The following is a 121,896-nucleotide window of genomic DNA, read 5'->3' as shown; positions in this document are numbered from 1 at the left end:
AATACTCCAATACTACCAGTGCGGAAATCCGATGGAACTTATCGATTGGTGCAGGATTTGAGAACATTAAATCGAATACTACAGATCAGGCACCCAGTGGTGCCAAACCCCTATATCTTATTAAGTAAGGTCCCTCATGACCACAAATGGTTTAGTGTGATAAATTGAAAGGATGCCTTTTGGGCTTGTCCCTTGGCAGACGAAAGGAGGAATTTGTTTGCCTTTGAGTGGCAAGACCCTAAGACAGGACGAAAACAGCAATACCGGTGTACTGTGCTTCCCCATGGGGTTTATGGAATCCCCGAATTTATTTGAACAGATGTTAGAACAAATATTGGAGAAATTTAGCAGCCCCAAGGGGACTACCCTGTTGCAGTACGTAGACGACCTCTTAGTAACAGGAAAGAGAAGAGAAAGAGTAGTAGAAGCCACTAACAAATTATTGAATTTCCTGGGTCAGCAGGGACTGCGAGTATCTAAAAACAAACTACAATATGTGGAGCAAGAAGTGAAATACTTGGGACATTTAGTTAGTGAGGGAAAGCGAAAGATAAGCCCGGATAGAGGGAATAGTGGGAATAGTGGGAATGCTGCTGCCCAGCACTGAACGGGAGTTTCGCAAATCTTTGGGTCAAACGGGTTATTGCAGATTGTGGATAGATTCCTATGCACAGAAGACTAAGAAATTATATCTCAAACTATTAGATGTGGAATCAAAATGTCTAAGTTGGGATGATGAGGAAAAAGAACTAGTTGAGAAACTCAAAAGAGATCTGATCCATGCCCCCGTGTCAGCCTTACCTTCTGTAGATAAACCTTTCCACCTCTTGGCTGCCGAGGATAAGGGAGCGGCTTTGGGAGTATTAACCCAGAGGTGGGGGAAGGAATTAGTACATGAAGAATTGATTAAACGGGTCTTAGAATCCCTCTTACTCCCCCGAGAAATAGCAGTAGTGCATATAAATGGTCATCAGAAAGGAAATGAATCAGACGTTAGGGGAAATACATTAGCCGATGAAGTGGCTAGGGAAGCCGCCCTGAACCCACAATAAGTGGTGATTCATTCCCTATAACCTACTGTCCCAGGTCCTCGGGAAGCCTCTTTTATTTTCTGAAAGCGAAGAAAATGAATTGAGAGATTTCGGGGCTGTAAAAAACAGCAGACGGGCATTGGAGGTTACCTGATGGAAGGGAAATGTTAAACAAAATGATGATGCGAGAGATTATGGCTGTCCTACACCAAGGCAGCCATTGGGGAGTACAAGCAATGTGTGATTTACTTCTTAGGGAATATGGATGTGAAGGGATATATACAATTGCTAAACAAATATGTGAGGGATGTCTCATATTCAAAAACGTAAATAAGAAAGTCTTGAGAAAACAGACCCTGGGAGGAAGAGACCCAGGATTGCGACATTTCCAGAGTGTACAAGTAGATTATACTGAACTCCCCAGGGTAGGCAGACTAAACTATATGTTGGTCATAGTAGATCATCTATCTGGTTGGGTTGAGGCATACCCCCTAGCTACCGCCACGGCGAGTGGAGTGTCTAAAACAATATTGGAGCACATAATTCCCCGATATGGGCTCGTGAACCATATTTATTCCGATCAAGGAACTCACTTTTCCTCTAAAGTGTTACAGGGGGTAACGAAAGGGTTGGGAATTTCCTGGGAGTTCCATACTCCATGGCACCCGCCATCATCGGGAAGGTTTGAGAGAATGAACCAAACACTCAAATGACAGCTCTCTAAATTGATAATAGAAACCAGACTCCCTTGGACCAAATGTTTACCTGTAGCTCTCTTGCGAGTACGAACAACCCCAAGGAAAGATTTGGGACTATCCCCCTATGAAATCTTATTTGGATTACCTTACTTGGGAACGAATGGAGAATTGCCAATTCCCGAAACTAAATATTTGTTTTTGAAGAAGTACATACTGGGCTTGTCATCCTCTCTGTCTTTCCTCAGGAAACAGGGTGTATTGGCACAGACTCCACCCCTTTAATTCATCGTTCATTCCATCCGACCGGGCGATTGGATCTTAGTAAAATCATGGACAGAGACTAAATTGCAGCCGGACTGGGAAGGGCCGTACCAGGCTCTTTTGACTATCGAAACGGCAATAAGGACGGCGGAGAAAGGCTGGACTCATTACACGCTGATCATTGGGCCAGTGGACCCTTCCGTGGAAGAAGAAGTCTGTTCAGCCGAATCAATGCAAGATCCGCTGAAACTCAAACTAAAGAGACTTTGAGTAACAAATTATACAGTGGCGACGCGAGCACGGGATTATTTCTGTAAGATTGTTTATTAAGTCTTTTTGTGCTTCAGCATGATGTATATAATACTGGGAATGCTTAGAGTTATGATGCTAGCCCTCTTAGTATTGGGATTTCATCAAATATCATTTTCATATGTATTATTAACGGTTCCTGAATCCGGTAATCACAAGTAATAGACGCTGATGTATGCAGCTTAATAAATTGTGGGAATGTAGATAATCAGAGACAGTACTGCAGCTATGAGATACGTTTTAATTCCTATGGGGATGGCCTTGGGGATGGTACTTCGTATAATGGTCTCGTCACAGTACACCGGACCCCCTTCCAACCAGCTCGCGATTGTCCCGATAAAAAGTGTAACCCAATATACCCAACAATAAGGAAAACCACATGGCATGAAATAATCCTGGGGGGGGGGGGATCTATGAGATACAATGAAATGAAATATTTGGGATAGAAATGAAAGCAAATGGGAAGGATTTCTTGGGCTATTGTTTTCGAATTAGCATAGGACGGGGAAAACGGGTAGAACTACTGGGTAATAAGATACAATCTTTCACCCCTCCCACTGATCCGAAACTAGTAAAATTTATAGAGGTAAAGGACTTGAAACAGACCATTTAAATAGCAACTGGGTACGAGGATGCAAATGCCTGGGTTGAATGGGTAAAGTATACTGTAAAAAGTCTGAACAAAAGCAATTGCTTTCCATGTGTCTCCGGTCGGCCAGTGGCCCAGGTGGTTCCCTTTCCGCTCAGGTGGAAGCGAGACAGGAAGGGCATGAAATGTATGATAGCCCTGTATCAGGATGAGACTGCATGGAATGATAGGAATTGTACATCCCTATCTCTGATGTTCCCTCCCTTGGAGAAGAACGATGCAAAAGCTCCACCCCCTGTTTTCCGCTGCAGTTGGAAATCACACATCGTGTGTGCGTAGACGAGGTACAAGTCGGTCGAAAGATTTGGGGGAGCTGAAACGATGTACAGAGATTAAGCATGTTACCGAAACGGAGAAGGGAGGGAACTACTCAGCACTGAAGGTTCGCCGAGCAGATCTGTGGTGGTACTGTGGAGGCAAAATATTGAGACACAGGCTACCTCCAAATTGGAGAGGGATATGTGCAAATGTACAATTGGCAATTCCATTTACCCTGGCATTTGAGAAGGAAAAGATAGTAGTGAAAAAGGAAGGGGTAAGAGATTACTGTTAGACCCTTCTTTCGATGATAGGATTTATCTCGATTCTGTAGGAGTCCCTAGGGGAGTACCGGATGAATTCAAGGCTCGTAACCAGATTGCAGTAGGCTTTGAGTCAGCTCTCGTTTGGTGGGTAACAATTAATAAAAATGTAGATTGGATAAATTACATTTTCTATAATCAACAGCGATTTATAAATTATACAAGAGATGCGGTTAAAGGAATATCAGACCAGCTTGATGCGACAAGTAGGATGGCATGGGAAAACAGAATAGCCCTTGATATGATTTTGGCAGAAAAAGGGTGTGTGTGTGTGATGTTAGGAGGAAGTTGTTGTACCTTTATTCCTAATAACACTGCACCTGATGGTTCAATTACTCGGGCCTTAAGGGGATTGACTACCTTAGCAGAGGAACTGGCTGAGAATTCAGGACTGGACACATCTCTCACAGGATGGCTTGAATCGTGGTTTGGAAAATGAAAGGGGTTGGTGGTTTCTATCCTTACTTCCCTGATAATAGTAGTTGGGGTATTAGTGTCTATTGCCTGTTGTATCATACCCTGTATACGAGGGCTCACCCAAGACTGATTGAAACAGCCTTGATGAAACAGGTGCCCCTAAAAGAAAAATGCAGAAGATAACAAATGGTAATTAAAGAAAAGGGGGAAATTGTGAGATATAGGTAAATTAATGTTACTTCTGCAATTCTGCAATTCCATTTCACAAAGTAAAATAAACTCACACCAGTGTGGAATTGTTTTAGCCACGAGCTGAGTCAACAAGAATGGAAACGATGTGGAGGAAATATATAATTGTTTTTGTATTAGCTAAAATTGTATGTCAGAATGAAATGTGACTGCAAAACAATGGTAGACATTACAGGCAAGTAGATAAGATGTTGTGAGGGGATGAATTTAAGCTAGATACACCTGTACAAACAGTAGGTATAAACATCTGTTTCCCACTTTTACAGAGACAGAGGAACAAACCCCAATTAAAAGGGTCATAGGGATCAGAACGGCCTTGGGAAAGGCACAGATGAAGGGGGTAGATAATGATGAAGAAAGAATATGCCGAACAATGACCTACAGCAGGATGAGGTCAAACAGCCTTGTGAGGCCAGGAATAAGCATTTTGTCACAGACAAGGTCAGATAAGGCAAGAGATAAACAGGGGTAAACGGGGCCGGTCTTCGGGAAGTGGATGATGTAAGCAGGGGAGGAGCAATGTAAAACAAAAGACATCAAAACTAAAAAATATTATGTATGAATTGAATTTGGTGTGTGTATGTCCGCTGCCTTATAGACACTGGACATCACACCCACTTGCATGTGTAACATAAATGACACTAATGATTCAGATCTTGTCTCGGACTGAAGTTATTGAAGTGAGTGGGCTTTGTTTCTCACAGTTCCAACTCCAAATCATCTGTATCAATTGTAAATAATTGCAGTCCCAACACTGATCCCTGAGGCACACTACTTGTCAATGATTGCCAGCCAGAACAATACTTATTTATCCCCACACTTTGCTTCCTATTCGTCAACCAATCTTCTACCCCTTACGCCATGCACCCTTATATTATGCAATAGCCTCTTGTACAGCACCTTGTTGATGGTCATTTGGAAATCCAGCTACACCACATCCACTGTTTCCCCGTTGTCCACCTTGCTTGAAATGTCTTCATAGAATTCTACAAGTTTGGTCAAGCATGACCTGCCCTTCATGAACCCATGCTGTGTCTGTACAATGGGACAATTTCCATCGAGATTCCCTGTTATTTCTTCCTTGATAATAGACCCAAACATCTTTCCCACTACAGAGAATAAACTAACTGGTCTATAATTCCCCACGTTTTGTCCACCTCCTTTTAAAAACAGTGGCATCACTTTTGCTGTTTTCCAATCTGCTGGGACTGCCACAGAGTCCAATGAATTTTGGAAATTTACTGCCAGTGCATTTGCTATTTTTCCTGGCATCGTTTTTAGTACCCTGGGATGCATTCCATCAAGGTCAGGAGCATTTTCTATTATTAGCTCAATTACCTCCAAACAGTCTAAAACTAGCTGTTGCCTCTTCCGGGGTTACGTTAGAGCCCGGGTGTCCTTGGAGAAGGAGCACGCGGTGTCCAGCAACACCCTGGGGTTGTTCAGGGAGAGGTGGGCGCCGCAGGGAGTGAAGTGTATCATTTCCCTGTCCAACTCTATTTTGATTTAGTCCATACCTTCCCCTTCACTGTTTTGATCACACAGCATTGCCCTTTGATGTGAAGGGCAGTGCTTGTCACTGGCCACTCGGGTGTTTTCCTATTTTCCTTTTGGTGGAAATTGAATAAAGATTCGTGCACTTTGTGTCTTTCACTGTGTCTCACACCTGCACACACACGCCATGGGTGCTGGGGAAAAAATAAGCACTACCGCAGTTAGGCGGTAGTGCGGGGGTATAAAAAAGCAGGAATTACTCTCCCCTTCACTGTTTTAATAAAAACAAAGAAAAACAAATAAATAAAACTAGCTGTTCTGTAATAATGATAGTTTCCAAATCCTCACCTACCTTTGTCTCTTTGCTAGTTACTGGAAAGATATCAGTATCCTCCATTATGATGTCACATATCTAAATGCTTCTTCTCATTTTCTCTGTCTTTATAGTCTGTGCTAGTTTACTTTTCTCATGTTCTATATTATTTTTCATTATAGCTCTTTTACGGCTTTCGGTTGACCTTTAATGTTTTCCCAGTTCTCGTTTTATGCTGTTTTTGGCCACATTGTACGCTTTCTCTTTCAATTTGATTTTCCCGAACAGCAACCCAATTCTCCAACCATTTCACACACTCTTTCTTCTTGCGACGGCCCTCTCGAGCTGCTGCCCTGTTTTTCATGAGGCGGATTTCACATTTATGAGTGGTTTCTTCAGCATTCTGGGGCTGGCTTTGCAGGACTGGTGAAGATGCCAAAACATTCCCTGACCAGCAGTGGAATTAGGAGTTGTACGGATCTGATAGGTTTGGACATCTCCAGCAGCACCTTGTACAAGCACTTGGCTGCCCGGCACAAAGATTTGCTGTCCATCAGGGCTCTGTGCATACTGTATAATGGCTGCTCCAACCTTGGCTGTAGCTGCATTGGTCATTGTTCGTGTCTGGAGTCCTTACACTCCATCTGTACCATTGTTGGCCAGCTGAATTGCTCCCCCCTGTATAATAGCAATGTATTGTCCGCTGCGAGTCTGATAGATGGGTGCCTGCATCGTCATTGTAGTTATGGTTGAGACAGACTCTTCTTCTGATTTCTCCTCATCGATTTCTTGGCACACCAGGGGATCAGAAGAAAGTTCATTCAGGATTTTCCTGTCAAAGGCTGTCTCGATAGAATTTCTCTATGTTTCTGAAAGTCAGTCATGCTAAGCAGATTCCTGGGAGTGCTCATTTTCAAGTATAATAGAAATCTGAACAGTCTGAACTTGAGGGGACTCTATGACTGAGGACTGAGGTGCTTGGATTACTCCTTGGAATTGAACAGTCTGCCCATTCGGCAATTGCACTGACGTTACTGCTTGACTTGTTGTTGATTAGATCTCAGGCATGGTTACCTGCATGGTCACATTATATATTAATGATGTTGGTGAAGGGACTGGGGGCATTCTAGCGAAGTTTGCTGATGATACGATGTTAGGTGGACAGGCAGGTAGAACTGAGGAAGTTGGGAGGCTGCAGAAGGATCTAGACAGTATGGGAGAGTGGTCCAGGAAATGGCTGATGGAATTCAATGTGAGCAAACTCGAGGTCTTGCACTTTGGATAAAAGAATACAAACACAGACTACTTTCTAAACGGTGAGAAAATTCATAAAGCCAAAGTACAAAGGGATCTGGGAGTGCAAGTCGAGGATTCTCTAAAGGTCAACATGCAGGTTGAGTCCGTGATTAAGAAAGTGAATGCGATGTTGTCACTTATCTCAAGAGGTTTGGAATATAAAAGCAGCGATGTGCTACTGAGACTTTAAAAAGCCCCATTTGGATTACTGTGTCCAGTTTTGGTCCCTACACCTCAGGAAGGACATATTGGCACTGGAGCGTGTCCAGCAGAGATTCACACGGATGATCCCTGGAATGGTAGGTCTCACATATGAGGAATGGCTGAGGATCCTGGGATTGTATTCATTGGAGTTTAGAAGATTAAGGGGAGATCTAATAGAAACTTACAAGATAATACATGGCTTGGAAAGGATGGACGCTAGGAAATTGTTTCTGTTAGGCGAGGAGACTAGGACCAGTAGGCACAGCCTTGCAATTAGAGGGGATCAATTCAGAACAGAAATGTCGAAACATTTCTTCAGCCAGAGAGTGGTGGGCCTGTGGAATTCATTGCCACGGAGTGCAGTGGAGGCTGGGATGCTGAATGTATTCAAGGTAGAGCTTGATAAATGTTTGATGTCACAAGGTATTAAGGGCTATGGGGAGAATGCGGGTAAGTGAAGTTGAAATGTCCATCAGCCATGATTAAATGGTGGAGTGGACGCGATTGGACGAATGGCCTTACTTCCACTCCTATGTCTTATGGACTTATGGTCTAATTTGATCACTTTCCTCAGATACCCATTGCCGAGTATGCCTTTTCATATAGTCCTTCCTTTTCATCGATTCGTCAAATCTGCTCATCAACTTCCCACCATAAAATTTTTGTTTGCAGTCGACTTTATCCAGATTCTCTCTCATTCTATTGTCGTTCCCAGTGTTCAAGCACAGGACCCAGTTATTAGATTTTATCTTCACACTCTCCATATGTATTCTAATTCAAACATACGGTGATCACTTCTTCCCAGGGGATCCCTATCTCTGAAGTCATTAATTATTCCTGCCTCATTGCACAGGGCTAGATCTTGGATAGCTTGCTCCCTTGTCATTTCCATTCCATACTGTTCAAGAAAACTATATGGATACACTTAATGAACTCCTCAAGGCTACATTGACTGAGCTGGTTCGACGAATCTACATGTCGATTAAAATCACCCACGATAATAGCTGTACCATTTTTACAGGCATTAGTTATTTATTTGTTTATTGCCCATGCCAATGTGATGTAATTATTTGGTGGCCTATACACTACGCCTAACAGTGACTTTCTTGTTAGAATTTTGACTGCATCATTCCTGTTTCTCCTAATGTATGGCAATAACAACAACTACTTGCATTGTATGGAACTTTTACAATGGCAAATCTCCTCAGGTGCTTCATGGATGATCAAAACGTTGATTAAAGAGAACGATTTTTAAATACATCTTAAAAAGGAGGATAGAGAAGGTTAGGGAAGCTATTCCACAGACTTCTGCCCTTGACAGCTCCAACTGTGGAGTGATGCAGATGGGGTGGGTTGGAAAGGGAACGTGCAACGGGGAAATGGAAGAGCGCAAGCAGTGCATAAAGTCTTAAGGACAGAGGAGGTTCCAAACTCAGTCTGTCTATCATAGAGAGTACGGCTGCCTCATGGACTTTGAAGCACTGCAACAGGTCCATGCACGTCATGACTATAGTGCTAAAAGAGATTTCTGCTGTCTTAAACAGAGTGACAGATCTTGGACTGTGGGCTTATGAAACGCCACTGATCTCTACCAAACATGTACGAGGTAGAGTCAGGGCAATAATAAGATGCTGCAACAGGAGGAGAACAGGTAACTCCGTACAAAACCCGACTCCTTCTCTTCTATTTTCCCCTCCAAAACTGAGGGAGGTCCAGAAAGGCACCTTTATATCCCACCACAACACTTTGCCCCACAATCGTGGTATATGTCTGTGCAGAAGGAAGAGTGGAACAGACTGTATTGGGACCCTGAAACACTTGGTAAAGACTAAAATCATCTGGGTATTGAGAGCCCCACCAAATTGTATGCGTTTTCTATTGTTTTTACTCGGTTCCTGACTTCCTTTGTTTTCCCTCATGAACCTGTTCAAAGTTGTTTTTACACACACCTGCACCATCTGTGAATTGAACGCTACCCTCTCGGTCCAAGATTCGGGATATTTTCAAAGCAACACAATGCATGGACTCCAACTTCCCTTGTCCCTTAATGTTTCTGTTGCTGAGCGCCTCAATCAACACTGCAACTGGGAGGAAGGGGCGGAACTGGAGGACAGAGCAGCTTCCGGTCCTCCAACCAGAGTGAGTGAGGAGCGAGGCGAATGCATTCTTGAGAGTGAACGCTTCAGGATTTATCAGAAAGCAAACTGTTTTGCAGGAATGATCATAAGACCATAAGACATAGGAGTGGAAGTAAGGCCATTCGGCCCATCGTGTCCACTCCGCCATTCGATCATGGCTGCTGGGCACTTCAACTCCACTTAAACGCATTCTCCCCATAGCCCTTAATTCCCCGAGACAACAAGAATCTATCAATCTCTGTTTTTTTTTGTTTTTTTTGTCATTTATTACAATTAACATAAATTAAGAACATTTATCAAGGGGATTGGAACTATAACACAAACCTTTGAAATTGATTATTTCAAACTAAATTAATTCTACATTGTATTTAATACAGAAGAAAAAAACACAATTGTTTGAAAAGTACATTAAATATACTTTCAATAGCAAATAAATGACATTACTTGAAAAATATTTGTTTATTGTACAGTAATAAAAAATAAATTTACTGAACTTTATTTTAACTTACAATCCCAAAATCTTCCAAATGTTTCCTTCAGCAATAAACAAAAGGTAGAAAATCTTTAACATTAACGGTCTGTTATGTAAAATCCATGTAAAGTCCATCTAAAGTTGTCAATCCTGAGCCTTAAATTACCGGTTTACGTGTGTATTTCTGGATCCAGTTGAATTTAAATTTGTGTTGGTGGCTGCACGCTCTCGTTCTTTTGAAATTTTCATTTCAATTTTGGCTTGAATTTTCTCCCAATTAACTTCTACCCCTTCTGCATACTGTAAAAATCTCTTGCTGGTTTCTTCTTTTTGGAAATCCTTCAAAAAATTCTTCCTGTAAGCTAGGACAGTATCAACGTGGGTCTTATATTTTACACTACATTGTGGAGCATTCTCACTACATAGTGGAGCATTAAACCCCTCTTATAAAACAATGTGAGGTTTTAAAGAAATAGTTAAGATGTAACTGTGACAACATAGTTAAGATGTAACAACTCGAGTAACAAACCTATTTTCAAACTCCCAGAACGGTTGGTAATTTACATACCTGGCCGGTATGGTTAAGTTGGACCAAAAAATCTATTTGTATATGAATCAGCTCAATGACTGTAACTCGATAGAGCAATTATTAATGTATAATATTTCTCCCGTGATTATGTGCAGGTATGAATATTCTCTATAAACTCACTGATAACCTCCGACGCACGCGCAGTGTCACATTAACCAGGACACGGTGAGACATGGAGCAGCTTTCTCCGGGTGCGGCGATGATCAGCTTCAGAGAGCGGCATGTGGGAGACTCACTGGGAGAAAGGAGCGGAGAGAATTCACAAAACGCGGACATAGGTGAAAAAACCCGAAAAATACCCTCCAGGCCGGGATAAGGAGATGGTGGTCTCTGTCGGAAAAGCAGCCCAGGGTCACGGCCGCCATTTGTTTGAGGGAAGAGGGAGGAAGGGCCTCAGAGCCGCCATCTTGAGAAGGTCAATGTGCAGGAGGGCGGGGTTATCGTGGTCGAGGACAATCGGAGGAAAGACCAACCTTAGATTACTTCACGAAAGACATGAATGCATCCGGTGGATTTTTCTTAACATCAGCAATTGCTTAATACTCACAGTTTTTTAATTACGTCTTTTTTGAAGCATTTAATTCACATTCAATCATTTGCATTGGTGGGATTTGAACCTGTGTCCAGAAAACAGTTGCTAAGTTTCTGGATAAATTGTCTAACAATAATACCACTAGGCCATCACTTCGCCTGCTCACACGTTGTGCATTCGAGTGCAACATGAATCAAAATCTTTTCTTCATTCACAATTGTTTGATCTTGCACTCTGGTGATATCCTTTAGTATCCCTCCATGTGGTATCCCTCACTGTGTGGTCTAAGTGTTGCCTCTGACAGTGTCCCTCGGTCTTGCAGCTACTCCAGATCCTGAGCCAACAGAATTCTCCACTCCAGAGAGACGATGGAGACTGGGATGTTCCAGATTTCTTTGCGACTCTGTACCATTTGACATGTGTAGCCCTCACTGCAACAGTCTAATTTCCTATTCTGTCTATCTCTCTGTCTCCTGTAGGTAATCAGGAAGGTCCTAACCTAATAGACTTCCCAGCTGCTGGGTGTCTCATTCATCACCTCATTCAAGATGGTTTGTCAGCCAGAGAGACAAAATGCAGGGAGATCAGAAGCCTTCAATATATCCTGCAGTGAGGTAAGTTCACTCACAGTGCACAGAGCAGAGAGCAATGAGAGGGCTCCAAACATCAGCTAACAGGACAAGACATCGCTATAGTGCTGGAGGGGGAGCTCAGTTCAGACACACTCCAGGTTCAGTCACTGCCTTTACGGTATGTTTGTTTTACTAAGACAACATCGGGAGTGTCACAGTTATCAATCAAAGCCTGTGTTGTCTTAGTGAGCATCAGTACAACAGAGGGGAAAACAGGCCTTCCACGAGAGGATGGGAATGCCATCTGGGAATGTTCTGTTCTGTGTTCCCTCTCCCACACTGTATCTATGGCTTGTCTTGTGGATCAGTGTCTTCAATCATTCTAACGTTAAAAACAGTTCCTATCTCTGTACTTTCCTCCCCTCTCACCAATCACTTCACATGTTTGAAACCTGCTCCAGTCCAGACTCCCATCCATATCTCTCTAACTTACTTCAGTCTCAACAACATGCCTTGTCACGATAGTCCACTCCCCCAATATCCCAAGACTTAGGGTCTGTTTCTGTGCTGCATGACTCTCTGGCCGAAGTCATCAATGCTGACCAGGTTTCCTGTACTGAATGAGTTGCATTTCCCTGCCTTTGGCTCATGGTCCTTCAAACCTTCTCCTCTCCATGTTCCTGCACAAATGTCTTTTCCATGTTGTAACTGTTCTTGTTAATCTCATGTGCCCCTGGCAGTCCTTTCCGTATATGAACCGTCCTCTGTGGAAAATGATACCCCTCAGATCTGTCTTTAGGTCTTTGCTCTCGGTCACTCCTGAGGCCTTACCCATCCTGCTGTGGGACGCAACCTCTCCCCAGTACAGACTGCCCTTAGGCCTTAACCATTCTGCAGTGGGACACAATCCCTCACTGTTACAAATGGCCCTCGGGCCTTACCCATCCTGCTCTGGGACACATCCCCTCCCCGGTACAGACTCCCCTCGGGCCTGATCCATCCTGCTGTGGTACACATCCCCTCCCCAGTACAGGCTCCCCTCGGGCCTTACCCATCCTGCTGTGTATTTGAGTGAGGGCAGCGCCTGAGTAAAAACGAACCGTGAAGACTACAGCTAAGATAAGACAGTTTGTTTTCAAATTACTTAGCTGTAGCGGGCAGCGGTGATTTTTTTATTCCTCTCTCTCTTCACAGAAAGAGCGGGAGCAGCAGGGGAAGTGACGTCTACCAGAAGGGCAGCCTGGAAGGACAGCAGTGAGTATATAAATCAGGAAGGCGGGTAAACCTGTAGTATCTCCCACCTACCCTCCTCCTCTAAGTTCCTTAACTGCACTGGTTTTTTTGTAAGGTAAGGATTTTCTATTTCTTTACCAGTGACTGGTTAAAAATTTACTTTGTGAGTGTGTGTGTATAGATATATATATAGGGAAAGACTATAGCAGAGAGGTAGCAGAAAGAATTCTAACTCAAACTTGTAGAAAGTAACTAAGTAATTAATTAACTAAGCAGAGATGGCTGGGCAGGTGATGTGCTGTCGTTGTATGATGTGGGAGCTGGCTGATCACATTGTGAATGGCAGTGACCACATCTGCAGCAAGTGTTGGTTGCTGGAAGAACTCCAGATCAGAGTTGATGATCTGGAAATAGAGCTTCAAACACTGTGGCACATCCAGGAGGGGGAGAGTTACCTGGACTCTTTGTTTCAGGAGGCAGTCACACCTGGGAGATTAAGTAATTCACATTCAGCTAGTGATAAGGCTCATCAGAGTGTGACTGTAAGTGAGGCAGGTAGGGGGAAGCTCAGTTCAGGAGTGGAGGAGCCTCAGCCCTTAACCTTGTCAAACAGGTACGAGATTCTTGCTCACTGTGTGGATGAGGAAAAGGGCACTGGACAGGATGAGCCAACTGACCAAGGGCACCATGGTGCAGAAGGCCATTCAAGAGGGGGGAGTTAATAGACAAGTAGTGGTTATATGGGATTCTATAATTAGGGGGACAGATAGTATCCTTTGCAAGCCGGATCGGGAGTCTCGCATGGTGTGTTGCCTGCCTGGTGCCAGGTTACGGGACATCTCCGACCGGCTTGAAAGGATATTGGAGGGGAAGGGAGAGGATCCAATTGTTGTGGTCCACGTTGGTACTAACAACATAGGCAAGACTAGGGTGGAGGACCTGTTTGGGATTACGAAGCACTAGGCAGGAAATTGAATGACAGGTCCTCAAGGGTCATAATCTCTGGATTACTGCCCGAGCCACTTGCCAATTGACATAGGGACAAGAAAAATAGGCAAGTAAACACGTGGCTAAGGGATTGGTGTGGGAAAGAGGTATTCCACTTCATGGTGCATTGGCATCAGTTTTGGAACATGGGGGAAGTGTACCATTGCCTCCACCTGAACATGGGGGAACTGTCTCCACCTGAACCGATCAAGTACCAATGTTCTAGCGAAGAGGATAAATAGGGTGGTCACTAGGACTTTAAACTTCTGAGTTGGGGGGAAGGGAAAGTGAAAGCAACAGGGAGTATGGAATTAAATGGAAAGATAAAAAGCAGAATACCATGTGTCCAGGCGGATTTAAAATTGAGGCAGACTGGGAATGCAGAAAAAAGCAAGGATAACTTAGGACATCATATGACTTCCAATATCTCTAATGAGAAGAAAGTTAGCATTAAGCCACTTTACCTGAATGCTCGTAGCATTCATAACAAAGCAGATGAACTAATGGCACAAGTCATAGCGAATGATTATGATGTGGTAGTCATCAGAGAGACTTGGTTACGGGGGTGGGGTGGTGGGGGTCAGGACTGGCAGTTAAACCTCCAAGGATTTTCAACTTATCGAAAAGACAGGGAGGTCGGCAGAGGGGGGTGGGGTTGCCTTGTTAGGAACAAAATTAAATCTATGGCACTGAATGACATAGCGTCAGATGATGTGGAGTCTGTGTGGGTGGAATTAATGAACCACAAAGCCAAAAAAATCATAATTGGAGTTGTGTACAGACCACCTCACAGTGGTCAGGACCAGGGACGCAACATCTACCGGGAAATAGAGAAGGCATGTCAGAAAGGCAAGGTCACAGTGATCATGGGAGACTTCAATATGCAGGTGGACTGGGTAAATAATGTTGCCAGTGGATCCAAAGAAAGGGAATTCATGGAATGCTTACAGGATGGCTTTTTGGAACAGCTTATCATGGAGCCCACAAGGGAGGAGGCTATTCTGGACCTAGTGCTTTGCAATGAACCAGATTTTATAAAAGATCTTAAAGTAAGGGAACCCTTAGGAAGCAGCGGTCATAATATGGTAGAGTTCAGTCTGGAGTTTGAAAGAGAGAAGGCAAAATCGGATGTAATGGTGTTACAGTTAAATAAAGGTAATTATGAAGGCATGAGAGAAGAACTGACAAAAATAGACTGGAAGCAGAGGCTAGCGGGGAAGACAGTAGAATAAAAATGGCAGGAGTTTGTGGGTATAATTGAGGACACTTTAGAGGTTCATTCCCAAGAAAAGAAAGATTATCTGGGGAGGGATTAGACAGCCATGGCTGACAAAGGAAGTCAGGAAATTTATTAAAGAAAAAGAGAGATCCTATAAAGTGGCCAAGAGCAGTGGGAAATCAGAAGATTGGGAAGGCTACAAAAACAAACAGAGGATACCAAAGGGAGTAATAAGAAAGGAGAGGATCAAATATGAAGGTAGGCTAGCCAGTAATATTAGAAATGATATTAAAGTTTCTTTCAATATATAAGAAACAAATGACAGGCAAAAGTAGATATTGGGCCACTTCAAACTGATGTTGGAAGGCTCGTGATGAGAGATAAGGAAATAGCAGGAGAAATTAATAAGTACTTTGCGTCAGTTTTCACAGTGGATGACATGAGCAATTCCCAAATTTAAAGGGAGTCAGGGGGCTGAGTTGAGTATGGTTGCCATTACAAAAGGGATAGTGCGAGAAAAGCTAAAAAGTCCTAAAATTGATAAATCTCCTGGCCCCGATGGGATACATTATGGAGTTCTGAGAGAGGTGGCTGAGGAAATAGCGGAGGCATTGGTTGAGATCTTTCAAGAGTCAATGGAGTTCGGGAAAGTCCCAGATGATTGGAGGATTGCTGTTGTAACCCCATTGTTCAAGAAAGCATCAAGACAAAAGATGGAAAATTATAGGCCAATTAGCCTAACCTCGGTTGTTGGTAAAATTCTAGAATCCATCATTAAGGATGAGGTTTCTAAATTCTTCGAGCAGAGTCCGATTAGAACAATTCAACATGGATGTAGTAAGGGGAGGTCATGCCTAACAAACCTGTTGGTATTGTTTGAAGAGGTGATAAGTAGGTTAGACCGGGGAAACCCAGTAGATGGGGTCTATCTAGACTTCCAAAAGGCCTTTGATAAGGTGCCACACGGGAGGCTGCTGAGCAAGGTGATGGCCAATGATGTTCGAGGTGAGCTCCTGGGATGGATTGAGAATTGGCTGTCTGACAGAAGACAGAGAGTTGGGATAACAGGTTCTTTTTCGGAATGGCAGCCGGTGACGAGCGGTGTCCTGCAGGGTTCAGTGTTGGGGCCACAGCTGTTCGCATTTATATATTAATGATCTGGATGAAGGGACCGGGGACATTCTAGCGAAGTTTGCAGATGATACAAAATTAGGTGGACAGGCAGGTAGTACTGAGGAAGTGGGGATGCTGCAGAAGGATCTAGACAGTTTGGGAGAGTGGCCAGGATATGGCTGATGGAATTCAACGTGAACAAATGCGAGGTCTTGCACTTTGGCAAAAAGAATAAAAGCACAGACTACTTTCTAAACGGTGAGAAAATTCGTAAAGCTAAAGTCTAAAGGGATCTGGGAGTGTTGGTCGAGGATTCTCTAAAGGTCAACATGCAGGTTGCGTCCATGATTAAGCAAGCAAATGCAATGATGGCAATTATCTCAAGGGGGTTGGAATATAAAAGCACCGTTGTGCTACTGAGACTTTATAAAGCTCTGGTTAGGCCCTATTTGGAGTACTGTGTCCAGTTTTGGTCCCCACACCTCAGGAAGGACATACTGGCACTGGAACGTGTCCAGCGGAGATTCACACGGATGATCCCTGGAATGGTAGGTCTAACATATGCGGAACGTCTGAGGATCCTGGGATTGTATTCACTGGAGTTTAGAAGATTAAGGGGAGACATAATAGAGATGTACAAGATAATACATGGCTTGGAAAGGGTGGATGCTAGGAAATTGTTTCCGTTAGGTGAGGAGACTAGGACCTATGGACACAGCCTTAGAATTAGAGTGGTAAACTCAGAGACATTTCTTCAGCCAGAGAGTGGTGGGCCTGTGGAATTCATTGCCGCAGAGTGCAGTAGAGGCCGGGACGCTAAATGTCTTCAAGGCAGAGATTGATAGATTCTTGTCTCGAGGAATTCAGGGCTAAGGGAGAATGCAGGTAAGTGGAGTTGAAATGCTCATCAGCCATGATTGAATTGTGGAGTGGACTCGCTGGGCCGAATGGCCTTATTTCCACTCCTATGTCTTATGGTCTTATGGTCTTATAGCTGCTGGAGCACTTGCACAGTAGGTCTGACAGATGGAGAGTGTTGCAGCTGCTGAAGCAGTGGCAGAGATGGGCTGCCAGATTTTGACTGATATAGCTGCTGGAGCAGTTAAGCAGTAGGCCTGACGGATGGGGAATGATGCGGACGGTTGAGTGTCAATAGAGTAGGCATGAGAGATGGGGAGTCATATAACTGATCTAGCAGGTATAGAAAATGCCAGACATATGGCGAGTGATATCACTGCTGGAGGAGAAACAGAGATCCCCTGATTGACAAAGAGATATTGCAGCTGGAGCAGTCGTAGAGTCGGCCTGAGAGATGGGGAGTAATAAAGCTGCAGGAGCAGTTACAGAGGAGGCCTGACAGATGGTGAGTGATAAAGCTGCTGCAGCAGTAAAAGAGCAGGCCTGACAAATGGAGAGTGTTACCGCTGCTAGAGCAGTCACAGTAGTCCTGAGAGATGGGGAGTGATATGGCTGCTGGAGCAGTTGCAGAGTATGTCTGATAGATGGGGAGTGATACAGCTGCTGGAATAGTTAGAGTAGGCTGGACATTTGGGGAGTGATTTAGCTGCTGATGCACTTGCAGACAGCGGGTTTTGAGAAGATTTGTAGCGCAGGTGGAGGTTTGGATGTAGATTTGCTCGTTGAGCTGTAAGGTTAATTTCCAGACGTTTCGTTACCCTACTAGGTAACATCTTCAGTGGACCTCACGCAAAGCAATGCTGAACATTCTTGCTATTTATATGTTTGTGTTTCTTTAGGTTGGTGATGTCATTTCCGGTGGGGATGTTATTTCCTGTGGTGAAGTCACGTCCTGTTCCTTTTCTCAGGGTGTGGTAGAGGGGGTATAACTTGATGTGTTAATTGATAGAGTTCTGGTTGGAATGCCACTCTTTTAGGAATTGTCGTGCGTGTCTTTGTTTGTTTGTCTTAGGATGGATGTATTGTACCAGTCGAAGTAGTGTTCTTCTTCTTCCGTGTGTGAGGATAGTAGTGAGAGAGGGTCATGTATTTTTGTGGATAATTAGTGTTCATGTATCCTGGTGGCTAGTTTTCTGCCTGTTTGTCCAATGTCGTGTTTGTTACAGTTCTTGCACGGTATTTTGTTCATTTTGCTCATTTTCCGCATAGGGTCTTTCAAGTTCATTAGCTGCTATTTTGTGTATTCGTGGGTTTGTGGTCTACCATGATGTCCAGGGGGCAGAGTAGTCTGGCATTCATTTATGAGATATCTTTGATGTCGGGGAGAGTGGCTCGAGTTTCTCGATGTGATTTGTCTGCTTGTTTGGATTTGTTGCTGAGCAATCGGGAGACTGTGTCCATTGGGTACACATTCATTTTGAATCCACGGTATAGGTGATTTTCCTCTGCTCTGCATAGTTCCTCTGCATTGCAGTGTATGTTGGCTCGTTGCAATAATTTTCTGATGCAGCTTCGTTTGTGGGTGTTGGCATGATAGGCCTGACAGATGGGGAGTGATCTAGCAGCGGAAGTATTTACAGAGTAGGCCTGATAGGGTGTGATACAGCCGCTGAAGCAGTTACAGAGGAGGTCTGAGTGATGGGGAGTGACCTAGCTTCTGGAGCAGTTGCAGAGTAGGCCTGCCAGATAGGGAGCGATATCGCTGCAGGACCAGTTACAGAGTCAGCCTGACAGATGAGTGCATAGGTGCGAGACCAGTTACACAAAACGTCCGACAGATGGGGAGATGCATAGCTACTGGATCAAGTGCATTGTAGGCCTTGCAGATGGGGAGTGAGATCGCTGCTGGACCGGTTACAGAGTAGCCCTGATTGATGGAGAGCGATATCGCTGCAAGGGTATTTACATACTATGCCAAAGAGAAGGGGAGTGATATTACTGCTGGAGAAGTTACAGTGTAGTCCTTATACAGGAGGAGTGAAATATCCGGTAGAGCAGTCACAGAGTAGGCACCACAGATAGGGAGTCATATACCTGCTGGAGCGGTTCCACAGTAGGCCTCACAGATGGGAATTGATATTAATGCTGGAGCAGTTACAGAGGAGGCCAGACAAATGGAGAGAGATGCATGTACTGGTGCAGCTACAGTGGAGGCCTTACTGATGTGGAGTGATCTAGCTGGTGGAACAGTTACACAGTAGGCCTTACAGATGAGGACTGATATTGCTGCTGGTGCAGTTGCAGAATAGTCCTGATAGATGGGGAGCGATATAGCTGCTGGAGCAGGTACAGGGTCGGCCTGACAGATTGGGAGTGATGTCGCTTTAGGAGCAGTTATGGAGTTGACGTCACATATGGGGTGTGATACAGCTGATTGAACAGTTGAAGAGTAGGGCTGATAGATTGGGCGTGATATCGCTGCTGGAGCAGTTAGAAAGTAGGCCTGAGGGAGGAGGAGTGATACTGCTGCTGGAACAATTACAGAGTAGGCCTGACATTTGTGGAGTGATATTTGCTGGTGCATTTACAGAGTAGGCCTGCCAGATGGGGAGTGATATCGCTGCCAGAGCAGTTAGTGTAAGCTTGACAGATGGGGAGTGAGATAGGTGCGAGAGCAGTTACACAAAAAGTCTGACAGATGGGGAGATACATAGCTGCTGGAGCAATTACATAGTAGGCCTGACAGATGGGGAGTGAGATCACTGTCGGGGCATTTACATACGATGCCGAAGAGACGAGGGTGATATTACTGCTGGAGCAGTTACAGTGTAGGCCATACAAAGGAGTGAAATATCTCCTTTCACAGAAGAGTCAGAGTGGGCACCACATATGGGGAGCTTCAAAATGTGTGAACGCATTTTTACGTTCTGATCTCCAGCACCTGCAGTCCTCACTTGCTCCTACCACAGATGGGGAGCCATATACCTGCTGGAGCGGTTCCAAAGTAGGCCTGACAGATATGAATTGCTATAGCTGCTGGAGCAGTTACAGACGAGGCCAGACAAATGGGGAGTGATGCATGTGCTGGAACAGTTACAGTGTAGGTCTGACTGATGTGGAGTGATCGAGCTGGTGGAACAGTTACACAGTAGGTCTTACAGATGAGGACTGATTTTGCTGCTAGTACAGTTGCAGAGTTGGCCTGATAGATGGGGAGTGATATAGCTGCTGGAGCAGATACAGGGTCGGCCTGACAGATTGGGAGTGATGTCGCTGCCGGAGCAGTTATGGAGTTGATGTCACATATGGGGTGTGACACAGCTGCTTGAACAGTTGAAGAGTAGGCCTGATAGACTGGGAGTGATGTCGCTGCTGGAGCAGTTAGAAAGTAGGCCTGAGGGAGGAGGAGTGATACTGCTGCTGGAACATTTGCAGAGTAGGCCTGACATTTGTGGAGTGATATATTTTCTGGTGCATTTACAGAGTAGGCCTAACAGATAGGGAGTGATTAGCATTCTGACGCAGTTACACGGTAAGCCTGACAGATGGGGAGTGATATATTTGGTAGTGTATTTGTAGAGTAGGCCGAACAGATGGGGAGGGAGTAACTTGATGGAGCAGTTACAGAGTAAGATTACAGATGGGGAGTAACCTCGCTGTTGTAGCATTTGAATAGTGGCCTGACAGACTGGGATTGATCGAGCTGCTGGAGCAGTTAGTGAGTAGGCATGACAAATGTGGAGTGATAGAGATGCTGCAGCAATTACCGAGTAGGTCTGACAGATGGGGCGTGATATAGCTGCTGGAAGAATTACAGAGTAGGCCTGCTGGATGAGGAGAAATAAAGCTGCTGGACCAGTTGCTCATTCAGCCTGACAGAGATGGAGTAATATCGCTGCTGGAGCAGCTACAGAACAGGCCTGATAGATGGGCTGTGATGTAGTTGCTGGAGCAGTTATAGTGTAGTTGAGGGGTGCATAGGTTAAGTTACTCTATTTTGCATTAGGATTAAGTCTTGGCACAACATCGTGGGCCTATGGACCTGTTCTGTGAGGTACATTTCTATGTTCTATGCAGGATTTAGAAATGGGGAATAATATATCTCTTGTCGCAGTTACAGAGTTGGCCCGACAAATGGGAAGTGATGTAGCTGCTAGAGCAGTTACAAAGAAGGCCAAACAGATGGAGAGTGTTATCGCTGCTGGAGCAATTACAGAGAAAGCCTGACAGATGGGGAGTGATACAGCTGCTGAAGCAGTTATGGAGTATGACTGACAGATTGGGAATGTTGTCACTGCTGGAGCAATTACAGCGTAGACCATACAGATGGGCTAGGTTTTGCTGCTGGAACAGTTACACAGGAGTTCGGACAGACGGGGAGTGTTACAGCTGCTGTAACAGTTAGAGTTGGCCTGCTGGATGTGGGGTGACATAGCTGCTTGAGAAATTAGAGAGTAGACATGACAAATGGGGGTAATATATCTGCTATAGCAATTACAGAACAGTCCTGACAGATGGGGCATGGTCTTGCTGCTGGTTCAGTTGCAGAGGAGGCCGGACAGATGGAGTTGCATAGCTGGTGGCACGGTCACAGAGCAGGCCTGCTGAATGTGGAGAAATAAGGCTGCTGTACAAGTTTCTGTTTCGGCCTGACAGAAGGGGTGTGTTGTAGAAGCTGGAGCAGTTCCAGTGTAGGATTAAGAGATGGGGAGTGATTATCTACTGAATCAGTTGCAGACTCGGCCTGACAGATGGGGGGGATAGACATGTTGGAACAGTTAGATAGCAGGTCTGAGAGATGGGGAGAGGGTTTTTTTCTGGAACAGTTTCAGATTAGGCCTGACAGATGGGGAGTGATACTCATGCAGGAACAGTTAGATAATAGGCCTGACTGATGGGAAGTGATATAGCTGCAGGAGCATTTGAACAGTATGTCTATCCACCGGGGAGTATACAGCTGCTGGAGCAGTTACAATGTAGGCCACAGAGATGGGGAGTGATATAGCTGCCAGAGCAGTTACAGAGTAGACGTGACCGATGTGGAATGATAGCGCTGGTGGAGCAGTTATATAGTAGGCCTGAAAGATGGACAGAAATACAGCTGCTGGAGCAGTCACAGAGTTGGCCTGTTGGATGGGGAGTGATGTAGCTTCAAGAACAGTTGCGGAGAAGGCCTGATAGATGGGGAGTAACAGTGCTGTTGGAGCAGATACAGATTAGGCCTGACAAATGGGGAGTGACAAACCCGCTGGACGAGTTAGAGTAGGCGTGACATTTGCAGAGTGATAAACCCGCTGGTGGTATTTCAGAGGAGGCCGGTCATTTGGGGAGTGATATAGCTGCTGGAGCAGTTACGGAGTAGTACTGACAGACGGGGAATGAGAAAGGTGATGGGACAATTACAGAGACGGTGTGCTAGGTTGGGAGTGATATAGTCAATCGGAGAAAGTGAGGACTGCAGATGCTGGAGAACAGAGCTGAAAAACGTGTTGCTGGAAAAGCACAGCAGGTCAGGCAGTATCCAAGGAGCAGGAGAATTGATGTTTCGGGCATAAGCCCTTCTTCAGGAATGAGGAAGGTGTGCCAAGCAGGCTAAGAAAAAAACGTAGGGAGGAGGCACTTGGTGGAGTGGCTTTGGGAATAAGATAGGTGGAAGGACGTTAAGGTGAGGGTGATTGGTCAGACAGTCGGTGAGGCGGACAGGTCGGGAAGTAGGTTTCAGGTCAAGAAGGCGGTGCTGAGACAGAGAGTTGGGACTGAGAAGGTGGGGGGGAGGGGAAATGAGGAAGCTGGAGAAATCTGAGTTCATCCCTTGTGGTTGGAGGGTGACCGACTCAACACGGACGTATACTATAAACCAACCGACTCCCACAGCTACCTAGATTACACCTCCTCCCACCCTGCCCCCGGCAAAAACGCGATCCCATATTCCCAATTCCTTTGCCTCCACCGAATCTGCTCCCAGGAGGACCAATTCCATTACCGAACAACCCAGATGGACTCCTCCAAAGACCGCAATTTCCCTTCAGACGTGGTTGACGATGCTCTCCACCGCATCTCCCCCACTTCCCGGTCCTCTGCCCTTGAACACCGCTCCTCCAATCGCCACCAGGACAGAACCCCACTGGTCCTCACCTACCACCCCACCAACCTCCAGATACCATCCTTCGTCATTTCCGCCACCTCCAAACAGTCCCACCACCAAGGATATGTTTCCCTCCCCTCCCCATCAGCGTTCTGGAAAGACCACTCCCTCCGCGACTCCCTTGTCAGGTCCACACCGCCCACCAACCCAACCTCCACTCCCGGCATCTTCCCCTGCAACTACAAGGAATGCAAAATTTGCGCCCACACCTCCCCCCTCACTTCCCTCGAAGGCCCCAAGAGATCCTTCCATATCCGTCACAAATTCACGTGAACCTCCACACACATCATTTACTGCATGCACTGCACCCGATGTGGCTTCCTCTACATTGGGGAGACATGCTGACTACTTGTGGAACATTTCAGATAATGCCTCTGAGACACCTGCACCAACCAACCCAACCGCCCCATGGCTGATCACTTTAACTCCCCCTCCCACTCCGCCAAGGGCATGCAAGTCCTTGGCCTCCTCCATTGCCAGACCATGGCAACACGACGCCTGGAGGATGAGCGCCTCATCATTCGCCTATGAACCTTCCAACCACAAGGGATGAATAAGATTTCTCCAGCTTCCTCATTTGATCTGCCCCACCTTATCTCAGTCCCAACCCTCGGACTCAGCACCGCCTTCTTGACCTGCAATTTTCTTCCCGACCTCTCCGCCCTCACCCCCTCTCTAGCCTATCTCCATCAGCTTAACTTCCTTCCACCTATCGCTTTCCAAACGCCCCTCCCCCAAGTCCATACTCCTTACCTTTTATCTTAGCCTGCTTGGCACACCTTCCTCATTCCTGAAGAAGGGTTTATCCCCGAAACGTTGATTTTCCTGCTCCTTGGATGCTACCTGAATTGGTACGCTTTTCCAGCAACACATTTTTCAGCTGGGAGTGATATAGTGGTTAGACCAGTTAATGATTCGGCCTGACAGATGGAGAGTGTTACACATGCTGGAGTAGTTAGAGTTGGCCTGTAGATGGGGAGTGATGTCGCTCCTGGAACAGTTACAGAGTAGCTCTGACAGATGGGGAGTGACAGAGATGCTCGAGTCATTAGAGTTTGGGAGGAATTTAGCTGCTGGAGCAATTACAAAGTAGGCCGGAGGATGGGGAGAATAATCGATGCTGGAACAGTTCCAGAGTCGGCCTGACAGATGAGGAGTGATATGCAGCTGGAGAATTTAAAGAATAGGTCTGACAGATGTCGAGTGACATAGCTGCTGGAGCAGTTACAGAGTAGGCCAGACAGATGGGGAGTGATGTCGCTGCTGGAGCAGTTACAGAGCCAGCCTGACAGATGTGTTGTGATATTGCTCATAGAGCAGTTGCAAGTAGGCCTGACATATGGAGAGTTGTATCGCTGCTGGATTAGTTTCATAGTAAGCCTGACATATGGGAAGTTAAACAACTGATGGAGCAGTTACAGAGTAGGCCTGACAAGTGGTGAGTGATATTGCTGCTGGAGCAGATACAGAGTAGGCCAGACAGATCGGGAGTGATGGAGCTCTGGAACAGTTTCAGAGGCGGCCTGACTGACAGGGAACAGCATCGTTGATGGAACAGTTACTGAGTCGGTCTGCTAGATTGGGAGTGATATAGCGGCTGGATAGTTACTGATTCGGCCTGACCGATGAGGAGTGTTACACATGCTGGAGCAGTTCCAGAGTATGCGTGGCAGATGGAGAGTGATGCAGCTCCTGGAGCAGTTAGAAAGTAGGCCAGACAGATGGGGTGTGACATAGCTATTGCAACAGTTACAGAGTAGACCTGCTAGAAGGGGAGTGATTATAGCTGCCGGAGCAGGTACAGATTCGGGCTGACAGATGGGGAGTAAAACAGATGCTGTAGCAGTTAAAGAGTAGACCTGAGAGATGGGGAGTGATAAAGCTGCTGGAGCAAAAACAGAGTAGGCCTGACAAAAGAGGAGCGTTGCAGCTGCTGGAGCAGATAGGGAGGGTAGCAGGGGCTGAAGGAGATACGGAGACAGGGAGTGTACACAGATAGGGAGGGTTGAAATGACTGAAGGAGCTATGGAGACAGGAAGTGTTACACAGGTAGGGACGCCAGTAGAGACTGAAGGAGATACGAAGAGAAGGAGTGTAACACCGATAGGGAAGGTCGATACTGAAGGAAATACCGAAATAGGGAGTGTGACACACATAGGGAGGATAGCAGGGAATGAAGGAGATACAGAGACAGGGAGAGTGAAACAGAAAGTGAGGGCAGGAGGAACTGAAGGAGATACGGAGATAGTGAATCTTACTCAGAAAGGGAGGCTATAACAGACTGAAGGAGATACTGAGACAGGGAGTGTTACACAGAAAATGAGGGTAGTAGGGAGAGAGGGAGATAGGGAGACAAAAAGGTTTACACAGATAGGGGGTAGCAGGGATTGAAGGAGATACGGAGACAGGGAGTGTTACCCAGATAGGGAGGGTAGGAGAGACTGAAGGAGATTCGGGACAGGGAGTGTTACACAGATAGTGAGGGTATTGACGACTGGAGGAGATATTCAGACAGAAAGATTTACACAGATAGGGAGGGTAGTAGGGGACTGAAGGAGATACCGAGACAGTGAGTGTTTCACAGATAGGGAGGCTGTTAGGAACTGAAAGAGATACGGAGACAGGCAGGGTAACATAGATTGGGAAGGTCGGGACTGAAGGAAATACAGAGACAGGACGTTTTACACAGATAGGGAGGTTAGTAGGGACTGGTGGAGATACCGAGACAGAGTGTTGCACAGATAAGGAGCGTAGTACGGCCTGAAGGAGGTAGAGAGACGGAGTGTTACACAGGTAGTGAGAGTAGTAGTGACTGAAGAAGGTACTGAGACAGGAAGTGTTACATTGTAACATAGAAACAAGGGCAGGGGTAAGCCATTCAGCCCTACCAGCTTGCCCCACGATTCAATATGATCACCGCTGACCATCTAACTCGGTGCCCTGTTCCTGTTTTCACCCCCATACAAATACTGTCAAAACTGGGGAAGATAATCCAACCCTCCCTCACTAGGTTGAGTGGAGGTGATTACATTGTTCGGGAGGTTGGATTGATTGGGGGAGTCCCGTGGATTCTGATCGAGATTAATGACCTGGGGAAGATCATTCAGTCTGGAGAAGATGATGCAAATAGACAGATTTGGATTTTGAAATAAATGACTTATTCGGGTGGTACAGATATACTTGGGTTGGAGAAGGTTACTGAGAGGGAAAATTATAGGATGTGCTGTTGGTTATCGAAATAAAATCGTCTTTGTTTCTGGAGGAGGTAATATACAAACGTTTCTAATGAGTCTTTAGGTTTTCAGAGACAGGGAGGGGAGTAGAAAGAGGAAGGGTTTACTGAGGGATGGACTGGGTTGTAGAGATAGAAAGAAGTTCATTGTAATCGTGAGGGTTGTCGAGAGAAAATGATGCAATGAGAGTGTATTAGGGACAGAATGGTATACAGGGATAAGGAGGAGCTGGAAGAGGTTACTGCGATAGTGAGGTTTGTGGTGATGATTGTCGCGATTAGATGAAGGTTGTAATACAGAGGGATGTAGACTATGAATGGTTCTTCAGACTGAAGGATATTTCAGAAAGTGACAGATGTAGGGACTGGGGTTGGATACAGCAATAAAGAGCACCTTTTAAATACTTGGATGGTTTTAGTGGCTTCAGGAGGTTACAAACTTAGTAAGGCTAGTAGTGATGCGAGTAGGTAGAGTTAAAGATCATTGTGGTGATTGGAGAAGGTCACAGCGAAAGACGAGATTGCAGAGACTGGAAGCGGTTGCAGGCATGGGGAGGGTTAAAGTGGCTTCTAAGCGCTGTACACTGGAAGGCCTGTAAGGATTGGAGCAGATTACAAAGGCAGGAATGGCTAATAGTGACTGCAGGAGTTCATCCAGATCGAGACGTCTGTAGGAATATTAGATGGTTACAAAATGGTCTGGCGCTATAAGACGTAAGGCAGGAGTGTTTTGGGTCAGGAGAAGGTTCCAGTAATATCATGTGCGATAGGGGTGGAGGAAGGTACGCAGATAAGGAGTTTGGTTAAGGCTGGAAGATGTAACATAAACAGGGTGGACTCTCAGTACTGTGCAAGATGGCAGAAATGAGCATCATGACATTGACTGAAGGTGGAGATGGCAGAGATTGGCCATGTCATCCACATTGGAGCAATATACAGAGGTTGGGACTGTAGTCAGAATTGGACTAGGTTTCAAATATATAGGGGGATTGTAGGCATTGGAGGAGTTTACAGAGATAGGAACTGTTCTCAGAGTTCGAAGAATTCAAGGCACTGGCGCAGATGAGCACAGGCCTGGACTGATAACTGACACTCCCTTTGATGTTTCATGCTGGCTCAGTTCAGCAGAGTTGAAAATAATCCTCCCACAAGAGGGTGGGGATTGAGCCCGTGAACCTCATACTCTATGTTTCCCCTTCAGCACTGTTTCTGTGTCATGTCTTATGGGCCGATATTTCAAGCCTCTTAAGTGCGATCTATTCTGTTCACTCTGTTCTGCGAGAGAACTGGCCACAACCCCTTGACTTATACAGGTAACTTCGAAAAACATAAATGCTTTGGCCTAAAGACTCATCTGTTTATGTACAAGCAAAATGGCCTTTCATCTCTGTCCCATACTCAGCCATCTTGGATCCCGGCCTGTTCATGAACCCTCTGGAAAAGAAAACAAGGACACGGTATCCTTGAGAAAAGGAACAGCTTTTAGGTAAAAAGGACGATCTTTGTGACAACATGGATAATTTGGAGAGGGTGCACAGAAGGTTCACTAGGATATTGTCTGGTATGTACGGGGTGCTAGCTACGAGGATTATTTTCATTGTAAAGAAGGCAATTGAGGGGGACCTGATTGAGGTCCACAAAATCATGAGAGCTGGAGACAGGGTAGAAGACTCAATTACTCGTGGTCATGATTTCAAAGTGAGAGAAGAAATGTTTCATGGATTTATACTTTGGAAGTTCATCACATAGAGGGTGGTGGATGCCTGTCTCGCATTGCCAGAGGAGGAGGGGGGTGGAATGGGAACGATAGTGTTGTTTAAGATGAATGCAGACAGATACGTGAATGGACAGGGAGCAGAGGGGTACAGATACTTAGAAAATAGGCGTCCGGTTTAGAGGAATTAAGGGGCCTGTTCCTGTGCTGGAATATTCTTTTGTTCTCACCAGCCTCTGTGTGAAAAGATTGCGCCTCAGGTCCATTTAATATCTTTGCCCTCTCACCCTGAACCTATGCCCTCTAGTTCTGGACTCACCCAAACCCAAGGGAAAGACGTTGTCTGTTCATCCTATCCATGCCTATGATGAAATGATAAACCTCTATTAGGTCACCCTCAGACTTCGACGCTCCAGGGGACACACCACCAGCCTATTCAACCTCTCTCTAAACCTCAAATCCTCCAAATCTGGCAACATCTTTATTCATCTTTTCTGAACCTTATCAAGTTTCACAACATCCTTCCGAAAGAAAGGAGATCAGAATTTCATATTCCAAAGTGGCCTAGCCAATGTCCTGTACAGCTACAACATGACCTCCCAACTCTTATACTCAAAAGATGTAGGTTTACTTGATGAGCTGAGAGGTTTGTTTTCAGACGTTTCGTCGTCATACTAGGTAACATCAATGAGACTCCAGTCTCACTGGTTTTATTGATCTGCTTTCATTTTCTGTGTTTAGGTTTGCTTGGGTTGATGACGTTATTCCCCATGGAGAGTCATTTCCTGTTTTTTTTCTGAGGGTGGTAATTGGGGTTCAAGTCAATGTGTGTGTTGATAGAGTTTCGGTTGGAATACCATGCTTCTCGGAATTATCGTGCGCGTCTCTATTTGGATAGTCCTTGCATGGATGTGTTCTCCCGGTTATAATGGTGTACTTCTTCATCCGTAGTGAGGACACTCATGAGATTGGGTCACGCATGTCTGTGGTTAGTTGATGTTTGTCAAATGTAGTGAGTTTTTTACGGTTCTTGCAAGCTATTTAGGTTCTGCAGGTTATTTAAATATGGAGGGTGTGGAATGGAACATTTTACCAGAGATAGGAACAGCAGCTTTGGTTGAGACTGTTTTACAGATAAGGAAACATTGTACAAACTGGGGGAGGTTCCTGCAGAAGGGAGGGTTTTGGGAGAAGGGTGATGTTTACACAGATAGGGGTATAAGAGCTGGAGAAGGTTATGGAGATGGGGAGATGGATGGAGAGACTGGAGGATATTACATTTACTGTGTTAGTGATAGCAACAGGAGGATGTAACTTTGATAGTGAGCTTTGTAAGAACTGGATCAAGAGAGTTTCAGCCATATGATTGGGTTCGACAGTGCTGCAGGGACCTTAGAGGATTCTGCAGGGTCTTCACAGACTGATAGTGCTTTACAGACTGGAAGAGGTCATGTCGAAAGGGAGGGTTGTAGGTGCTGCCGAAGCTACTCGAGTGTTCAGGGGATGCAGTAGTTTACTGACAGCAGGAGGTTTCTCGACAGGAGTAGATTACAGACAGTGATGATGGTTTGGCTTGAGAAAATTAAAGGTAATTGAGAGTTTTCGCGTCTGGAAGAGATTACGTTGATACGGCCAATTGAAGACATGAAGTAATTTTTCATGGAAAGGATAACACACATTGTGAGGGATGTGGGCATTGAGAATGAAAATGCAGACATCGAGGGCGGTATTGATAAATTGAACTTCAGTGATAGGGATTGCAGTAGGGTTTAATGAGATAGGGAAAGTTGTATTTCCTGGGGAAGTTTACAATGATACAGATATTGTTATGGAGAGTGTAATGGAAGATAAAAGAGTTAAGACGTTTTAGTGACGGTATGAATTCACGGAGATAGGGAGGGGGCCAGGTTACAGACATAGGCAGGGTTCGAGCAGCTTCAGAACACTACCTAATTAGCACATCTTTGGATTGTGGGTGAAAGCAGTAGCACCCAAAGGAAACCCACGCAGCTTCTATTAAACTCCACACTAACACCTGCCTGAGACTGGAATCGAAATGAGTCCCTGGTGCTGTGAAGCAGCAGTGCTAGCCACTGAACCACAGTGCCACGTCCAAGAGATAAGGATAATGCAAAACTGAAGCGTCCAAATTTGTAGAAGTCCACTCACCATTAGATTATCATTACCACTGGATATTATCACTATTGTTAAACAGGATCTGACTAGCACAAACTGGGAGACACTGCTTGCACCTGAGTCTTTATTCAGAAAGTGGGATTATTTTAAAGTGATGCAGTGAGAATTCAGGGCCAGCATGTTCCCATAGGAGTGAAAGGCAAATGCAACACTTCCAGCGAATTTTGAGCAAGCCATTCTATGTGTTTGACAAAACAAATGCAGTGCAATAAAACAGGCGAAACGCAGAGAGGGCAATGAGATTGTGAAACATGAGGGGAAAACAATGGTCAGGATATATATATATATGGAAAATAACATTCAAGCAAAGCCATGATGTATTTTGTCACTACAGTTAGAGTAAGAGGAATCCCAGCAAAACAGTGGGGCTTGTTAGAAACCAAAGGGACAATCTGTGCATGGAGCCAGGAGAAAAAGGTGAGGCCTTGAATGAAGACTTCCCATCTATATTCACACACGAAAGACATTGTCGCCGGGGACTTCAGTTGTGATGGTGAGGTTCGAGAACATGTTAAGATCTATAAGGAGGAGGTATTAAATGCATTCACAGGCATAAAGGTGGCGAACTCCCTAGCGCCCAATGAAATGCCTCCCAGGCTGCTATGAGTGGTAAGGCAGGAGATTGCTGGAGATATACTTAATGCTTTCCTGTACACAGGTAAAGTGCCATATTACTGGAGGTTGCAAATGTGGTTCATTCGTTCAAGAATGGCAGCAGGGATAGGCCAAGTAATTACAGAGCAGATAATCTGATATTAGCGGGAGGAAAATTGTTTGAAATAATTCTGATAAAAGGGATAAATCAACATTTTGGAAAGGCAAAAATCAATTAACTATAGTCAGCACAGATTTGAAAGTACTGATGAGGTCAGTGCAGATGACATGGTTTACATGGAGTTTATAAACGCCTTTGATAAGATCCCACATGGAAGGCTGTTCCAAAAGGGATGAGCCAATGGGATTCATGTCCAGTTGGCAAGTTAGATCCACAATTGTTGAAGGGTTGTTTTTGTGATTGGAAGCCTTCCAACATTTGGTCTACCGAAGGGATCTGTGCAGAGGCTTATAGAAATACATTTAACAAACATCTGGATCGGTATATAAATAGGAAGTGTTGAGAAGAATATTGACAAAGTTCTAGCAAATGAGCCTACAAACATCATGCAAGAGTTGAACCAAAGGATCTATTTCCATGCTGTGCATATCTATTATTCTATATCTTAAAAGCACCCCGCTATAGAAGAGGAGGTGTTGGATGTCTTAAACCACAAAGTTCGATAAATCCCCAGTACCTAATCAAATGTATTTCAGGGCATAGCGGGAAGCTACGGAAGAGACTTTGGGGCCCCTATCAGAGATATTTGTACAACAGAGAGCCATGTGAGATGGAAGACTGGAGGATGGCATCGTGGGCAGTGAAGGAGGTTTTTGAAGATTACAATGGAATCTCGATATGGCTGAATGGCTGAAAAACCGGACTTGGAATTCAATCTGAATAAATGCGACGAAATGCGTTTGGGTCAGCAAAGAAGGAAGGGCGTATACTTTAAATGGTAGGACCTTCTACGGTGCTGTAGAACAGAGAGACCTCTGGGTTCAGGTACATTAATCTTTGAGGTTTGCAACGTGGAGAGACAAAATGGTTTGAAATGCGTGTGTCACACTTGCTTTCATTGCTCAGTCCTTTGGATATAGGAGTTGGAAGTCACGCTGAGATAATACAGGCCATTGGTGGAGGTTCTTTTGCAATACAGCATCCAGTTCTGGTCGCCCAGTTATAGGAAGAATATTATTAAGCTGGGTAGGTTTCAGATGAGATTTACCAGGATATTGCTAGATATGGAAGGTTTCAGTTCTGAAGAAATGCGGGATTTGTTGTAAATTTTCATTGAAAGCTGAATGCTGAGAGGTGACCTGATAGAAGTAAATAAAATGCTGAGGGTATAGATAGAGTTAATGTTCGTTATCATTTCCTGTGGACATGGCAGTTTCAAGACTAGGGGCTACATTTTTAAGTTGAGAGGACAGACATTGGTGGTGGGGTCCGTTTGGACCATCTCTGACAACTCTCTCCCCTTCCTGGTTCACCTGGACCATCTATGACACCTCTCTCTCCCTCCACTTCATGGACCTCTCCATCTTCAATAAAGAACGACCGACTTGACACTGACATTTTTTACACCCACTGATTCCCACAGCTACCTGGATTTCAACTCTGCCCACCCTACCGCCTGCAAAAATCCCATCACATATTCTCATTTCCTCCGCCTTTTCCGTATTTGCGCCCAGGAAGACCAGTTCCACCACAGAACACATCATGGTCTCATTCCTTAGAGACCACCATTTCCCTTCTCACGAGGTTAAAGTTGCCCTCCAACGCATCTCATGTATATTCCGCATCTCCACCCTCCAATCCCACACCTCCAACCGGAACAAGGACAGAACCCCCCGGTGCTTACCTTCCACCCTCCCAAACTTTGCATATATCACATCATATGACAACATTTCCTCCGAATCTATTTCCGCTTTCCTCAAAGAACGTTCCCTCCGTGACTACAAGGGAGTTGCAGTGAGAATGGTCTCTGCAGAATGCAGCTATGGCTGAGAAAGGAAATATATCGCTGGTGGTGGGGTCTGGCAGCAGTTAATGCGCTGTATCTGGAGGTGGAAGGTGAGGCCTGTGGCAAAATTCCTATTGTGGTTGAAGTGGTGGGGTAAAGGCGGCCGTGTGGGAATTGGGGGATATGCGTTGGAGGACATTGTTGATCACCTTAGTGGAAAATTGCGATCCTTGAAATCGGAAAACTTTCTGAGATGTTCTGAAGGGGAATTGTTCCTCCTCGGTGAAAATATGGCAGAATCGGAGGGATTATGTGTACAGGATAACGTCCTTACCGGAGTATACTCGATTGTGGATCAGGAGAGCAAAAAAATAAGACATGCAATGCCTCGAGCAAATGGTTGAAACAGAAACCAAAGAGATGATACAAATACATCGCAGATAAAAGAATAACCAGGTGTTGAATAGGACCCCTTAAAGATTAACAAGGCCATCTATGGAACCACAGAAGGTGGTAGAGATATTATGCGAGTATTTCACACATCATTTTTATTACTGGAGAGTGACATGGAAGCTGAAGAGTTTGGAGAACAAAATAGTGATAACTAGATAAATGTTCATGTTGCAGAGGAGTTAGTACTGGTTGTCATAAATTGCAGCAAAGTGGATAAATCAATGGGACCTAATCAGGTGTAACTCAGAATTGTGTGGAAATCTAGTGAGGTGATGGTTGGGGCCCTCAATGAGATATTTATATCATCGATAGTCACAGGTGAAGTCCTGGAAGACGGGTGCAATGATTTTTTTAAAAGGTGGTTAGGAAAGGCTTTGGAACAATGGAACTGTGAGGTTGAAGCCAGCGGCAGGCAAGTTGTTGGAAGGGACTCGGAGGAACAGGATTAACATGTGATTGCAAAGGCACGAAATGATTAGGGATAGTCAACATGGCTTTGTGCATGAGAGATTGTCTCACTAACTTGGTTGTGTCTTTTGAAGAAATTACCAAGAAGATTGAAGGCAGACTGGGGACGTTGTCAATATGTACTTCGGAAAGATATTCACCGAGGTTCCACAAAGTAGACTGGTTAGCAAGGTTAGATAACATGCAATACATTGAGAACTAACCATTCGGAAAGAAAATTGGATTGAATGTAGGAGACTGAGAGTGGTGATGGAGGGTTGCTTTATGGACTGGAGACTGTGAACAGCAGTGTGCTGCAGGGACCGATGCTAGGTCTCTTTACATAAATAACTTGAATGCGAATAGGCTGAGAGGAGATGAGTCATGACTCTAGAAGTAAATTTAGCAATAAAGAGGCGATAATGAGCGTGCAGAGAGAGATTATAGAGAGATTATAAAGTGTGAATTACCAAGGCTGAAGCCAGTGCTATGTGACAAAATATGTGGGTGATGGGGGGATGGGTGAAGCAGATGCAAAATGGAAAACAGTGGAGAAGGGTAGAAAAGGGGGAAGAGGAGAGGAAAAGGTGATGAGAGATGGGGAGCGAGGGAAAGAAAGACAATCAAGAAATAAGAGGGATAGAACAGTGAAAAACATTTCATAGGCAAATAAAATAAATGAAATAAAATTACGGAGCAAAATGAAAGCAGATGGGTCGAGATAGGATAATCATCTGATGGCAGATGGGTTTTGGATGTGAATATGAGGTATGGTCAGTAGGTTTACAAAATAGACCGAAATTGTAGGTGTAGTGGAATGTCGCAGGTAGGCAGGGCAGTGATGGCAGCGTTTGGTACACGTTCTGTTATTGGTCAATGCATTGAATTCAGTCGTTGTGACGTCATATTACGGCTCTCTCGGACATTGATTAAAGCTCATCTGGAATTTTGTTTTCAGTTTCAAACTCCCTGTTCGAGCAATAATGTTGTGAAACTTGAAAGGGGTAAAAAAATATATTCAAGGAATTTCGCTACAGTTGGACGGTTTGACTTATTGGGAAAGCCTGAATAGTCTTGCTGTATTTTCGCTGGAGATTTAGAGCCTGAGAGGTGACCTTATTAAAGTTTTTAATCATGAGGGGCATAGATCAGGTGAATAGTCTGTGTCTTTTCCCCATGTTAGTAGGTCCAAACTAGAGGGCACATGCTTAAGGCGAGAGGGAAAAGATAAAAATGGATCTAAGGGATAACATTTTCACGTCGAGTGCGGTGCGTGCTTGGAATGAACTGCCTGAGAAAGGGTGGAGGCTAGTACAATTGTAACATTTAAAAGCATCTGATTGTGTACATGAAGAGAAACATTTAGAGGGACATGAGCCAGCCCCTGGTAAATGGGGCACCACTAGTTTAGGATTTCTAGTTGGCATGCACGAGTTGGACTGTAGGGTCTGTTTCATTGTTGTATATCTCTATGACATTAATAAATTATAATTAAAATAGGTTTCTCTTTTTTGGATAAGTAGTATAACTTTAGATAATTCTCCTTGGAGTGGGAAGATTAAGCAATGATTTTGACAAGGAACACCTTTTTTTTCAGAGAGATTTGATTGAAAGAGAGGCAGAGACATATTATTAATGTTGTCACAATTTTCAGTAACTACTGTCAGGTAATTGGCAAATAATGCAGGGTGAAAATGTGAATATTATTTTACTCAGTAAGTTCTGAGCATCTGGAACAGTCTGAATGGCAGCTGGACACAGATTCAGCAGTTATTCTCAAACAGATTTAGAATTTTACTGTTTAGAACATGTAGAGAGCTGTGGACAAATACGAGGGGGCTTGGGATAGAATGGCAGCATCTCCAGAGGGACAGCCGCAATTGGTTCAATAGCCCCCAGCCGCTGTGCTCTGTGATGATGCTCCATTCACTGTGATTGGGTATATGAGTAGGAAAGGTTTAGAGGGTTATGGGCGAACAGCTGGCAAATGGGGCTCCATTGATTTAATATCCCCAGTTGGCAGGGGCGTTTTGGACATCTGTTTCTGTGCTGTACATCTCTATTATACGAATAAATTAAAATATGAATCTCTTTTATTGAGAGTTACAGAAGATGAGATAATTTCCTTAGAGCTGAAACGTTTAAGCAGTGATTTTAACTAGGGGCAGAGTTGTTTCCAGGCTATTAAATTTACAACGTCAGAGAGAGAAATCATAACGTTGTCACAATTTTTAGTAAGTATTAAACTTGGCAAATCATGCAAGGTTGAAAGGTGAAGATTATTTTACTCAGTAAAGTCTGAGCATCGGGAACAGTTCTGCATGCAGATTCAGCAGTCATTCGCAAACAGATTTGGAATGTAATTTTTGAAGGATAGAGTTGGACAGCTGTGAACAAATGGAAGTGGAGTTGGGACAGATTTGCAGCATCTCCAGAGGGAGAGAGCACAGCCCCAATGGGCTGAATACCCGCCAGCCCTGTCATCTGTGATACTGCCCCATTCATGGTGAATGATGAAGCACATCTCAGGGCAGAGAGAGGGAGGATCCTACCACTCACCTCACAATGGGGCCCGCTGATTGATGGCAGCGCCAGACCAATAGGAGGTGAGTTGGTGTGGATAACACGTGACCATGAGCTGTGCAGACACAATGTCACTGTGAGGGAAACTCAGTGAATGTGAAGGGAGTGGGAGAGACAGCAGACACTGTATAGAAATGGCATTAGTGTTAACTGGGAGGGTTTATAAACACATGGTGCAGAAACTCCAGGTAAATTAGAACTAAATGAACTGTGGATGCTGTAAATCAGAAACAACAATCAGAAGATGCTGGAAAAGGTCAGCAGGTCTGGCAGCATCTGTGAAGAGAAATCAGAGTTAACGTTTCGGATCCAGTCAAACTTCCTCAGAACTGATGGTATGAAAATATCGGTTTCTATGCAGAAGGTATATTATACACAGCGAGAAGAACATTTGGATCAAGGAGTCGATAAAGGTCTGGCTGGGAGGGTGAATAGATCTTAATGGAGACTGTTCGTGGCTAACCATAGGTATTGTGTAATGGCGAGTTATGTAATGACAAGACCTGGTGTGTGAGTTAGGGGGATAGGACATGAGGGAGTTCAGGCCAGATAACTAGTGAACTCAGTGTTAAGTCCGGAGTGCTGCAGCATTCCCAAGCTCAAAACGAAGTGTTCTTCCAGCTTATGCTGATCTCCGCTGGAAGACTGCAGTACGCCTGAGTCAGATGTTAGCGAAAGAACAGGGTAGAGTGTTAAAGTGGAAGCAACTCGAAGCTCGGGGTTACTTGCAGACAGAGTACAGATCATCTGACGTAATTTCTGTCAACTCCAAGATGCCGCCATCAAATATTCCGCTCCCATCCCTTGTCCACCTTTTGCAGGGACAGTTCCCTCTTGGATACCCTGGTCCACTCCTCATTCACTCCAAACAGGACCCAGCGCCAATCCAGCACATTCCTCTATAACCGCCCAAGGTATTACACGTGCCTTTCTTCTTCTTCAGTATCCAAGAGCCACAACACACCTTATAGTTGTCTGTCTTTTTAACATACCACTCTGTTCCCTGGCAAACACCTCTGTTTCAGACTTGCTGCAGCATTCCAGTGAAGCTCAGCACAAGCTGGCAACGCCGAACCTAATATTCTGCTTGGGGACTGTGCAGCCTTACAGACTCAATATCATGTTGAATAATATTAGGCCTTTCTCCTCGCCCCTTACCCAACACACCAGGTCTTGATATCACATAGTCTGCCTTTGTACACTACATATTGAATATTTGCAGGGCCTAAAACCTTTACACCATTTGTCCGTTTGATATTAGATGGATATGCTTGATGTGTTTTAGCTACACCTAGGTTACAGGAATGGCTAATGTAGAAAAAAAAATCATGCATCAAAAAACATGATTCCTTGAACTGTCCCGGTAAATCAAATTAAACTCCATTTGCCTTTCTTCAGCCCCTTCTCCCAATTGATCAAGATGCCTTTCCAAACATAGATAATCTTTTTTACGATCCACTTTGACATTTTTTATGTCACGCAAACGAACCATACTTTGTGTATTCTTATTCCCAAATCATCTGTATACATGGCAAATAAAAATGGACACGGCACCGATTACAGTGGAACACTGCTGGTCACAGATGTCCAGTCTGAAAAGTAACACTCCACTATTGCTCCGTCTCCTGCTTTTCAGATAATTTTCTATCCAGTTGGCAAGCTGTCCCTGAATCCCATGTGATCGAACTTTACAAATTCGTTTCTCATGCAGAACCTTTTCAAAGGCTTGACGAAAGTCAAAATAAACAATGTCTCATGCTCTGCCGTCATTGAATATTCTTGGTGACTAACTTAAAAAACTCAATCAAGTTTGTGAGACACCCTTTTACATAACCATACTGAATATCCCTAATCATTCCTTAGCTCTCCAAAAATATGCATATCCTAATCTTCAGAATCACCTCCAACAGGCTCAGAGGTCTACAGTTCCCAGGTTTCTCCTTATATCCTTTTTTTTTAACAAAGGTGCAACATTAGCCACTCTCCAGTCATCAGGCAGCTCACCCGTTGTTGTCAGTTGTACAGATATTTCTCTATGTTGCCCCCAATTTCCTCCCACCCAAACTGTTCCCGTATTATCACTTCAGTTCCTTTCCCGATCTTATGTGCCAAGAAAGTGTCAGGTGTTGCTCATTTTCTGACAGAAATATTGCATATTGATAAAGAATATTGTCTTTAACTCATTTCACAAACTCTGAACCAATGTTTGAAAAAAATGATTCACCCACTATTACAACATTATTCTGACTTTATATCAGAGATCTCTCTGTCTATCTGTTCCTTGAGTTCTCCCTAAATATTGCAGCGTCTATAGTGCCATTCAACTAAGGTGATTTTTTTTATTACTTTGAAAACACAATTTCTTTTGAAAAAAAGCTCTGATCCACAATTTAAAAATAGATCTTTTTTGTTTATTCGCTCCGAGAAGGTAGGTATTTTCCCAGAAGGCAGTTGAGTCAGCCACATTGCTGTGGGTCTGGAGTCATATGTTGGCTAGACCAGGTGAGGTTGATAGTTTTCTTCCTTAAAGGACATTAGTGGACCAAACGTTTATTTCTTCTAACAATCGACAATCGTTTCATGGTCATCATTATACTTTTCATTCTAGATTTTATTGAATTCAGATGACACCATTAGCCATGTTGGGATTCTAACCCTAAACCTCGGAACATTACACGTACTACTCGTCAGTCAAGAATACCATTCGGCCATTGCCTCCCTTTTTACTAAGGTTCAAACCAAAAAGGTCTGTCATTCTGCATGTACAATTTGAGATTACGCACTGAAAGGTCCATGTAGCGGCCTCTCTGAAAGGTCATCTCACAGAAGTCTGTATGGGGGGAGAAAATATTTCACTTTTTTGGATTTTTATTTTATATTTTTGAGATAAAAGAAACAAAAAATGAATCGAAATAAAAATCTTATCACAGACATGTAATCCCTGAAACTGGAGGAGGGGGGTGATTACAGAGATAGGGAGGGATGTGAGACTGGACGGGCATTACAGAGATAGGGAGGGCTATGAGGCGAGAGGGGTATCATTGTCCAAACATCACCCGTGTACATGGACTGCAGCATTTCAGGAAGGCAGTTTCCACCACCTTTCTCCAAGTCAAATAAAATGGCCAATAAATACTGGTCTGTGCAGCAAAGGCAACCCTCAGCGAATAAAACGACAGCAGTGAACTCTCTCAGCTGACTGGCTATGAAGTTAGAAACCTCTCTGGAAATGGAGCTGGGAGAAAAGAGACACAAAGTGACGTTTCACAACTGCTCTCAGAAAGACCTCCATCTCAGAACTACTTCCAGCCGGGGATCATCTCAGTGGGTATCAATCTCTAAAAAGCTTATTCTGTTTTAGTTTGATCCGTCTACAGTAGTGAGTAAAGTGATGGTTTCTTTTTAATATGTCTTACGGCTTCTTGATTGCATTTTTAAAATTTAAAACATAGGCATTAAGTTAGTCTCGGACAGTATTTTGTAGATCAGTAAGATTATGTCTTTTTCTGGATTTGTAGATTGTTAACACGGAGAGATGGCCTGTTTCGAGTGACATGCTGCTCCTGTCGGATGTGTGAGATTAAGGAAAGTTTCAATGATCCTGATGATTATATCTGAAGGAGGTGTGATTGCAAGTCGTATCATATTTCATGGATTGGTTGAGGAGGGATTAAATGATTTGGAGACGCCGATGTTAGACTGGGGTAGATAGAGTTAAAAATCAGACAACACCAGGATATAGTTCAACAGATTTATTTGGAAGCACGAGCTTTCATTGCGCTGTTCCTTCATCAGATGATTGTGGAGTGATTGCAAGCAGTTAGGAATTGACCAGAGCCGGGGGTGTCATAGGTGCCAGTCTCAGGATGGTAGGATACTACAGATACGGTCAGGTAGATGGGTTACCTCCACGAAATGTACAAGGGCTAGGCAGGTAATGCAGGAGTCTCCTGTGCCTGTCCCCACCTCAAAAAAGTATTCTGGCTTGCAAATGTAGTGGTTAATAGACTTTAAGGAAATGTAGCACTAGCAGCCAAGTTACTGGGGCTGAAACTGGCTCTACTCTAATGTGAGGTATATCAGGTTCCAGATAATCAATTGTGATTGGGGACTCTCTAACAAGGGACACAGACTGCCGTTTCTGAAGCTGACAGTGAGACATCAGAATGTGGTGGTGCCTGCCTCATGTCAGGATCAAGGATGCCTCAGTTTGGGAGCAAAATATATTCAAAGCGGAGAATCATCAGTGGGAGGTCAATGACAGAGGAAGGGGGTCCTGATGAGAGAATACAGGAAATCATGTAGGAGGTTAAAAAAGAACAGGTTCTCAAGGATAGTAATATCTAGATTACTCCCGGTGCAACACGCTAGTGAGAGTAGGAACAGCAGGATGGAGGAGATGAATGTGTGGCGAAGGAGCTGTTGCAGGGGAGAAGGAATGACATAGTTGGATCATGGGAATTTCTTCTGGGATATATCTGACCTACATAGCAAGGGCAGATTGCACCTGCATTGGAAGGGGAATAAAATCCAGGCAGGGAGATTTGCTAGTTCTGCTCAGGAGGCATTACACCAGTGATGGAGTAGGGGTAAACCCAAAGAGACAGAGCGAAATGACTTACATGTGAGGCTGGTACTGTTCAGAGGCCATACAAGGAAGAGCAAGCCACAGAATGAGGTGCGACTGACCAGTTACACTGCTTTTATTTCAGTGCAAGAGTCTTGACCAGTCAGGCAGATGAGCGCAGGTTATGGTTTTGAACATAGCACTTGGATATTATCGCAACTACAAAGGCATGACTCGGGGGTGGATAGGACTAGCAGCTCAATGTTCCAAGACATAAATGTTATAGCAAGGATAGAAAGGGAGGACAGAGCAGGGGGAGTGGCGTTTTTGCTTAGGGATAACATTACGGCTGGAATTTGGGAGGACATTCCTGGGAGCCCATCCGGGGACGTTATCTGATTGGAACGGAGAAATAAAAAAAGTGACGATCTCCTTATTAGGATTGTTCGATCGCGACCAACCCCCATCCCACACACCCCCAACTCCCAACCCCCCCCAAACAGTCGGGGTATTGACAAACAAATTTACCGGAAGATCTCAGTTATCTGAAAGAATAATGTGGTTGTAATGAAAGGAGTTTTCACTTTCCAAACTAAGCCTCGGAATCCTGTTAAGGACTTGGAAAGTACGGTGTTCGTTCAGTGGATACGAGAAAATTTTTGGTTCATATTGTAGGAAGGAACAAAACTTAACCTTGTTTTTTTCATTTATTCACAGGATGAGGACGTCACTGGCTGGGTCAGCATTTATTTTCCATCCCTAATTATCCAGAAGGCAGTTAAGAGAATACCACGTTGCTATAGGTCAGGAGTCACATGTAAGCCAGATCAGATAAGGTTGGTAGATTCCTTCCTTGAGCGACATTAGAGAATGACTTATATCCGTGACTTGGATGTGAATATATGTGGTATGATCAGTCGGTTACAGATTATATCAAACTTGGAGGTGTAGTGGACTGTGATGAAAGTTAGTTCAGATACAACAGGATATTGATCAGATGGGCCAATGGACTGTGAAATGGAAGACGGAGCTCAATTTAGATAAATTTAAGCTGTTGCATTTTGGAAAGGCAAACCAGGGTTGGATTTATGCAATCAATGGTAAGATCCTGGCGAGTTCTGCTGAACAAAAAGACCATGGAGTGCAGGTTCATTTTTTCTTGAAAGTAGAGTTGCAGTTAGGCAGGGGATTCAAGGCAGCATTTGGTACCCTTATGTGTATTGGTCAATACATTGAATACAGAAGTCGTGACGTCATATTGTGGCTGAAAAGAACATTGATTAAGCCACTTCTGGAATTCTATGTTAAGTTCGAATTTCCCAGTTCTCGGAAGGATGGTGTGAAATGTGAAAGGGATCAGACAAGACATTGCCAGGGTTGAAGGATTTGTGCGACACGGAAAGGCTGAATAACCTGGGTCTATTTTCTCTGGAGAGTCAAAGACTGAAAGGTGACCTAATGGAGACTTATAAATTCATGAGGGGCATGGATAAGGTGAACAGCCGGGGTGTTTTATCCCCAGGGTGGGGGGGGGGTCCAAACAAGAGCAAAAGAGTTAAAGTTGAGAGGGCAAAGCTTTAAAAGAGATTTAAGGGGCATCGCTTTCAAGCTGAGTGTGGTCTATGTATAGAGTGAGCTACCAGATCAAGTAGTGGAGGCTGATACAATTACAACATTTAAAAGGCATCCGATTCGGTTTATGAATACGAAGGGGTTCGAGGGATATGGACCAATAGCTGGCAAATGGTACTCCATTTGCTTAGGATTTCTAGTTGGCTTGGACGAATTGTGCTGTACTTCTGTATGACACGAATAAATTAAAATAATCTGTATTCCTCTTTAATGAAGAGCCAGCAGAAGCACAGATAATTGTCCTTAGAGCTGAGAAGGTTAAGCCGTGATTTCGACCAGGTGCAGATTTGTTTCCAGGATATTTAATTTGCAGACAGAGAGGAATTGTTAACACTGACACAATTTTTAGAAATTACTTTCAGATAATTGACAAATAATGCAGGGTTAAAATGTGAAGATTATTTTACTCAGTAAGTTCTGAGCATCTGGAACAGTCTGAATAGCAGCTGGAGACAGATTCAGCAGTTATTCTCAAACAGATTTGGAATTCTCATTTTTAAGGAACGATTTGGAGGGCTATGGCAAATGGCAGGGGAATTGCGAGAGATTTTCAGCAACTCCAGACGGAGAGAAAACAGCCCCAATGAGTTGTATAGCCCCCAACCCCTGTGCTCTGTCCTACTGCCCCATTTCAACAATGAAGCTCATTGCAGGGCAGAGAGAAGGACGATCCCACCACTCACCTCACAATGGTGCCTGGCTGATTGACAGCAGCTCACCAACTAAGAGAAGGAGAGTTGGTGTGGCCCTGCAGTCAATGAGAGTGAACAGCATGAGACGTGACCATGATCTGACCAGGCGCAGAGTCACTGAGGGGGCACTCAGTGAGTGTGAAGGGAGTGGGAGAGACTGCAGAGACAGTGACGGACACTGCTACGCATGATTTACAAACTCCCAGTAAATTAAAACAAAAAGAACTGTGAATGCTGTAATCAGAAACAACAACCAGGAGGTTCTGGAAAAGGTCAGCAGTTCTAGCAACATATGTGAAGAGAAATCAAAGATAAAGTTTCAGATCTCAGTGATCCTGAGCTGATGTTACCAAAAAATAAATATTGGTTTATATGCAGAGGGTGGGGTGGGGGCGGATAGAAGGAATAAAGGATAGGTGGGGATAGAACGATTAGAATGGTTGTGTAAAGGAATGGATAATGATGTGGCGGGGAGGGTGAATATCTGTTAATGGCGATTGTTAGTGGCTAACCATAGGTAGTGTATAATGGCAGGCTGCGATATGAAGGTGTGGTGTGTGGGTAGTGGTCTAGGACAAGGGGTTGTTAACCTACTGTTCGCCACTAACTGTCTCCATTGTAAACTATTCCCCACCTACATCACTCCAAGATTGGAGCTGCTGAGGACACAATCTTCTGGGATATCCTCCCTAACCGATCTGACCTCCTTTAAGATGAATTTTAAATCGTTCCCTTTAATCAACATTTCCCTCATTCATGAAGCACTTGAGGAGATTCGTCAATGTCGAAAGCTCCATACAATGCAAGTAGTTGTTGTTATTTTCTGACAATGGGAGAAACAGGAATGAACCTTCTCTCTTCTACCTGATGAACAGGAGTAAAGCAGAAGCGCTGTGCATGCAACAGCCAACAATGGACCACGTGTGATTGATGTCAGCGCGGGACCAATAAGAGGACAGGGGGCTGGATTAGAGCGCCAAACAATCGGAGTGAATGAGGGACGGGGCTATACTTGACCACATGATCAGCCTCGGGAGCAGCACAGTATTGTTGTGAACAAGGCGTTGGGAATGTGAATGTGCATAACACGCAAAAGGCAAGAACTGAACAGCAGGAAGAGGGAGGGAAATTGTGTTGTTATGTGCTCAGAAGTTTTACAACAACTTAGAGCACATTGGAAAACACAAATTTGAAAATCCAAGGCCTGTGTTTGCCTCAGATGGCAATAGGCCCGAGTGAGCGCCGGAATCTTTATTGGAGGGTAGTGATCCCCGGCTGTCAAGTTTGTGAGGGGCAAGCTGCAGCAGGACGGATGCGCAGCCTTCCCTGACAGGGAGTGATAGTGCAGGATTTACACAGAGTCAGGATGTTTTCAAACTCCAAGAGCGTGATGCTGGAAAGCACAGCAGGTCAGGCAGCTGCCGATCGGTGGGAAGGAAAATGGACTGGAAAGACATGTCAAGAGGGCGATGCCAAGTTGGAAATTTGTGTAAGATGAAGTGGAGCGAGGGGAAATGTGGAAACTGCGCAAATCCACATTGATGCCATGTCATTGGAGGGTACCAAGGGTGGAAGATGAGGCATTCTTCCTCCAGGCATCATATGCTTTGGATTTGGCTGTGGAGGAGGCCCAGGAGCTAAATGTCCTTGGTGATGAGCGAGGGGATATTAGAGTCTTCGGACGCAACGTGTTGGCTTGATTAGTGCTTTACTGTTACTTTCACAGAACTTTTATAAATGAGTCTTCCACTGCTGCTCAGCCTCTGAGCATTTGCTGCTATCTTAATGGATTACAGTTTCAACAATATCTGTAATGATCAATAATTCGTTTTTTCCAAAAAAGAGGATTTTCTTTCCATTTCTGACTGTCAAATTCTGCACCATTTTCATTCACTATAATTCATTTTGCACTCCCTTAAACATCAGCTGTGTTTCTCCCTCCACAAATATCAATGATCAATGCCACGGTTGCCTGTGGAGAATGTGTTGATTGACTTCCTTGTACTGCTGCAGTTCCTGCGGTGAAGTTGTTCCCAAAATTTCGTTCGCTCAAAGATGTTACAGATTATTCACTCAGAAGAGGTGACAACATGTGTGCAAATCAAAACAGTTTGTACTTTTACTATTTTTATAACTTCTGACACAAGAGATATTAGGGCAGGTGATCAAAAACATTGCCAAATAAGCAGGCATTCAGGATTAGCTTCAAGAAGGAAGCACACCTGAGAGCGTGAGGGTGGGAATTCCAGACCGTGTTGCCTTGGCGACAGTAGAAAGAGCCAGGCAGGTGAAGCAATGCATAAACATGGTTGGGAAACTGAAAGAAAATAAGTTGTCGAGATCTCAAATGTTGTGTGGTGCAGGTAGATCGCAATGTTCACAGCCAAGAATTAAATCAAGGGTGAGAATTTTAAGTTCTTGTTGCTTATGAATAGGAACCTTTTGTTGGATCAACAAGTTTTGGTACAAGTGAGCACTTGGGCAGCAGTGGTTTAGATATCCTTGAGGTTACATGTAAGTTGAATGTGAGAGTCTGGCCAGGAGTGTATTTGGATAATAAAGTCTGGAGATAGCATTGGGATGGATAAGAGATTCACCAAATGAGCTGAGACTGGGGCGGGGTTGGGCGAAATCACTGATGTAGAAATAGCGGTTTTGGAGTGGGATTAGGCTGTCACCCTCAACTCATCTCTGGGATTCAGCTGTTTGTCCGTTTTTTGAATCATATCTGCAAAAAGCTCAGGAACTGAATGGCCCTGGCAGAACCTAAACTGGGCATCACTGAGCAGGTTATTGCTGAGCAGCTGCTGCTTGAGAGCACTGTTGGCGTCACCTTCCATTACTTTACTACTGATCGAGTGTGGACTGATAGATGGAAATTGGCTGGGTTGGCTGTTTCCTGTGTTTCTGCATTGAACATACCCAGGCAGCATTCTACATTGTCAGTCGATGCCAGTGCTGGAGTGGTACTGGGGTTTGTGGTTGGAAACTTCTGGAGCACAAGCCATCAGTACCGTTGCCCGAATGTTGGCAGGGATCATACCCCTTAAACTCTTTGTCCATTTCTTGATATTATTTGAACTGAAATGATTGGTGGAGCATCTATGATGCTGGGGACCAGTGGAGAAGGCTGAGATGGAAAATTGCTGCAAAAGCTGTCGGCTTAGGTTTTGCATGAATGTGTTAGGCCCCTCCATCAGTAAGGGTGGGGATATTCTGTGATGCTTCTGCCAATGAGTTGTTTAATTGTCCATCACCATTCATGACTGAGTGTTGCAGAATTGCAGAGCTCTGATTTAATCCATTGGTTGTGGGATCGCTTAGTTATATTTTTTGTCGCTTGTGCTGTATGGCATGCTGGTTTGGTTGGTCTTTTACGTATGATGCAAGACTACAGTGGTGCTGGAAAAGCACAGCGCGTCAGGCAGCATCTGAGGAGCAGGAAAATCATTGTTTATGGCAGGATCCTTTCATCCCGTTGGACGGATCCTGCCTAGAACATCGATTTTCCTGCTCCTCAGATGCTGTCTGACCCGCTGTGCTTTTCCCGCATACTCTAATTTTGTCTCTGACCTGCATCACCTGAAGTCCACACTTTCACCTACCTCTTTTAGGTATGCCTGACGGTCCTCCTGGCATACTATCCTGCACTTTGCACTGAAACAGGATTGATCCACTATTTTGATGGTAATGGTTAAGTGGGGGTATGCCGGGTCATGAGATGTCAAGTTGTACTGGATTGCAATTCTGCTATTGTTGTACCACAGTGCCTCAGAGATGCCCAGTTTTGAGGTCCGCCATCTGCTCGAAGTATATCCCATTCAGCAAAGTGATAGTGTCTGTAAACACACTCGAGACTACTCTCCACTTGAATGCAAGGCATTGTTTGCAAAGGACTGTGTGATGGTCCTTTTTTACTGGTGCTGTTATGGACAGATTTATATGTAGCTGGTCTATTCATAACAATGAGATCAAAGATGTTTTTCCCTCGTCTTGGTTCTCTCACCACCTGCTGCAGGCCAACTTGAGCAGCTACATCCTGCTGAGTCACCATTCACTGAGTCACTATTCCTGAGTTATTGTTAGTGGTGCATATTGAAAACCCATACCCAGAGTACGGTTGGCACCATTTACACCCTCAGTGCTTCCTACAAGTGTTGCTCAACATGAAGGAGTACTGATTCATCAGCCGAGGGAGGACGGTATATGGTAATCAGCAGGAGCCATGAGACATCCTGCTGTCTGCTGTTAATGCTGAGTACTCCCTGGGCAAATCCTTCCTGTCTGGACACCACTGTGCCATCACCTCTGTCTGGTCTGTCCCACTGGTGGGATAGGACATATCTAGGAATGGTGATGGTAGGTTCTCGTTATTGTCAGTAATTTATGATTCCGTGATTAAGACTATGTCAAGCTGTTCACATATTCGCACTAGCGCCAGATGTTAGTGAAGAGAAATTTGCAGGGTCGAGAGGGCTGATTCTGCGGCTGTATTTACTGGTGCCTTGACAGATGTCATGTGGTCCATCCAGTTTATTTTCTTTGCTGAGACTTTACAGTGATGAAGACAACGAGTAGCTTGCTGTGCCACTGCTACATTGGCAGTTATCTTTCCCGGGAAGGCATTAGGGATTTATTCTGCCATTGGCAATTGTTCAATGGAGATCAGTCGGTTCTTAATTTCAGTTGTTTTTTTTTTATTGAATTCAGATTCCACCATCAACCGAGGTGGGATTCAAATCCGGACTTCTGTTGTACATTTTAATATTCTGGATAGAAGCTAAATACATCACGTTTTTTAACTCATTTTAAATATCACTAACCCAGGATTTGTTTCTTTGTTAAATACTGTCCATCATCCTGTCTTCTCCATTCTCCCCAACAAGTGAGGAGCACATGCAGTTTCTCTGTCACGACTATTGAGACAATCCGATCAGCTGCCTCTGCTGCTTCCATCCCTTCCATTGGCCTACCAAGCCAAACTGCCTCATGTGATGCTCATCGTTTTAGTCTTAAACTAACAGCTTTCTCCATTTTCTTGTCAAGCTTCATTAGAGCTCATCTTGACCCTTTCCCCTAGACTCACTAAACTACAGACCCTACAACTTTGCCTTCTTCTTCTCCTCAGCAGTCTCCCTTACCACATCACAGATACTGTTCTTTGTTCTGTCTGTCTGTCTGTCTTTTCTGGTTATGTCCTTCTCACCCATTCTGCGAAATCTAGTATTTGACCTCACTGTCGTTGGAAACTCTTGCTCCATCTCCACTCTCCCTTTCCTTACTGAATTCCTTCATTTGGTGTCCCTCCAGGAATAATCCTTAGTCCCTCCTGTTTCTCACCTACATACTTCCAGGAGGTGACATCGTTCAAAATATCATGTTGGGTTTCACACTTACTTTAACAATGCCCAGCTGTACCTCATCATCATCCTCACCAGGTGGCATAATGGCACTGTGTTTAGTACTGCTGCATCACAGCACCAGGGTCCTGGTTTGAATCCAGCCTTGGGTGACTGTCGATGTGGAATTTGTACATTCTCCTAGTGTCTGCGTGAGCTTCCTCCGAGTGTTCCAGTTTCCTCCCACAATCCAAAGATGTGCAGTTCAGGTGAATTGGCCATGTTAAATTGCCCGTCGTGTTAGGTACAATAGTCAGATGGAAATCGGTCTGATTGGGTTAGTCTTCGGAGGGTCGGTGTGCACTGGTTGGGACGAAGGGCCTGTTTTCACACTGTATGTAATCTAATCTATTCGAACCTCTCTCCATTGCTGCACTGTTACAGTTATCAAATTGCTTATCACGCTTTTTTCTACCTGATTCAGTGCAAGTTCTTCCAATGAAACGTTGCAATGTTTGAACCTAATGCGTTCAGTTGTTATTACAAATTCATTTCCCTTGCAGCTGAGCCTCTCCCTCTGACTGGGATCTCTCTGAGGCAGAACTACGCTCTGCACAATATTCCTTTAAATTCTGACCGCAAGGTAAGCTTCTGATCAGACTTCTACACAATCACAAACACCAGAAATTACAATCTCTTAAATGTTGCTTATCTCCTCCTCACCCCATCTCCATTGCTACAGAAACCCCCTACCCGTGTCTGTGTTGCCGTAAACCTGATGAATCCGAAATAGAACCACTGATTCCATAAATGACGCAGAATCTAGTTCTGGACACCATCATGTTTGGAAACATCTTCTGAGTATTTACCCTTTCAAACCCCTTAAGAATCACATATTTTTCAATCAGATCACCTCTCATTTTCCCAAGATCCAGGGGGAAGATTCCCAACTTCAACAGCCATTGCTTAAATGATAATCCCTCCAAATCAGGGATTATCCCAGACAATGTTCTCTGAAATGCCTCCAATGACTTGACGCATTTCATCAAATAAACGGACCAAAGCGTCTTACATTACTCCAGATGCGGTCACATTCGCACTTCGGACAGTTGCCCTTCGGACACTTACACTGCAAACCCTTTGAAATAAGGAACAACATTCTTATTCACCTTCTTGATGACGACCTGTTGTAACTGCATGCTGGCTTTCTGTGCTTTCTGCACAATTACCTGTTGCTTTCTAAAGTTTACGCCGTTTAAATAGTACGCTGTTCTTTTATTATCTCCCCAAAATGAACAACTTCACAACTTCACAAGTAATATTCCATTTTCGAACTTGTTGCTCACTTCTCCTGTGAATATCTCTCTGTATTATTGGAACATTAATGTTATGCTTTTCTCGGAGATTTACCACCTCATTCTTCTAAACATTTCCTGGGAGCTCTGGGCAGTGAGCCCGGGATACTCTATGGAATGACTGCAAGGGCATTGCTGACCATTCTTCAGAATGGCGATAACCTGCCCATCAGGATGCATTCGTCTTTCACACCCAAAGTCTTATTTGTGAGGTGCAGCGGCAGCTCGGAAGGAATGAAATGAAGCAAATCCTGCTCATTGCATCTCACCAACTCTTGGAATATTCTGTTCCATGTGTCAAAAATCTGTTCTGTTCAGTCACATGAAGTCCCAAGGTACAAACTCATAGAAACCCACGTAGATTTTCCCCTGTATTGACTGCTGATGTCCACACGGGGTAATGTCTCCAGTCATCCTGCGGCAGGAGGAGGGGATGGTTTGAGTTATCAATCTTAACTGACAGTGACTGGTTTTATAAACTTCTATTACAGGATATTACAGGTGGACATTCAGGTGGTAACCGCAGTAATTCCAACGCCAAACTCTAACAGAATTATACAATTCATCAGAACAGGGATATTTGCATTGTGTATGAGTATTGTTTTCCAGTTCGTTCTCATTTGCTGCACAAAAGTTTTCCTTTGAATCGAACCATTTTCTAAATAGATCTCCACGGAATCTTCATTTTCTGTCCTGTCATCCTTTTATGATGAGCTGATGAATGTTAAGTTTATCAACTTGATGTATATCTTTTGTAAACGTGTGTCTCACAGCTCTCCACAATTTCCTTTGCTACAAGGAGGACAATTTCAGTTTCTCTAAACCCCTGATTCCCCAATGTCTCTTTGCTATATATAAGGTCACAACAGGTTGTGTTGGACGATTCTCCACTTGTCTGCATCAGTGCAGCTCCCAACAATATGAAAGAAAGTGAACATCCTCCAGGACAAAGCACTGTGCCTGAGTAGTGTCCCATCCACCACCTTCAGCATTTCCCCTCTCCACACCCGAGGCACTGTGGCATCACTGTGTAAAAGGTAAAGACAACATGGCCTAGCAGACCGTAAGGCTGCTCTTTCATTAGGGAGAGATAAATGGTGGTATGTTAACCTGAAGGTTATACCAGCCCAGGCAAGGAAGACAAAAAGTAGTTTCCTGTGAGTAATAATATCTGGATTGCTCCCAATGCCACATACTAGTGAGAATGGGAATATTAGGATAGAGACGATAAACGTGTGCCGAAGGATCTTGTGCAAGGGAGAAGGTTCCCCGCTTTTGGATCATTGGAATCTCTGCAGTGGTAGAATTGACCTGCATAAGAAGGACGGATTGTATCTGAATTGGAATGGAAGATTTTCTGATGCTACTCGGGAGGAATTAAACCAGTGAGGAAGTGGGGTTAAATCCAAAGACATTGAGAAAAGAGAGAATTCTGAGGCTGATACTGTCCAGAAATCAAACAGACAAGGCAGGCAAGGGTAAGTCACAGAATGAGGTACGACTGACCAGTTACAATGCATTTATTTCATTGCAAGAGGCCTGACTGGAAAGGGAACTGGTATGACTTTAATTATGGGACTGCGATATCATGGGCATAACATAAACGTGGCTCAGGAATGGATAGGAATGGCAGCGTAATGTTCCAGGGTATAGATGTAAGAGGAAGGATAGAAAGGGGGAAATCAGAGACGAAGCTGAGTGGCGTTTTTGATGAGGGATAGCATTATGGTTGTGCTTAGGGAGGATATTCATGACAGTACGTCCAGTGAAGTCATTTGGATGGAACTAGGAAATAAGAAAGTGATGATCACTTTAGAACGTAGAACATAGAAAGGTACAGAACAGAACAGACCCTTAGGCCCACGATGTTGTGCCGAGACTTAATCCTAATGTAAAATATAGTAAATTAACCTATGCATCCCTCAACTCACTGCTATTCATGTGAGCTTAAATGTCTCCGATGACTTCGCTTCCACCACCTTAGCTGTCTACACATTGCAAGCATTTACAACTCTCTGCATTAAGAACTTACATCTGATGTCTCTTTTACACTTTCCCCCTAATATCATCAAACTGTGACTTCTCGTATCTGTCAATACTGCCCTGCGGAAAAGTCTTTGGCTATTGACTCGATCTATTCTTCTCATTATTTTGTACACCTCGATTAGGTCTCCTCTCTTCGTCCGTCTCTCCAGAGAGAAAAGTCTGAGCTTATTAAACTTTCTTCATAAGGCAAGCCCTCAAGTCCAGGCAGCATCCTGGTAAACCTTCTTTGCACCCCCTCCAAAGCCTCAATATCTTTCCTACAGTAGAGCGACAAGAACTGGACACAATATTCCAAGTGTGGTCTCACTAGGGACTTGTAGAGCTACAGCAAAGCCTCGCAGCTCTTAAACTCGATACCCATGTTAATGAAAGCCAAAACACCATATGCTTTCTTAACAATCCCATCCACTTGGGTGGCAACTTTGAGGGATCTATGTACTTGCACATCCAGATCCCTCTGTTCCTCCACACTGCCAAGAATTCTGCCTTTAATCCGATATTCAACATTCGAGCTAGACCTTCCAAAATGTATCACTTTTCATTTATCCAGGTTGAATTCCATCTGCCATTTCTCAGCCCAGCTCTGCATTCTGTCTATGTCGCGCTGCAGCCTGCAGTATCCCTTGATACTATTGGCGACACCTCCAATCTTTATGTCATCTGCAGATTTACTAATCAACTCCTCAACTTCTTCATCCAAGTCATTTATAAACACTACTAAGAGCTGAGGCACAAGAACAGAGCCCTGCAGGACCCCACTCAACACTGACCTCCAGACCAAATGCTTTCTGTCCACAACCACTCTCTTCCTTCTGTCTGCTAGCCAATTCTGAATCCAAATAGCGAACTCTTCCTGTCTACCATACTTCCTGACTTTTTTGAATGAGCCTACCATGGGGAACCCTGTCAAATGCCTTGCTGAAATGCATATAGAGTGCATCTACTGCTCGACCTATGTCGACCTGTCTTGTCTTCTCCTCTAAGAACATAATAATATTTGTGAGGCATTACTTGCCCTTCACAAAGCCATGCCGATTGCCTTTAATCTCACTATGCTTTGCCAAATAGTCATAAATCCTATCCCTCAGGATTATTTGCACAACTTCGCTGACCAATTGCCAAGGATTTCTCCATTACCCTTCTTGCAAAGTGGAACAACATTTGCCTCCTTCCCATAGTCCGGTACGACTCCCATGGGGGGGGGGGGGGTTAGGAGGCACAAATCCTTGCCAGCAGCTTCGCAACTGCCTTTCCCGCTTCCCGGAGCAGCCATGGATAAATGTATTCTGGCCCTGAGGTGTTATCAATCTCAATATTTTCAAAACATTTCTAGCACATCATCTTCATCAACCTTGATCTGGTCAGGATTGTATCCTAGCTCCTCTAAGTTTTCATTTGCAACAAGTTATCCTTCATTGGTGAAAACCGAAGCCAAAAAAAATCTTTTTGGGCTTCTTCTTTCTGCTCAGACTCCACGCATAAGTTTCCATCACTATCCCTGATCGGCCCTACGTTCTCCCGAATCATTCTGTTATTCCTCACGTAGGAGTGAAAGGCCTTTGGATCCTCCCTAATACTTCTTGCCAAGCCTTCTTCGTGCCCCGTTCTGGTTTTACTCAGTCCATTTTTGAGCGCCTTTCAAGCAAGCCTGTAATCTCTAAACTTGTGTTAGATCCTTGCTTCCTCGACCTTATGTAAGCTGCCTTCTTCCTTTTGACGAGAAGCTCTTCTGCTCTCGTCATCCAAGGTTCCTTAATCATACCATTTCTTATCTTTCTCAGAGGAACAGATTTCTCCGTCACTCACAAAAATGACTCCTTAAATAGTCACCACATGTCTGCTGTGCCCTTCCAATGGAAAAATTGTGCCCAGTCTGTACTTCCCAACTCCTGCCTGATAGGGTCATAAATGACTTTTCCCCAATTAAATACCTTTCCTCGGTAACTGCACCTTTCACTCTCCCAGACTATGCTAAATGTGAGGCAGTTGTGATCACTTTTAGCAAAGTGCTCTCCCACCGTGAGATCTGAAACCTGTTCTGGTTCATTGCCGAGCACCAAATTCAATTTGGCCTCTCCCCTCATCGGACTGTCTGGACACTGAGTAAGGAAACCCTCCTGAACACACCTGACAAAAAGGCTCCATGCGATCCATCTGCACTGAGGAGGTTCCACTTGATATTGGGAAAGTTGAAATCACCCATAACAATAATCCTGCTACTTTTGCATTTTTCCAGAATCTGCCCACCTATGAGATCTTCAGTCTCTCTCCTGCTATTAAGTGGTCTCTAGAAAACACAATGCGGTGGCTGTTCCCTCTCTTTTCTTTTTAAAAGTTCTAAACCCTGAAACATCAAGCAAACATCCCTGCCCCTGTGAAACCCACGTCTCCGTTATGGAGACAACATTGTAGCCCCATGTCCAGATCCATGCTCTGAGTTCGTCACTCTCACGCTGAACACTCCTTGCAATAAAGCAGACACACTTTAACTGATCCCTTGGTTTCATTGCGTAAGAAACCTTCCGATAGATTTAATATATCCTGTCACTGTCCTGTCTGCAACTGACCACCTCTCAGACATGTGGCTCTGATTCCCATGCCGCTGCCAATTTAGTTTCAAACCCTCGCGAATCGCACGAGCAAATCTCCCAGCAGGACATTTTTATCCATCCAGTTCAGATGCAACCGTTCCTTCATGTACAGGTCCTACCTTCCCCAGATTTTATCCCAATGGTCTACGTATATGTAGTCCTCCCTCCTGCACCAGTCGTTCAGCCACGTGTTAAGCTGCATTCACTGATTGTTCCTCATCTCACTATATCGTGGCACCGGTAGCAAACCTGAGATCCCTATTCTACCCGTCCTGCTCTTCAGCTTCCAATCGCAGTCTCTGTAGTCACTTTTAAGATCCTCAGTCCCTTTCCTGGCTATATCATTGGCGCCAAAATGTACCACGATTTCTGGCTGTTCACCCTCGCCCTTCAGAATCTTGAATACTCGATCAGCGACATTTCTGACCTTGGCACCAGGAAGGCAACATACCTTCCGGTAGTCCCGTTCCTGACCACACATTCTACTGTCAATCCGTCTAAGTATTGAGTCCCATACCAGTAGCGTTTTCCTATTGTACCCCCACCCATTCTGATCACTGTGCTATACTCAGTGCCAGCGACCTGACAGCTATGGCTTTTTCCTGGTAGGCTGTCCCCACCAGCAGTATCCAAAACGATATACTTTATTGGCTGACTCGTAGTTCCTGCCTACCAGCGTGATATACTGAGTAGACTCCTTATCTTCTTGTGTATTATCAGACGAACAAGAGGGTAGAAGAAAACCAGTAGCTTGGCGGCATCAGGAGATGGAGAAGTCATCATTTTAGGTCTAACCGTTCTTCCTGACTGAGGGTGAGAGTTGGGGGATCTGCAGATAAAGAGAGAGGGAAATGTTTGTGGTGGGAAGAACATCAGGTTGCTGAAGTAGGGATAGGTGGACACAAGTGATAGATGCAATATGGTTGGTCGATGAGAGAGAATCCGGTTGGTAAATGAAAAGAAGGGTTGCTAGGCGGAATGAAAGGGAGGAGATGGACTTGAAATGGTGTAGGTGCATGGCTGGAAAGGCTATGTCAAATTGCAGAACTCATTATTGTGTCCTTCGAGCTATAGGCTGCCCAGACGAACAATGAAGTGTCGTTCCTCCAATTTGCGATCTGACTCACCGTGGTAACAGAGGAGCCCAAGAATGGTAATATCAGAAAGGGATTGGGAAGGGGGATTGAAATGGGTGGTGAGAAGATCATATCAGGGGCGGAGGATGCAGTAAAGTAGGATAGAAGAGAGGCAGGTGAAACTCTGTCTCACCTGGATAGACACGGAGAGCTCTGTAGGTAGGTGAGGGAAGTGGTGTGTTCATAGATGATGCTCTATTCCAGTTGCAGGGGATTATTCGGGTGGGGGGAACTGGAGGAATGGGTGACGAGTGTGACACAAAGATTAGCAAGCGAATGGCTCTTGTGGAATATGTGCCAAGTGGTAAGATCCAACTTAATGTACTGTATCTGGTGCTCAGGATGTGGTCTTCTCTACATCGGGGAGGCCAAAGGTAAACGAAGGGAATGTTTTGCTGCACATCTCAGCTGGCCTTATCAACGCTGACCTGACCTCCCAGTCACTGCCTATTTCATTTCTCGCTCCGTATCCCTTTCCAACACTGCCTTCCTTGGCCTCTTCCATTGCCACAACGAACCAAACCGCAAATTGGAGGAACAACTCTACATCTTCCTCCTGGGAAGCCTACAGCCTGGAGGAATCAACAGTGAGTTCTCCAACTTCAAATAGTCTCCCTTCCAATCCCCCGACTACTTTCCCTGCCCGTTCCATTACTTCCATTCCTCTGATCAAACCTTTTTCCAGCCACCAACTGGATTCAGTCCTCCCATCGACAAGCATGATGGTATATTCTATCTCTCTTCAGCCATCCACACCTCACCACACTGCCTCGTCCTCCCTCACCCGCCTCTTTATCAGTAGCTCCCTTACTCCCACCCCCCAGTCTTATAGAATGGTTATATGCAAGGCATAGACTTCTTCACCTCCTGCTGCTGTCTGGCTTGTTGTGTTCTTCCAGTCTCATGCCTGTATCCTTTTGATTTAACATTTGAAGTTTAAAAACAAATGTCTTCTTGTGTATTAGGTAGGAGATAGTGAAAGGGTTGTGCCTCTTCTTATCCAATAGTTTCGATGGGCAGTAGGGTTTTCTCACATTCCTGTGAAACCAGCTTGAGATGCTGCATGCGCTTTTCTTTATTTTCTGTGGAAATGTGCAGGGTCTAACGGTACTGTTACATGCATGTTTGCTACACGTTAACAGCACACGTTTGAATGTCGTCCAGGTTTTGACACTTTAGCACCTGTGTCGTGATAAATTGTTCTGAACATTGTGTGATAGTCACTGAACATGCTCAACTCTGATTGTATGATGTAGGGAAAGGCATTGACAAAGCAACTGAGGATATTTGTTCCAAACAAGCCACTCTAAGGATCGCCCACAGAGATATCCAGGGACTGAGAGGATTGACCTCCACCAGCCACATTGTGTTATGAATTACCCAACCAGTTTACACCTAATTCCCATTAAGTTCATTTTTAGTTCAGGTTCCTTGACACCTTGCTCAGTCAAATCCTGCTGTGATGTTATTGCCAGTCATTCTTACACAGTGTTCATATCTTTGTTCACGTCAATACGCCAACGTACATGTGTGGGGAACATTTCCTTCTCTGAGGTTAGTAAATAATGCGGTCTCTCTATCCCAGACAGTTACAGGAGCTATATCACTGAAGTGTTTGGTGGGATGGGGGGAAGAGGGTGTCAATGGTTTTTGACGCATCAGAGAGTTGAGGGCGACAATGAACTGGGATGAAAGGGATATCGAGGCCTACATCAGATCAGCCCTGACGTTACTGCTAATGAATGCAGGGTTGAGGGGCGAAAGGGTCTCCTGTCACTCCTGTATACCACATATGCCAGTCTATTTGTGGACTCTTTCTGTTCTTGTCGAACAGTCTTGAGGTGCTGAATGGACTGATCTTGTTTCTGTGTCTCTGGGTAGTGGTGCTGCATGCCCTAATCTGGGTACAGTGTTATACACTTGAGGTGCTGATTGGCGTGTGAATGTGATTGCATATCAGACTTCAGGCGTAAGTGGCCTCATCCATTCTGGTGTAACTGAATTCCACATAGACTAAGTCTACGACGCTCGGAGAAAGTGAGGACTGCAGATGCTGGAGGTCACACTCGAAACGTGTGGCACTAGAAAAGCACAGCCTGTAAAGAAGTAGTTGAGGAGCATTTCATGTATCCACACTTCATCAGAAATGTCTGAACATCGATTCTCCTGATTCTGGATTCGTGATGCTGGAAGAGCACAGCAGTTCAGGCAGCATCCAAGTAGCTTCGAAATCGACGTTTCGGGCAAAAGCCCTTCATCAGGAATAAAGGCAGTGAGCCTGAAGCGTGGAGAGATAAGCTAGAGGAGGGTGGGGGTGGGGAGAAAGTAGCATAGAGTACAATTGGTGAGTGGGGGAGGGGATGAAGGTGATAGGTCAAGGAGGAGAGGGTGGAGTGGATAGGTGGAAACGAAGATAGGCAGGTAGGACAAGTCTGAACAAGTTATGGGGACAGTTACTGAGCTGGAAATTTAGAACTCGGGTGAGGTGGGGGAAGGGGAAATGAGGAAACTGTTGAACTCCACATCTCGACCGACCTCGACACTGTCCTATCCCAGCTAGTCCAGGAACTCCCCACATACGTTTGAGACACCACCCATGCCCTCCACCTCCTCCAAGACCTCCGTTTCCCTGGCCGCCAACGCCTCATCTTCACCATGGATATCCAATCACTCTACACCTCCATCCGCCATGACCAGGGCCTCCAAGCCCTCCGTTTTTTCCTCTCCAGACGTCCCCTTCCACCGACACTCTCATTCGTTTGGCTGAACTTGTCCTCACCCTTAACAATTTCTCCTTTGAATCCTCCCACTTCCTCCAGACCAAAGGGGTAGCCATGGGCCTACGTATGGGCCCCAGCTATGCCTGTCTCTTTGTTGGCTATGTCGAGCAGTTGATCTTCTGTAATTACACCAGCACCACTCCCCACCTCTTCCTCCGCTACATTGATGACTGCTTTGGCGCCACCTCGTGCTCCCGCAAGGAGGTTGAGCAATTCATCAACTTCACCAACACATTCCACCCTGACCTTAAATTTACCTGGACCATCTCTGACACCTCCCTCCCCTGCCTGAATCTCTCCATCTCCATTAATGACGACCGACTTGACACTGACATCTTTTACACACCCACCGACTCCCACAGCTACCTGGATTACACCTCTTCCCACCCTACCTCTTGCAAAAATGCCATCCCGCATTCCCAATTCCTCCGCCTTCGCCGGATCTGCTCCCAGGAGGACCAGTTCCACCACAGAACACACCAGATGGCTTCCTTCTTGAGAGACCGCAATTTCCCTTCCCACGTGGTTAAAGATGCCCTCCAACGCATCTCGTCTACATCCCGCACCTCCGCCTTCAGACACCACCCCTCCAACTGTAACAAGGACAGAACGCCCCTGGTGCTCACCTTCCACCCTACCAACCTTCGCATAAATCAAATCATCCGCCGACATTTCCGCCACCTCCAAACAGACCCCACTACCAGGAATATATTTCCCTCCCCACCCCTTTCCACCTTCCGCAAAGACCGTTCCCTCCGCGACTACCTGGTCAGGTCCATGCCCCCAAACAACCCACCTGGCATTTTCCCCTGCCACTGCAGGAACTGTAAAACCTGCGCCCACACCTCCTCCCTCACCTCTATCCAAGGCCCTAAAGGAGCCTTCCACATCCATCAAAGTTCTACTTGCACATCCACTAATATCATTTATTATATCCATTGCTCCCGATGCGGTCTCCTCTACATTGGGGAGACTGGGCACCTCCTAGCAGAGCGCTTTAGGTAACATCTCCGGGACACCCGCACCAATCAACCACACCGCCCCGTGGCCCGACATTTCAACACCCCCTCCCACTCTGCCGAGGACATGGAGGTCCTGGGCCTCCTTCACCGCCGCTCCCTCACCACCAGACGCCTGGAGGAAGAACGCCTCATCTTCCGCCTTGGAACACTTCAACCGAAGGGCATCAATATGGACTTCAACAGCTTCTTCATTTCCCATTCCCCCACCTCACCCTAGTTCTAAACTTCCAGCTCAGTAACTGTCCCCATAATTTGTCCGGACTTGTCCTACCTGCCTATCTTCTTTTCCACCTATCCACTCCACCCTTTCCTCATTGACCTATCACCTTCATCCCCTCCCCCACTCACCCATTGTACTCTATGCTCCTTTCTCCCCACCCCCACCCTCCTCTAGCTTATCTCTCCACGCTTCAGGCTCACTGCCTTTATTCCTGATGAAGGGCTTTTGCCCGAAACGTCGATTTCGAAGCTAATTGGATGCTGCCTGAACTGCTGTGCTCTTCCAGCATCAATAATCCAGAATCTGGTTTCCAGCATGTGCAGTCATTGTTTTTACCTCATTGATTCTCCTGATCCTTGTATGCTATCTGAACTGCTGTGCTTGACCAGCGCGACACGTTTTGACTTCTACCTGGTCAACTTTCCTGTTTACTTCACCAAATAACTTGAACAAATTTGTCAGGCATGTTCTCCCATGCGCAAAGCCATGCTAACGATTCCTAATCAAATCCTGTCTTCCCAAATGCATATATCTCTTATCCCTCATAATCGTCTCAAGTAGCGTACCTACCACCGATGTTAAGCTCAACAGTCTACGGTTCCCAGGCTGTTTTTTTTTCTCTTTTACAGTCCTTCATGAAAAAGGGAACAACACTTGCTACCCTGCATTCACCGCGGACCTCACATGGAATTAATCGTGATGTAAAAATATTGTCCATGTCCCCTGCAATTTCTTTTCTATCTACTTGCAGTGTATATCTATCAATTATCTGATCAAGGCCAGGAGATTTATATAACTTCATGCTTTTCAATACCTCCTCTACTGTGATATGGACTGTCGCCAATATAGTACCACGAACATCCTCAAGTTCCGAAGGCTTCATGCTTTTCTGCATGGTAAACAGGGGAGAAATATGCATTGAGGACTTCGCCGATCTCCTGCAGTTCTGCAAATACATATCCTCCTTGAACCTTGAGAGGTCCGATTCTCTATATTTGGAGATGGTGGTGTTGGACTGGGGTGTTAAAAATCACACAACACCAGGTTATAGTCCAAGAGGTTTTATTGGAAGCACGCCAGCTTTCGAGCGTCGCTCCTTCATCAGGTGATAGTGGAGGACTCGATCCTGATACAAAGAATGGAAAGCAAAAAATTACAGTGTGATGCAACTGAAATTATACATTGAAAAATAACTTGATTGTCTGTTGAGTCTTTCATCTGTTTGAATATCGTGATAGTTTCTCTTCTTTCATGTGTAAATCACAAAAACTTTTTTAAAAGTTGCATTCTCAGGTTAGCTGTTACAATGTGTGATAGCTAGACCAATATGTTGAAGGTGTTCGCCCCACCGCCCCACCCCGCTCCGTGCTCTCTGTCTATGTCATGGTGATTCGATTTATTCTAATCTAAAAAGTGAGATAACAGAGGATTACATGAATTCATGCAGTTTTGAGCAAAGTGCAATGTAACTCTGTAAGTACAAATTCACCCCAAAAAATTTGTGTGTGCATGTGGCTCTTTGTATGTGTGTGTCTGCCGGGTTGGAGGTTGTGATTGTGTGAGAGAGAGTGTATGTGTGTGTGTGTAGTGAGTGCAGAGTGGTCTACGTCTCTGAGAGGATGCCTGTGTGAATGTGGGAGTGTGTGTGTCCTGGTTGAGGCCCTCTCTATGGATATCAAACTTAGTTATCAGCATCTGCTCGGCCCCTTATTCTCTCTACAATCACTACACACATACACACACACACACACACACAAAGACACACACACTCTCTGTCTCTCTCTCTGTCTGTCTCTCTCTCTCACACACACACAGACTTACAAACCCCCAGCCCAGACACACACACACACACAAACACTCTCTCTCTCACACACACACTTACAAACCCCCAGCCCAGATACACACACACGCAAACACACACAGACAAAGACCCACATGCACACATATATTTTGTGGGGTGAATTTGTACTTGCAGAGGTACGTTATACTTTGCTCATTAACGGCATGAATTCATGTAATCACCTGTTATCTCACTTTTTCGATTAGAATCAATCTTAACATCATGGCATAGACAGAGAACACAGGGGGCTAATGCCGTTAACATATTGTCTCGCTATCACCTATGTTTACAGCTAACCTGAAAATGCAACTTATAAGAAAAGGTTATGTGATTTACCATGAAACAAGTGAAACTATCATGGTATTCAAACAGATGAAAGACTCAACAGACAATCAAGGTATTGTTCAATGTATAATTTCAGTTACATCGTACTGTAAATTTTTGCTATAAATTCTGTGTCTTAGTATTGAGTCCTCCACTATCACCTGATGAAGGAGCGACGCTGCGAAAACTAGTGTGGTTCCAATAGAACCTGTTGGACGATATTTCGTTGTTGTGTGAATTTAACCTTCTACTCTCTCGAGTTATTTTTTTTCTTTAATATACTTAAAGTACCTATTTAGATCACCCAATCTTCTCACCCAATACTACTTTGTGCCCCCTTACCGCCCTCCTGATTTACTTCTTCAGTAAACTCCAGTATCTCCTATACATCTCCCCTTTATCTCAATTGCCTGTACTTGAGCCATGCCTTCTTTATTTTGGTCATAGCCTCAATTTTTCGTGTCACCCATGGTTCCCTATTCTTCCCAACATTTCCGTTTGCCCTCACGGGAGCATATAGACCTTGAACTCCCGTTATCTCAATTTTAAATGCCTCCCACTCGCACGAGTGACCTTTGCCTGCAAACAAACACTTCAATCAACCCCTACAAACTTCTGTCTAATTCCGTTAAAGTTCACGTTGCATGAATTTAAAACTTGAACATGTGGACCAGTTTTGTCTCTCTCAATAACGATTTAAACATTTAAAAGAACTACGCTCGTTTGTCCTCCAATGTCAAAATTGGAAACGAGTCTGATTTTGTAACGGTGTTGACCTTTCGATAATCCACGCAGATTCGTTGAGTCTTTTTCAGTCTGAGAACTAAGCTGTTTTCCGAAATCTGTTCTTTCTGGCTTGGTTCAATGATGCTCTCATCGCGCAGACCTCTGCGTCCATCTGGATCTTTCTAGCTTTGAAAGGAATATGCTGATAGTGGTCTTGTTTTATCAGAGCAGTATTCCCGATGTCTACTTCATGTATGGCAGCATTAGTCGTAACCGTCTGACTCTTACATATGTCCTTCTCATGTAGTAACAGATCTTTTAACTGCGTTTTATCCTCATGAGGCATATACTTGACGATGCTATCCCACTCCTGAAGGACTCCTTCGTTTTTTAATCGATTTTGAGACAAGTAAAAAACCACATCACCTGGATTTGATTCCTTGCTGTGCGAAGAAGCAACTCATACCTGTTTCTCCAGTTCGTTTTCTCACCTAGTTCTCGGGAGGGGACCTACACAATCAACAATCACCCGTGTGAAAGGTTCATCAAATCTGGGAATCGGCTGGTCTTTGGCTGTGGCTTAACTAGCATTTGGCATGTATGACACGTACGCAAAAAATAATCACATCCTTATGCATTCCAGGGCAAGAAAAATGCTTTTGTAACTTAACCATAGTCTTTCATGCACGTAGGTGATCTCCTACAGATGGTTTATGTGTTATCAGTAAGACCTCCTGTCTGTATCAGAGCGGTAACATAATCTGGTGCACTTTGGCCCATTTCTATTTTACACTGATCTGCTGTTGACTCTATTACTGTCTTAGAACTTTATCTTTCAGATAATAACTCTGCAGAATATTCTCTGCCAACTTTCTGAAGTAGGCATCCTAAAAGATAATTTTGATTGTCTCGTCGTGCGGTTGCAAAGTCCTTAGCCTTTCAGGACTACAAACTTCTGTCCGATCCTCTGCCTGTTCTCGTATTTGCTGTAACGTTATGTCAACAGCACATTCGCTAACTAAACCTCAACTCCTTCATCTTTTAGCTAGTTTTGAGAAGATTTGTAGCTCAGGTTCTGGATATAGATGAGCTCACTGAGCTGGAAGGTTGATTTGCAAATGTTTCGTCACCTTATTAGGTAAAAGTTTCTTTGTGCCTCTGGGCGAAGCACCGTTGACAATTCCTGCTATCTATTTATAAATAGAATAAATTTAAAACATATAAATAGAAATGCGAAATTATCGAAAGTGCTTTGCCCAGAGTGCCACTGAAAATATTACCGAGTAGGGTGAGCAAACTTCTGAGAATGGATCGTCCAGCTCATTCAGGTCCTTTATCTTTCTCTTCAGGTTTCGCTTCGGGCTGTGACTTATGATCGTGGGACCAGTTACTACACTGTCTGGGAAGATACCAGGATATTTCTATTTTAACTCCTCAGTTTCGTACTCTTCCCTGGGCTTCTCCACAGCAAGGGTTTGATTCTCCCACCTTGGATTCTGCCAAATCATTCCAAAGAACAAACTGAATTCCTGGAAGGGACACTGTTTCAATGATTCGTACTGAAACTTGCCCAGTCTTGAATTGGCACTCCAACCTAATCTTACATTGGAAGGGCTAAATATCTGTCCATCTTTCTCACAAATTGCCACACTTTCGTGCAACAGATCAGAAAGAGTACAAATTCACTCATCCTTTACTATCAGCGTTAGATCCTTTGCCTCTCAAAATCATAACTTCTTGCCATTTCCCACCGTTCTTTAGAGTAAACTTTACCCTCGGAGGGGAAATATTTGTATAGATCAGGCACTAACCTCATACGCAGAGCATTGTTGATAATTCCTGCTATCTACTTACAAACAGAATAAATAGAAAAACTTAAAACTATAAAGGAAGAATTATCAACAGTGCTTTGCCCGGAGGCCCACTGAGAATGTTACCTACTCGGGTGAGGCTGTGCACTCTCCTGCAGTTCCTCGGATATTCTTGGGGGTCTCCTTCACTACCTTCCTAATGCCACTGCCTTATGTTATTTTTTCCACATCTTTTCCCACAGCGCCTTTCTTTAACGACCCACACTGTGACTTTACGCATCTGACGTTACCACTTTGGAAAAACCTGAGACCATTCCAACCTCTTAGCCTTATTCTTTTTATCCTGTGATAAATCCTTACCAGTGTTCTCTCCACTTTGTTCGCAGTGAGGGAGCTCCTTTTCTACAACGTCTTTCCATCACACGACGAAATGCAGGCCAGGAACTTGCCTTGTGCACTACGATATATTATCTGCTAATTCTGCTGTCGTTTCCATTTCCTGAATTTTCTGTTCCTCCACTGAAATTATTTCTATCTCTGCAAGTGGGATTGTAAACCCCTCCAACGTATAATCGTTCGAACTGCCTCGAAGGTTCTGATGTATTTTAAAAGCATGCATCCATCCATCAAATTGACTATGTTTAATTCCTTCCAACTCAACATAAGTCTGACTTGGTTCCTACTTTATGTTCCTCAATCGCAGTCTATATGCTTTTGTTGCCAGTTCAGAACACTTAAAAGAACCTGATTGACCTCTGCATAATGCCTTGAATGATCATCTGACAGCACCACAGAAACTTCACACGTTCGGCCTACAAGTTTATTCTGAACTAGCAATACTCATACATCCTCTGACCGCTCCATATACCTAGCCAAGTTCTCAAGTGCAATAAGTAAGGTTTCAACGTCTTTCTCATTAAAATGTGGCAGAGTTTTGACATACTTGTATATATGACGACCATCCTTTAATCTTCAACCGGTTAACTTGACTTTGCTGACTAAGTTGCAACTTCTCAAGTTCGAGTTCTCTTTCTCGTTATTTCTCCCTTTCTTCTCTCTCTCTTACCATCTAAGAGCCATTTCTCTCCCTGTCTTTTTCCTCTCTCTGTCTCTTTTTCTCTATCTCTCTCCCTCTCTTTCTCATTGTTTATCTTCGAACTCCATTTTCCTCAATTGTAATTTATGTTTTTTTCTAGCTCTACTGCACGTGTATCTTTATCTGACACACATAAGTGTTTGTGTAACTTACTTACAATTTCAACTTTACTTTGTCTTTAGTTGAACACAAACCTAACTTCTTAGTTAAATCAAAAAATATGTTATTTTTCTTTATTTCTAAACTTTCTGGAAGAATATGAGAATCATCTTCAAATTCTTGAACTGCTTTCACAATTTTAAGAGCCATTTCTCTCACTTTTAATTGAAGCAACCACAAGTCAAAAAATTAAACAAATGCTCTCATCTAAATTTTATCGAAAGATCCAGGGCACTAACTTGCAAGTGTTCAAATCTGCAGGTATTATTATCGTTCCTTCAAATCCGTCTCAACCAGTTTAAATCTCAAATGAAAGACAACAAGCTAATACATTCCAGCACCGAGACACAAGTTAAGACATGGGGTTAGCCCCAAACACTCCCGCCCCTATCCCCCTGATTTAAACCAGAAACACAGAAATTATAAAACCAGCGTCGTAATCTGTGAACGTTCGAGAAGCCAAGACCATTCAAAATGTCACTGTTTCAAGTAAAATCTAGCAATACTTTTCAGGTGGTAAAATTTGTTGTTAAAATTCTAGAATCCATCATTAAGGATGAGGTTTCTAAATTCTTAGAAGAGCAGAGTCTGATTAGAACAAGTCAACATGGATTTAGTAAGGGGAGGTCATGCCTGCCAAATCTGTTGGTATTATTTGAAGAGGTGACAAGTAGGTTAGACCAGGGAAACCCAGTGGATGTGGTCTACCTAGACTTCCAAAAGGCCTTTGATAAGGTGCCACACGGGAAACTGCTGAGCAAGGTGATCGCCCATGGTGTTCGAGGTGTACTGGAATGGATTGAGGATTGGCTGTCTGACATAAGGTTCTTTTTCAGAATGGCAGTCGGTGATGAGCAGTGACCCGCAGGGTTCAGTGTTGGGGCCGCAGCTGTTCGCATTATATATTAATGATCTGGATGAAGGGACTGGGGGCATTCTAGCGAAGTTTGCAGATGATACGAAGTTAGGTGGACAGGCAGGTAGTACTGAGGAAGTGGGGAGGCTGCAGAAGGATCGAGACAGTTTGGGAGAGTGGTCCAGGATATGGCTGATGGAATTCAACGTGAACAAATGTGAGGTCTTGCACTTTGGCAAAAAGAATAAAAGTACAGACTACATTCTAAACGGTGAGAAAATCCGTAAGGCCAAAGTACAAAGGGATCTGGGAGTGCGAGTCGAGGATTCTCGAAAGGTCAACATGCAGGTTGAGTCCGTGATTAAGAAAGCGAATGCAATGTTGTCACTTATCTCAAGAGGGTTGGAATATAAAAGCACCGTTTCCTACTGAGACTTTATAAAGCTCTGGTTAGGCCCCATTTGGAGTACTATGTTTACTTTTGGTCCCCACACCTCAGGAAGGACATACTGGCACTGGAACGTGTTCAGCGGAGATTCACACGGATGATCCCTGGAATGGTAGGTCTAACGTATGAGGAACGGCTGAGGATCCTGGGATTGTATTCATTGGAGTTTAGAAGATTAAGGGGAGACTTAATCGAGACATACAAGATAATACATGGCTTGGAAAGGGTGGACGCTAGGAAATTGTTTCCGTTAGGTGAGGAGACTAGGACCCGTGGACACAGCCTTATAATTAGAGGGGGTAAATTCAGAACAGAAATGCGGAAACATTTCTTCAACCAGAGAGTGGTGGGCCTGTGCAATTCATTGCCGCAAAGTGCAGTGGAGGCCGGGACGCTAAGTGTCTTCAAGGCGGAGAATGCTAGATTCTTGTTGTCTCGACGAATTAAGGGCTACGGGGAGAATGCGTGTAAGTGGAGTTGAAATGCCCATCAGCCATAATTGAATGGCGGAGTGGACTCGGTGGGCCGAATGGCCTTACTTCCACTCCTATGTCTTATGCTCTTATAGGTCTAACAGAGAACAGTTAATTACTCCATCTAATGCTCTTTCAGGGAAATTATTAACCCTATTGTCCCTGCACGTCTCCCCTCTCACCCTGCATATTTCTTCCATTAATTCCAGTTGTATATTTGGGAACCTACAGTACAAACCCGATAACGTCACCATCGCGTGCTTATTTCTTAGCTCCACCCACAAAGCCTCACTGGATGAACCTTCGGTTATTTTATCCCTGATCACTGCTGTGGTGCTCACCTTAACGAAACATACAACACCTCCTCCGCTCCTTCCTAGACGTCTGGCCCTCTTTAAGCACCTGTACACTGGTTCATTAAGTTGTCAGTCCTACCTCTCCCTGAGCTATTTTCCTGTAATGGCCATGATATCCCTATCCAATGTATCTGTCCACGCTCTGAGACTTTAGGTCCTACCTGTCAGCCGTCTTGCATTGAAACAGAACCAATTTAATCCAACAGACATTCCTTGCTCACTGTTGTGTTCCAGCCTGACCTGCATGTCCAAATTACTATTTTTTGATTACTATGTCTCCTTCTTGCCTCAGACTTGCTTCCCAGCTGTTTAGGATCCCACTTCTCCTACCAATTATAGTTTTAACCCTCCTGTGCAGCACTGCCAAAACCTCTGCGCGATGATATGGCCCCCCTCCAATCCAGGTACAATCCGTCCGTCTTGAATAGGTCACCTCTGCTGCAGAAGAGATCTAAAAATCTGCATCCCTGCACACTGCACTAATTCTTCAACTACGCATTTATCTACCCTATCCTCCTGTTCATGCCCTCACTAGCACGTGACACTGGAAATAATCTTGTACTATCATTGTCATGGTCCTGGTTTTTAATGATTTCCCTCGCTATCTGCAGTAACTCCACAGGACCTCATTGATATTTCTATCTGTGACATTTATGCCAAATGTACAATGGCGTCTGGCTGCTAACGCCCAACACCCACGCCCACACCCTCCGAGGACGTTCTGCAGCCACTTGTCGATAACGTGTACTCTGGCCCCTGGGAGGCAACACACCATGCTGCCTTCCCATTTGCGGCCTGTCTGCCCCCCTAACTATAGTCTCCTATCTGTAAGCAAACCCCCTTACTTTTACACTTTCCTGCCGTGCCCCAGAGCCAGTTGTAGTGCAAACCGACCTTGCTACCGCTGCTTTCTCCTGAATGGTCATCTGCCTAACATTATTTAAAACAAATTTACTTATTTATGAGGGGAATGGCCACAAGGGGTTCCTTCACTCTGCCTTCTCCCTTTGCCTTTCAGGGTGGTCACCCAACTACTCTCTGCCTTGAACACGACAAGTAGCAAGGAAGACCTGGTGGATTAAATTGCATCTATAACAATGCAAGCGGGCTGACAGGAAAGGCTTATTCAGGGCATGAATTGGTGTGTGGGACTGGGATACCACAGTCATTACAAAAGGAGGGACGTGGGTGTGATCACCTCTCTAAATCTCTTATCTATGAAGTGCTCAGCAACTCGAATGATCCTGAATGAATTCAGCTCCAGCTCCCGAAAACGATCTCCCAGGAGCTGCAGATGGGTGAACCTCAAACGCATGTAGTTATCAGGGATCGTGGCAGTCTCCATGAGTTCCTACATTCAGCAGGAGGAACAGGCAACTGATCTAATTGCTGTCTCAACTCCTGTAAGACGGACTTTACATGAGCTAACCTGTACTTTTGGCTGCGCTGCCGCGATCTGAAATCTCTTGAACCAAACCCTTACTTCTGAAAATGTTACCAAAAAAATTAGCAAAAGCATAACACTCTACCCCTCCACAACTCCAATCCTCCACCCGTCCATTTAGATTTGGTTTGGGAAGGAGGGAGACACCGTAGTGATGTAGTGGTTGGACCTTCAGCACTCTTCAACAACAGGCCCAGGATGTTCTTCTGCACACAGCATGTCACTGGTTGGCCTTGGAGGGTGTTTGCCTGATGACTTCCATACCAATCTGCATCATCACAGTCCTCTGCTTGTCCTTTCTGGCTATTAGTATTACATTTATGAATTCCTTGAATCCGTTGATTGCATTCCAAAATGGGCCTCACTCCAAATAGAGAGAGGTTGATTTTCCAATGAACACAGGGCGATTCGAAAGAGAACATCAAAGACAGAGGAGCAATAGCATTCCCACCCCTTACTGAGTCTAACTTTCCTTTCAATAACATTGTATTTATTCTGACAATCCCCTTTTCCACTTCCCTGCAATTTTACCCAGAACCGTTGTTTAAAAATGTCTCTCTCAGCCTTCATGATATTTAATGATTCCATAAGTCCATAAGAAATAGGAATAGAAGAAAAGGCATTCGGCCAATCGAGTCCACTCCGCTATTCAATCATTGCTGATGGGTATTTCAAAGCCACTTACTCGCACTGTCCCCGTATCCCTTAAGCCCTTGTGAGATTAAACATTATATTAAGCTCTACCTTGAAGACATTTACTGTCCCGGCCTCCGCTGCACTCTGTGGCCATGAAGTCTCCAGGCCCACCACTCTCTAGCTGAAGAAATGTCTCCTAATTTCTGTTTTTAATTGTCCCCCTCTAATTCTTAGGCTGTGGCCACGAGTCCTGGTATCCTCACCTGACGGAATCAATTTCCAGTGTCCACCCTTTCTAAGACATGTATTATCATATAAGCTTCTATTAGATTTCCCCTCTAACGAATGCAACTCCTGGATCATCAGCCGTTCATCATGTGTCAGGCCTAACATTCCAGGGACCATCCGTGTGAATCTCCACTAGACATGCTCCAGTGCCTGTATGTCCTTCCTGAGGGGGTCCAAAACTGGACACAATATTTTAAATGCTGCCTAACCAGAGCTTTATAAAGTATCAGTCGCAATTCACTGCTTTTACATTCCAACCCTCTCGAAATAAATGACAACATTACATTTGCTTTCTTAACCACGGACTCAACCTGCAAGTCATCCTTTCGAGAATCCTATACAAGCACTGTTAAATAACTTTGCAGTTTGGATTTGGAGATGCCGGTGTTGGACTGGGGTGTACAAAGTTAAAAATCACACAGCACCACGTTATAGTCCAACAGATTTAATTGGAAGCACGCTAGCTTTCGGAGCAATGCTCCTTCATCAGGTGAAAGTGGAGGGCTCAATCCTAACACAGAATTGATAGCAAAAATTTACAGTGTGAAGTAACTGAAATCATGCTTTGAAAAATTGATTGTCTGTTAAGCCTTTTATCTGTTAGAATGCAGTGATAGTTTCACTTCTTTCATGTGTAAATCACAAAACCTTTTACAATAAAAGTTGCATTCTCAGGTTAGTTGTTAACAATGGTGATAGCTAGACAATCTGTTGAAGGTGTTGACCCCTGTGTTCTCTGTCTATGCCATGATGTTTAGATTGATTCTAATCTAAAAGGTGAGATCTTTACGGAGTTTTACAGAAATTCATGCAGTTTTTGAGCTCAGAGTTCGACATGAATGTATGCAGTTTTTGAGCAAAGTACAATGGATCCCTGAAAGTACAAATTCACCCCACAAAATATATGTGTGCATGTGGGTCTTTGTCTGTCTGTGTGTTTGTCTGTCTGTCTGGGTTGGGAATTGTGAGTGTGAGAAAGTGTGTATGTGTAGTGATGCAGAGTGTCTTAAGTCTGTGAGGGGGTGCATGTGTGAGTGTGGTAGTGCGTGTGTCTGTAAGCGTGTGTGTGGGTGTCTGTGTGCGTGTCTGTGTGTATGTATGTCCGTGTGTATGTGTGTAAATGATTGCCTGTGTGTGTGACAGTGTGTGTGTAGGAGTATCTGTGTCTGAGTATAGTGCAATGGTGGTCACCTGTAATGTGACATCAACCCAATGTCCCAGTTGAGGCCCTCCCTATGGGTAGCTCACGTCGAACACCATGGGCCCTCATTTTACTCAACAGCCTCCAGTCAGGCACCTTAGCAATGGCGTTTTGGAAGTCTAGTTAGGTAACATTCACTGGATTTCTCTGGTCTAAGCTACTTGTTATTTCTTCAAAGAATTCGAACAGATTTGTCAGGCACGACTTCCCCTTACTAAATCCATGCTGACTTGTTCTAATTCGCCCCAGTACTTCCAATAAATTTGAAATCTCATCCTGAACGATGGATTCTAGATTTTTTATCGCCAACCGAAACTAGTCTAATCGGCCTGTGATTTTCCATCTTTTGTCTTGATCCTTTCTTGAACAAGAGAGTTAAAACAGTGATTTTCCAACCACCTGGGACTTTCCCTGAATCCAGTGATTTTTGAAAGATTAAAAACAACGCCTCTGCTATTTGTTCAGCCACATCTCTCAGAAATCAAGGACGTAGCCCATCCAGGCCAGCAGAATTTTCAGTTTTAGACCTTTCAGCTTATAAGTACTTTCTCCTTTGCAATGGCCACCATACTGAACACTGCCCCTTGACTCTCCTTGATTGTTGGGATATTACTCATGTCTTCCACTGCGAAGACTGACAAAAAGAATTTATAAAGTTCTTCAGCTATTCCCTTTTCTACTATCACTAGCCTTCCTGCATCAATTTGGAGAGACCAATCTCAACTTTTCACTCTCGTTTGTTTCTTATGTATTGAAAGAGTGTTTAAATTTAATTTCTAATATTACTGGCTAGGCTACCAAACATATTTGATCCTCAACTTCCTTTTTTTCTGTCTTTGTTATCCTCTCTTTGCTTTTGTAGCCTTCCCAATCTTCTGATTTCCCAGTGCTCTCGTCCACTTTATAGGCTCGCTCTTTTTCTGTGGTACTTTTCCTGAGTACCTTCGTCAGCCATGATTGTCTAATTCCAACCCAGGTAGTCTTTCTTTTCTTTGGGATTCAAACTGAACAGCCTTCAGAATTTTCTCAATTGTTTCCCGACCACTAATGACAGAATTGATAGTCTTTATTCCAATGGCGTATTTCTCACAATCTGAAAATTGAACCTGCATTAGATGTATCTGTCCTATCAAACCCCCTCAGTGACCAGAGGCAAAACGAAAAGGAAAAAAAAAATCAAGAACCTGTAATCTCCTCGCTCATCTCCCACATCATCCGAAGATACAGCTCATCCAGATCTGCGGGTTTGCCTACACTTTATCCCGCATAAACTTCCAATTCTTCCTGAGCTTTTGCATCAGTGTGTTCGAGGATCGCACTGTCATTCTCCCTGAATTCAGTCACGGCTTCGCCAACGTGAAGACAGATATGAATTGCTTGTTTAACATATTTTCTAGCTCCGTGCACATGCTGCCTCCTTGGTCCTTAATACAACCAATTCTTTCATGCGTTATCCTCTTCCCCTTCACAAGCCGATGCAATATCGTTGGATTGTTGCTAATTTTACCCGTTAATGTTATATCACATCACCTTTTTGCTTTTCTACTCACTTTCTTAAGTTCAGCCCCACACTTTCTGTACTCTTCTTGTACCTCCACTGATCTGCTCACATTATACCTGCTTTAAGCTTTCATTTATACCTTTTATTCCATTTTGAAAATTTGTCGACATTCTAGGGTCTCTGTGCTGGTTTTCCAAACTTTCAGCTTCGATGTAACATGTTGGGCCGGCACTGACATCATTTCCGTTTAAATCATGTGATCCCATCTCACGCTGTTCTGCTGCAATGTTAAACAGATATAACTGCACTTTCGCCAGCTCCTGTCATTTAAAAAAAAAAATTGCCTCCGCAATCCAAAAACATCTTATTTCTCAGCCCTTTTTTTTTGACTTTTCCTTGACAATTTGAAAATATATGAGACATGGTTACTCGTCCTATAATGGTTTCCAAATCCTGCGTAGAATAACTGACTGGCTTCACTCCCCACAATGAGGTCCCAGTATTCCACCATCCCTTGTTGAGGCTTCTGCATTTTAATATAAGAAACTCTCTGCAATAAATTTCAAACCATCTGGCTACTCTGAAAAAAAGATATCATGGCCCCAATAAATGTTGGGATTTTAACTATCTCAGTATAACCATCATATTACTGTTTTACACACCTCAATGATTTGTGTTTATATCTGCTCCTGTATTTTCATTCATCTGGTAAGTAATAATATATCCCCAGCAGTTTTCTGTCATCGTTTTAATTCTAAACTCCAACCACAAAGTCTCGCTTGAAGATTCTTCCAAGATATCATCCCTCCTTAAATCAGGAACTCACTCCATGATTAATAACCAAATCCACCTCCAGTTTTACCCCCTCTTCTCTCCTGGCTATGGTTCCTGTAAAATAGAATACTGAGCAACCTGTCCGGCTCTCCCTCAGCCGCATTTCTGTGATGGCAAAAAGTCACACCTCCACATCACAAAGAATAAAGAAAACTTACAAGCCAGGGACAGGCCCTTTGGTTCTGCAAGCCTGAGCTGATCCAAAAGTACTGTCCAAAACTGTCAGTCAATTCCTAAGCATCTGTATACCTCTGCTCCCCACCTACTCATGCATTTGTCCAGACGCATCTTAAATGAATCCACCGTGCCTGACTCTGCCATCTCTGCTGGCAACGCGTTCCAAACGCCCACCACACTCTGTGTGAATAACCTACCGCCTGAAACCCCCTTAAATCTTCTACCTCTAAGCTTGAAAGCGTGACTTCTAGTTATTGAATCCTTCACCCTAGGAAAAAAGCTTGTCTCTATCCATCCTGTCTTTGTTCTTCATGATTTTCTAAACCTTAATCAGGTCTCCCCTCAATCCCTTTTTTCTAATGGAAATAACCAAACCTACTCAACCTTTCTTCATAGATATACCAGGCAACATCCTCGTAAACCTTCTCTGCACCCTCTCCAAATCGTCCACATTATTTAGGTAATATGGTGACCAGAACTGTACACAGTATTTAAATGCGGCCGAATCAATGTATTGTACAATTTTAACATAACGTGCCAGCTCTTATACTCAATACCACGTCCGAAGAAGGCAAGCATACCATATGATTTCTTGATCACTCTATCTGCTTGTGCAGCCACCTTCAGGGTAACAATGGACCAGAACTCCCAGATCTCTCTGTTCATCGACTTTTCCCAAAGCACTTCCATTTACAGTATAATTCGCTCTAGAACTAGACCTCCCAAAATGCAGCACCTCACATTTGACCGGATTTGAACTCCACCAGCTGCATCTCCACTCAAATCTCCAGTTTATCTATATTTTTCTGAATTTTGCAAAAGTCCCCTGTGGTTTCTGCTACTCCAGTGGGCGGCACAATGGCATAATGGTTAGCACTGCTGCCTCACAGCGCCAGAAACACTTGTTCAATATCCGCCTCAGACGGGCATTGACTGTGTTGAGTTTGCACGTTCTCCCCGTATTTGCGTTGGTTTGCTCCGGTTTCCTCCCACAGTCCAAAGATGTGCAGATCAGGTGGATTGGCCCTGCTAAATTGCCTGAAGTGTTAGGTTAGGGGTATGCTCGGGTTGTGATTTGGTGGGTCGGTGTGGACTTGTTGGGCTGACAGGCCTGTTTCCACACTGTAAGTAATCTAATCCACCACTAAGTCTGCAAACTTACCTATCAGACCATCAATGTCCTCTTCCGGATCATTTATTTATATTACAAACAACAGTGGCCCTAGCACTGATCCATGCGGAACACCACTGGTCCCGTTTCTCCATTTCGGGAAACTCCTTTCAACTACTAGTCTCTATCTCCTGTTGATCAAACAGGTCTTTATTCACCTCGGTTGAAGACAGTGCGCACTATGTGACTTCACTTTCTTCATTAGTTTACCATGGGGAAACTTATCAAACTCCTTACCAAAGTCCAAGTATATGACATAGACATCACATCCTTCATCCATGAACTTGGTCACTTCCTCAAAGAATCCTAATAAGTTGGTAAAGCATGAACGCCCCCTCACATAAGCATGTTGCCTTCACTGTTAAGATCATTATCGACCAAATAGAAATGGATGCTATCCCTCCGTACCTTCTCCACCAACTTTACCACCACTGACATTAGGCACACAGGTCTGTCGTTACCTGGAATATCCTGAGAACACTTCTTGAACAGGGGAACAACATTAATAATGCTCCAGTCCTCTGGAACTTCACCTGTGTTTAAAGAGGCGACAAAGATCTCTGTCAGAGCCCCTGCTATTTCCTATCTCATCTCCATCAGCAACCTGGGATTGATCCTGTCCAGTCCTGGGGATGTGTCCACCTTATTATCATTTAGCGTACCCAACACATCCTTTCTCCTTATGTCCCTCATGATATCAGTACTTTACATGATTTGTAATGTTGCCTTCTTCAACGACCCTCCCAGGCAATGCATTCTGGCTACATCCCATCCTCTTTGTTGAAAGCAGATTCCACAAATATTTTCACAATGTCTTGTTTTTCACTTTAATTCTGTGTCCCCTAGTTTTCAACTCATTTACTAAGTGGAACAGCTATTGTCTGTTCACTCTATCGGTACCTCTCCCGATCTCTGTCAGGTTCATTCTTCAACCTTCTCTGTTCAAAAATCAAATCTAGCTTATCTTCATGATTGAGTACTCTCTATCTTGTTTTTTCTTCCAAAGTGCAGCATTCACATATTCCAGCGTTAAGTTCTTTTTGCGTCATTGATCTGGCCATCTGAACAATCTGTTTCTACCATCTTGTAACCTAACACGGCCCTCCTCACTGTGAATGACCCGGCTAAGCATTGTGTCATCCACGGCATTGTTTATAATCCTACAACACCCCCTCCATCGCGTACATTCTAACCATCAACATTTATGAATATCAGAAACAAAACTTGATTTTCTTCCTGTTCTGCACAAGCTGTTACAGAGAAAGAAGTCAGAATTCCATTCTCCCTTATTTTTCTCCCTTCCTGAATTTGTAGCGTGTTGCCGTTGAGGTCTTTTGTGAGGGAGCCACAAATAGTATTTTGCACATGGAGCAGAATTCTGCCTTTATCCTCTGCTCTGCGTTGGCACAGTGGTAAGCACTGCTGCCTCACAGCACCAGAGACCAGGGTTCAATTCACCATCTCAGGCTACTGCCTGTGTGGAATTTGTACATTCTCCCCATGTCTGCTTGGGTTTCCTCCGGGTGCTCCGGTTTCCCCCCACAGTCCAAAAATGTACAGGTTAGGTGAATTGGCCATGCCAAGTTGCCCGTAATGTTAGGTGACATGATAAAATGTTGGGGAATGGGTCTTGGTGTGTTGCTCTTCGGAGGGTCGTTCTGCACTTGTTGGGATGAATGGCCTGTTTCCACACTGGAAGAAATCTAATCTAATGTATTGTGCATAAGACTAGTACATCATTACTTTTAGACAAGCTTTAGCACTGTGCATTGTAACATTTCCATTTAATGCGCACCTGCAGCTTATTATTTATGTCATTCACTGCAATTGTCAGATCTGAAGATCTTTATTCATCTGCAGGATGGACACAGACTCTTTCGTTAAGTTTGCTTGAAAGAGCTAGAGCGATGAGAATAAAGGTTGCATTAAATTCTACAGTTAAACACTCTGTAGAAGATCTATTTTCTCGGTCTCATCCCTAGGTTGATATGGAAGCAAATTCATAGAAGAAACAACCACGGTTCTGAATATTGTTTTAAAAAGTGATGTCATGTTGAAATAATGCATTTAGGAGAAAAGAAAATGTTGTGTGCACTTGACAGAAAGACAGAAATGCAGAGTGAATGCACAATATGAACAAGAAGCTAGTGTTAATTTTAAAAGTAGGAGAAATCTTTTCTTAGGTTTCAAAGGAAACAAGACCCCAGATTTCATGAACAGTGCTATTTGATTGTCCATCAATCTCACTTTTCCAAATCCAGGCTTTTCTTTGCCACTGATGTTTTTACAGCCATACTTCCTCTTCGCCTTCCTACACTTTCCTTTAACACTTACTTCCATTGCATCGCGCCTTTAGCTGCTACAGACGCTTCCACTGAACATTTCCCTTAATACTTCCTGCACTGTATGTCATTCCATTTCCCCTATTACTTCCACTTACCCTGACTATCACTTTCGCATTTTGCTCTCAAATAGCTGCTGAAAGTTGCTGATTTCTGTGCTACTGCAGGTCCTCAGTGAATGATGTGTTTGGAATGATCAATTTCCAACAGCTACAGACAATAATATGTTTCCAACTACCGCTTCACCGTGAACTGAAGATTTTGGTCAATACTGATGCAAAGTGGAGCTTCTTTCCGTCCCTCTTTCACAAAGCTGAACCAAAAAGTCTTATTACCAACAGGACAGAAATCTTCAGACGGAATTAAAAGGCCATGCCCAATTTACTTTTGAAAATTTTGAGGACATTATTAAATAAAACAGTTCTCACATCTTTTGCTTTTTATTCTTTCAATGGATCTTCCAGTGTAATTTGTGGTGAGATAAGAGAAAACTCCCTTTCCATCGAAGCAGGACTTGATGGAAGGTAGCATCAAGGACCCTGACCAAATTATGACAAATCCGAATTAGAGAATATTCTGCACTCGTGAAAAACATAGTGAAAAAAAAAACAACTTTAGCAAGTTATCTTCCAAGTTACATGTCATTCTGTCTCGGGACTAATTTGTTGTTAATTCACTATCAGTTGTTATAAAACATGTTGAAATGTCCCTAAAAACATGTTGAAATGTGTGTATGTGCATCACTTGGAGAGAAAAGATTCATTCAGACAGCTCTCTGTCACCTTCTGCAGAATGATTCGGTTTGTCAAATACAATCTTCCAATGCTAGTGCATTCAAAACTCATGGATGAATATGCCCTGTATAAATATGCCAAAATATTTTATGTTTCATAAAGATTGAGAACTTGCTAGATGAGTGCAACCCCAGTGACATCAGGAAATGACATGACATTGAGGTAATGCGGATCTGGGCTTTTACTTCAATCGATTACTGTCAGAGGGTTGATAATGCGACATCAGGACCACTGATTTCAACATTTTTATGGCGAATTATGACAATCCATGACGTTATCGTTTTTGAGAAATTTGTCATACACAATTTTTAAAAAAAGTAATTTTACATTCAAATACTCAACCAAATGCTTGAGAGTCAACTGAAATGGCAGCTTCACCATCTCCTTTCAGGTCAGATATATATCCAGTCTAAAAGAAAAAAAAGACAGTTGAAAGCGCAGGAAAACTTTAGCACATCTGTTAGCATCTGAGCAGCGAGAAACAGAATTTACGTTTTGAGACCAATATTGGTTTTTCAGAACAGAGTCACATCAGACACAATATGCCAATTCTGTTTCACTCTTCGATCCTGACTCATCTGATGCATTTCGCCACCATTTTCTGTTTGCGTTTCAGATTTCCATGTTCCCCAGTATTCCTTGTCACAGTAACGCAGTTGGGAGCATGGCACGGTGGCACGGTGGCTCAAGGGTTAGCGCTGCTGTCTTATAGCATTATGAGCCTTGGCAAAATTTTATCCTTAGTCCAGTACCTGTATTGAGCTTTCACATTCTTCCCTTGTTTGTAAGTGCTTCCTTTAGCCGCTCCTGATTCCTCCCACAGTCCAAACATGTAAAGTTTAAGGGAATTGACCATGTTAAATTGCTCATCTGACCGTACTTGAGTTGGCTCTGGGAGGAACAGGGATAGGGGAGGTGGCAGGTTAGCCATAGGAGATACATGGATAGGATAGCAGGTGGTTCTGGGTGCAGTGCTCTTCAGAGGTTAGTTTAGGCTCGATGGGCCGAATATCTCACTATTACAATTTAGGATTCCATGTCAAAATTACAACAAAGGCTGCAGTTACTGAGACCATCATCTCTGCACCAGCTCGGAATAAATTATTTCTTGACTGTTGTTGTTCTGTATTCTCACATGGCCCTGCGCATTGTGTTCTCTGTGTCTGTGTTTTTAATTCCGAATATCCTATGCAGATATTCTCAAACTTATCGACCTGTATATCCAGTGATTAAAGTTTATACATAATATATTCTTCTCTCCTTTTAAACATATCCTGTTTGGTTCACATTGCATTTCGTCCTATCTGGCAGAAAGAGAGAAGATGACTGGGGCAATATCTCCACAGCCACTGTTCGCATTTCTTTCTGTCTCCGAGTTAATGGTATATCCACTCTGTCCCTGACACATGAATCCATGGTTTTTCATGTCAAGTTTGAGTTTGGTCTGAAGTCAAGAAAAGTCAATTATAGCTTTACAACGAGTAATACAGCAATAAGATGCTTACAATTTTTTAAAAGTATTGTGACCAGCACTGTGTGTTGACATTACAACGTGGCCTTCTGAGGGCAGTGAGAGGAACGTCCAGACAAATACAAGCTCCTTCTGAAATGCCAGGGCAACTCTGCCATTTGACAATCTTTTGGTCGGCATTTGTCGCAGCGGAGGAGAGAACAGCACAATATGTGGTTTTTAGGGAGGCAAGCGGTTACAGCATTGTATATGGACAACATTCTGAATGGTAGGAGATTAACTCAATAGTTCTTGATATTGACATCCAATCTAGTCCAGTTGTTAATGTGAGCTGGAAGTTCTGTAGTTAATGTGTTAACTGGGACTGTTTGTTCAGAGACTGTGATTGATGTCAGCCTCCATGGATCCTAACTGTGTCACTGAAGGGTTTCTCTCTCTCCTATTAGTACGGGGCTTCATTCAATTTGTTATGCCATTGTCGCAAGAGATACATCAACTCCGTCACGAGCAGAGTTCAGCAGCTCCAGAGACAGGGCAAGGAGAGAAAAGAATCTGAGAAGATTCGACTGGAATGCTCCAACAATCGATCAGAATCTGAAGACAATGGACTGGAATGTTGAATCAATGGATCCTAATGTGAGAACAATGGACTGGAATGTTACAATTACGCACAGGCGTTTCTCCGAAGTTGTTTACTTGTTCCACAGATCTACGTCAGATTTACCAAGACTGATACTATGTGTAATCTTGTTTATTCAGGCAGGTTATTATCCAGTCCTCGCTATTATTGGTATTCCTGGTAAGTCCCTCTAATTCTGCTCATTTATTAATGACAGAAACCATGTTGATTTTTTTTCTGTTTTGTATATCTGATAAATATACAAATTATTGCATTTAGTTTCATTATAATCTCCATTCATTATCTGCATAATTCAGAACCTTTCCTCACAAATATCTGAGAACAAGACAGCAAGCACCGTTTTTGTCTTGAACTAAGTTATATATTAAATTATCTTCCATCACCAAACCTGTCCAATACCTGTTTCATAATACCCCGAATCTCCAACTCTGCGTCAGTGTGGTTGCTGAATAAACCATTATCTAAGCCAAGGTGAGCATCAGACTTTACAGTTCCAGTTCTCTTCTGGTCACTGATCCTGTTCCACATATTTCAATCACAAACTTGTGCATGTATCCAAATTTGCTTCATAATGGGGACAATGTATCAGAGTAGGAAAGTCGCTGGATGGATAAATCGGAACCACAGGTCATTACACGAAAGACACTGTTTTAAGTCCAACCACAGCTGGTAGCAGAACTTAAATTCAAATAATAAGAACCGAAGTTAAAAAAAAACAAATTGCACGAACTGTGACCATAAATTCAGCAGTATTTTGTTCAATAACCTATCCATTTTACTGATATCCTTTGGTAATGAAATATGACATTGTTACCGAGTTTGGATTAAGAGTGACTTCATACCCATAACAATGTGCTTGGTTCTACACTGCCTTGTGGAACGATCACAGTCAACGGATATTAGTGATGGTCATCAAATGCTGCTCTTGCTGAAATCCCGTAAAGTAACAAAATAAAGTGTAAACCAAACAAAGAAAGATACAGGAGATCTGAAACAGAAAGAAGCAGAGTGCTGGGGAAAAGGGACAGGTTTGGCAGACTCTGTTGACAGATAATCAGGGTTTTGACCACGGGTCAGGTCTGAAAATCTTTGGAAAATAGTGTAATGCGTTTTGGTGGAGTGATCTAATATATGAAGAAATAGAGAAAGAAAATGGAATCAGCAAAGGAATTGTTGATAATTATCTGGGATGGAATTAAAATATGAGATTAATATCACTGATTTTTAACTTTTTCCCATATTCCTGAGTATCATGCCCAGGTCAGTATATGGCCCTGTATAAAGTGAGTTATGTTCCTTCTGTTTCTATTCCTTGAGTGTGGTCATCTCCTTTTATTCACTAGTGGTGCATCAGTGTTATTTCTGAGTCTGTATATGTTTCCCTTTCGCAGTTGCCCTTGATAAGGTGTTGGTGAGCTGCCTTCTTGAACCACTGCAGGCTGCCAGTGCTTAGCCAGAAATACAAACTAATGAGAGGATGGCCTTTTTAACACTAAGCGGGTGTACCATGTACATGAAGATTTTACTTGTTCCTTTTATTGGAAATTCAGAGGACGTTCACTGGATGGTAATCTTGGATTTGTGTTGTCAGTTGCTCTGATTGTTCAGGGTGATCTCAGGATTTTGTATCCCCACAATGAACAAGGTGTAGCTACTCAAATTACAAATTGTCTGGGTCTGCAGACACCGCACAGGGAAGGACTAAGGCACTCCACTATCATTTTAGCTATTTCCCAATGTTGTGTATTATCCACATCCAAAGTGGAGGTCACAGAGCTTTAAAACCTCATTCAGCACAACCTGCAGTTCCATACCAGATAGAAGACAGTAGTGACAATACCCAAAAAAAGTTTTGATTCTAGAATAATGCGAACGGGCGGCACGGTAGCACAGTGGTTAGCACTGCTACCTCACAGCGCCAGAAACCCGGGTTCAATTCCCGCCTCAGGCGACTCTCTGTGTGGAGTTTGCACATTCTCCCCGTGTCTGCGTGGGTTTCCTCTGGGAGCTCCGGTTTCTACATCGAGATGTCGATGTCCGAAGGGCCTGTTTCCACACTGTAGGTTTGGTATCCAGACGTTTCATTACCTGGCTAGGTAACATCATCAGTGCGAAGCGAAGCTATTGTCTCCGACTTTCTGTTTACATATTTGTCCTGGATGGGGTTCCTGGGGTTTGTGTTGATGTCATTTCATGTTCGTTTTCTGAGGAGTTGATAGATGGTATTTAGATCTATGCGTTTGTTTATGGTTGGAGTTGTGGTTGGAGTGCCAGGCCTCTAGGAATTCGCTGGCATGTCTTAGCGAAGCCTGTCCCAGGATAGTTGTGTTGTCCCAGTCGAAATGGTGTTTTGTTTGATCCGTGTGTAGGGCTACGAGGGAGAGAGCGTCGTGTCTTTTTGTGGCTAGCTTGTGTTCGTGTATCCTGGTGGCTAACTTTCTTCCTGTTTGTCCTACGTCGTGTTTGTGGCAGTCTTTGCATGAAATTTTGTAGATGATGTTTGTTTTGTCCATGGGTTGTACTGAGTCTTTTAAGTTTGTTAGCTTTTGTTTGAGAGTGTTGGTGGGCTTTTGTGCTATCAGGATTCCGATAGGTCTTAGTAGGCTGGCTGTCATTTCTGAGACTTATTTGATATATTTTAAGGTGGTTGGGGTTTCTGGATGTATTACGTCTGCTTGTCGTGTGTTTGTTCCTGAGGAATCTGCGGACTATATTTTTTGAGTAACCATTCTTTGAATACGTTGTATAGGTGGTTCTCCTCTGTTTTCCGAAGTTTGTCTGTGCTGCAGTGTGTTTTGGCTCATTGGAATAGTGTTCATGATATAGCTTTGTTTGTGTGTGTTGGGATGGTTGCTGATGTAGTTAAGTATTTGGTCAGTGTTTATCGGTTTTCTGTACATGCAGGTTTGTCGTTCTTCGTTGCCCTTTCGTTTGACTGTGACGTCCAGGAATGCGAGTTCGCTGTTGGTTTCTTTCTCCTGATTGAACTTTATGCCTGAAAGAGTGTTGATGATGCTACATGTCTCTTCTATCTTGTTTCCTTTTATGATGATAAAGTGTCATCTACGTAGCGGATCCATATTTTTGGTTTGATGGTTGGTAGGGCTGTTTGTTCTAGTCTTTTGGAAATTTTAGAGAACAGTGTGACTGGCAAAAGTGAGGAACTTCAAAAAACTAAAGATATGAAAGTTTATGTATTGGAAAAGTTCACGTTAATGAAGGTTGGTCAGCTGCTGGATAAGATGAGTGATGAATTTAAAGGGCTATAGAGATAGTGTTGGAGAGTTGAGCTCGCTGGATAACACTTTTTGGACCTGGTAGAGACCCTCTTATCTAATATTTTGGGAGGCTGATTAGCTTTAATCTTGAGGTGCTCAATGATCTCCTTCTGTACTGTCAATTCCTTAATTCTATGAGGAAGGAAAACGTTCATCAAAATACTTTACATGATGGAAAAACATCCTACAGACTGCAAAGTAACCTGTCTGAACGCAAAGTGGAAAAACAGAAAAACAACTGATCGATAACTTGACGTCGGGTATGAGGAAAATATTCGCATTTTTTTGTAATTAACGATATCCAGACCCTTGGTGAATAATGGTATGATTTAACAGAGTCAACCGAGATTCATGCCCGGGAAATTATTTATGATAAAAATACTGGAGTTTATAGAGGATGTTGGTTGTGTCATCAACGAATGAGAAGCAGTGGGAGTGGTGCATTTTAATCTGAGAAGATATTTTCACATGGTTGTGCACAGGTGAGTGAAGAAAGTAACATTGCAGGGTAAGGGGGAATAAACTAAATGCATTTAGATTTGAATGATTGAGAGAATACTGAGAACAGGGCCCTGTTCTGTTCTGAAGGCTACTACTCATTGGTATTGCACGCATGAGTTGTTGAAACGCCACTATTTACAACGCAAATAAATGATTTGAACAACAAATGACGTGACCATCGTATACAGTCCTTTTCATTTTTTATTTCTTCGAAGGTGAGAAGTAGGGAAGCGCTTTTCTTGAAACGGACCTTGATGCCCTTGGTTATAAATCACTAACAGAATTCACGCAGGCCATCTATGAATCAGTACAGTGAATTGTATGCTATCCTTCATTACAAAATGAATCGAGGTAGGAGTAAAAGCACCTTCGTACAGCTGTAGAGAGTTCTTGAAGCAGTATTTGGGTTTATTCTTGACAGAGGTTCGCTCCTTTATAAGCAAAAGTCTCCACATCACAGAGACAGTGCAAAGGATTTTCACCAGACTAATCCCTGGGTTGATGGTGCTATGAGGAGAATGTGAAGGAAATAAGTATTCAATTTGTAGCACTCTGACAGAATAAGAGATGATGGTATTCAATGTTGAAGATTATGGTCTAACATTCATTATGTCGAGTGAAAGACATTGATAGCATAAGAAATTGCATTTTCGCGATAATGCCTTGCCTGATAGTTTACGTATCTCAGTATTATGCTGACAGATTTATGAACAACATGATGTTCAGTGAAGGCTATCAAGCCAACTGCACATTGGGATAGTGAGAGTGTATTCAGAGCCTGGAGCTCTGTCTCGCCTAATATGGGGCCCCACAGGGATGCGTAAACTATCAGGTAAGGCATTATCGCGAAAATGCAATTTCTTATGCTTATGCCTGAAAGAGGTAGCAAGTCCCACCAGCTTCGGACCTCAAACAGAATACTAGCCTGCCTTATTGGAGATGAAAGTTGCCTACTTGAAGACTCGGCACAAAACACCAACTGTCATTCCTCACCATCAGCAAACCACTATAAAGTACCACGTGTGTACCATTAACACTGGAGCCAGGAGGAACAACGTGGAGCAGTCTGTCCGTCTCGTCTTTGCTTCGTGGTTTGTCATGTTGGGGCCTTGATATCATCCTCCTCAAAGTTTGGCAGAAGATTTGTAGCTCGGGTGCTCGTTGTTGTGGTTCTGTTCGCCGAGCTGGGAATTTGTCTTGCAAACGTTTTGTCCCCTGTCTAGATGACATCGTCAGTGCTTGGGAGCCTCCTGTGAAGCGCTTCTGTGATGTTTCCTCCGGCATTTATTGTGGCCTGTCTCTGCCACCTCCGGTTGCCAGTTCCAGCTGTCCGCTGTAGTGGCTGGTATATTGGGTCCAGGTCGACGTGTTTGTTGATAGAGTCTGTGGAAGAGTGCCATGCCTCTAGGAATTCCCTGGCTGTTCTCTGTTTGGCTTGCCCTATAATGGTCGTGTTGTCCCAGTCGAATTCATGTTGCTTGTCATCTGCGTGTGTGGCTATCTCTAGTAGAACCTACTCTTCCCCCTAGAACGTTTTCCAATCCATATCAAACCATGCTTTACTGTGAGCAGGGGCTGAATTTTCTCCGCTTTTTTTCTGTGCATCAGTTCCAAGGAGAAAGTGGTCTTCGACTGCACCTGTCTAGCAATTTTGAGGAGCTGACTGAAATGAGGTGACATAGAACTGAGGAGCAGGAGTTGTTCTATGTTCCACCCGTCACAAAGATTGTGGCTGATCAGACTGTGGCTTCACTTTCCCATCTGTGGTTCATTATATCCACTAGTCAATTTTCCGAAAAATATTTAACTAACGCACAGCTTTGAATAAATGTACACACACAGGTACCATAGCCTTGTGGAGAAGAGAATTCCCATCAAACGGCCTTTCGAGAATTTCTCCTGATTCATCTTCCTACTGTAGTTGTAGAGTCATTGTTTCCTTTTCTAGTCCCACTTCTCCATAAATCCCAACAAATCCGATATGTGACCAAATGTGTCTTGTGGCAGTTGATATCGGTCTCAGACTGGGTCAGGTTCAATGTTACTAGCAAGTCATGTAGATTGTTAAATTGTTTAAAAGATAAGTTCTAAAACAAAGTTACTCGAGCTCCGATGGAAAGATAAATGAGAAACAGTTTGGACATCAATAATATGTACATCAATATTCATTTTTCAGAGGCACAGAAATGTGAACAATCTTGCAAAATATTAGTTCAGAAGAGCTTCCTCCAAATAATAATAAATTTCATGACAAAAAGAAAATTGCGATTGTCTCAGTTATTATTCTACCTCAAAATTTATTCTGTTCACACAAGCTGCTAGCATTGGGGTGTCTTCCTGGAATACTTTGATTTGGCTGAAATCCCTTTGCTGCAGGCAGTAGACATGTTCCATTGAATCTTCAACAGGGATCCTACATAATTGAAAAAGATATCTGATGGGTTTTCAGCTCTCATATGTTGCTGTTACGTGAAAATCAATCTGAACAATGTACAGTCTCGTTGAAAGTTCCCCTGACTGCATGCTCCATCATTGGTCTCTTCTCAATTTAGGAGTGATTCATAGTTTAAAATGAAAATACATGTTTACATGTGCATGCATGAATTTATTTACAATAAATGCATGTCTTCATAGTACATGTCATAAAATTAATATATTGTTTTCTTAAAATTAAGTCCTTAGTTTCATTTTCTCGTCCATCGGCTATGCTTCTGATGCACTCTCCTCACGTTAGATGGTTCAATACGAATATCTTCCACTTTCATACCTGAACTGCCATAGACTTGTGTAGGGCACGAGGGATGTAGTTACGGTAAACAGCTAAAGTTATTTTCAGAGGCTATAAACTCGAGGGCATAAATTAAGGTGATAGCAGCAAGATTTTCATGCAGAGGGTAGTGCGCATATGGAAAGAGCTGCCAGAGGAAGTGGTAGCGTTGGGTACTTTTACAAACTTTATGAGGCATCTGAATGGATATATGAATACAAAGGGTTTAGACGGTTATGTGCCTCATGCGGCAAATGGAATTACATCAAATAGAAATATCTGGTGTGTGCAGATGAGCTGGACTGAATGGACTATTCACTAGCCATAGGTCTCTATGCATCCATCAGGCCTTCATTTTAATAACGAGTAAAGTACAACACCTTTGAAAAGCTTCTAAATCAATTGCATATTTTTCGAACAGTATAGGAGTTCAGAACTACACACAATGCATCAGTTTATAACCTAAGCATTGCCATATACAAGTGCAATAAAACATCCCCATGATTATTCCTGATTGCCTTTGTATGAAACTGCATCATTGCATATACTTTCTTAATCACTTCCTAAATCTCCTGACTAAGTTTAAGTGATTCTTGTACTGCAACATACAAATCCCTGAGTACCACAGAATATTACGTTTTTTTTCTCCGTTCAAGCATTTTAATATAATTTTGTACGTCCGTCACAGCACGAATCGTCGTTATACCTTTACTTCCGAAGAATTTCTCACTAACCTCCCCTGTCTTTTTTTGCCCATTGCAGAGTCTCCATATCCAATTAAATGACTATCTTACTGAATTAACGAATTGAGCTCTAATCCAATAAATCCCCTCATCCACGTCATTGGTATAGATTATAAATAGTTGATAACCTCACACTGATTCCTGAGGCACTTCACTACGTCACCATTTCACATCATGAAAATAAACGTTTATCGTGAATATTTCTTCCCTTAGAGTTCACCAGGGCTCAACTGTTGCAGGGCAGCTGAGTAAAAACTTTGGTTCCCCCCCTTCCCGCCCCACGATATTGTGAAATACAATTAAAGGGCTGAATTATTACAATTTATTCTTGTGTAAATCCATCGAGGGCAGAATGGATGAAGGGTTCTTCACCTACCACTTCAACAGCCATGAGAAGTGCACATGGGTAAGGACAAGCAGTTATCCCTTCAGTCCGTCGAGCCTGCTGCACCATTCAGAATGCTCTTTGTTGATGTGAATGTGGCTGAGCTTCCCTTTTGAGCCTGTCTTCTTGTTCATCAAAGCCCTCTGGAACCCAACCTTGAATGTTTTAATTCACCCAGTCCTCACAGCATATTGAAAATGAGAACACCACAGATTGCACAATCCTGAAGAGAAAGCAGTATCTCTATCCCAGTCTGAAATGGGAATGCCTTATTCTCAAAGATTGTTCCCTTCAAACCATACACCGCCCATTTGAAACACAACAATTAGGAACGGATATAGACCATTCAGCCCCTCAAACCAGACCACACTCCCATTAATGCGCTTCACTCAAATAATTTCCAAATTTAGCCTACACTTAATTTGCAGAAAGACAATTCTGTACACCATAAGTTTGTATGCGAATGAGAAACTGTAGCAGAATTAGACTATTAGACTCATAATTGCTGAAATGTTTCTCCAAGTTATTCACCTGCCTTCTCCAACTGACCATTGATTGCCTATTAATTGTTGTGTACTCATAGTCTTACCAGGTCTTAGGGTCTGCTCTTTTATGAGCGAGTAACGACTGATGGTGATTTAACCTGAGGGCCACCAGAGTGCAGGTGAGGGAAATGGAGGCGAAGGAGGGTCCTTCATGTGGAACTCAAACGGTAATGGGAATTGATCCCACACTGTTGGCGTCATTCTGCTCTTAAAACAGCAATTAAGCCAACGGAACTAAATTAAGTCTCTGCCTATTGGAATTATATATATATAATATATATATATTATATATATATAGAGAGAGAGAGAGAGAGATAGAGAGAAACATATTTCTATCTATATTTATATATACATACATATACCCTGTGTGTTTGTGGGTGTGTCATGGGGGGTGTGGGGTTCATGTGTTCGTGTGTCTGCGCCCATATTTGTGTATATCTCTTTGTGCATGTGTTCTGTGTATTCGTGTCAGTATCTCAGCTTCTGTGTACTTCTGTCTGCATCTCTGCAATTTTGTTTTCCGAGTAATTCCATTAAAAGTGGAATCAAAGTCTCCCACCTGTCTCTCTGTCTGTCCGTTTTTTAATATATTCGTACGACAGTACACTCTGCTGGCGACCCCACACGATTGCATAAGTGGCAGTTTTTTCTTCGAGAAGACACCAAATGATGTGAATCTCGAACGTTGAACAGATGTTTGGTCTTCCAAATATTATATGTGGAAGCACAAAGCAGTTTTGCCGATAGTAAGCGATGTTGTTCTTGTAATATTCTGACCACTATTGAGCCTTTTTTTTTCATACTTTTCGATTCTTTCTCATACTATGTTTAAGCATTACAAAACATTGCAAGTTACTGAGTGTGCAATAAATTATCTCAACCCCTGAAAAATGGTTCAGTTGGAAGTGCACAGTTCTATTCTGACAGACACAAGTCTATTTGCAATTCTTCTGTCAGTGCATGTGTTTGTGCACGCACACGCGCTGTCAGGTTGGATGGTGCTGCGACCTGAAATCCTCCCTCTCTGCATCCCAGGCTGAATAATTGAGGCGTATCACCCCCTGCCCCTGCCACTGTGTGCGACGTTGAATCTCTTTTAGCATTACCGAGATTGCCAGACTTGCATCCACACACAGACTCACGCAGAGACAAATACACATATAAATGTACCTACACTTAAACACATTGATACAGATGCACAAACAGTCATACAGAAACACAGGCATACACAATAATGCCTTGACATTTATACCGACGTAGGGAATCTGTAAGTATATCTTTTGATCTTTGGTTATTTTCTCACTATTTCACTCGCTGTGCCGTGGTTTCTCAGCATTCCTCTTACTCAGATGTTTGAGTTTGTCAGTCTGTCTGTTGTTTTGCGTGGAGCACGGTGTAGTACAATTTCCATGCTTGCAGATATGTGACAGATGAGGATCAAAGTAGAGCAGTGGAAGGTGGTACACTTTGGTAGAAATGACTTTGAAAGACAGCATAAAACAAACTGTATCTTTTTCGACGGGGTCCAAGAGCACAGGTTCCTGGGTTTATATGAGCACAGATTATTGGAGATGCCAGGGCAGTTCGGGAGAGCAGTACAGACCACTGATACGTTTCAATTTCTGAGCTATTTACAGTAGGTTGCGCAAGAGAGTTACACCGTGCTTCCTTCCTGGGAGGTGTTGGGGACAATGTGTTATGAGCACACCCTCGTGCCCACTGAGACAGTGGGAATTCCATTTGAACCAACTCGACACACAAGGTAGATGGCATCAGGGCCACACCTTCTGAGGTGTGCCGTGGGTAGACGGAACTGCCAGTGGGTTTAAAGTGAGAATTCTCCCTCAATGAACCTTGCATCTGACTCCATTGTAGGGCGTGGATATCTCTGAATCACCACGCCATGCATCCTAGTCCTCTCCAAATTGTACCAGCGTCCGCTCCACATGGTGGCAGGAAGGGGGTGAGGACACAGATATCGGGTACACCTACACTTGGCTTGGCACTTTCCGTCTTATTCCATGCTTTTTTTTCCTGGAATGGGAGATAGGAAAGGAGGGAGTCAGGGTGGGAGTGGGTGGCCGTGCTGTTTGTGTTGGCATATGAATTGGCATAGTGTCGCTATGTAGTCAGTCCACAGTGTAGAATCCATGCAGTATTATTAATGTGGGAGGATAGCAGAAGGTTGTTGGGGGATTGAAGAGAAAGAGAGAAACAGAGAGAGAGGTAGGAAAGACGCTGTATGCAATGGAGAGAGGTGGAGAATGAGTTGTTCACGGGGCAGGTGCTATAACAGATATACAGTGAGTATGAGGGAGCAGAGCGAATATGGTGAAGGTCGCTGATGCTTGTCTTGTATTGCTGGGCATTTCTTTAGACTGCAGATACTGCACTAAGTTGGGTGGAAAGCTCAGACCATGCTTGGTGGGTCTGGTGGTGTGGCCCCCTCTGGGAAGAGAATGGTCCTCTTCTATACTAGCCCATCCACCATGATTTCTGTGTCCCCGTCGACACAACGTTGTGTAATTGCCGCTTCTCTGGAATGCTCACGGTAAACTGTGCAGGATAGCTCCCAACTGAGAAACCTCCATTGTCCTTTTAAGGATAGCGCTAGTGCCAGGGATTGCGGGATATCCAGGAGCATCCGGGAGATGGTGAGAATCACCAGCCATTATGGGTGGGAGAATTGAACTGTCATTGAATGAGAAGGATACCAAGGAGTGGGATATGTAGTTACTGAAGTGAGTTCGAAAGGAAACTAGCGAGGCCTCCAGCAGACGATTCCCTGTCACACTCAATGAAAATGTAACTGAGACAAAGTATTGTTAGATTCAGCCCAAAGAAACTTAGACTTGGCTGAACACACCACCCGTTTCAAAGCTGCAGCTGCTTGTCCATTACTTGCTATCACAGAGAAGGAGCTAAACATGACTTATCTTTGGGGGTGGGGGGGGGGGGGGTGGGGGGGCACTATTTGTGGCAAGTCATCATAAATCTATGAGTTTTAAATAGAGGTGGAAACGGACGAACTAGATCTAAAAGGTAAAGTTGGAAATTGGAGGAAGGTCAAATTTGATGATATTAGGCACGAACTTTGAAAATAAAATTGGACGTTATAGTGGCAGGTAAGTGGCCAGCTGGGAATGGGGACGCCTACAAAAACGCGCTGTCAAGAGTTCCAAGTCAGTATGCTCCTGTTAGTGTGAAGGGTAAGTTGGGAGGTGGGAGAAATGCCGGATGACTCGAGAAGTTGAGGCTCTGTTCCTGGATAAGTTGGAATCAAATGTCAGATATAGACAGCAGGAATCCAGTTTTTTTCAATGTTCAATCATGGGATGAAGGTGTCATTGGGTAGGCAGAATTTATTGGCCATCTCTAATTTCCCATAGGCCAGTTCAGAGTTAAACAAATTGCTGTGTGTCTAGAGTCACAAGTAGACCAGACCAGGTAAGTATTGCAGTTTGCTTCCTTAAAGGACATTCGTGTATCTGATGGATTTTCCAAACAATTGAAAATAGATTAATCATCGTCATTAGACTCTTAATTCCAGATTCAAAGTGAATCGCCACAGGAGTCTAAAGGAAGAAGATTGCACCTCAGAAGGAAATCAGGAGGGCAAACAGGGTACATGAGGTAGCTATTGCAAGTAAAGTTAAGGAAAATCCAAAGGCATTCTAGAAATGTGTTAAAGAGAAAATAGCAACTGGAGAGATCAACAACGTTGCCGATGTGCAGAACTGCAAGAAATGAAGGAGGTATTTAAAAAGCACTTTGTATCATATTGACTGTGCAGGAGGATATTGAAGCTAGAGAATTCCGAAATAACCAATGACATCTTGGAAAGTGTCTGGATTATAGAGGAGTTCTTAGAACGTATAAAGTTGGAAAAATCTCCAGGACCTGGTCGGATGTACCCTAGAAGTCGTGGAACGATAGGGAACTGAATGCTGGGCCCCATGCTAACATATATGAATCATGGATACCCACAGGTCAGGTGTTTGAAGACTCGAGTTTGGCTAACGTGGTGTCATTACTAAAAGAATCTAAGAAGGGTGATAAGGAAAAGCGGTGACCCTGACGCCAGTGGTGGACAAGTTGTTGGAAGAAGATTATGAGGCACAGGATTTGCATCGATTTTGAAAGTCATGGACTGATTAGGAATAGTCAATGTAGATTTAAACATGGGAAATCCTGTCTCGCTAACATGACTGAGATTTCTGAACAAGTGACTAAGATGCTTCATTGAGGCAAAGAAATGTACATTGTTGAAATGGACCTCAGTAAGAGATTTGACAACTTTCCACATGGTAGACCGGTTAACAAGTTTAGTATGGAATACAGGGGTAACTAGCCATTTAATTAGAAAATTGACTTGAAGGTAGGAGTTGAAAGTTGTGATGTAGAGTTGTTTTTGAACTGCTAGGCCTGTGCCACAAGAATTGGTGCTGGTTCGACTAGTTTTCATTGCTTATATGAATGTATTAAATGTGAGCATAGGAGGAACAGTTGGTAATTTTGAAGATATCACCAAAATTTATGGTGTAGTGGACAGGGAAGAAGGTTACCTCAGAATACAACGGAATCTTGATTACATGGGCCAATAGGCTGAGGAGTGGCAGATGGTGTTTACTATAGACAAATGTGAAGTGCTATATTTGGCGAGGCACATTATTGCAAGACTTATGCACTCAATGAGCAAGTCCTGCGTCGATAAACAAAGATACATGGGAGTGCAGGTTCATTGCTCCTTGAAAATGCAGTCACAGTTAGACAGGATTGTGAAAAGGCTTTGGTATGTTTGTCCTTATTGTTCAGGGCTTTGACTATAGGAATTGGGACGTCATGTACAGGACAGTAGTTCCATCACTTTTCAAATACTGCATTCAATTCTAGCTCTCCTCCTGTGGGAAAGAACTGTGAAACTTGAAGAGGTTAGAAAATATTTACAAGAATGTTGCTGGGACTTGAGCTTTAGAGAGAGGTTGATTATTTTGGGGCTACGTTGCTTGGACCATAAGGGGCATGGACAGGGTGAATATCAAAGGTCTTTTCCCCATAACCAGAGGGTTACAATCTCAGGTGAGAGGGGAAAACAATTAAAAGGGACCTAAGGACCAACTTTTTCATCCAGTGGGTGGTTTATGTTTGGAATGAACTGCCACATGACGTGGTGGAGGCGGGTAAAATTATAACAATTAAAACGCATTTGGATAATTATATGACGACAAACGGTTTAGTGCGATATTGGCAAAATTCTGGTAAGTGTCACTAGATTGTTTTAGGATATCTGTTCAGCAGGGATCAGTTGGATAGAAGGGTTTATTTCAATGTGATACATCTCCACGACTCTCTGACTCTGTCTGAGCTCACACCAAAATTCTGTTTCTGCATCATTACTGGAAATACTGCAAAATTCTGTTGAAATGTCTTACTTTCAGCATATTGAAACCTGTGAGCACAGCCTTCGACAATGCTCTCTCCCAGTGTCTCTCCCGCTGTCTACTTTCCAAACCAAAACTTTTGTTGTTCATCAAAATGACATTCAGTTATAATATAAATAACTGTCCTGTAGGATTCCATGGCCTTTAGTGATGCTTACCCTAGTGATTCCACTATTAAGAAGCTGAGGAAAAGTTTATTTTTTAAAAGCATAACTTGCAGTTTCTTTGCTCTACACGGTGTTTCATGTTGGACAGTGGGATTTCAGCAGTTTTCAGACACGTCTTTGTAACTTGTGCTGAGCCTATTTACTGAAAGCCCGTGATAACCACTATTTGCTGATCATTTGCTCAGTTGCATAAGGAATCCCTTCAACTGTGTTTGATTCAGACCAAGATTCTAACTTGTCATTCAGTGACATCTAATTTAATTCGGTTATTGAAAATTTACTAGAAATTGTTTCCGTGGAAGTTGTGTTTTAAGCTGCTGTGTACATTCAAGAAGCTTAGAACATTTGGTGACCCAATCTGGAGAAGTTATAAAGTGATGAAGTTGAAAGCATGAAATTGAAAGAATACCTTTAAGAGAAAGTTGAAAAGCTGTCATGTGGCTGACTGCAGGAACATAGTGTTCTGAACAATTTGAAAATGAAACATTTTGGCTGTTGCGTAAGAAACCTTGTTGCCTTGTTGTTTTCACAGCATTTCGAATACAACCAACCTGTTTAAATTATGCCCCAATAATGCCACAATACTCTAAAAGGCTATCGAATTTGAATTTTACTCTTTTGACAGTATTAAACTAATGAGACGAATCAGTGTTTTGGGGTATAAACGCCAACATTACCGACAGTTAGCAATAAAAAGAGCACCTTCTGCCATTGAACGACTGCAATTCTCTCTAAAAGGAACCATTTTACCCATATATAAAAAAAATCTGTAGCAGAAGGCCGAAGACGACCCGGGGCCTGTCGAGGATAATCAACACTGTTAGCTGGATTTGAAAATTATAGGCTGTAAATTTAATAGGGGCTATATTGGATCAGTATATTGTTACAGAGCAGAAGTTAGCTAAATATTTAATACAAAGGATGCTAGGAGTTGGAATATTTTGTTATTTAATTATCACTTTTGGAGTTAAAGAATAGCATTTTACGTTTTTTTCGTGAAATAGTGATATTTGGGGTCGTTGTCTGTCACCCATGCTTTAACAGATTACGAGGCAAGATGAGCTTTTCTGTGTGCGTGCTTTAATTAGCGGAAGCTTTTACCGCCGAGTTGCAACAACGAAATGGATGACAGTTGCTGAGGGAGAGACCAGAAATCTTTCGATCATTTTATTTCTTGTATGTGTGAATCGTGCCAGATCAGTGCAGGGTTGTATATGTCCCAACCTGTTTATAAAACAAGACAGAGATAAAACAACAGACCAGCTGGATAAAATGTCTGATGGGGCCATGTCTGGAGGACACAAAGCAATGTAAAAATGTTTCTTGTTCACTGACTTTTTGCACTGCTGCTCCAAGTTTTAATGACCAGTTATTAAGGCCTTTCAGAACATTGAAACATCTTTCAGAGCACCGAGACTACTTCTCAGGAAGGGGGAGAAACTAATCTGACACTATGTGCCTGTAACAGAGGAATATGAGGAGGTTATTCAGCCCGCACGGGCCTTATACCACTGAAAGAGTTGGAAAGCTGAAAATTGGCACGTTTTGCAAAAGGAATGGGTCAAACCGTAGAGAAGTGGTGCTGCAGCTGTACGAGGTGTTAATGAAGGGACACCTGGAGTAAATAGTGCTGTTTGTTTTTCCGTAACTGCGAAGGGTGAGAGCTCCAGCAAATACTGTTTACTGGCTGTTCATCATCCATGGGTTGCTGCATCATTTAATGCCGCCGGCCTGCTATACACGATTAGGAGAAGACCATTCAGCCGAATGAGCCTGTTCCAGAGGGATAGATAAGGCCATTCCATCCAGACCAAGTAAATGTTTCCTTTTATTGTGATATGAAAGTTCTGTATGGAAGGGGTTAACTGAACCCATTTGTTCAGTCATGATTTGAAGACGCTGGTGTAGGACTGGGGTGTACAAAGATAAAAATCACCAAGTTATAGTCCAAAGGTTTACAGTGTGATGTGGTTGAAATTATATATTGAAAAAGATCCAGATTATTTCTTTTGTATGTAAATCGCAAAATTATTTAAAAAGAATTATTCTCTGTTTATCGGTGCTTAGTATCTCTACGTTGATTACCCAAACTTTTGCCAATTGTTCACATTTAAAATGATTTCCTCCATGTGTATTCTATCTCATAAAAAGGTTTTCATACCGATAACCAAAAACACACCTATACAAATGCACATCCTGTATTACCTGATCCTGGTGCAAATGATATACAGAACCATACATTTATGGGATTTCATTTACTGTTACTCGATCGATTGTATATCCCCCCACCCCCCCATGCAACGCAACGCATTTATCAAATGCAAGCATATGATTGATATATGACAATGGTTTGCAATGTTCCCCATGCTGGGCAGATAGCCCAATTTATGTGGTACTGCAGTGGAACGGTCTGCACAGCTCTCAATTCTGACTGGTACCTTGCCCCGTTAATGGTGTCTGAGGCGGTTCTATGAGGCAAATTAAGAATTTGATGTGACAATCCATTTCTACTGATCTGACAATGTCTTTATTGTATTTTCTCATCCTTGTGATTGGACCAACCATTGTCTCACTTCTCCAGCTATTTCTATTCTCCTGTCTCCTTATCCATAAGTTCACAACATGTTAGCCATTAATTAATCACTTGTCTTTCTGTGTCTTTCCCTGACATTGGCTTTTGTCTCCCCATTGTGTCGAGTGTTGTCATGTTGAACATCAGAAAAAATGAAATGGTCGTTGTTCACTTCCCAATGTGTCCCATATGGTGCTCCATGTTGGACATAGGGCATTCAGCAGCTTTGATTTATGTCTGTATCTTGGTCTATGCCTGTCCACGGACCGCCTGGTTATCCCTCTCAGCTGATTGTGCTGTCAGTAACACGAGGAAGTTCCTCGAGTATTATTCTTAAGCGTCAAGCATCTATCTTGCAGCTTAGGGACTTCTGGCTGTTTCCTGTCATTGAAACGTTAGTGCAGGTGCTGGGGATGTTCTGTTGGAGGTTGTAATGTGAGCAGCCTCAGACATTCAGGGAGACAAGCAGAATCGATAAGGGAAGACAAGACGCTCTGTCTTCCCTTCTTGTGGATTGTTTCACAGAACATCTCTAGGTCACCCGCACCCACTAACCCCACCGCCCTGTTGCTGAACACTTCAGCGCCCGCGCCCTCGACATCAACGACATATAGGTCCAGCCAACTGTTCCTACTCGACGCCTGGATGAAGAATGCTTCATATTTCGCCTTGTGACCCTACAAACACACGGGATCAATGTGGTTATTACAGCTTCCTCATTTCCTCTCCCCCTACTTTATCCCAGTCATAAGACTCCAACTTGACAGCGCCTACCAGAACTGTCCATTCCTCCTCCCTCAGACCTATCACATTCTCTTTCACCTTAACACACATTTCGCCTTCTCAACTACCTTACCCCCAACCCCAACCCCTTCCCATTTATCTCTCAGCTTTGTCCCACAAGCCTCATTCCTGCTGAAGGGCTGATGCCTGAAATGTTGATTCTCCTGCAATTCGGTTGCTGCCTGACCTGCTGTGCATTTCCAGCAATACATTCTCGACAACACAATGATGTTTGCAATTAATAATTTGGGAGAAACTTTTTTGTGCTGCAAGTAATAGTTATCAACAAAATTAACATGCCTGTCCGATGCAGTATAGAGAAACAATGGATGGAGTGCATTTGAGATTTTAGGAATATTTTTCATAATGTCCCAAGCCTAGAGTGCAAAATCAAACCAAGTGGTAATGGGGCTAATACATGAACATGGTTTTAGAATGGGCGAGCTGACAGGAAGCAGTGTATCGGTTTAAAGATATCCTTTTTTTTGTCTCAGAACCATCATGGGATGCCATAAACAGTGGTACTTCGGCCACAGCTATTGCCTGTACATCTCAAACATTTGATTGAGAGGAGCAAATGCAATATTTCCAAGTCTGCTGATGGCACTAACCGATGTTTGATGGTAGTGGGTGAGGAGGATTTAATAATGCTCCAAGGTGATCGAGACAAGTGAGTGACTGGGCAAATACGTGGCAGATGAAGAGTATTGTGTGTAGATCTGATGTTGTGCTCTTTGGTGGGAAAAATAGAATGGCAAAATACCATTTGAAAAAGCATCGGTGAAAGAATGTTGTTAGAATAAGGTGGATTATGATCATTTTCCTGTTTCCTGCTGCAAACCCCTCCGAGGACCATGCAAGACCGTGAGTTCTGAAGCCAGAAGTCAATACTGGGAATGGAATTGGCACGCTGACCAGTGTATATAGGCCCACATGGGTAGCTGTAGCACAGAAAAGGATCTGGATATCTTTTCACTACAGTCAGCGAAAGCAGTTAAGAAGAGAAATGTTGTGTTGCACTTCATTTCGAGGGGATTTGTGTCCAGCCGTGGGGATAGCTCACTGCAACTGTACAGGGGCTTGCTGATACATCCTCTCAAATATTGTGGAGGATTGTGTGAAGTTTTGGATTACTTAACTAACAACCGACAAACCAGACATTGAGAGAGAGCAGCGAAGTACAGCCAGACTGATCTCTGGGATGACAGGATTGTGTGGGAGAAGAGTATGGGGCAAATGAGCCTGTATTCCTTGGGGTTTAGGAAAATGAGTGGAGATCTCAGTGACATATATAATTCTTTGACAGGGTGAGACCGATTGGAAGCTGGGATGATAATTCACTGGCTTGGACGTCTAAAACAACTGCCCAAAGGATTAGGTATAGACAGGTCACTCTGCATTGAGATGACAATAAATGTCTGCGCTCAGAGACCGGTGAACCTGGGGGACTCTCTCACACATATGACTGTGGAACTCAAGGCACTGAATATAAATGAGGATTTCTATACACGAGAGGGAGAGAACAGTTTTATGTTGTGGAGATAGAGCATCAGCTATTATTTTTGGATTATGGTAGAAAATCAATGAACCAAAGGGATTAATCAAATGTCTATTTTTATATTTTTATAAAAGTCAATCATATTAAGGAATATGCACATTGTGTGGGTAAAGTGTATTGATGGGATATTCTCAAATGAACTAAAATGGGTGGAGGCTCAATGTGTTGAATGACCTACTCCTTTCCCGATGCTTCTGTGCGGTCTGTGGGAAATCTTGGTAAATGTTGGCACAAACAGCCACGTGTTCGCAAGGAGGGCTCTGAAGGTCTAAATGACTGTGTATTCGGATGCTTTTTTTCCAATTCTGAGGCTGGTGATGGGTGTTCTATCCGGTGTATCCTTGAAGACCTCAGAGCAATGTGGTACAATTGATGGTCTTGCTTGACCCTTTCAGAGACCATTGAAGAGTTCAGCATATGTCTGTGTGTCTGACGTCATGTTTAGGCCAGACCAGGAAAGCACGTGAGATTTGCTTCCTGAAAGTACATTGGGGAATAAAGTGGTGCTTCCAGTCGACGCTGAATTCAGGGTCACTGTTATTGACACTAGACTTTAGATCTCAGTATTTTATTAATTGTTTTTAACTTCAACCAGCTGTCAGAGCATTACCCTGGCCTGGATTAGTAATCCAATGATATTTCCACAACAGCACCATCTCAACATGGGAACCTACCAGAAACCACACTGAGCAGGTTATTTCTGAGCTGCTTGACAGCTCTGTCAAAAAAGAACTCCCACGAATGTTATTGTCTCGATGGGACTGAAGCGGTGGGATTGGTCAAATTGTAATTATTCTCATCTTAGGGGATGGGACACAGCTAAATAACTTTTCACGTTGTTAGGGAGCTGTGAGAGTTGGAGCTGGAATGAAACAGTTTCCCCAGGGGCAACATGCAACAGAAGTTTTCAGTCCTATTCCAGGAATGGTGTCACGGCCCATTGTCTTTGTTATACCTATTATGTTCAGCTGTTTCTTCACGTCAGGTGCAGTGAATCAAATTGGTTGAAGACGGAAATCTGTGATTCTGTCGGTATCATGGCCAGGGTGAGGTGGATCATCGACTGAACACTTCTGGCTGATGATAGTTCAAATACTGCATGCTTTGCTTTTATCTTAATGCGCAGGGCTATTCCATTCCTAATAATAGGATATTTGTGGAGGCATCTCCTCCAGTAAGCTGTTTATTTTTCCATCACCATTTACGAATGGATGGGGCAGGACTGAAGAGTTTCGATCTGATCTGTTGGTCTTGATAGCATTTCCCCTTCTCTTTCAGATGTTAGTTCTGCTGTTTGGAATGTAACCAGTCCAGTCCAGTAACATTAACAGATTGTGATCAGGTTTCCGTCCACACGTTTCTACCTTGCATGTGCAACACACTCATCGCTGAATCATAGATCGGCTCGCTGGTAATGGTAGACTGAGGGAGTATACCGGGCAAAACCTTCAGGTCGTGGTTCATACCATTTTGCTGCTGTTGCTGTGGCTTGCGGTACTACATCAATGTTAAGAATATTATTTTCAATGTAAGAGGAGCACGATCTTTGAAATGGATATTTGTCCTAGAAATGAGCTGAGAGCAGCAAAGCATTGGTGATGAAAGAGATTTATAATGTCATAGGGTCTTAGATTCACACAATATGCAAAGAGACCCTTCTGCCCAAGGTGGCCATGCCTACCAGGTTTCTTAACGTGAACTAATCCTATTTGTCTGCAGCTGTCATATAGCCTTCCAAATCTTTCATGTATCCATTGAATTGTATTATAAATGTTGTAATTATATTTCCCTGTACTGCATTCTCTGGCAGTTTATTACATATACATAGCAGTCTGTGCGAAACAACTAACTGTTAGATCTATTTTACGTCTCTCCCCTCTTACCTTAAATGTGTATCTTGGATTTTGGACACCTCTTCTCTGGAGAAAAGACCTTGGCTATTCACGCTATCTATGTCCATCATTATAATTACACTTTGCAAGTTCACCATTCAGCCTGCCATGCAAAAGGGAAAAAATTCCCAGATTATGAAAGGCACTGATCTCGGGATTACTACCGGGACCACATGCTAGCCAGCATACAAATGAAAGAATAGGCAGGATGAACACGTGGTTTGGGGGATGGTGTAGGAGGTTCAGGTTTGTTGGACATTTGGACCGGTTCTGGGGAAAGTGTGACTATTAAAAATTGGATGGTCTACACATGAACCAGACTGGATCTAACGTCCTTAGGGGAGTTTTGCTACTGCTCTTGGGCACGATATTAACTAATGTGACAGGGGGCTGGAAACCAGAATTGCAGAGAAGAATACAACACGGTGGAAACTGGAGACGATAAGAATCATGAAGTTAACATTAATAAGGGGAAGAGTAGGCAGAGAGCAGATGAACGCAAAGAAATGGTGGCCTCAAGTGCATATACTTTCATGCGAGGAGTATAGTGTGGAAGGCAGATGAATGCAGGGCTTGGGTTGGCGCCTGGAATTATGTCGTTATTACAGTCACAGAGACTTGGTTGAAAGGAGGGCCTGATTAGCAACTAAAAGTTCCAGAATATAAACGCTTCAGAAAGGGCAGGGAGAGACGTAAAAATGGGGCGGGGGGGGTTGCATTGCTGGTCAGGGATGATATCACGGCTCTGCAAAAGGTGGGAATTATGGTGGGCTTTATGAGTGAATCATTATGGGTGGAACTGAGAAATAAGAAGGGTGCAGTTACATTGTTGGTGCTGTATTTCAGGCCTCCCAACAGTGAGTGTGTGGTAGAAGGACAAATAGGTGAACAGATTATGGAAAGATGTCGAGCCAACAGTGTCGTGGTGATAAGACATTTTAATTTTCCCAACATTGACTGGCAGACAATTAGTGTCTGAGGTCTGGATAGGATAGAATTTATAAGAAGCGGCTAGGAGAGTTTTCTGGAGCAGTGTGTCAATAGTCAAATAGGGGAAGAGGCCATATTGGACCTGGTGTTGGGGAATGATCCAGGCGAAGCGGTAGAAGTTGCGTTGGGGGATATTTTGGGAACAGTGACCACAATTATGGAGGTTTTAGACGACTCAAAGACAAAGGTTCGAGTGGTCTTAAAGGAAGAGTACGAAACTGGGCCACGGCCAATTGTATCAAAATTAGGTAGGAGTTGGGAAATGCGGATTGGGACCAGCTATTTGAAGGGAAGTCCACATTCCATATGTGGGAGGCTTTCAAAGATAGTGTAAAGATAGTACAGGATAGGCATGCTCCTGTTCCTTGGATGCTGCCTGACCTGTTGCGCTTTTCCAGCAACACATTTTCATGCCTTGCTGAAAGCAAAGGATAGGAAAGGCAAGATTCGTGAATCGTGGATGACAGGAGTAATGGTACGAGTAGCCAAGAGGAAAAGGGAAGCGGAAATAACGTCCAGGTAGCTAAGAACAGAACGGGCCCTGATGCAATATCGGGAGAGTAGGACCATTTTTAAAAGAGGAGTTAAGCGGACTAATAAGTTTGAAGAATTCATCGGCGGGCAGGCTTTGCAAAAATTCAGATGTAGCAAAGTTGTTGTTATGGGTGATTTCAACATTCCCAAAATCAACTGGAATCTCCTTCGATAAGATTGTTTGGATGGGGCGGTTTTTGTCAGGTTTGTTCAGGAGGGATTCCTTACTCATTATGTAGACAGGCCGACGAAGGGAGAGGCTATTTTGGATTCGGTGCTCGGGAATGAACCAGGATCGGTGTCAGATCTTGCGGTGAGAAAACACGTTGGTGACAGGCATCATAATTGCCTCACATTTATCAAAGCCTTGGAGAGGGAAAGCAGCATTTGCATAGAACATAGAACATAGAAGAATACAGCGCAGTACAGGCCCTTCGGCCCTCGATGTTGCGTCGATCAAAGCTCACCTAACCTACACTAACCCACTATCCTCCATATACCTATCCAATGCCCGCTTAAATACCCATTAAGAGGGAGAGTCCACCAGTGCTACTGACAGGGCATTCCATGAACTTACGACTCGCTGAGTGAAGAACATACCCCTAACATCAGTCCTATATCTATCCCCCCTTAATTTAAAGCTATGCACCCTTGTAATAGCTGACTCCATACGTGGAAAAAGGTTCTCACATGTAAGGAAGACATTTAATTGGGGAAAAGGAAATAATGACGCTATCAGACAGTAGTTGGGAAGTGCAACATGGCAGCTATTGTTCCACAGAAAGGGCACAGCAGACATGTGAAGACTGTTTAAGGAGAAGTTGTTGCGAGTGATGAAAAAATGTGTTCCTCTGAGATGTGTAAGAAGGGGTAAGATGAAGGAAGCTTGGTTGACGAGAACAGATGAAGTTCTCATCCATAGGAAGAAGGCAGATTACGTAGAGGATCACAGGCTTACTAGAAACGAGCTCAGAAATGGACGACGAGAGTCAGGAGTGGGTATGAAAAAGGCATTTAAGTTGTACGTGAGGAATAAGAGAATGATCAGTGATAAAGTAGGGCCGATCAGGGACAGCGTAGGGAACTTGTGCGTGGAGTCTGAACAGACAGGGGAAGCCCTAAATGAGTGTTTTGCTTCCGTCATCACGACGGAAAGGGACCTTGTTTCAAATGGGAGCTTTGAGGAACTCGTATACAAGTTTGATTCGATCAAAATCCATGATGCTGATGTGCTGGAAGCTTTGGCAAACATTAAAATTGGTGAGTCTCCAGGGCAAGGCCAAATTTATCCTAAGCTACTCTGGGAAGCGAGAAAGGATGTTGTTCCAATTTTCAAGAAAGGTAATAGGGAATTACCTGGCAAATACAGACTAGTTAGTCTTATATCAATGGTCAGCAAAGTTTTGGAAAGCATTCTGAGGGATAGGATTTATGACTAATTGAAAAAGCGTAGCGTGACTAAAGGCAGTCACGCTATTCCTTTAGTAAGGGGCAGGTCATGCCTCGCAGATTTTATTGTGTTCTTTGGGGAAGTGTATGGCAGGTTGACGAAGGTCGAGGAGTAAATGTGGCATTTGATAAGGTTCCCCATGATAGCCTCACTCATAAATTCAGGAATTATGGAAAACAGGGAGACTTGGCTATCTGGATTCAGAATTGAATGGATGACAGAAGGCAGAGAGTGCATGTTGGTGGAAAGAATTCTGTCTGGAGGTCAGTGTTGAGTGGATGCCCCAGAGCTCTGTTCTTGGGCCTCTGTTCTTTGTACTTTTTATAAATGAGTTGGATGAGGAGGTTGAGGGGTTGGTGAGTAAATTTTGCAGAATACACAAAGGCTGGAATTCCGTTAATAGTATCAAGGGATACTGCAGCTACAGCGTGACATAGGCAAAATGTTGTGCTGGGGTGAAAATGACAAATGGAGTTCAACCTGGAAAATATGAAGTGATACATTTAGGAAGGTCGAACTCGATAGCTGAATATAGGATGACAGACAGGATTCTTGGCAGTGCGGAGGAACAGAGAGATCTTGGTGTTCAAGTAGATAGATCCTTCATAGTTGCTACCCAAGTGGATAGGAGTGTTAAAGAGCATATGGTGTGTTGGCTTTCATTAACAGGGAGATCGAGGTTGATACCACGAGGTTTTGTTACAGCTCTACAAGTCACTGGTGAGACCACACATGCAATATTATGTCCAGTTCTGGTCGCCTTATTGTAGGAAAGGAACAGAGGCTTTGAAGACGGTGCAAAAAAGGTTTACCAGGATGCTGCCTGGACTGGAGGGCTTGCCTTGTGAAGAGAGGTTGACCAAGCTCGGACTTTTACTTCTGGAGAGGAGGAAGAGACGTGACCTGATCGAGGTATACAAGATAATAGAAGAAATATATAGAGTCAGAAGCCTGAGACCTTTCCCCAGTGCAGGGTTGACTGGTACGAGAGCTCGCAGTTTTTAAAATATTAGGAGAAAGGTATCGAGGGGATGTCAGAGGAAGGTTCCAGATGCAGAGTTTTGTGAATGCATGGAATGTGTTGTCAATGGCGATGGTGGAAGCAGAGTAATTCGGGACATTTAAGCGACTGCTGGACATGCACATGGATAGCAGACAACTGAGGGGTGTGTAGCTTAAGTTATTTGATTTTACATTAGGATTAATGCTTTTTACCACGTCGTGGACCAAAAGGCCTACTTTTCTATTATCAATGTTCCATTAAAAGTGGTCATGAAATAACTTTAGCACAATTAATGAGAATCCCAAAAACTTTTGTTAGGATATAAGAAGCAAGCTGGTAACTGGAGAAAGGATTGGTCCACGAAAGGATAAGGAAGGAAGGCTGCATTTTGAACCCGAGAAGATGTGTGAAACTCTGAATAATTACTTGGGATTAGTGTTCACTGAGGAGAAGGACATGATGAATGCTTAAATTAGAGATAGAAGTTTGATTACTCTGGATCACGTTCACATATGTAGGTAAGATGTGTTTGCTAGGCTAGAGTTCATTAAGGTGGACATATCCACAGGATTGGGTGGGATCTATCCCAGGTTGCTGAGGGAGGCAAGAGAGAAAATACCTCGGCGCTGACAGCTATCTTTGTATCATCCTTAAACACAGGTGAGGTGCTGAAGGATTGGAGAATTGCTTGTGTTGCCCTCCTGTACAAAAGGCGGTGTAGGAATATTTCGGTTAACGACAGATTAGTGAGCCTGACGTCCGTTGTAGGAAAGTTGCTGCAGAAGGTACTCTGGGGTAAAATCTATTTATATTTGGAACAGAATGGACTTAGCAGTGATAGGCAAATGGCTTTGTACGGGGGAGATCATGCCTTACCAACTTACTCGAATTCTTCGAGTAAGTAACAGCCTTGATAGAGGAAGGAAGGGCTGTAGATGTCATATACATAGACTTTGACAAGGCGTTTAATAAGGTTCCCATGGTAAACCAATGGAGAAAGTGAAGTCACATGTTGTGCAGAGTGTTGTAGCTATGTGGATAAAGAATTGGTTGAAAAACAAGAGACTGAGAGTAGTAGTTGAAGGGAGTTTCTCGAAATGGAGAAACTTGATGGCTGGTGTTCCACAGGGATCAGAGCTGGCGCAAGTGCTGTTTGTGATGTATGTAAATGATCTGGAAAAGGGCACTGTTGGTATAATCAGCACGTTTGCAGATGACACGAAGATTGGTGGAGGAGCAGAAAACATCGGACACTGTCAAAGAATACAGAAAAATATAGATAGTCTGGTGGGTTGGAAGAGAAGTGGTGGAAGGAGTTTAATTCAGGCAAATGTGAGATGATACATTTTGGGAAGTCTAATTTTAGAGCTAATTATACAGTAAACGGAATAGCATTGTGAAAAGTTGTTGAGCAGAGAGATCGGGGAGTGCAAGTCATTTGTACCCTGAACCTCGCTCACAGGTGGATGGATTGGACACGAAGGCATATAGTGTGCTTGCCTTCATCGGACGGGGTATTGAGTATAAGAACTGCCAGGTCTGTTAAATTTGTACAAGACATTGGTTCGGCCGCATTTGTAATACTGTGTACATTTCTGGACGCCACCTTACCAAAAAGATGTGGAGGCTTTGGAGAGGGTGTAGGCAAGGTTTATGATGATTTTGTCTGGTATGGAATGTGCTAGCTATGAAGAGCAGTTGAGTAGGTTAGGATTGTTTTCATTTGAAAAAATGAGATTGAGGCGAGACCGTATTGTGGTCTACAAAATCTTAAAAGGTATAGACAGGGTATATTGAAATAAGCGTTTTCCCACAATGAAGGATTCAGTAATGAGAGGTCACGCTTTCAAGATGAGAGGTGAAAGGTTTAAGGGGGATTCTCGCGGCAAATACCTTACACAGAGGGTGGTAGGTGTCTGGAATGCATTGCCAGCAGAGTTTCTAGAGGCAGGCATGTTAAATTCATTTCAGATGCATCTCAACAGATAGATGAGTACATGGGGAGCAGAGGGATACAGATGCTTAGGAATTGGGTGACAGGTTTACACGGTGGATTTGGTTCGGCTCAGGCTTGGAGCGCCAAAGGGCGTCCAGGGCTGTAAATTTTCTTTGTTCTATCCAGGCTACCCTTACACTTCAAGACCTCCAGTCTCGTTCTCATCATTGCAAATATTTTGCCCCCTTTCTGGTTTACAACATTCTTCGTGTATCAGGGCAACACGAATTGAACACAGTACTACAAATTTGTCCTTACTGTCCTCTTGTACAGGCACAGCATCATGTCCCAATTACTATATTCACTGCTCTGACTGATGAAGGTAATCGTACCTACTGCCTTCCACACCACCCTGTCCACATGTGTAAGTCCTGCTCGGATTATTCTAAAAAAAAAGGCAGCACCTCATATTTAACGTGAGGAAGCTTCACCTTCCCATCCTCGTCCTACTGACGCAGTTAAACATGATCTCATTTTCCTTTTAAATGACCTTCTTCACTGCCATTTTACCAGCAATTTTCTGTCATCTACAATGTTACCATCCAATCTTTGTATGTTCTCATCCAAATAATTTCTCAAAATAACAAACAACAGTGGCCCCAGCACTGGTCCTGTGGCACACCGCTAGTCACAACAAATCTCTCCCTGCACCATCTGTCTCCTAGTTTAATTTAGAAACTTTTCCTGATCCCATGTGATCTAACCTTATTAACCAGGCTACCATGTGGCATATTGTTGGATCTCACGAAGGTTCACGTAGAAAAACCTATGCTTGAACAGGCCCTGGGTGTTTATCTAACGTTGTGCATTTTCTAAATTCCGGCACTTCCTCATCTGTAATGTAGCCGCATTTCAAAACATCACTGCATCGATTTATTTCCCTAATTTCCCCAGCTTCCATGTCTTCCTCCAGAGTAAATGCTGACGCAATATTTTCATGGGGTATCTCGCCCATTGAGCAGGAACTGGCTCTAAGGCATCGGAGTGGGCTGAGGTCGATTGTTTGTAAGTAGTGAGAACCCAGAAGAGTCAGAGACAGATATCCTGCGTTGTTGAACCGTTAACTGTGTTTCTGTGCTTCCACGTTTACCAGATTGTCTATAATGCCTTACATTTTAATTGTTTTTTCTTTACTTTTCTGCTTTATATCAAGATGCTGTATTTTGTTTTTTTTTTGGGGGGGGGGGATCTTTGTGCCTAAGCTAGCGTCATATATGTACGACTTGTACAGTTTTCCCTGTCCTCATATGAGTACATGTGACAATAAACCTCATAAACTTAATCCATCTCATATGGGTCCACACAAAGATGGCTGTCTAAGTTTTTAGGAGCCCTATTCTCTCTATAGATTTTCTTTTGACTTTAATACAATAAAATAATCTCTTTGAATTCTCCTTAACATTAACAGCTGTGTCATGCCCTGTTTTTGCCTTCCTGATTTCCCTGGTAAGTATACTCCGACACATATTACGCACAAGGGATTCCAAACATCCCTGCTGCCAATACGTGACATATACTTGCTTGTTTCCCCTTGACCAGACACTCAATAACCGCCATGCTCTGATCACTACTCCTTTTAACATTGCGCTTCACACGAACAGGGCCATGCTGTTCCTGAACTCTCACTATTTCGCTTTGAAAGACTCCAACTTGCCAGATGTCCTTTTAACTGCGAACAGCTTCTCCAATCAGCTTTTGAACCTTTCCGCCAAATATTATCACAATTGGCTTTGCCCTCATTTAAGATGTTAACTTGTGGACCAGGCTCATCGTTTTCCAGAACTATTGTCAAACTAATGGCATTACAGTCACCCACTTTAACAGCTGAACCACATGTTCTGCCTTAATTCCCAAGAGGAGATCAAGGTGATGTCAAGATCAAATCAGCCGTGAATTAACAGAATGGCAAGGATCAGATCAGCCTTGAACTTACTGAATGGCAAGGCAGCGACGAGGGACCGAATGTCTGCATGTGTTTGTGTGTGTGTGTGTGTGTGTGTGTGTGTGTGTGTGTGTGGTTTTTCCCGTGCCGATGTGTGCGTGCTTTAGTGTGCATCTGCGTCTCTGCATCTGCGTCTCTGAGCAATTGGGTTTCTGTTGTTTTGCGAGTGAATCCATTGAAATGAGGATCAAAATGCGTCTCCTCATTCTCTCACTCTCTCTCTTTTTCTCTCCATCTTGTGTTCCAAGTAATGTAATGCCCGCCTCTGCTGTATGCCCCGTGCCACTGCACAAGCAGCAGCTTTGTTTGGAAAAGCCATCAAAGACAGTGGATCCCTCACATTTGAATTGAAATGGCTTCAATGTAACGTACAATTTAATGAATGCAGTGGCAACATTGCAATGGCTTCACTTATGGTGCCATCTTATGTACAAGAAATCTATGTATAATTTCTTAAGTTTTTGGACCAAAAATGAAAGAATGAGAACTGAAAATCCAGAAGAAGAGTAAAAGGGAAAAAACAAATGAGCAAACACGAATTACAGTCCCTGACACACCAGTCTGTGCCAGCAAAGAGTCTCCAGACCGCACCGGGCCCATTCTCCACACTGGGCCGGGCCCCGTTTCCAGACTGCACTGGGGCCAGTATCCAGAGTGCATCGAGCCCAGTCACCAGACTGTTCCAGACCTAGTCTTTTGTAAATATGGGACCCAGTCTCCAGAATTCCACAGGCCCAGTCACTAGACTGCATTGGGACTATTCTCCCGGCGACACCAGTCCAGTCTCCACACCATACCAGGCCCAGTTTCCAGAACGAACCTGGCCTAGTATCCAGTCCTCACTGGGCTCAGTATCCAGACACTACCGAGTCCTGATCCAGGTTTCACCAGGCTCAGTAGCCAGACAGTGCTGGGCCCAGTCCCCAGACCTCACTGGGGCAAGTCTCCAGACTGCACCGACCACAGTCTCCTGCCCAAACCGTGCTCAGTTTCCAGGCCCGAATGGGACCAGTTCCCAGGCCGAACCGGTCCGAGTCTCCAGACTGTAGCAGACCAAGTGAATGGACTACACCACTCTCGTCTCCCTAGTTCCCCAGGTCCAGTAGACACACAGCACCAGGCCCAGTCTCCAGGCGGCCCCTGGCACAGTGTCCACACTATACCAGGCCCAGTCTCCAGACCATACAAGGCCCAGTTTCCACACCATACCAGGCTCAATCTCCAGACCGCATCGGGCCCATTCTCCAGGCCGCACCAATTTCAATATCCAGATTGTAGTCAGCCCAATCTCAAGTGCACACTGTGCTTTCTCTTGGCCTCCCATCCCCGCGATAGCCCCCGTCTGGACTCATCTCCTCCATTCCCATCGGAGTAATTTTAAAATTTTAAAAATTTGTGAAGAAGAAGTCTCTCCAGAAAACAGAACAAATCAAGGTTGGTATAAAGAGCGGGCAGAGCAGAGAAGCTCCGGTTGGTACATTCTTTCTCTACCACTATCTTTAGGATGATTGTTTCCTTCTTCGAAGAATGACTTTGGAGACTCAACGCAGTTTTTATTCCAATTCCTTGCAATGCTGTCTCTTACTAAAAGTTTATGGCCATGTCTATTGCTGGCCCACATGCTGACATTGGGTTTGTGTTAGGACTTTACAATACATTCTCACTAAAAATTGGAAAAGTATATCAAAAAATGTTGAAAGTTAGAGAAAATGGTTGAAAATCCATCTCAACCTCTTCTACTGTGCTTCACTGAAAGTAGCCTGAATACAATTGTACAGCTGTGATCTGCATATCTCGTGACGTACGACAGGGTTTATAGAGGAATGCATTGCTGTGGTCTGCATAGCTGCCAGTGCTGGATCGATATCTTGTGTCTCTGGATGAATGCACTGCTGTGGTGGGGATAGCTCCCAGCGTTAGACTCATACCTACTCCGAGTTTATAGATTAATGCAGTGGCGTGGTCTGCACATTTTTCCGCACTCGGCAGACTGCTGGGTTAGACTGAGCAGAGCTCGAACTTCCCACTGTGCTGAACAGATATCTCCCCTGAGTTAATGGTTCTCTGTGTTGGATTGAGAACAAGTTCTCACTAACTATTTCAGCTGATCTGGCAATGCATTTAGTTCTCATTCGTGTGATTGGATCCTCCATCACTCCCTCAATTAATGTTGCACTGTGACCATGCACATTACATCATGATCGTGAACTCCCACTGTTCTGGCCTCTTCATTCAGGAATCTGATCAGGGCTTATGACCGAAACTCCGATTCTCTTGCTCTTCACATGCTGCCTGGCCTGATGTGCTTTCCCAGCAGCACACTGTGGAAAGACGCCTAGTCTGGGTTTATAGGTCAATGCACTGCTGTGTTCTGCATAGGTCCACGTGCTGGACTGATTTCCATTTCGGGTTCACAGATCAATGCACTACTGCAGCCTGCATAGCTCCCGGTGCTGGACAGACATCTAATCCGGTCTGTAGATTTTGGCTCTGCATAGCTCGACGTACTGGATTGATATTTAGTCTGTGTTTAAAGTTCAATGCACTGCTGCGTTTTGCACAGCTCCCAGTGATGAACATATATCTTGTCAAAGTTTAAAGATCGAGGCAATGATGTGGTCTGCACAGCTCCCCGTGCTGGACAGATGTCTAGTTTGGGTTAAGAGCAATACACTGCTGTGGTCTGCACAGTTTTCTGTACATGGCAGATTGCTGGGTTGGGCTGATCAGATCTTGATCGAAACAGTGTTGTGTGCTGGAGAGATATCTCCTCTGATTTAATGCTTCTCTGTTATTGATTGAAAATATATTATATCTAGCACTTTGAGCTGATCTGTAATGCCTTTCATTCTCATTTTGTGATTGGACCCTCCGTTTATCACTCCATTAATGTTGCAGCGTGACAATGTACATTTCATCATTTTGGTGAATACCCACTGTCCTGGCAGTAACCACAGCTTCTTCATTCAGAAGCAGTCAGCTATTCCCATCATCTTCAGGTATCTACGTAGCCAGAAATGATAGCCTTCAGAATAAAGGCCATCCCCTTGGAACAAGGCTCAAAACACAGTACCCCTCACCACTCGACACCGCCAACCAAACACTTCAAAATATCCCGCGTGTAACGAGACCTGTGGCACCACTGGGAACATTAGGGAGCAGACCATCAGGGAGATGGAGCAACACTTCCCATGTCTGAAAAGTTCAGACTGAATTCAACAGTACACACTGTGTCTCTAACTTCTGTGATGTCCCTACATTTATTTAACATACAGCCTGTTATTCTTGCTGATAAATATCATAGTTTTCATATACCCACGTTACATTCCAGCTGCCAAGTCACTGTCCATTGCTTATCCAGTTAGAGATTCTCTACGTTCTCTTCATAACTTAATTTTCTGACTATCTAAGTTAGAATACATCTGTTGCATTTCTCTAAAACCTTGCAAATCGTTGAGGTCCCAGGACAGGTCACTGTGTGACTGCAGTCGTTAATTTGTGTTGAACTGATAAATACATATTTATCCCTGACTTATCCCTTCTCCTGGCTCAATAACCAGTCCTCCCATATTCCTGTGTGGCTGTTTTGAAAGGATGAATTTTCTCTGAACTTTCCAATGGACCAGGAATGAGATATTAAAAGATCAGCTTCAATAGCTGAGCCACAGGCTCGAATCGATGAATAGCCTCATTCTGTTCATGGTAAAACACTTGATGAGCTGAATAGCCTGCTTCAGTATAGGTGTAATTATGAATTTTACTGAACATTTTAGAACCATCGCTGAGCAGTCCACTTCTGAATTTATGATGGAGGAAATGTCATTGATGCTGCAGCTGCTGATAGCCCAAGTTGCCTCATGGAGGACCAGTTTCCATTTGCTTGGTCCTTTCGAAGTATGTCCTACTTCACAGGAGGGAATGCCACATAACACAGTGGGCAGGATCTTCAATATGAGGCGGCTGAGACATTCCCTCCACGAGGACTGTGTGCTGGCTGATCCAACGGATACTGTTAGAGACAGATCCATCTGGAAAAAGGAGTTTGGTGAGAATGTTTCCTACTTTTTGGTTCCCCCATCAATACCCTATCTGGTTGTTGTGTATCTGATGTCTCTTCCTGCTCAGTCAGTGGTGGACCTGTGGAGACACACTTGGTGATGGCCATGAAGTCCCAGACCCAGAGTATGCTCTATGTCCTTCTCACCCGCAGTGCTTCCTTTGATTTGTTTTCAAAGTCAAGGGGAACTGAGTTACCACTGAGAGGTGGGGTGGAGCGGAGCAGGACATATCCATCCTCAGGTGAATTCCTTGACCACTTTTGACCAGTTAGCATGAGATTTCCCGGGTCCTGAAATCAATGTTGGGGATTTGCAGGGTAACCCTTTCCCTAACTGTACCCCAGGGAACCCCCATTACTTTTGGGTCTGTCCTGCCTGTGTGTCAACATATTCCCAGGGATAGTGACAGTGCTTCATGAAACATTAACCATCAGGCCTGATTCTTTAAGTAGGATGGTGTCAGACTGTTTTCTAACTGGGAATGTAATGCTCGAAAAGCACAACAGGTCAGACAGCATCCGGGGAGAAGGGGAATCAACGTTTTGAAAATCAGCCCTTCATCAGGAATGAGCCTTCTGGGCTGGGTGGCTGAGAAACAAATGGAAATGGGTTGGAGCTGAGAGCAAGGTGGCAGAGAATGTGAAAGACAGATAGAGGTATGGTAGAAGGTGATAGGTCAGAGAGTAGAGCGGACCAGAAAAAGTGTAAATATGAAGGAAAGAACAAGGGTGCGGTGCCGAGTTGGAGGCTTCAGATTGTGGTAACGTAGGGGGAGAGGAAATGTGGAAAATGATGAAATCTACATTGACCCTGTTCAGTTGCAATGTCCCACGGTGGAATATGAGGCGTCTTCCTCAGGGTTTCGGCTGGTTATTGTTTCTCGATGAAGAAGCCAGGACCTGCATGTCCTTGATGGAGTGGGGGGTGGAGTCGAAGTGTTCAACATGGGGCGGTGGTGGTGATTGCTGCGGGTGTCCCAGAGACGTGGTCTGAAATGATCTGCAAGATGGCGTTCAGTATCCTAGATGTCGAGCAGGCCACATTGCGTGCAAAGGATACTGTAGATGACATTGGCGTAGGTACAGATAAATTTCTGTCGGATGCGAAAGGATCCTTTGTGACCGTAGATGGATATGAGGTAGGAGGTGTGGGCTCATATTTTTCAGGTCTTGCGATGGCCAGGGAAAGTGTCGGGAGTGGGATGAGGGCTGGTGGAGGGCGGCAATCTGACGAGGAAGTTGCGGAGTGAATGGCCTCTGATCAGGGTAAGGAGGGAACTGCATTCCAAGTTGTGGGGTCTGTTTGTAGGTGGCGTAAATGGCAAAGGATGATGCGATGTATGCAGAAGTTGGTGGGGTGGAAGGTGAAGGGTTTCTGTCCTTGTTACATTGGGAGCACTTGGGTTGGATGTCACTGTTGCAGGAAGTGGATGAGATGCGCTGGACGGCATCATCAAACATGTGTGAAGGTAAATTGTAATCTGTGAAGAAGGAGGCTAACTGGGTTTTGTCTGCGGTGTAATTGGTCCTCCGAGGAGCAGTTGGGACGGAGATAGAGCAATTGCGAATAAGGAATCGCGTTTGTACAAGAGGCAGGGTAGAAGGAGGTGTAGTATCTACGTAGGTCACTGCGCTTGTAGGAAATGTCCGTTGTTAATTGGTCGCCAGAAATGGAGATGGCGAGGTCTCGGAAGGGATTAGATGCCCAGAATGGTCCAGGTGAATTGAGGTTGGCTAGAATATATTTGTGAAGATGATGAGCTGTTCAATCTCCTCGTGTGAGCATGAGGTAACTCCAATACAGTCACCAATGTAGCGGAAGAAAATATGCGGAATGGTGCTGAAGTAGCCGTGGAAGATTTCCTGGAATACACTGTACCCAATATTTTATAACGGACATCCATTAACATTCTGATCCCGGACATTATTTGTAAACGGCCGGACATCAATGAATTGCACTAATGGTCAGATGCCGAGGGAACGGGTTCCATTCCAGGGAGAAAGAGTCCGAAGTCCTTCAGGCAGTGAAAGTGTTGAGTACGTTTTCCCTGCATTTACATTTCTTTACGACACAGGATCGACCATAACTTCGACTAAAAAACAGAAATTTCGAAACTCCGTTTGTCTTCAAGGAACTGGGAATGAATCCTTCAGGGAAGCAACTTTTTCACCCTCCGTATTCGGAACTGGAAACCTGTGCTTGCTCTCGAGTGATCGAATGTGTGGGAATGTTTTAGGAACGATCTGTCCTTATGGACGTGTCTCTGTGTGTTTGGGGAGGGAGGGTTTCTTGTGGCTTGTGACATTTTGTCAGTAATTCAGAATTTCCCATTTGTTATTGCAGCTCCAATTATTTCAGTAATAATTCCCTGTGACACATTTGATAATTTCACTGGGCCCTCAGTCAGACTAGGAAATTTGCATCCAGGCTGATGTATAATCTGCTTGTTTTCCTTCCTCACAGTTAATGCACTGACAATCTACGTCCTGCGTGAGAAAGATTGTGGATTGTCTCCATGTGTGAGACGTTACCTGGTGGCCATGGCAGCGGCAGATCTACTGGTCATTACCTTCGACCTGATACTGACAAGGATTCCCGTTGTTTATGCAGAGTTGTTTTATTTTTACATGTCCGTCCCCGTGTGTAATATCCACGCCGTCCTGGTTTATGCATCCATTGACTGTTCCGTCTGGTTCACCGTCACGTTCACCTTTGATCGGTTTGTGGCCATTTGTTGCCAGAAACTGAAAAGTAAATATTGCAGTGAGAAAACAGCGTTAGTGCTGCTGGGAGCAGTGGCTGTGCTGAGTTGTTTAAAGAACATTTCCTGGTATTTTATGTTGACAACTCGGTATGTGCTGATAAACAGCTTCTTTTATTGTTTTCCAAAAGTTGGTGTTCGTTTCTCCCATGTCTGGGTCACGATCCATTCCATCCACTACATTGTAACACCAGCTCTCCCATTTCTCCTGATTCTGCTGCTCAATGGTCTCACCAGCATACACATTTTAGTGACCAGCAGAGCCCGCAGGAGACTCCTAATTGCCACCAATGGGGACGCTCAGTCGGACACAGAGATGAGAAATCGAATTAAATCCATCATTTTACTGTTTTTGATTTCTGCCAATTTCATCCTGCTATGGTCAATACTTACGCTGTATTCTATGTGGGTCCGGATTCAGGACATTGTGAATACCGGTGTGCATCTCCATTCTTATCTGCGGGAATTGGGCTTCATGCTGCAGCTCCTCAGTTGCTGCACAAACACTGCGATTTATGCAGTGACACAGAATAAGTTCAGACAGCTTCTGAAGAATGTGCTGAAATATCCATTTACCTAAATTCATCAAATTCAGTCATTAATTAGTCCATTCAGCATTTCCTCATGTCAGTTCAGAGGTTCAGAGATGAAACAGTCTGTCTTGATGTTAACAGTCTGAGGGTAGCTCTGGTCTGTCCAACATTACCCCATAGTAGGGTTACAGGGACACATTAGAATGTTTCTCACAACTTCGGGGGCAATGAGCAACGGCAACATCCCACTGACTGTACTCCATCACTTCAATTTGTAAATAACAAAACTGTTCATTAAAAAGCGCCAAGCAGTAGAATGAATGGCATTGTTATTTGCTTTTTCTTTGAAGAAGCTGGGCTGGAGAGAGACAGACTCAGCCCCAAATCCTGGATCACAGGAAGGGGAAGGAATGGGCCTGAACTCAGCAATTTGGTTTAAGTAACTCTGTCCTTGCTTTCACCTCTGTGTCCCCCCACTCTGACCTGGCATTCTGCACAATTCATCTCTCTGTCTTTTCCCTATCCATCCATATCTCCTTCCCATGCTCACACTGTTCCTCTGTTTATCTCACTCCATCTTCCATTTAGTCTATTTCACTGTCCATCCATTCCCCATTCTCTTGCACTCTCTGTGTTCTGCACTCATTACCTCCCAATTTGCCTCTCTCCAATTCGCTCTTCTTCGAACACTCTCTTTGCATTTCTTGCTGGGGAAACGGAAGAGAGGTGTAGATATTCAGGCCGATGCTAGGGGAGCAAACATGAATGTGGCGTGTCAGCCTATTGCTCACTTAACAGCCTGGGGCTTGGGAAAAACGTCATTGCTCTGTGAATGTGAGAGCATTAGTCATTACAAGGAGGTAATAATGGGGGAGACACCATCGGCTGTGGCAGGGGCTAAAAGATGGGAGTTGGACAACAGGTTGCTTCAGACAGAAGAGACTGTGTGGAACCCATTGTTGATGCTCATTGATCTGAGTGAGAATGAGATCAAAGGACAGTTTGAGAGAATGAACTAGGGAGGCGTACATGACCAATGCTTAGGGTAGGGAATAGGCGGGTGAGTGAGCACAATGGTGAGGGAGAATCCGAGCGAATGAGCGTGACGGCGTGGACTGTGCAGTAGAGTAGGTGTGACGGTGCTGGAGTGTACTAGGAGTGAACATGACGGTAGGAGATTGTGCGGGTTGATTGAGTGGGACCGTGAGGTAGTGTGAAGGAGACTGAGTACGATGGTGGAGTAGTATTCGGGGGAGTGAACATGATAGTGTGGGCGTTTGCGGGGGAGAGATTGTGATGCAGTATGAGTGTGTGTGGAGGGGGATTGATGGCGGGGAGTGTGCGGCGCAGTGAGGGCAATGGTGTTGGCGTGGGAAGGGTAGAGCGTGCCACAGTGGAGTAGAGTGTAGGGGAAGTAAACGTGATGATGAGGGAGTGTGGGGGGGAGTGAGTGCAACAGTGAGGACGGGTGCAGTGGAGTAAGCGTGATGGTGGGGAGTGTGCAGCAGTGTAGGCGTTATGGGGATGAAGTGTATGAGGATTGAGCATAATGTTGGGGAACTGCGCGGTGGATTGAGCATGGTAGTGTGGGCATGTGGGGGGAGAGAGAGTATAACGTTGAGGTTAGAGTATGAGGGAGGCAGTACGTTGGTCGGTGAGTGCCGGGGTTGAGCGTGACGGTGACAGAATTTGTGGGGGAGTCAGCTTGACTGTGGGGAAGTGTCCAGGAGTGTGAACATGATGGTTTGGGCGTGTGCGGGGAAGAAAGGCTGGCAGTGAAGAACAGTGTAAAGGGAGCGAGTGTGATGGTGGGGGAATGTGCAGTGAAGTGACAATGATGGTGCAGTAATATGCAAGGGAGTGAGTGTGACGGTGATGGAGTTTCTTGGGAATGAGTGTGATGGAATGAAGTTTGCTGGGGAGATGGTATGACAGTGGGAGACAGTGCTGAGGAATGGGTGCGACGGCGGGGCTGTGCGTGGAAGAGTGAGTGCGACAGTGTGAACGAGTGCTGGGGAATGTGTGTGACGGTAGGACAGTGTGCAGGGTATTGAACATTACAGTGTGGCGGTGTGTAAGGAAGTGAGCATGTCGGTGCAGGTGTATGCTTGATCATGAGTGTGGTTTTGGGGGTGTGTGCAGGGGACTAATTGTGACCATGGCGAATTGTGTGGGGAGTGAATGTGACTGTGGGGAGAATTCAGGGGAGTGTGCATTTTGGTGGAGCGTGTGGGAGTGAGTGAGCGTGATGGTGGGCATTTGTGTGGGGGGTAGACTTATCGGTAAGGCAGTGTGTGGTGGAGCAAGCATGATGGTGTGGGAGTGTATGTGGGAGTGAACATGATGGTGGAGGGTTTTTGGGGATGTGAGTGAGATGGTGGGCAAGCATGTGGGGAGTAATTGCAATGGTAGTGAGGTGGGTTTGACAGTATGGGTGCTTGCAGGGAAGTAAGCATGACGATGTGGGTGTGCATGGGGGGAATTTCTAGCAGAGTAAGTGTGACAGTGGGGGAGTGTATGGCTGTATGCATTACATTGGCGGAGACTGCGAGGGATGAGAGTAATAGTGGGGCAATATGTGAACGAGTGAACATGTTGGTCAGGGAGTGTGCGGGTGAGTGAGTGTGATGGTGGGTGTGTGTGCAGAGGAGTGAGAGTGAAGGTGGAGAAGTGTGCGGGAGGAGAACGTTTGAGAGAGTGAGAGGAAAAAGGAATGAGCGTGATGGTTTTGGGAATGTGCAGTGAAGAGACAGTGATGGTGGGGGAGAGTACGTGAGAGTGAGTGTACAGTGCGGGAGTGTGTAGGAGTGAGTGTGTAAGTGGTGGCGTGTGCAGGACATTGAAGGTGATTGTGGATGATTGTGAGCGTGACAGTGTGAAAATATGCGGAGTGGTGAATGAGAGTGCGCTGTAATATTTGGGAGTTAGTGTGATGTTGGAGTGATTGCGGGAGTGTGTGTGACCATGGGACAGAGCGGAAGGAGTAAACATGATGATATTGGTGTATGCAGGGGAGTGAGTGTGATGTTGATGGATACTCCTGCTGAGTGAGTGCAACATTGCAGGAATGTGAGGCAGTGAGCGTGATTATGGGGGAGGGTGTCATGGAGTAAACATGACAGTGGAGGAGTGTGCGGGGGAGTAGTGTGACGGTGAGAGAGTATGCTAGTGAGTAAGTGTGACAGTGGGAGTGTGCGTGGAGAGTGAGCATGATGATGGAACAGTGTTTGGGAAGAGACTGTGATGGTGGCAGAATGCATTGGGGAATGTGTGTAATGTTGGTGGCGTTTTTGGGGTGTCCGCACGATGATGGTAGTGTGCGCTTGATGGGGGGAATACATGGGTGAGAGTGATGGTGGGGGAGTGCACGGGGGAGTCGGCATATCAGTCGGGAAGCAAGAGGGAGTGCGTATGATAGTGGAGGATTGTGTGAGGGATTGATTCTGACAGTCTTGGTGTGGGCGGGGTTGAGGGCGTGCGGGAAATAGGCATAACGGTAGAGGAGTGTGTCAGGGAGTTAGTGTCAGGGTGGGAATTATGTAAGGAGTGAGCATGAAGTTGCGAGAATGTTTGGGGTAGTGACGGTGGGAGAGTGCACAAGGGCCGGAGTCTGATGCTGGGAGAATGCACGGGGCAGGGAGAGTGACGTTGTACAAGTGTGTGGGGGTGTGAGTGTGATGATGCTGAAGTGTGCAGGTGAGTGAGTGTGACGGTGGGGTAGAGTGCGGGAAAGTGAGTGTGATGGTGGTGGAGTGGTGGAGGAATAACCATAATGCAGAACAGTGTGCAGGGCAGTGAGTGTGATGTTGGGGGGGGGGTGCAGATGGTAATGAACGTTCTGTAGTGGAGGGTAGTGAGTGTAACGGTGGGGCAGTGTGCAGGGGAGTGTGTCTGATTGGGGATTGAGCATGACCATGGGGAAGTATCTGGGACACTGATTGTGATATTGTGATAGTGGGTGTGCATGTGTAGTGGATTGTGTGTGACGGTGGGGGAGCATGCAGAGCAGTAGGTGTGATGATAGGGGTGAGAGTATCTGGGTAATGTCTGATGGGGTTGAGCAAGATAGTGGCCATGTGCACGGAGACGTGAGCGTGATGGTGGTTTGTGCGCAGTGGAATGAATGCAACCCTGGGGCAGTGTGCGAGGAGTTTGAAAATAACAGTGAGATATCTTGTGGGAGTGTGAGCATATATTGTGGTGTATGTGGGGGGAGGGAGAGGGACTGTGGTGAAGTGTGTGGGGGAGTGAGCGGGACGGCTGGAGATCAAGTGCCGGAGTGAGATAGATGGTCGTGGGATGTGCGGGTGACTGAGTGTGATGGTGGGTGAGCATGCGGAGGAGTGGGCATGATGTTGGGGGACTGTGCGGGCAAGAATGTATGAGGGTGGATAACTGTGTGCAGGAGTCAGTGTGATGGTGCGTGAGTGTGTAGTGGTGTGAGTGTAACGGGAGAGGAGTATGCTGGGGAGTGAGTGCAAAGGAAGTGGTGTGTGGTGAGGACGAAGTGTGATGGTAGGAGAGTGCGTGGGGGAGTTTGTGTAATGGTGCAAAGGTGGATAGGGAGTGACTGTGACTGTGGGTGAGTGTGGTGTTAACTAAGTGTGACACTGGGGCAGTGTGTGGGAGAGTGAACTTCATTGTGTGGGAGTGTGTGGGAGTGAGAGTGAGTGCGGGAGAGTGTGCGGTCGAATGAGCGAGACCATGCAGGAATGTGGGGGTAATATTGACGTTGGGTGAGACTGCAGGGGAGTGAGTGTGAAGGTGGGGGATTTTGTACTAGAATTAATATGTCGGTGTGGGTGTGTGTGGAGAGGGGTGAACATGATGGTGGAAGCGTGTGCTTGGGCGGTGAACATGATGGTGGGGGTGTGTGCGTGGGGGTGCGATGGTAGGGGCGTGTGGGCAAGTGAGCGCTATGGTGGGGTTGTGATAGTATGAGGGTGGGGATAGTGTGGGGATGAGCATGACGGTGGGTCAGTGTGCAGGGTAATAAGCATGACAGTGTGGAGAGTGCGGGGGAGTGAGTTTGATAGTGGGTGAGTGTGCAGTGTAGTGAGTGTGACGTGGAAGAGATTGTGGGGAAGTTAACTTGATGTTGGGGTGAGTGAGGCAGATGGTCTGGGAGTGTGCAGTGAAGTGATGGTGATGGTGGTGGACTGTGTAATGGAGTGAGCATTATGGTGGGGAGTGTGTGGTGAAGTGAGAGTGATGGTGGACGAATGTGTAAAAATATGAGCATAACGGTGGATACGTATGCAGGGAAGTGAGCATAACGAGAGGGGAGTGTACAGGAGAGTGAACGTGATGGTTGGGGTGTGTACTGGAAAGAGAGCATGATGGCGGGAGACCACTTGTATGAGTGAGAGAAAAGGTTTCGGAGCACGCAGGGAAGTGACCTTGACGGTGAGGGATTGGGCAGGTGAGTGACTGCGACTCTGTGTGCATATACAGGAGAGTGAGTGTTATGGTGGAGCAGTGTG

General features: G+C 44.1%; 1 pseudogene; it reads right to left on the bottom strand.

The window, feature by feature from the left end:
- Positions 1-6,189: 6,189 nt before the first annotated feature.
- LOC140456858 (cyclic AMP-responsive element-binding protein 1 pseudogene) lies at positions 6,190-97,747 on the bottom strand (annotated as a pseudogene).
- Between the last annotated feature and the right edge of the window lie 24,149 nt (positions 97,748-121,896).

Source organism: Chiloscyllium punctatum, chromosome 31 (genome assembly GCF_047496795.1).
Source record: "Chiloscyllium punctatum isolate Juve2018m chromosome 31, sChiPun1.3, whole genome shotgun sequence".
In the NCBI taxonomy this organism is placed as follows: domain Eukaryota; kingdom Metazoa; phylum Chordata; class Chondrichthyes; order Orectolobiformes; family Hemiscylliidae; genus Chiloscyllium; species Chiloscyllium punctatum.
The sequence above is the reverse complement of the archived record's forward strand: the minus strand, read 5'-3'. Positions and strand labels throughout refer to the sequence as shown.